We start from the raw sequence: 144,179 nt of genomic DNA on the forward strand, positions 1-144,179 counted from the left end.
GTATAAAATTTGTTTTAATTCTTTCAATTAAACGTGGATTGTAACAAAATTTCTTGGTAATATTTTGCCTTATAAGCAATAATCTATCTGTGTTATAAAGGTTTTTTTCTTTTCAGCTTGATTTGATATGATTTTGCCTTTTCATTTTCTTGTTTTGTTATAGTTTAATTGTTTTTTGTTTTGTTTTAAGTTTATATATTTTTAATTATTATGGTTTTATATTTTAGAGTTTTATAGTATTTAATAATGTTGTTTTTCTTTTAATTATTATTCTTTTAAATGTTTAGAAGATAATGCACTTACATTGAGGTATTTTAATTACTTGTTTTCATTACTTTTTTTTCTTAAGAAATTTTTCCTTAATTTATTATTATTTTTTTTGTTAATTTTAAGCAAAAAAAAGAAAACAAATGAAAACAAAAATGGGTGTTTTTCCATAAGGTGTTTCTAAATCGAAAATTGTGAAATTTTTCGCTGTAAGTGTGTTTTTTTTTAATGATTTAGCCAGAATTATGATAAAATATATGATTTTAAATTTAGAGTTGCCAAAAAACGTTTATTTAGGAAATTTTGTTTTGAAAATTATAAATTTTGCAGGGATTTTTATTTTAATTTGCCGAAATGTTTAAAGAATTTTGTTGGGGATTTTTTTCTTTTAAAATATTATTTAAAATATGTATGTATTATTAATTGTAGTGCCTTTTTTTCAATAAAACAAAACTTGAGCTAATATTTAAATTTATAATTTAAGCTAAATAATATTTTATTATGCTATATTTAAAAAAAAAATGTATAAAAAAAAATGTTGTAAATAATAGGAATTATCTTTCTTTTTTTATATTATTTTTTTTTTTGTTTTGCTTGTTTTTAACAACGGAAACTACTTTACTAGAATTAAAAATTATGTAAAAAAAAAACAATAGTTGAGGGAAGTGTAAATGATTGTACAAAAAAAAAGGCTATTGTAAATATTAAAGATTTGATTGTTTAATGCTCTGGGGTGGATATGGTTAAGTTACTATAGACTATGTATGGTATTTATGTATTTGGAAAGCAGAGAAACTAAATAACAAAACCTTTAAACCTTAAACTTTTGTTTAAATAATACTTTTTTTGGTTTAGGTTTTCATTTGTTTTGAAAAAAAAAAAAAAACTTTCCTTTTTCTGTTTCATTTGTTATAAAAAATTCCCTATAGTCGGTTTTGAGTTTAAATTAGTGGTTCTATTGCAAAAATACTTCACTTTGTATAAATTATTTAAGAGTTTTTAACAAATTTAATAAAAAAAAAAATTATTTAAACAAAAAAAAAAAACTAAGTTTGTGTTTAAAAAAAACATTACAATACATTTAACAAATCAATTAACATTTCAGCACCGTTTTAAGGCAAACACTTGGTTGAGTTCTAAGTAAAAAATAGACACATATTTTTCAAAATACTTAAAGATTTAAATAAATCTCTAGCAGTAGTTAGTATTATTTAGTATTTGTTTCCAAATCAAAAGACAAATAATAGCAATGGTATAAATAATTACAATTTGATCATATTTCCATTTAAAATATTTTAGTTCTCTCAGTGTATTTTAAATGTAATTATTACAATTTACCGTTAATTTATACTTTTGCTATTACTCTTCCTGTTTTAAGTCTCTCCCTTTCTTTTTTGATTTCATTTAGAGAGAGAGAGTTTGTATGTAAACAAATACCAGAAAATGTGGCCAGATGGTTTGTTTTTCTTTTTTGTTTTTTACGTTTATAACTTTAGATTTTTTTTAGGTTTTTTTTAGGGCTTATAACTATTTTTTATGTATATATGTTTTTTTGTGGTTTTTTGCTTTATGTTTATGGTTTTTTTTAGTTATAATTTATGGTATTTTAGTTATGAACATATAAAAAATTGTCATTCTTTCATATTTTAAGTAAATTTTTTTTTTATATTGTTTGAATTTGTCTTAAGATTTTGTAATTTAATTTTATTTATGCCGAAATATGTATGTTTGTTTTTAAGCAAGCTTGGTTTTGTTTATAAAAAGGGGATTTTTATTTTTGTTATGGTTAAAGCAGCTTTTTTTTTTGTTTGTTTAAATTTTAATTTCACTAAAAGCCAGACCAGTCAGAGTTATTATTATTTCTTGTGTTTAATGAATTTTTTTAGTTTTTTTTTACCAAAAATTGTGTTTTTTTTTAATATATTTTTTTTAATTTCAAAGTTGCCACCTATTTTAGTTTTAAAAAAATGTTGTTAATAATTTTAGCTTGTTATATCTTAAATCAAAATCAATTTGTTGGTTTTTTTTATAGAAAAAAATTTAAAAAAATTTTGTATTTTTTTCTTTTTCGGTAAACTAAATAATTTAAACTGAAATTATAGCCATAAACAATTCAGAGTTATTCTGAGTTTAAATGAAAAAAAAAAATATTACTTAAAAACGAGTTATGACGAGTGTAAATTAGTATTAATTTTTAACTTGCTGTTTTCGTAAATTGAAAGGGAAAAAAAGAGTAGGTTTTTTTTAATAATAAATTTTTAAAAATAAAAAATATAGTTTAATAAATGCTTTTACACCCACACTTCTTACTGATTTGTACTCGCACCCTGCTGCTGCTGCTGCTGCTGTTGTTGTTGCTGCTGCTGCTGTTGTGATGATTGTTGTTGCTGTTGCTGTGGTGGTGTAGGTTGCTGCTGCGGTTGCTGTTGTTGTGACCCACTACCTGAGGAAGTTTGAGCAACTTGTTGCTGTTGTTGTTGTTCTTTGGCAGCTTTTTGTTTTTTGGTAACGGGTGGAGGATTTGTAGACAACATCATGGCTCTAATGCGTCTTTGAGCCGACTAAAAATTACAAAGAAAAAGCAATAAATATTAAATTAAAATCAAATCTGGAAAAATTTTAAAAATATTCCCTTAAATAATAAATAAATTTTCTTAATATGAACAAAAATTATCAAAATTTGTTAAAAATCATTTTGTATTATTAAAAATTATGATGATTTTTTTATTAAATCCCATAAAAATTCAGTTTAGGTTTTTTATTGGTTTATTTTTTTAATAAAAAACCTTTTATTTTTAATAAATCCCTAAACAATTTTATTTAATATTTTATTGCCTTTAATTTTTTGCTATTTTTCAAAAAACAAACTCATTTTTTATGAAAAACTCTTAAATATTACAAATTGTTACAAATTTAACACTCTTATTTTGTTGAGTGTATTTTTAGTCTGCTTTCATGTTAAAATGCAACCCTGCTTTCATTTGTTTATGTTTTGCTGCAACTACCGTTATTTATTTGTCGGTATGTGTGTGAGTGTGTCACAATGTAAACAAACATGTTGTTATGAAGTGTGGCTAACTGTTTGTTTCTTCTAAAATCGCGCCAATAAGAGTAACAGCTTTAGCTTTGAGGTTTGTAGGTAATTAATAGCATTTAAAACATTTTCTTTTAGTTTTTTAACTAAATAACATATATTTAATGCATGAATGAATAAATAATTAAATTCTCTTTATATTAGCATACTTTTTAAGTAGATTTGTTGATAATTTATCAAGTATTATTAAAATTGTTTCTAAAATTTATCTTCTTAGGGGTAAATCCTAAACAAAATTGTAGCATCATGTCCATTGCTGGCTACTAATGGACATTTATTATAGTTTTATCAAACAAATGTCAGTTTAAAAGTTAAAATAATTAAAATTTATTAAAAACTTCCAACTTTTTGTTAAAAATTTTATAATTTTTAATGAAATTTGTTTGAAATTCATGATAAAATAATGAAAATTCTTATAATATTAAAAATTTATATTGCTTTTTGAAGAAATTTCATAATTTTAAAGAAAATTTTGGTAAAATTCTTAATCGAAACGATTTTATATTTGAAATTAATGAAAAAATTAATCAAATCCTAATCAATATTAAATTTTCAAATTTTTTAAAAATAAATACAAATAATCTTTATAAAATCTGTAACAAAATCTATATTTTTGTTCAAAAATATTTTTAATTTAAAGAAAATCTTTTTTTAATTCTTGATTTTTTTTTTAATTCCTTAAATTTGTTTTACTAATTAACACAAACAATCTTAAGTTCAACTTACTTGTACACTGTAAAATGGTCCAATTATGTGTACGGGTGTTTCTTCATCACCGCCCGATGCTGGCGCCAGCGCATGTTCGGGCAATTTGATGACACTGCCGGTGACACGTTGCAATTCACGTACATTCTGGCCACCCTTGCCAATAATACGTCCAACCTAACAACAACACCAAAGAAAAAATACAATTTTCATTATAATTTCGAAGAACTCTATAATTTCTCTACAAAAACCACCCACCTGTGAGCTGGCCACTAAAATTTCCACAGTTAATCTAACATCATCGGTGCCGCACATAAAGCCCTCCTCACGCATCTTCTCAAAAATCATATACTGAGCCTTCCACTGACCCTCCGGTGTACCCACAATGGTCACCTTACGTTCCGTCTGCTGTTCCGCCGGCTTATCGTTGTCCAGTGGTGCGATCTTTAGCGAAGCATTCGAGAAACGCATTATGCTGCGTATGTGCGAGCCCTTAGTACCAATGATAGCACCCACCGCATTATTGGGTATATAGAGGTATGTGGTCTCCTGCATATCGTTGGGGAAGACGGGCGGCACAACGGGGGCGGGTGTCTTCGATATGGGAAAACCGGGGCAGGGGGCATAAGACATGCTAGGATTAAAGATCATGCCATTGCCCGGTGTGGACATCATGGCCATGGGTGGCAGACCGGGGAACATGACACTTTGGGGGGCCATGGCCTGTAAATCATTCTCATAGCTTTGACGCAGTTTCGAGCTGATTTGATTTTCTGCACGCGACATATTGTCAATGGCGCCCTTAACGGTGATAATACGTTCCAAATTAAAACTGTTAATGTCATTGATGGAGCTGACCGTGATTTTGGTGTCGGTCTCCTGCATGATGCGCTTAATAGTGTTGCCATTCTTGCCGATAATACGGCCGATTAAATTGTTGTGGGCCAAAATTTTTAAACAAATTTCACTAAAATAAAAAAAAATTGTTAAAAAAACAAAGTTAAATTAAAAGTAAATTATTTATATTTACCCCTTATTTGTGGCATTGGCTTCCTGTTGCATTACTTCTAGTATACGTTTGCAAGCATTTGTACAATTCTCGGGATTGCCATAAATTGTTATGGCCTTTTCCAGTGAGCCGACATTTTCTTTTCGATGGACATCGACACGAGCACGACTTTGCTGTGTGATCGTGCGTATGGTGCTGCCCTGGCGTCCTATGATGGCACCCACCATTTCGCTTTGTACCAAAATGCGTAGCGGAAAGTCCGCCTGACGTCCGGGGCCTGGCATACCGGGATATGGATTACGTTGGTTGCGTTGAGTGCGACGTTGATTTTTATCTAATTGCTCGGCGTGTAATTTGTTGCCTTCGAATTCAACACCGTTTAAACCACCAGCAGCTCTAAAAAGAAAATTAAATGAATTAAGAAATAAAATTAGTAAAATTTATAAAAAGAAAATAATTTTAAAATAAATATAATTTAAGTTTTAATAGATTAAATTGTATTGCTTTCATTTATATTTTTTAAATTCAATAAAAATCGTTTTATTTTTAATAAAATAAGAAAAAAATATTTTTTCAACAAAAATCGTTTTATAATTTGTTTATTTATTGATTTTTTTTATTAAATCCTATTTTCTAGGTTTGTTTAAGTATTTCTCATTCATATTGCTTTGAATTAAATCCAATTCTATGAAAAAATCCCTTTATTTTCTCATTTCTTAATAAAATTTTGTTCAGTGTATTTTTCTTGCTGTTGTTTTTGTGCAAATACAACCCTGCTTTGATTTGTTTATGTTTTGCAGCAAGTACCGTTATTTATGTGGGGCGATGTATGTGTGGGAGTGTGTGGGTGTGTAAAATCAAATGTAAACAAATATGTCGTTATAAAGTGTTGCCAATAGGATAAAGTAAAGCCATTAGCTGGAAAATCCGCGTTTAGAAGTTTGCATGTAAAATATTACATTTATTTAGAATTTCATGTATTTTTGTTAATAAATTGTGAATTTTTAATACAATTTAGAGGAATTATTAAAATTTCAGGTATTATTTAATAATTTTACTGAAATTGTCAGATTTTTTTAAACAAATGTCTGGTTAAATCAAAAGAGTTTGCGCATTATCGGATTATATATAATAGTAGGTCTTTATTTAGTACTAAATAAGTTTCACATCTAAATTTTTATATAGTTTGTGATAAGCTTTAATCGAAAATCTTTTTAAAGACCCCATTAAGTTTCCATTGTAGTTCTTTATAAAGCCTTTCTTTAAATAAAACCTTAATATTTATAGAAATAAGTAAAAATTTAAACAATTTCTAATACAAATGCCAATGTAATCAATTATATTTGAAATTTTTTACAACTTAAATCTAAAATTTATAGAATTTTTATTAGTGTGCCAAAAAATGTTTCCAAAATATTTGCCAAAAATGTTCTTAAGTTTTTTTTTTTTAAAAATTTCGAATTTGTTTTAAGAAAATTTTGTGTTTTTTTGTGTTGTAGTAAAATGTATGTGTGAAGAAGAGTATATACCTTTGAGCTTGTTCATTATTCTCGAATGTTATATGAACAGTCTGAGTTTGTGGGTCCTTACTAGAGACAGCCTCACATTGTTTGACGATGCCATATGGCTTCAAAAGAGGTTCGATGTCTTCGAAACGAGTTTGCAGCGGTATGCCGCTAATTAAAATCTTTGAAGTCGAAACACTGTGAACGGAAGAAAGAAGAAAGAAAAAAGCAAACAAAAAAAAAATATAGAGAAAAACTTAAAAAATCTTCCTTATTGGTTTTAAATTTAAATTCTTTAAAAAGCTGGCTAGAGTTATGTAATTGAATTATTACCAAGTTAAAGACAGGCAAAAAAAAAGCGAAATTGAAAAACTACTCTTACTAAAGGGGGGAGAGAGGAGGCTGTTTCTAAGGAACAACAATTTCAAAGAAATCTGTGTGTTTTAAAAAAAAGCGTTTTTAACTACTTACTAATAAATTTTAAATAAATTTTACAACTTGTTGTTAAATTTTAAATGAATGTTTTTTACCTTGTCACCAGCATTTTGAATTTGTAACAAAACTTGTCTGCTTTAAACATTCACTAAATATTTAACTTTAACGCTTAATTTTTTTCACACTTTACAAGAATTTTTTACATTACACAATTGGTTAAACACATACGCCGAATATTAAGATTTGGAAATGAATTTTGAACAACACAAAAATATTGTTATTTTAAAAACAAATCGAAAATAAAAACACAGAACTTGACGACGGAAATTTTTTGTTTGCTATGAAAATTTTGACAATTTTTAGTTTGAAAATAATTTCAAATGTTTCTAAATTTAAAAAAAAACAAGCATGGTGGTTAAAAAAGCTAAATTTTCAACAAAAAAATTAAATGAAATTTAATTTTTTCTTATAGATTTTCCTAAAAATTTTGAATTTTTCAAAAATTTTTAATACAAATTTTAAAAGAAATGTAAATGAAGATAAGCAATATAATTTTTTTTAAATTCCAATAATTTTGAAAAAAAAAATTTTATTTGAGTTTAAAGATTTGTTAAAAATTTTAAATATGGGAAAATATAACCAAATAATCAATTAATCAATCTTAATTTCTTTATTTATGACATTTTGAAGATTTTTGTACAAAAAAATCTCAAAACTGACAATTTTCTCTCTAAATGTAGAACCAGCCCTGGATATGTAGTGTGGCAACACCTCAATATTTTGTTTTGTATAATAAAACGCCGTTAAGAGAAAAAACAGCCTGGCTATGAAGTGTGTTTACGTTTTATTGTTTTGTTTTATTATAAAACAACGGCGTTAAGAGAAAAACATACCGGCTTTGAAGTTTGCATGAGATTTATTTGCAATTTGAATGAATAAATACCAGATTTTTAATAAAATGTTCATGATTTATAGAGATTTAACTAAATTTCTTAGGATTTACTTTGTTTTTTAAAACAATATTTATTTTTTCTAAAGTAAATAAAAATTATTCAATTTGGAAATTTTTTTTACAAGATTTTAATGTTTATAGAGAACCGTTTCGACTAATTTTAAAAAGTTTTCGTATAAATTTTCAATAAAAACCAGTTTCATCTACATAAAATATCCTACTGATTACCAGAAGCATTAAACAAAACTACATACATACACAAAATTCTGAAATTAAACAAACTTTTTCAGAACCGGTTAAAACCGTTTTGCAATGAAATCTAAAAAACCTTAGTTTTTTGCATAAAAATCGCAGTAATTAAACAAAAACTAAAAGAAATCACAAAATCTAAAATATTTAGTAAATTTTTGTCGAACCGTTTAAAACCGGTTTTGAAACGGTTATTCATTTAATCAAGAAATATCATATTTTTATTAAAAAAAGTCATTAAACAATAAAAATTTAAAAAAATAGTAAAGTTTTTGAATTAAGTTATTTGCTGACGAAACGGTTTTGGAACCGGTTTTCACAATAAACCGCTGAAAACAGTTTTTAAGAAAGCAAAATCACGAAATGTATGAAAAATAAATAATTTTGATATACCGATTAAAACCGTTTACGAAACGGTTGTCAACGGTTTTAGAACCGCTTTTTTCAATTTATCAAGAAAAATTATATTTTAATAAAAAAAAGTCCATTTGACATGAAAATTTAATAAAAATTACAAAAAATTTTTAAATAAACTCAGTTTTTTAAAAAACGGTTTTACAACGGTTTTACATAACCATAAAAAAGTTTGTTTTTTATTCAAAAAATCATATAATAAGTGAAATTACATAAATTTACGATAAACAGCAACTTTTGGCAAAAAAAATAAAACCGGTTACGAAACGGTTTTTAACCGTTTATTACAATTATTTGTTAAAATACCCTTTGATATGATTTTAATCATAAACAAAGTAAAATTAAATGAATTTTTACACAAATGTTAATTTTTCAAGAAACGGTTATGATCCGGTTTTAATCAGTTTGGATACGGTTTTTTCAATTAATCAAGAAAATTTATATTTTATTAAAGAAACATCATATTTAACAAAAGAATTTGCTAAAAAATCCAAAATTTTGTAAGAAATCCAATTTTTGACAAACCGGTTCTGAAACGGTTTATTTACAATTTACCGTTAAAAAGTAGTTTTTATAATAAAACTGATTTATTATATGAAATTAAAAAAAATTACAATAAATATACATTTTTGTCGAACCGGTTATTATCCGTTTGAAACCGGTTATTAATCGGGTTTTTTTCAATTGACCAAGAAAAATTTCAATTTAATAAAGAAATATCGAATTTAATATGAAATTAAAATAAATGGATTAAAATTTTTGGAATAAATTAATATTTAAAGAAACGTTTACGTTACGGTTTAGAACCGTTTGTTGTAATTAGTCTTTGCAAAAGGATTATTTAAGATAAAAATCTGATTTAACATGAAATTTAAATAAATGGAGTAAAATTTTTGGAATAATTAATATTTAATGAAACGTTAACGTTACGGTTTTGAACCGTTTGTTGTAATTAGTCATTGAAACATGTTTTTTAAGATAAAATTGAAATATAAAACCATATTTGCTAGGAAAAATTTAAATTAAAAACATTTTTGGGAAACCGTTTAAAACCGTTTTGGAAACGGTTTTCTCAATTGCCTTAAAAAAATAAATTTTAATAATGAAAAATCGAATTGAACCTGAAATTTAAATAAATAAAGTAAAATTTTGGGAATAAATTAATATTTAAAGAATCGGTTACGTTACGATTTTGAACCGTTTGTTGTAATTAGTCATTAAAACTTATTTATTAAGAAAAAATTCAAATTCAAAACCACATTTGCAAGAAAAAATAAAAATTATCAAATTTTTGGAGAACCGTTTAAAACCGTTTTGGAAACGGTTTTCTCAATTAGCAAAGAAAATTTTATTTTTTCTGTAATAAAATTGCATAAAATAGGGAAATTAAATAAAAACATTTCAAAATTTCAAAAATATGTAAGTTTTGGCTAAACGGTTCGTAACCGTCTTCGAACCGTTTAAAAACGTTTTTTATTTTATATTAAAAATTACTGCTAATACTTTTTTTTTGAAAACAGATCATATGAAATCATTGCGAACCGGTTTTGATGCGGTTGTAACCGGTTTTTTTAATTAGCACAGAAAATTAAATTTGTTTTTGTATAAAATTCGCTTAATAGGGGAAATTTAATAATAAAATAAAAAAATTTTGAAAATATTTCAAGTTTTGGTCAAACGGTTCGTAACGGTTTTCGAACCGTTTGAAAACGTTTACTATTTTATATTAAAAATTACTGCTAATTCTTTTAAAGATTAAAAAAAACATAAATATAAATTAATTACGAAACGGTTTTGATGCGGTTGTTAGCGGTTTTTATTTTATATTTTAAAAATTTCAAATATTGAATATTTTATTTTATTCAAAATCTTTTTAACCGTTTTTTTGAAATTCCTTTTCCAAAAATTTCCAGGTATTTAATACAATATTTGTTCACATCATCAAGTTTTGAGAAGTTTTTTTCTACGTTAATTTCTTAATAAACAACACAAATATTTTTGTTGTTGTTGTCATTAACATAAGAATTTATTTTTCTTTTAAAGCGCGCAAACACAAAAACTGCAACATATTTTCAAAAAAATTAAAAAAAAAACTGCTTATGAAATTAAAACTATACTAAAGTTGTAGCACAAAAAAAATGCAAATCTTAGCAAAAAACAAAAACAACTTTAAAACCCTCTTAGAAGAGAGTGAGGAGGGGGGTCTAAGGATTACACACAGTTGAAGTAGAGGAATGAAGACCAGAAAACAAACCCAAAAAAATAAAAAAAAATACCATAATTCCTGGAAAAACAGCGCCAGCTTAGCAAAAATATGCGCAAGTTCAATATACTTTAGAAAACTTCAATATAGTATAAACATTTTTGTATTTCTTCAACAGCCATAAAGGTTCTCTTGCTAAAAGCCGATACATAAAGTGGCAAGTTGAAATGAAGAAGAGGAGAATAAAAAAAAAACTTGTGTTTTGAAATACAACCGCATCCGCAGGAATTTACAGTAAACATTATTATGTAGAAGCTGAAGAAGTCATTTGTGAGGTTGTTGTAAGTAAGAGAGAGAGAGAGAGGGAGGGAGAGAAAGAGAGATAAAATGTTTATAATATGAGGCTGCCAGAATATGATGCTGCTGTTTATAAACAAGCATATTTTCTTTAACTGCCGCCTACTCCCCCCTTTTTGTTAAGCGCGCGTAAAAATTCCATATCAAACATCCTCAACTAACTGCAAAAGATACTTTAACACAATCTGGTAGCGCCAATTAGGGGGGCAACACTATTTGTTTATTAAAAAAAAAGTGCTGCCTAGTTTACCGGCTTAGCAATGTGGCCAATTAAGAGTTTTTTTAAACCAAAAAATATTTAAAAAGTAGTTTTTTTTTGCAAAATCTGCTGCCGGGGCCTTAGTTTGTTGTTCTCTGTTCTAAAAAAACACACATCTGAAGTAAATTATTTCAACTTGATTTTGTTTTTGTTTATATGTTGTGTAGTGTAGTGTTTTTGTGCAGCATCCGCAAATCCGGGAGATATTTCTGTTTGTTGTACTTGTTTTTTTCCTTTCTTCCTCTTCTTCTTCTTTGTAATTGTAAGAAAAATATGCACCAACTTCATAATCATGCTAAGACAAGCAACCAACCTCATTATCAACAATTGGATGTGTATGTTGTGTGGTGGACCAACAACATTCCCAGACCAAAACAATAACAAAAGCTAAAAAAAAAATATCAAGCACTAAAAAGTCATTATACATACAAACACTGTGGTGGTGCAGCAGCACCACATACCAAATAAATAAATATGTAAGTATTATTGTTGCACAGTTGCTGAATGGTGGAGTAAATTAAAGTCTTTCTAAGTCTACTACGTTTTCTTAAGCAGCAAAAACAATAACAACAATAACAACAAAAGCTGGCATTGATTGTTACAGTATGGTATTTTTGGCTGGTTTGACTTGTTTACATTTTAATCTAGTGCTTTTTGTCTTGTACTCCCTCTCCCCCTCTTCCACACAAAACAAACTCTCCTACTCTTTAGTAGAGGATTTTTTTCTTCTTTAGTGTTATGAGAGTGTGTTTGGTTGTGTATAAATGACAATGTTGTTTCTTTTATTTTTTTTTTTAAGGTGGGAGCTGTTTAAGAAATGTGTGTTTATTTGTTGAAGCTAGAAGCCGGCTTTTTTGTTGTTGTTGTTTATTTTCAAGTTGGACTTTCTGCATGTTTTTATAGTATTTGGTATGCAGACAGTGTGTAGCAACAATAATAAAAATAAGAACAACAACAGCAATACCTTTTTGTATTACAAAAAGGAAAAAACAACAACAAAAAAGAAGGTCTTTTAAAAGCACATTAATATTATGAATAACTGAGAGGATAAGAAGAGCAACGAAAAAAAGTGATGTCAAGTCTTAAACTAAAACCAGAAATAGCGACATTCTTTAAACAATTTGGTAAATAAAAAGAAGCAAAAAATGTTGAATTAAAATCCTAGACTTTAAAACTTAATTTTTTTCAAGGTAAAATCCAAAAGTTTTAGTAGATTCTTTCCTACATATTTGTAACATGTCAACGATTTGTTAGAATCTTAAACAAAATCCAGGAATAGCGACATTCTTTAAACAATTTGGTAAATAAAAATTAAAAAAATTTTTTAATTCACATTCTAGACTTTAAAACAACATTTATTTTATTCTTTAGAATGCAAAAACTTAATTTTTTTCCAGGTGGAATCCAAAAGTTTTAGGAGATTCCTGCCCACATATTTGGAACAGGTCTAAGATTTGCCGGAATCTATTAAGTCTTAAACAATAAGAAGGAATATCGGCATTCTTTAAACAATTTGTAAATAAAAATTAAATGAAAGTGTTGAATTCACATTCTAGACTTCAAAAGAACATAAAGCATGCCAAATTGAGGTCTTCTGGAATGTAAAACCCAAAAGTTTTAGGAGATTCTTTCCTACATATTTGGAACATGTCTAAGATTTGTTAGAATCTATTAAGTCTTAAACAATAACATGAAATATCGGCATTTTTTAAACAATTTGTAAATAAAAATGAAAAAAAAAAATCTTGAATTCAAATCCTAACCTTCAAAAGAACAGAAAGAATACAAAAACTTCCTTTTTTTCAAGGTAGAACCCAAAAGATTTAGGAGATTCTTTCCTTTAAATAAAAAAGCAAAAAATCTTAAATTCACATTGTAGACTTCAAAAGAACATAAATCATGCCAAATTGAGGTCTTCTGGAATGTAAAACCCAAAAGTTTTAGGAGATTCTTTCCTACATATTTGGAATATGTCCAAGATTTGCCGGAATCTATTAAGTCTTAAACAATAACAAGAAATATCGGCATTTTTTAAACAATTTGTAAATAAAAATTAAAAAAAAAATCTTGAATTCAAATCCTAACCTTCAAAAGAACAGAAAGAATGTAAAAACTTCCTCTTTTTCAAGGTAGAAACCAAAAGTTTTAGGAGATTCTTTCCTACATATTTGGAACATGTCAAAGATTTTTTAGAATCTTAAACAAAAACCAGAAATAGAGACATTCTTTAAACAATTTGTAAATAAAATTTAAAAAAAAAAAATTTGAATTCACATTCTAGACTTCAAAAGAACATAAATCATGCCAAATTGAGATCTTCTGGAAAGTAACTACATTCTAGAACCCAAAAGTTTTAGGAAATTCTTTCGTACATATTTGGAATATGTCCAAGATTTGCCGGAATCTATTAAATTCCTTTTTAAGAGGGAAACTAAAGGAGTATCAAGCTGTTTTAAAAGGATTTCTCTCATCAAAAATCTAAAAGGGTTCAAGATCTTTAGGAAAGACCTAAGAGCCAAATTGAGCTCTTCTGGAAAGTAACTACATTCTAGAACCCAAAAGTTTTAGGAAATTCTTTCGTACATATTTGGAATATGTCTAAGATTTGCCGAAATCTATTAAATTCCTTTTGAAAGGGAAACTAAAGGAGTATCAAACTGTTTTAAAAGGCTTGAAAGGGTTCAAGATCTTAATGGAAGACCTAAGTTATAGAAGTTTCTTTCATATTTAGAACAAATCTAAGATAAAACATGTTTAAGGTTTAGGATCCCAAGATTCAATGGATGATCGTGAATGATCTTCATCCAAATCCATAGGAAAAATTTTCATATTTAGAACAAATCTAAGGATTCTATTCATTTCATGAAAGAATCCCAATCATGATAAAGCTGTTTTGAAATGTATTCTTTCACTAAACATCATCTGAAAGGTTTCAAATTCCTCGATTCAGTGGATCTTGCATAAAACATCTGGAAGTTTAAAGATCAAATGATTCAGTAGAAGATCAAGGATGATGTTCATCAAAAACCACAGGAAATTCTTTCATATTTGGAACAAATCTAGTTTCAATCCCATTCATGGAAGAACCTAAAGATGAATCTGTTTTTAAATTTTTTATTTCCTAAAACATCTTGAAGGTTAAAGATCCAATGATTCAGTATATCAAGGATGATCTTTATCTAAAGTCATAAGAGATTCTTTAAAATTTGGAACGAATCCAAAGTTTCAATCTCATTCATGGAAGAACCTCAATAGGATTCAATGGATGATCGTGAATGATCTTCATCCAAATCCATAGGAAAAATTTTCATATTTAGAACAAATCAAAGGTTTCATTTCATGGAAGAAGCCCAATTTAGAAATGTGTTCTTTCACTAAACATCATCTGGAAGGTTTCAGATTCCCTGATTCAGTGGATCTTTCCTAAAACATCTGGAAGGTTAAAGATCAAATGCTTCAGTAGAAGTTCAAGAATGATCTAAAGCCATAAGAGATTCTTTCATATTTGGAACAAATCCAAAGTTTCAATGCCATTCATGGAAGAACCTCAATTATGATAAAGCTGTTTTTAATTGTAGATCTTTCCTAAAACATCTGGAAGTTTAAAGATCACATGATTCAGTAGAAGTTCAAGGATGATGTTCATCAAAAACCACAGGAAATTCTTACATATTTGGAACAAATCTAGTTTCAATCCCATTCATGGAGGAACCTAAAGATGAATCTGTTTTGAAATTTCTTATTGTTTAAAACATCTTTAAGGTTTAAGTACCCATGATTCGATGAATGATCGTGGATGGTCTAAGGTTTTAGTGGATGATCCAAAGTTACAATCCCATTCATGGAAGAACATGAAGATGAATCTGTTTTGTTATTTCTTAATCTTTAATGTTTAAGTTTCCATGATTCAGAGAACGATCGTGGAAGGTCCAACATTTCAGTGCAGGATCTTTATCCAATGCCATAGGAGATTATTTTATATTTAAAACAAATCTAAGGTTTCAATCCCATTCATGGAAGAACATGAAGTAAGATGAATCTATTTTGAAAATCTTATGATTCAGTGAATGATCATGGATGGTCCAACGTTTCAGTGGAGGATCTTTATCCAATGCCATAGGAGATTCTTTTATATTTAAAACAAATCTAAGATTTCAATTCCTTTCATGGAAGAAACTGAATTATGAGGAAGTTGTTTTGAACTCAGATCGTTCATAAAATATCTGTAAGACTTAAGATCCTATGATTCTGTGGATGATCGATCGAAAATGATCAATGATCCAAAATCATAGGAGATTCTTTCATATTTAAAACAAATCAATTCATGGAAGAAGCTGAAGTTAGATGATTCAATGGATGATTTTCACCCAAAACAATAGAAGACTCTTCTATATTTACAACAAATCTAAGGTTTCCTCTCATGGAATTGAAGCCATTTTGAAAGGATTTCTTTCATAAAGGTCTTAGTTTCCATGATTGAGTTAATGAGCGTACATGATCCAAAGAATGTGTGAAAGATCTAATGATTCAATGGATAATCTTCATAGGAGATTCTTCTATATTTAGAACAAATCTAAGGTTTAAATTTCTGCCATGGAATTGAAGCCATTTTGAAAGGATTTCTTCATGAAGGTCTAAGATCCCATGATCCAAAGATTCTGTGACTGATCTAATGATTCAATGGATGATCTTCTTTCTTATTTAAAACAAAAGGTTTCAATTCATTTTGTGCAATCAGCTGAAGTTAGATGATTCAGTAAATGATCGAGTGGATGATCTTCATCCAAAACCATAGGAGATTCTTCTATATTTAGAACAAATCTAAGGTTTCCTCTCATGGAATTGAAGCCATTTTGAAAGGATTTCTTTCATAAACGTCTAAGTTTCCATGATTCAGTTAATGAGCGAACATGATCCAAAGAATCTGTGAAAGATCTTCAGAGGAGATTCTTCTGTATTTTGAATTCCTCTCATGGAATTGAAGCCATTTTGAAAGGATTTCTTTCATAAAGGTCTAAGTTTCCATGATCCAAAGATTCTGTGACTGATCAATGGATGATCTTCATAGGAGATTCTTTCTATTCCTTTCATGCAAGAACAAGGAGTATAACGAGTTTCCTAAAAGAACCTAAAGTATGAGGAAGCCGTTTCTAAAAGGCTTTCTTTCATAAAACCTCTAAAAATCGCTAAATTCTCTTTTCACATAAGAAGCTTAAAGCAATAAAAGCTTCTTTTTTTTAAATTTATTGGATTTAAATGTTTAAACACCACAACGGTAAGATTCTTTTGAAGCTTCTTGTTTAATTTTCTGTATAAAAAAAAAAATCTTATATTTTTCTCCTTCCCATTATAACAACTCTCCAGCAATCTAAACTTCATACTTAATTAAAACCAGCCAGAAAACGATATAAAAAAAGCAAAACAGCAAAAAACAAAGTGCCAAAAAAATATCTTTTTCCAAGAATTCCGGGGCACTAAAGCTTTTGTTTGTGTGTGTTTGGATGCTGGCTAAACATTTTGATTTGTGACTTACAGTCTTGAAAGACTTTTAAGCCTTAATGGAATGTTGGTTAAGTAGGTATTTTAAGCAAAACCCTTTTTTTTTTAAAAAAAAAGTAACGGTTAGAAAACATTGTTTTAAAGGCATGACTTTTAAAAGATTTTAAAAGAGAAATTCTAAGAAATTTGTCTGCCATTCATTCATTCATTCAAACATATTAGAGTTTTGTATGCTCTAAAATAAATTAGGAAATTGCTTTGGCTGAAATGGTGGTGGAAGAACAGCAGCATGCTGCTGGATGATGAGTTTGTGCACAAAGTAGGCGTTACCTCAATATACTTAATTGCATTTTATCAGTTGTTTTGCTAACAATGCAATTTCCAGCGACAGCCAAATGCATTCCATCTCATAAACTGCATCCTTTTGTTTTTCTTGGCAACAACATCTGCGCAGGTCCAAAAAATATTGTAAATTATTGTTGCAATGGCCTTTATTCTATAAGGTGGCTGGTTGGCTTAATGATTTAGAAGTTTGTATAAAGAATTAAAGGAAATAGCCAGGAATTTTGTTGAGGAAATTGAAAAAAATCAGGAAATTTGTAAAGTTTCTTGGAATTTCATTAAAAAAGAAAACTCTTAGGTTAAGGAAACAATTACGAAAAGTAATACAGATTGCTTTCTTTAACATTAGAAACCTTTAATACATTTCCTGGAATCGATAAAATTCAGAATTGAAGAAATTTTAATTCCTTTCCTGGAATCGATTAAATTCAGGATTGAAGAAATTTTCCAAAGAGGTACCATCAACGTTTAGGAGATCTCCTTCAAATCAAAAATGAATTCCATGAATTTGCCAGAAGCTTTTCATAAGAGTTTCCTCTCACCAAAGAACTCTTAACCAAAACTCCACATGAACACAAACATTTCCAAATTGATCATCCTCTCCTCTAACTTTGGAAGAACTCCAAAGGAGATTCTTTGATATTTGAACTTCTAGTGAACACAAACATTTCCAAATTTAACATATTTGGGTTATAAACTCTACGAATCCTTTGAAGGAAGAACTCCAAACATAGAGGAGATTCTTTGATATTTGAACTTCTAGTGAACACAAACATTTCCAAATTTAACATATTTGGGATAGAAACACTACGAATCCTTTCAAGGAAGAACACCAAACATAGAGGAGATTCTTTGATATTTGAACTTTTCGTGAACACAAACATTTCCAATTTTATCATAATTGGGATAGAAACACTACAAATCCTTTCAAGAACTCCAAAGTTAGAGGAGATTCTTCCAAATTGGGATAGTAACACTAGGAATCCTCTCAAGGAAGAACTCGCCAGTTAGAGGAGATTCTTTGATATTGGAACTTCTAGTAAACAAACGAATCCTTTCAAGGAAATACTCCAAACATAGAGGAGACTAACAAATCTAAAGTTTGAAAGAAAGCAATTCAATTCCTTTCATGGTAAAGCTAAAATGATGATGATCTTAGGATCCTTCCAGGCTATCCTGTGATTCAGTAGATGATCTTGAAATAATGTTATAGGAGTTTCTATCATATTTGAACAAAATCTATGGTTTGAAAGAAGCTATTACATTCATTTAATGGAAGTAACGAATGGATGAGGATACTAACATCAATGGATGATCCAGTAATTCAATAAATGATCCGAAATGAAAGTTACAGGCGCCTTTCGAACAAATCTAAGCTGAGGCTACCCTATGTAAGGCTATCCTATGATTCAGTGGATGATCCTGATGCCACCTTATAGGAATTTTTTTCATATTTGAACCAAATCTATGGTTTGAAACAAGCTATTCCATTCATGTAATGGAAGAAACGAATGACTGAGGATACCAGCATCGATGGATGATCCCGTAATTCAATGAATGATCCTAAATGAAAGTTATAACAGCCTTTTCGAACAAATCTAAGCTGAAGATATGCCACAATTTACTCAATTCCTTAAATAAAACATCTGCTGTAAAGCTCTCCTCTGATCCTGATGACACTTTCTAGGAGTTTCTTTTATATTTTAAGCAAATCTAAGATTTGAAAGAAGCTATTCAATTTCTTTCATGGAAGAAACTAAAGGATGATGATCCTAGGATATATGGAAGAACCAACCATTGGATGAGGCTGCTAGCAGGATGGAAGGAAGATCCAATTATTCAGTGGATGATGCTGCTATCAGGTCATCAAAGGTTTGAAAGAAGCTGTTCAATTTGTTTCTTGGAAGAAACTAAAAGAAGAAAGAAAGAGAAATAAAAGAAGAGGATCGTTGAAAGATCCAACTATTCAGTGGATGATGCTGCTAGCAGGCTTTCATTCTCTCTATTCTCAAAATTTCTTAAAAACCTTGCAAGGATTTGGTATTTAAAATCAAAGGAGTCGAAATCTATCTCTCCAGTTTGTTGTAAGCAATGAAAAGCAGCCAATTCTGACTTAATGACCAAGATTTTCCAAAAAAAATTCCAAGTTGCAAATTCAGATCAAGAGAATGGGAGAATGTTCTCAGATATCTTGTAAAATATTAATTCTGAGGAAACAGACATTAAATTGAATGAAAAGCAGCCTCTTCTGACTCTCTCCTGTATTAGAAGATCCAAATATTCATTCATCATTCTCTCTATTCTCAAAATTTCTTAAAAACCAAGCCAGGATTTGGTATTTAAAATCAAAGGAGTCGAAATCTATCTCTCCATTTTGTTGTAAGCAATGAAAAGCTGCCTCTTCTGACTTCATTTCCTGAATTATACAAGATTTTCCAAAAAAAAAAAATCCAAGAAACGAATTAAGATCAAAGGATTGGGAAGAATGATCTCAGCTATCCTACAAAAGACTATTTTTTGTGGAAGTAGACAATAAACTGTCTCTAGTATTGTTGTCTCTCATATTTAGCCTTCATTTATTCTATTCTGACAAGATTTCCCTGAAGCTTTCCAAGGAGCAGCTCTTTTAAATCATAGGAGTTGAATGCTACTCTTCCAGTTTCGAAAGAAACGAATTAAGATCAAAGGAATGGGAAGAACGTTCTCAGATATCTTGTAAAAGATTATTTTGGAGGAATATTTTCTGTTTTTATGCAAGAAAAATCCTAGAAATTTTCCACGGAGAAACGATTTTTCTACTACAATTGAAAATAACGGCCTAATCCGGCTTCATTTCCTGTTTATATCTAGTAAATCTTGCATATTTCCCCGAAGCTTTCCAAGGAGGAGCGATTTAGGATAAAGAGGAGTTGAAAGCTACACTTCCAGTTTGTTTCGGGTTTAAAACCAGTATCTTCTGACTATAATTCCTGTACTTATGCAAGGAAATTTCCAGAAATTTTCCAAGGAGAAACGATTTTTCTACTAGAATTGAAAAAGAGGCCTATTCCGGCTTCATTTCCTGTTTATATGCAAGATATTCTAGATATAAACAGGATTTCCTCGAAGATTTCCAAGGAGGAACGATTTACGATCAAAGGAGATGAAAGATATTCTTCCAGTTTCTTATAAAATACTTTTTCGTTAAAATCAGTATCTTGACTATAATTCCTGTGCTTATGCAAGAAAATACCTAGAAATTCTCCAAGGAGAATCGATTTAAGACAAATGGAAATAAACGAATATTTGTTTCTATTAGAATTGAAAATAGCGGCCTACTCCGGTTTCATTTCCTGTTTATATGCTAGATTTTCAAGAAAATTCCAAGGAGAAACGATTTAAGATCAAAGTACATAGTTGGAAGCACTTAAATGCAACATCTGTCACAACAAATTTATTGTTTTCCTTTGCTAGAAAGAGTAGTGAACGAGACTTTCCTTTTCTAAGATGATTTACAATGGCTGAGTCTTGCGAAAGATTGTAATGAAGACCATATTGGAAATGTGACATTTTAAAAAGGAAGAAATTTATTGCTTTCCTTTGCTAGAAAGAGTAGAGAACGTGACTTTCCTTTCCTATGATGATTTACAAAGTCTAGAGTCTTTCGAAAGATTGTAATGAAGATCATATTGGAAATGTGACATTTTGAAATGAAGAAATTTATTGCTTTCCTTTGCTAGAAAGAGTAGCGAACGCGACTTTCCTTTTCTTAGCATGATTTAAAAAGGCTAGAGACTTTCGAAAGATTGTAATGAAGATCATATTGGAAATGTGACATTTTGAAATGAAGAAATTTATTGCTTTCCTTTGCTAGAAAGAGTAGAGAACGTGACTTTCCCTTCCTAGGATGATTTACAAAGGCTTGAGACTCTCGAAAGATTGTAATGAAGACCATATTGGAAATGTGTAATTTTGGAATGAAGAAATTTATTGTTTTCCTTTGCTAGAAAGAGTAGAGAACGTGACTCTCCTTTCCTAGGATGATTTACAAAGGCTGAGACTTTCGAAAGATTGTAATGAACATTATATTGGAAATGTGACATTTTGGAATGAAGAAATTTATTGCTTTCCTTTGCTAGACAGAGTAACGAACGCGACTTTCCTTTCCTAGCATGATTTACAAAGGCTGGAGACTTTCGAAAGATTGTAATGAAGACCATATTGAAAATGTGACATTTTGAAATGAAGAAATTTATTGCTTTCCTTTGCTAGAAAGAGTAGCGAACGCGACTATCCTTTCCTGGGATGATTTACAAAGGCTTAAGACTCTCGAAATATTGGTTTGAAGACCATATTGGAAATGTGACATTTTGAAATGAAGAAATTTATTGCTTTCCTTTGCTAGTAGCGAACGCGACTTTCCTTTCCTAGGAAGATTTACAAAGGATTGAGACTTTCGAAAGATTGTAATGAAGACCATATTGGAAATGTGACATTTTGAAATGAAGAAATTTATTGCTTTCCTTTGCTAGAAAGAGCAGCGAACCAGAATTTCCTTTCCTAGGATGATTTACAAAGTCTAGAGACTTTGAAAAGACTTTAATGAAGACCATATTGGAAATGTGGGCCTGATATTATGTTGAAATCGTAACAAATACGTTTTCTAGGGAAAAATGGTACCTAATACAGGCACGGATCCAGGTTAAACATTATGGGGGAGTGGATGTCCCGGTTTAATAAAAAAAAAAAATATTTTTTTTTCCTTTTTTATATTAAAATTTTATGGTTTTGGGGGGGGGGTGAATTTCACCCACGACTTAATAAAATTATTCTTGTTTCGAAATCAATTCAATTCTGCTAGAGTTGCATGAAATTTCCTCAAAAGAGAACAAATGATCGAAGATTACATGCTATTGCTTCGAAATCAATTCAATTATGTTAGATTTCCATGAAATTTCCTCAAAAAATTAAATAGATCTCTGAAAACCAGGGACTTTAGACTTATTTAATGACTAGCATTCTTAGGTCTAAATTTCTTTGATAATTTTTGGAGATATTCAAAAGAAAACTGAAGAAAATGATTTAATTTTTAGTAGAGAAGGATATTATAGCAATTAGTTTAATTACAATTAATTTGCTAACATAATTTAAATCTTCATATTTGGATATTCCGCCATTTTGTAAAATAAGTTTCCATTTCTTAAGTTATCTGTGAAAGTATTCTTGAAAAAATAAGATATTATTAGCCTTAGTAACCTCAATTCTAGTTTTTTTTCCTATTTTCAACAATACCCCAAAAAAATCTAGAGTAAATACCAAAAGTGTCTCAAAAAAACTTTGATTTAAATTTTATTTTATCAAATAAAAGATTTTTACTTTAGTAAATTTGTTAATTTAAAGATTTATAAAGCTTTAAAGGCTTTATAAATCTCAAAACCTTATTAATCAATAAAAAAATAATAAAAATTTCAGTTTTTTCCTTTAATTTACCAGCATTTGTTTAATTTTTGCCTTAAACCGTTATTATTAGCTTCTAAACAATGTGGCATCACTTAATCTGCTACCTCACACCCCGCCATATTAACAAAGAGATGCTGAGAGTATTTAATTGTTGTTGTTATTGCTACATTTTGCATTTATTTGCCAGCAACAAAAACAAAACAAATGGCGCTTTCTTTATATGGAGAAAAAAAAGGATTAATAACAAAGATTTCTTTTATTGTTGTTATTTTAAGGTGATTTTAATAATGGCGGTTACTTTCTTATAAATTAAATTGTTGTTGTTTTTGTTGTTTAAAGCAACAGGCTTAAAATATAGTTTTTGTTGTTTATAAAGTGCATGCATGCCTCCCCTATATTGCACTTTGTACTTTATCGTTAATGTTTGTTGTTGTTATTGCTGTTGCTGCTGTTTTTTTTTTTGTTATTTACAAAGATTTGTTTTGTTGCTGCTTTGCCCTTTTCAATTGAATTGTTTGCTAGCTGTTTTGTTGTTTTCTTTTGGTTTTGTTTTGATTATTTTTATTTTCTAACCTCATCATGATGTTTGGTTTTCTTTTTTTCTTCTGTATTTTTGTTTCATTTCACAGTGTGTGCATTTATTGCTTACTTTTGACTGTTTATATTTTTTGCTTTATTTTTTTTAGTTTTCGTTGGGTGTTGTTGACTTTTTGTGAATGACTTTTCTGCGTTTGTTTTTTTTTTGTATGTGTGTGATTGTTGTTGTTGTTTTTGTAGTTTTTGTTATTTATTTATGCAGATTTTCATACTTCTCGTCTTCTTGTTGCTCCTCTTGTTGGCGTCATCGACCCTTTATAGTTTTGTAACCCAGACACTAAACTATTTGTACTCCTTCCGTTTTTTTTGTTGTTGTTTTTCTCTTACTCTTTGATATTTTTAATGAAACAACAAAAACAAAACCATTAACCTGCTGTTTATGTGTTTGTTTTTGCAAGTTTTATGTTTTATTACATTTTATTTACATGCGGATGTGTATGAAAATACACCAGAATTGAATTTAATGTAATGCGTAATTGATTTTCCTTGAAAAATCATAAACCTTATACCTACATATAAAAATGTTATTGAGGTTTTTAGATTTGTTTAGATAGTGATTTACTACAGGGTATTAAATATGAATCAAATACAGTTAGCAATAAAATTTAAGGACAGTTTTTTAACAATAAATTTTTTGTCTTGAAATTGTGAAGTAGTTCATGATGTGACATGAATAAAATTATTATTTTACATATTTTCTAAAATTTTCTTGATAATTTCATTAAAACAAAAACTATCTTGTGATTAAAGTAAACAAAATAGTCTTTTATTTAAAATATTTTATTGACATTTTGAAAATTTTTGGATATTCTGAAATTTAGTTTGGGAATTTGTAATTTTTTTTTTTTGAAAACTTAAATATTTTTGTTTTTTTTATTTAACTCTTATATTTAAACGTTTTTAAACCCAAAAATAGCTTTTGTAGATTTTGGGTATTTTCAAAAAATGTTTGGGAATTCATATTTTTTTTAGTTTTTCCACAAAATCAATAATAATTTTATAATTGCTCAAATTAAATAGCTTTTTAGCTTGAAATTACTGTTTGGAGGTTTTGGGTATTTTGAAATTTTGTTTGGGAATTCTTGATTTTTGAGATTTTTTTTAGGAAAATTTATATATTTTTGCTTTTTATATTAACTTTAATATTTAAAGGTTTTTAAACCCAAAAAAAGCTTTTGTAGATTTTGGATATTTTCCAAAAAATTTTGGGAATTCATATTTTTTTTAGTTTTTCCACAAAATCAATAATAATTTTATGTTTGCTTATTAAAAACTTAAATTAAATAGCTTTTTGGATTGAAATTAGTGTTTGCAGGTTTTGGGTATTTTGAAATTTTGTTTGGGAATTCTTGATTTTTAGATTTTTTTTAGGAAAATTTATATATTTTGGATTTTCATATTAAACTTTTATATTTAAACGTTTTAAAGCCCAAAAATAGCTTTTGGACATTTTGGGTATTTTCAAAAAAAGTTTGGGAATTCATATTTTTTTTTAGTTTTTCCACAAAATTAATAATAATTTTAAGTTTGCTTATTAAAAACTTAAATTAAATAGCTTTTAGGTAGAAATTCGTCTTTGGATATTTTGGGTATTTTGAAATTTTGTTTGGGAATTCTTGATTTTTAAATTTTTCTTTAGGAAAATTTATAGATTTTTGGTTTTAATATTAAACTTTTATATTTAAACGTTTTTAAACCCAAAAATAGCTTTTGGGCATTTTGGGTATTTTCAAAAAATTTTTGGGAATTCATATTTTTTTTAGTTTTTCCACAAAATCAATAATAATTTTATGATTGCTCAAATTAAATAGCTTTTAAGCTAGAAATTAGGGTTTGGAAGTTTTGGGTATTTTAAAATTTTGTTTGGGAATTCTTGATTTTTAAGATTTTTTAGGAAAAAAGACAATATTTTTTGTTTTACTTATTAAAAACTTAGATTTAAAAGTTGTTAAACCCTATTTAAGCATTTGGATGTTTTGGGTATTTTGAAATTTATTTTGGGAATTCATGATTTTTTTTTAATTTTTTCAGAAAAAGTTTTATTTTTTGTTTTCTTATTGAAATCTAATATTTTTAAACATAAATTGGATTTTCGAAATTTTGGGTATTTAAAAAAAAAATGGGATTTCTAGATTTTTAAGTTTTTTTTCATTAAAAAAGTATTTTTTTTTATTTTTTTCCATGAAAACAGAAATATTTTTCATTTCCTTATTGAAATTTTACATTTAAGCATTTTTATAACCAAAATTAGCTTTTGGAATTTTTGGGTATTTTCAAATTTATTTTGGGAATTCATTATATTATAGTTTTTAAGTCTTTTTTAAGCAAAAAATTAGCTTCTGCAACATTTTTGTGAATTCTAATTAACTTTTTCCTATTAAAATCATAAATTTAAGCATTTTTAAGCAAAAATTATTTATTGGAAATTTTGGGTATTTTGAAATTTATTTTGGGAATTCTTGATTTTTATGATTTCTTTCAAAAATAAAGTTTTATTTCAACATTTTCCTATTATAATCATAAATTTAAGCATTATAAGCAAAAATTATTTATTGGAAATTTTGGGTATTTTGAAATTTATTTTGGGAATTCTGGATTTTTATGATTTCTTTCAAAAATAAAGTTTTATTTTAACAATTTCCTATTAAAATCATAAATTTAAGCATTTTGGTGTAAAATTATTTATAGGAAATTTTGGGTATTTTAAAATTTATTTTGGGAATTTTTGATTTTTATGATTTCTTTCAAAAATAAAGTTTAAAATCATAAATTTAAGCATTTTGGTGTAAAATTATTAATTGGAAATTTTGGATATTTTGAAATTTATTTTGGGAATTCTGGATTTTTATGATTTCTTTCAAAAAATAAAGTTTTATTTCAACATTTTCCTATTAAAATCATAAATTTAAGCATTTTAATGTAAAAATATTAATTGGAAATTTTGGGTATTTTGAAATTTATTTTGGGAATTCTTTTTTTTTCAACTTTTTCTATGAAAAAAATAAATATTTTTTCTTTTCTTATTGAAATCCCTCATTTAAGCAGTTTTAAGCTTAAAATTAGCTTTTGGAAATTTTGGGTATTTCAAAATTTATTTTGGGAATTCTTATTTTTTAAAGAATTTATTATTATTTTATAGTTTTGTGCTTCAAATTTTACATTTAAGCTGATTTTAGGTAAAAAATATTTATTGGAAATTTTGGGTATTTAAAAAAAATATTTGGGAATTTTTGATTTTTAAGTCTTATAACAAATAATTTATTACGTTAATTTGTTATTTATTTTAAAAATAAATTTTTCTTTTTCCTAAAAAATATGTTTCTCACAGCCTGTACAATTCCACCACATCTTTATTTTCTTTCCTCTTTTACAGATAATGTTTCTTTTTTTAAAAAAAAAAAAAAAACTGTGTAGTAAAATCTTATCGCAAAAAGTAAAACATAAAAAAATCTAAAAAAAAACCCCCAAACGTTTTTATGAATGAAAAAATTTCAACAAAAAAAAAACACAATTTTTTTTTCTGTATAAAATGCATTTTTTATATGGTTTACACTTTGTTGTTTTTGTTTTTCAAACAGCTTAATATTTTACGTTATCTTTTTAAAGTAAATATATATAAAAAAAACAGAAATATGTTGAATTATGTTCAGTTTAAATATAGCAACTCTTTTTAACACACTGTATTTAGTACAACAATACTATTAAATATAAAGCCATCTCTTTTCCACATTAAAAGTAAAATATTTACGCATTTAAATATGAAAACCAGAAAAAAATACTATTTTAATAGAAAAATATTACCATTAAACACAACTATGCAGCATTGTTTACAACTAGAGGAAAAGAGGAAAACAAAGCAAAGGATAGAGAGAGTGAGCGAAAGAGAGGTATCTCATTATTTACATTTACTAAATGTAACAGTTATTTATAATTACTGTATGTGTAAGTATGGGTGTAATGTTGGGTAGGTTTATTAGTTGTTGTTGTTGTTGTTTTGTAAATCAAAATAATAACTGTATTATATTGATGTTAAGCTATCAGTTTTTAATGTTTACCAAAGTAAACACAATAAAATTACAAATTATCAATAGGGAAACACGTGGTTAATGAAAAAAACTCTAGAATGAATAGGAATTTAAACAAAATTTCATAAAATCTTGTAATAAAAATGTATATTTTGTTCCATAAACCCAAAAAATTAAAATTTTTCTTAAACAAATTTCAAAAAATTCCTGTTAAATCAGCAAATTCTGAACAACACACTTTTTGCAAAATCGCCGATTTCTTAGCACTAAAAAACATGGTTTTAAATTACAGCAAAATTTTGTATGTATGCTTTATTTGTTTCTAAATAAAATGCCATGTTTATGATCTACAAATGCCAGCAGTTAAATAAATGGAATCTATAAATGAGGGGTGGGGTGGTCTAGAAGGAAATTGAAAATATGCCACACATTTTGTTGTCTATTATTAATGTCTGTTAGACAGTCAGCTCTAGACTTAAGAAAACTAAGACAGTTTTTGAACAGAAAACATAAAATAAAACACGTTTACAAATGTCTTATAAGCCTTTAAGTGTTTTTTTTTGTAAACACTATGAAAAAGCTACATTTACACCACTAACCAAGAAAACAAGCTCTCTGAAAAATCACAAATTTTATAAATTTCAGCAAAAATAATAAAATTTAAAAAAAAAATTTTGAAATTTCAGTTATTTTCATTATTTTTTGTTTTTCTTTTTGAAACCTTTCGTTTTCCCCAGCCGTTTATTGTGTTCAAAGTGTGTTTCAAAAAATTATTTATGGAAATAAACAACAGCCAACGACTTGAAAACAATTTTTCTCGCATAATCAGCGGAAAAATACTGGTACATAAAACTAGGTTTTTTTTACAAATGCAGTTGTTGTAGGCTTTAAAAACTGGGTTAAATATGAACAAAAATAAACACTCGCAAGACAGAAAAATATGTATTTAAGGAAATATTTGTGATATTGATACCAAATAAAAAAAAAATTTTGTAAATAAACTAAACTTGTTTAATTTTTTACAATTTTAACAAATTTTTCAATTAAAAAAAATTTTCTCAGCGATTTTTAAGCTTCATTTAGCGTTTCTCAGCAAATTTAGCTTTTGGAAATTTTGGGTATTTTGAAATTCATTTTGGGAATGCTTAATTTTTAGATTTTCCTAAGTAAACATATTTTATTTTATAGTTTTTTCTATAAAAATCTTATAATTAAGTCATTTTAAGCAAAAATATTGATTTTGGGATTTTGGGTATTTAAATTTTTTTTAGGAATTCAAAATTTTTAAGTTTACTTATTTTTTTTTATGTAAATCTTACTTTTAAAACATTTTAAACCAAAAATCAGCTTTTGGAAATTTTGGGGATTTTGAAATTCATTTTGGGAATTCATGATTTTTAAGTTATTCCAAGAAAAAAAGTATTATCTAAACAATTCTTAATGAAAAATGTATTGTTGTAACTTTCTTTCTATAAAATTCTAACATTTTGTCATTTTTAATATAAAAAATTGCTTTTTGGGAATTTTGGCTATTTTGAAATTTTGTTTAGGAATTCTTGATTTTTAAATTTTCATAATGAAAACAGAATTATTTTACTTTCTACCAAATTAAATCATAAATTTAAAAATTTTCAATGTAAAAATTTCACTTTGGGAATTCTGGGGATTTTAAAAATTTCTGGGGAATTAAATTTTTTTTACATAAAATATAAAAAGAAAGTTTTAGGGAATTCAAATTTGTTGTTAGATTTCATTAAAATTGAATATTCTAGTACTTTTTTCAAAATTTTGGCTAAAAAATTATTTCTGGTAATTTTGGGTATTTTGGAATTTTGTTTGGGAATTCTTGATTTTTAAATTTTCATGATGAAAACAGAATTATTTTACTTTCTACTTAATTAAATCATACATTTAAGCATTTTCAATGTAAAAATTTCACTTTGGGAATTCTGGGGATTTTAAAAAAGTTATTGGGAATTAAATTTTTTTTACACAAAATTGATATAAATTCAATTTTTGTATTAAATTTTCAATAATTTTAAAGGTGGCCATATTTTTGGGTCAAAAATTTGATAGTGGGGATTTCAATAAAGTTTTTGGGAATTCAAATTTTGATACTTTTTTTATTTTTATTGAGTTTTTTATAGTCTTTCCATTAATAATTTGTTTTTGGAAATTTTGTGTATTTAAAATATGTTCATGGGGGGATTCTGGGGATTTTAAAAAAGTTCTTGGGAATTATTTTTTTTTCACAAAAAATTGATATAAATTCAATTTTTGTACAAAATTTTCAATAATTTTTAAGGTGGCCATATTTTTGGTTCAAAATTTTATACAGGGGATTTTAAAAAAGTTTTTGGGAATTCAAATTTTGATATTTTTTTTTAATTTTTTATTTTTATTGAGTTTTTTATAGTCTTTCCATTAATAATTATTTTTGGAAATTTTGTGTATTTAAAATATGTTCACGGGGAGATTCTGGGGATTTTAAAAAAGTTCTTGGGAATTATTTTTTTTTTCACAAAAAATTGATATAAATTCAATTTTTGTACAAAATTTTCAATAATTTTAAAGGTGGCCATATTTTTGGGTCAAAATTTTATACAGGGGATTTCAAAAAAGTTTTTGGGAATTAAATTTTTTTGTTAAATTTTGATATTTTTTGTTAATTTCTAATTTTCATGAGTTTTTTATAGTTTTTCTATTAATAATTATTTTTTGGAAATTTTGAATATTTAAAAAAAGTTTTTGGGAATTTAGATTTTTTAATAAATTTCATTAAAATTTTAATTTTTTGTTATGTTACAGTTATTTTTACAGCTTTTATGTTATTTAATAACAAAAATATTTCTGGGGAATTTTGGGTATTTTTAAAATTTTCTTGGGAATTCAATTTTTTTCAATGAAATTCATAAAAATGTAATTTTTTGTTGGAAATTTTCAATAATTTTTAAGTTAGCTTTGTTTTAATCAAAAATTTAAAGGGAATTTTGAAAAAAATATTGGGGATTTCGAATATTTTAAAATTGTTTTGCTTTTTCTTTATTATTTACTTAATATTTTTTGTAAATTATGAAATTACTACCATGTTATACATATTTGATTAAATATTTCTGTATTCCAAGAATTTTTTATTGATAAAAATAACACACAACAACAACAAGAAGGCAACAACAATGATTTTGACAAATTCAGCTTTTAAAATTCAATTAAGGAAATACATATTTCTTCTATCAAACACAAAATGTGAGTAATTGTTAAAAAAAAAATTATTAAACAGAGACAAGAAATTTTCGCAAACAAATGAAATAAATTATCTATTTGTTAAACAAAAATGAGGCTAAACTAAACAACAAATATTAAATGATAAATACCTATAAAACAAAAAGAGAACTGCTATAATATTTAAGAGAGAATATGCCAATGTTTTTTCTAAATAAACTTAGAAATTATTTTAAACAAAACTCACCGTTGTTGATAACGTGCCATTTTGTAGATTTTCTTATTTAATTAATAGTATAATTTTTTACAACAACAAAATGTTTATAAACAATGTTTAGTTGTAGGTTTTTTTCAGCAAGTAGCAAGCAGTGTTTAAAAAAATCTTATAAAAATGTTTGTTTAACAAACTTTTTTTTTATAAAAATATTTGATTTTTTTTAAATAAATTATAATAGAATTTAACAATATTTACACTTTTTTTTTAATAGATATATTGGAAAAGTTAACAAAAATTTGGCACTTTTCTCTTAATTTTCTTTTTGATTAAACACTCTTTGCATCAAATACAAATTGTTTTGTTTACTCTTTTATTATTTGGATCGTTTTTGTTTTGCTCTTTTAAAGTTTCTGGTTTTCTCTTTTATACAGTAAATGTTGGCTGTTTATTTAAAGAGAAATTTTAATACAATTTTTGTCGTTTTTAAACAAGATTTTTGGTTATATCAAGGGGATTCCAAGGCACAATACAATTTTTTTAAGAAATTTCTTTATTTTCTACAATTTTTGAAACTTAAAGAATGTTTATTTTTTATATCTTTTAGACAAAACTATTAGAACTAAAAAGTCATTTTGAAATTTCCATCATATAAAAAACTTAACGAAACTTTATTTTCTGAACAGAAAAGTTTTAAAACAAACTTCTCAAATATTCGTGTTTAGGATCTAACATATTATTTAAATTGAGACAAATTTTTAATTTTTGTTAATTTAAAAAACTTAACGAAACTTTTTCTTCTAAACAGAAAATATTTGAAAAAAACTTTTGCAATATTCGTGTTTAGTATGTAACATATTATTGAAATAGAGGGAAACATTTAATTTTCGTTAATTTAAAAAAACTTAACGAAACTTTATTTTCTAGACAGAAAAGATTTGAAGAAAACTTTTCAAATATTCGTGTTTAGTAGCTAACATATTATTTAAATGGAGACAAATTTTTAATTTTCGTTAATTTAAAAAACTTAACGAAACTATATTTTCTGAACAGTAAAGTTTTGAAAAAAACTTCTCAAATATTCGTGTTTAGTAGCTAACATATTATTTAAATTGAGACAAATTTTTAATTTTTGTTAATTTAAAAAACTTAACGAAACTTTTTTTTCTAAACCAAAAATATTTGAAAAATATTTTTATTATTTTCATTAATAAAACATCAGCTTTTGTTGAAATCAGCAAAAAATTTTCAATTTTGTTAATTTAAAAAACTTAACGAAACTTTATTTTCGAAACCAAAAATATTTGAAAAATATTTTTATTATTTTCATTAATAAAACATTAGCTTTTATTGAAATCAGGAACAAATTTTCAATTTTGTTAATTTAAAAAACTTAACGAAACTTTTTTTGTCGAAACCAAAAATATTTGAAAAATATTTTTATTATTTTCATTAATAAAACATCAGTTTTTATTGAAATCAAGAACAAATTTTCAATTTTGTTAATTTAAAAAACTTAACGAAACTTTTTTTCGAAACCAAAAATGTTTGAAAAATATTTTTATTATTTTCATTAATAAAACATCAGCTTTTATTGAAATCAGGAACAAATTTTAATTTTTGTTAATTTTTAAAACTTAACGAAACTTTATTTTCGAAACCAACAATATTTGAATAAAAATTTTACTATTTTCATTAATCAAACATCAGCTTTTATTGAAATCAAGAAACAAATTTAATTTTTGTTAATTTAAAAAACTTAATGAAACTTTTTTTCGAAACCAAAAATATTTGAATAAAAATTTTACTATTTTCATTAAGCAAAGATCAGTTTTTATTGAAATCAGCAACAAATTTTCATTTTTGTTAATTTAAAAAACTTAACGAAACTTTTTTTTTGAAACCAAAAATATTTGAATAATATTTTTATTATTTTCATTAATAAAACATCAGCTTTTATTGAAATCAGGAACAAATTTTCAATTTTGTTAATTTAAAAAACTTAACGAAATTTTATTTTCGAAACCAAAAATATTTGAAAAAAACTTTTCATATATTGATCTTTAACGAGCAACATATAATACAAATCAAGAAAAAATCTTCATTTTTGTTAATTTAAAAAACTTAACGAAACTTTTTTTTGCGAAACAAAAAATTTTTGTAATCTTTTTTTATTATTTTCATTAATAAAACATTAGCTTTTATTGAAATCAGGAATAAAAATAAAATTTTTGTTAAATACAAAACCTAACGAAACTTTTTTTTGTCGAAAATAAAATATTTAAAATTTTTGTTTATCATTTTCTTTAATCAAATATTAGCTTTTATTGAAATCGAGAAAAAATTTTAATTTTTGTTAATTTAAAAAACTTAACGAAACAGTTTTGTCTAAAACTTAAGCATTTATGGGATCATTTTCTTATAATTGTTTAGCTTACTTAAGCCGCTATTGAAATCTTTTAATATTTCTTATAAATATCGCTTTATAAAACTTAACGAAAATTTATTTTTTAAAGGAACTTCTATCAATTAACAGTTTTTCCATTTATTAAAGTAAAAATATTTTAGTTTTCCTTAACAATAATTATTTGATTAAAATTCCTGTTTGCTTTAAGTTTTTTTAAATAAAATTGCTTTTTCAATTGAGTTAAAGAGTTAAATAAGTTTTTTTTAATAACAATCTTTCAGTTGATCCTGTTATAATTTGCATTTTGTGCTAACTTCTTCTGTTTTGCAAGTAACAATTAAAAATTATAGAATTTCTTTTATTAAAATTAAATGTTTTCTTTCTCTTATTTTATTTAATCAAAATTTCTGTAATAGTTTCTTTAGTTTGTGTGTTTTTTTTTAATTTCCTTTCCTTTTTAACTTCCGTTTATAACAGGAAAGCTAATTTATAAATTACTATTTCATTAAAAAATTATCATCACGTTTATTTTATGTATTTTTCTTTGCTATAAAAGTAGGCCTGTGTGTTTGGTCACACTTAATTGAAGTTACAATAAATAATATTTATTTAGAAGAGCAGAAATGGCAAAACTAGTAAAAAGCGCTAAATTGATTAACACAATAGTAAAATAATAATAATAAAAAAAACAACACCAAGAAGCACTTAATAATATTAAAATGTGAAAAAATACAAAAAAAAAAAAAAAAACTAGGTCAACTATACAAACTTAGACAGGGGTAAACAACTTAGGGAAACATTTTAAACACACACTGTAAAAAACAACAATAACAACAACGACCATTATGGCAGTAAAAAAAAACAAAGTAAAGAGAAAATAAATACAATAATAATGACAATTGTACAAGAAGAAAAAGAAATTGCTACAGTGTGAGAAAGAAAGAGAGAGAGTGAGAGTAAATGGGTGCAGAAAGAAAGTAAATAACTAAAAACATTACAAAGGGGAAGGGGAGCCTGATTTAGTTAGAAAAGAGCAAAGAAAATTACAAATTAGGGAAGATGATTGAATATTTTCAATAAATTTCGTAATTTAGGGAAAAATAAACACAATTTTCATTAGCAAACACAGCTAGCTCTAAAATAAACATAAATTTAAATAAAAATAAAACAAAATCACAAATAAAAACCTAAAGGATGCAATTTTAACTAATAATTCTATGAAAATTTGTTATATTTGTGCTAAATATTAAACAAATTAAACTCTTCTAAACAAACTCAATGAATTTTAATTAAATTTAAGGATTTTAAACAAATTAAAACCAAGTTTTTTATGAAAGTGCACAAAATTAAATATAAAACTAATTAAACACTGTGTAACTATAATAATTCCCTAAAATTTAATTCAATTTTTATTATTTTAAACAAATTAAAACAAATTTTTTTATTATTAAAGACAACATTACGCCTCATCATGTAAAACTGGCATTTTGTAACATATTTTTATAGAGAATTGTGTAAACTTATGAAATATGTAATATTTTTTATTATTTCTTTCATATTTTATCCAAATTCCTTTAATTTTTTAATAAAACATCACAATTTTTTATATCAAAGCAAAATTCTTCTTCTTCTTGTTCTTCAAAGCAAAATTAAACAAATTTGTTGTTATTAGAATGCTGCCATATTTCTTCCCTACAATAACAACAATGGAATGAGAGCCACCGTATGGTTTAACATGAATTTAGCGGTTATTTAACAGCAAAACTGAGGGTTCTAGGAAATTAATAGTTTTTCTTGGAATTTTTAACGGAATATGAAACAAAAAGTGTTTGAAATGGAAACTTTATACATACTTTTATAAATTTTAATAAAATTCAAGTGATTTTCTTTTTTATTTAACAAAAATTTTAATATTTTATGAGTTTTTCTTGGAAAAACCGAGATTTTCAAAGAAATAATGAAGGAAAATTAAACAAAGCTGACGTTTCGTAGAAAAACCTAGATTTTTAAAGAAATTATTAAGGAATATGAAACAAAAAGTTTTTGAAATGGAAACTTTTACAAATCTTAATGCAGTTCAAGTGATTTTCTTTTATATTTAACAAATATTTTATCATTTTAAAAGTTTTTCTTAGAAAAAAACCGACATTTTTAAAGAAATTATTAAGAAAATTAAACAAATAGTGCTTGAAATGGAAGTTTAATAGATCTTTTTATAAAATTTAATAAAATTCAAGTGATTTTCATTTATATTTAAATAAAATTTTATAATTTTAGCACAATTTTTGTATAATTAAGCCAATTAAACTCTAAAATACTATAGAATGAGAGCCGCCATGTTGTTAATTATGAATTTATCAGTTATTTCAATGCAAAATTCCTAATTTTTAAGAAAAAATACGAGGTTTTTTAAGAGATTTTAAGGAAAATTAAGCCACAAGTGTTTGAAACTAAAAATTAATAGCTAACGATAAATTTGTGTCATGACAAACGTCAAAATGTTTGTCAATATAAAAAATGATCAGGTATAGTCCCCATTTATTAATATTATTGCTTCATTATGACAAAATTGTTACTGCTTTTGCTTAAACAACTTTGATTTGACAACAAATGTCATTAATTGTTGTGATAAATATGTGTCAAGTATAGACAGGGGATTTTGTTAGGTGGAGACGGCAATAAAAGAAATAGAAAGGCGGTAAAATTCTTTATATTTTAGAAAAATCTAAAGATTTAAAGAAAATCAGCTAAAATTCGCTTTATTTTAGAAAAAAATAAGGAAAATCATTGCAAATTCTTTGAAATTATTTCCAAACTCCAAAATTAATAACAATTTTTCAAGCTGGGTCTTGATAAATCAGTGAAAACTGTATAATAGAGTTAAATTTTTATTCAAAAGGAACAAGAAATTTAAATTTTTGGAAAATTCTTGCCTATTTAGCAATAAACTTTCATTATTGCAGATAAATTTCAAAATTATAAATTTATTCTTATCATTCAAAGGTTTCTGACAACTGAGTTAGGTCAATGACAGCAGAGTTTCTGATCTATTTGTATTTATCTATGGTTAAGTCTTTCTAACATGACATTTTTAAAGAAAAATCAAAAATTTTATTAATTTTGTTTTAAAAAAATCCCATGTTTTTAATAAAAATACAAATTTTGAGCAAATTTTAATGATTTTTTTTATAAAATTTTTAGATTTTATCAAATTTATTTAAAAAAATCTCTAGATTTATGAAAAACTATACTTTTGAGCCAGGTTTTGTTATTTAAATGATTCTTGTTTGATTTTCCTTTGAAATTTTATAAATTTTGTTTAAAAAATCCAAAAATTTTAACAAAAATACACTGTCAGAGCTATAGTCTTTCTTACATGAGTTCTATATAAACAATTTTATATTTTATAAAAAATTTTTTAAATATTTATTCAATTTTCTAAAATTCTAATAAAATTTTATCAATTTTGTATTAAAAAGTGCATTTTTTGTAACTCAAAAACACTTTTTGAAACAGGTCTTGATATTGGTATGATCCTTGTTTGATTTCCTATGAATTTTTATAAATTTTGTTTAAAAAAAAATCAAAAAATTTTAACAAAAATTTCAGAAATATATGGCAGAGACCTGCGCCGACTAAAATTCACGGCGGCGGCTGCTCAAAGCCGACTAAAGAATAACTACTCAAATTCTAAATAACTAAAAATTTAAAAAGTAAAATTCCAAAAATTTTATGAAATTACTATTGAACTTTTTTCAAAACAGCGGCTATTTTTAAGCCGAACAAATTTTCGGCGGCGGCGGCTTTTAAAATTTATCGACGGCTCGGCTCAGCCGGCTTACAGCCATTCGGCGCAAGTCTCTGCTATATGGTCCTTCCTATATGAGTTCTCTTTATAAATTTCAATATTTTTCTATATCTAATACAAATTTCAGTAAATATTTAATTAATTTACTAAAATCGTATTGAAAATAGCACTATTTGTAACTAAAATACACTTTTTGAACCAGATTTTGTTAATTTTCTGATTTTCCTATGAAATTTTGTTTAAAAAAATACACTTTCCCAGCTATATAGTCATTCCTACATGATTTCTGTAAAAAACTTTCTTTATTTTTTTCCATATTTTATGAAAACTGTTTTAAATATTTATTAAATTTACCAAAATTCTATTAAAATTTTTAAATTGTTTCAATATTGTATTAGAAACCCCATTGTTCTCCTGTTTTTGAACCAAAATTTATCAAATTTAATCCAAAGTTTATAACAAAATTGCAATTTTTGATTTATACCGACAATTTCATCTTTCCTTTATGATTTCTCTATAAAACTTTCTTTATTTTTTTCATATTTTATGAAAACTGTTTTAAATATTTATTAAATTAAGCAAAATTCTATTAAAATGTTTAAATTGTTTCAATATTCCATTTTTTGTAAAAACTGTATTAAATATTTAATAAATTAATCAAAATTCTATTAAAATGTTTTAATTATTTAAATTTTGTATTAAAAAACTCCTTGTTTATAACAAAAATAATGTTTTTGAATCAATATTGATCTATTTTGTTCCAAAGTTTAAAACAAAATTGCAATTTCTGATTTATACCGACAATTTCATCTTTCCTTTATGATTTCTCTATAAAACTTTCTTTATTTTTCTATATTTTATACAAATTTGATTAATATTTGTTCAATTTACTAAATTTTGAAAAAAATTTTATCGATTTTGTTCCCAAGTTTATACAAAAATTGCAATTTCTGATTTATATACCACAAATTCGTCTTTCCTTAATAATTTCTCTATAAAACTTTCTTTATTTTTCTTTAATTTATCAAAATTTTTGTTAAATATTTATTAAATTCTTTAAAATTTCATGAATTTTCTTTAAAATTTCATTAATTTCCTAGTAATTACTTTAGCTTGATGATATTTCCTAAACGTTTTTTTTTGGTATTTTGAAGATGACTTTTCATTTTCTCTAATGTTTTCAAAATAAATTCTAATTTTTGCCTATTTGTTTACTAATTATTCTATAAGCAAAGAAATTTTTGTAACAATAATAACGAAATCTTAAATTATTTATGATGCCCTTTGCCGATTTGTGGCGAAGATTTTGGAATCCCCACGAGATATAACCATTTACTACTATAAGCAAAGTTGTAGTAGAACAATAACAGCAACAACAACAAACAGACGGAAAGAAAAAAATAAATAAAAAAAATCAAATAAAACAAACGAAGCCTAAAGACGCCACCACTCCACTAAATAAACAACAAAAATAAATGGGCCCACCATTTACTTTATTCTCACACATTCTCTCGCTCTCACCAGTAGTAGAAGTAGTGTGAACAAAACCGAATAGAACACACACAAACTCGGCTTGTTGTTGAGCGCCAACAACAACAACACTAATAATAATACAGAAAAAAATGTATGGAAAAATAACGATTGCAACTATGTGTTGTGTTTGTTGTTGGTTTTGTATTATTTTGTTTGTTTGCCAGTGATGTTGTGTACTTGTTGTTGTTGTTGCTATTAGTGGGTTCTACAGTAAAGCAATGTTGGCTGTTTTTGCTGTATTTTAATACTTATTATTATTACTATTGTTGTTATTTTAGAATATGTATGTACGTAAGTACGTTGTTGTTGTTGTTAGTATTTTTTGATGATTACGTTAAATGCGCACGACGACGACGACGTTTTTTAATATTTTAATTTTATTTTCAATGTTGGCGGTTTGCTATGTTTTCGTTTTTAAAAAGAATTCTGTTTTTTCCGTAATTGTGTTTTATTTATTTTGTTTTTTTTTCTTTACTCTATAACGGTAAAAATGGTATTTCAATTTGCTCTCTGTAGTTTGTATTTTATTACAGGTTTTGCAAAAATATTTTACATATTTTTCGATTTATTTTTTGTTTTGCCAACAATATTAACACTTTATTTAATTTATATTCAATTGTATAAAGTAGTTTGCTCAATTTATATTAAATAAATTATCTTATTTTTCTTTTGTATTTCAAATATAATTTCTAGCTCTCTTTCAATTATTCTTTTTTCTTTCACTTTCTTTTTTTACACTTGGTTGTTGTGGGTTTGTATGTAGGTGCATGTGTTATAAAACGCAAAAAAACAACAATTTAATATTTATTTAATTTTTTGTCCGTTTTGTTTTCTTTTTTTTTATTTTTTGAGTGTGAGTGCCTTTTTAGACGGGGTAGAAAAAAACAACCGCAAAACGTGACGTACTAAACTAAACTAAATTGTTCATTTATACTCTTTAGTCGAGATACCCATACATTAACTAGGTACTACGCCACACTACTACGTGAAATGCTGCTGCAGCTGAGTGTAAAGAGCTGCTGCTGCAGAGCAGGAAAAACAATAACACCAACAACAACAACATACACCGGTTTATGTCATTAGACCGGATAGTAGAAATGGCTAATTGAGCAATTTTTTGTGTGCAAATTGCAGCGTTTTTAAGCACTAAATGGAAAATTTTCACAAATTTTGCTAAAAATTGGTAAATATTAATAGGAAATGGTATTATTAAACAGTTTTTTTTTTAAATTTAATTTTTTAAACAAAAATATAACTTGTAGAGCCAAAATTTAAAGGGTTAAACATAATTTCTTAAACAAAAAATAAACTAAAAATAGCTAGAATTAGAAAAATTCTAATACACAAAATTTCCTAAACAAAAAAATCCTAAAAAATTAATTTTGCTTTAAAATAAAAACCAAATATTAAAATTTTGTTTTAATTTGAAAGAGTTCAAACTTTATTTCGTAAACAAAAAATTATTTTGCTTTAAATCAAAAAATTTAATTTTAAAATTTTAAACATAATTTCCTAAACAAAAAATTGATTTTACTTTAAAATAAAGAAAATCATAAAATTGTATTTTAATTTCTATTTTGTAAAGAATTTTAGTTTTTCAAACTGGAAATTTTTTAAGGAAAATTAAAAATTTTAACAAGTTAAAGCTAAAATATTCACAATTTAAACCGAACCGAAAATTTAAATTTATATTAAATTCAAAATAAACAAAATATTTTTTCTAAAAAATTAATTTTGCTTTAAAATAAAAAAAGTTTAAAATTTTATTTTAATTTCTCCTTTTTAAAGAATTTAATTTTTTTGGAATCGAAATTTTTAAAGGCAAATTACAAATTTTAACAATTAAAAGCTGAAAAATTCACAATTTAAACCGAAACGAAAATTTTTAATTTAAATTAAATTCAAAATAAACAAAATATTTTTTCTAAAAAATTAATTTTGCTTTAAAATAAAAAAGTTTAAAATTTTATTTTAATTTCTCCTTTTTAAAGAATTTAATTTTTTTGAAATCGAAATTTTAAAAAGAATATTACAAATTTAAACGATTTAATGCTAAAAAATACACAATTTTATTTGAAACTAAAATTTTTAATTTAAATTCAAATCTTCACTAAACAAAATATTTTTTCTAAAAAATATTTTCCAGGGATTTCAGCATTTTAAGAGATTTTTGATTTTTTAAAACTGAAATTTTTTAAGGAAAATTACAAATTTGAAAAATTTAAAGCTGAAATATTCACAATTTAATTTTAAACGAAAATTTGAAATTAAATTCAATTCTTCCCTACTGTTTAACAAAAAGAAATAAACAAAATATTGTTCCTAAATAATATTTTCCAGGATTTTTGCATTTTAAGAGATTTTTTGATTTTTTAAAACTGAAATTATTTAACGAAAATTACAAATTTGAAAAATTTAAAGCTGAAATAACCAAATATTTTTTTTGAAATAACATTTTCAGGGAATTTCTTCATTTTAGGAGATTTTAGATTTTTTAAAACTGAAATATTTTAAGGAAAATTACAAATTTAAACAATTTAAAGCTAAAAAATACAAAATTTAATTCGAAACGAAAATTTTAAATTAAATTCAATTCTTCCTTAAGGTGTTTAATAATAAGAAATAAACCAAATATTTGTTTTAAATAATATTTTCCAGGAATTTCTTTATTTTAAGAGATTTTTGATTTTTCAAACCTGAAATTTTTAAAGGATTATCAATTAAAAGCTAAAAATCTAAAAAAAATTAATTACAAAATAAAACATTTTGAACCAGAATGCGAAAATTCGACATAAAGCTAGAATTTTCTGTATGGAAATTTTTCATAAAAAACAACAATTTCAAGGTTTGATCAAGATTCGAAGATTTCTAAGTTTTTTATTAATTTTCAAGTTTTCTGTAAAATGTTCAGTTACTGCTGTATAATTTCAAAATTATAAATTTTTTATTGTTTCTCATAATAATGAGGAGAGAAAACAGGAGTTTGGGGACACTCAGATTTGAAATTTTTGAAGAAACCTTAAAAATTTCATAGTTTTTGTATAAAAAATTAAAGATTCTAAAAATTTTAAGTTGAAAGCATTGCAAAATTATTTACTATTGTTCTATAATATGAAAATTAAACAATTTCATAATATTTTCATGAAAGTTCTGACTTTTGAACAAGCATTTTTTAGTTTGGAATTAAAAATGTTAGCATTTTTCAGGGGTTTTTAAAAAATTCTTTGTTTGAAAATCAAAAAAACATAGGAAAATGTTACGTTACATGTAAAATTTCTATATTTTTCTATTAAGGATTAACAATAGATAATTTTTAGTTAGTTTTTAGGAATTCGAAATTAAGTTCGAATTTTCGCAAATTTTTAAAATTTAAAAAAATTTTGAATTTTTTTAGTTTTAAAAATAGATATTTAATAATTTATACAAAAAAAATAAAATTTGTGGATTTTTCTATCAAAATTCCATGTTCGAAATTAAAAAAACTAAGGAAAATATTACAATTTACTTAAAAATTTACTAATTTCTTGTAAGAATGTCACAATAGAACATATTGTGTTAGTTTTTAACAATTCACAACTAACTAAGAATTTTCGAAAATTTTAAAAAAAGTTATCTTTCGATTTTTTTGAACAGAAATTTAGATTTCTCTTACTTTTATTAAATAATTATTACAAAAACTGTAAAAATTTGCAATTACATTGAAAAACTCTTTATTCGAAAATCAAAAAAACTGAGGAAATGTCTGAATTTTATCGTCATACATGTGAAAGATTAACAATAGAAGATTTGGTGTTAGTTTTATGAAATGCGAAATTAATTAATAAATTTAAATTTACATAATTAGTTATAAAACCTAATTTTTGTAAAATACTTTTAATAGTAATTATTATTTTAGTAAAATTTTTGAATTATTTTGAATAATTCTTTGTTTGAAAATTACAAAAACTTGAATTTTTTTTTCTTTGATATTAAGTTGAGACAAAAATATTATTTTTGTTAAAGGAAATTCCAAATTTTGTTAAAAATTGTTAAATTTCTAATTTTTTGGTTATAAAACTTGATAATTATAACATCATTAATACAAATTTTTATTTTTCCCTTGAAAATTCTTTAATCGATTATCAAAATGTCTTTGGAAATAATAGATTTTATTATTTTCCTGTTAAACAGCTATTACAAATGTAATTGTAATGAAAATTTTGTAAATACCTTTGAATTTTCGTATTTTAAAATATTTCCAGCGTTTTTTCTATAAATTTAATGGTTGTTAACACTTTTTCTATACTTAATACTTGTTGTTGCGGTTGTTGTTATTGTTATTTTATTGGTCCTCACTACAATGTTGTTGTTGTTTAACGTTAATTTTTTTGCATGGTTTTCTTAAGAAATGCTCTTGTGAGTTTTAAGAGTATTAAAACTCACACTCTCTGTCTGTTCCCATATACAGTTTTTCTCCGGCTCTGTTGTTTTGTTGCAATATTTAAAACAAAAATAGCAACAACATGATTGTAACAATGGTGCCAGATGGGTTAATTTATGATTTATAAGACATACGTTTTTTTTTATAAAAAAAGTAAAATTTTTTTAATTTTTATTTAATTATTTTGCTTAATTTTTTGGATTTTTATTTTTTTTACTGATTTTTTTATATCTCTCAACTAATCTGGCAGCTTTTAAGCTTTGTAATTTTGCTGAGTATTGCGAAATATAAAAAAGAGTGTTTATTTAAACACCCTCTTTAAATTAAAATAGTACGAGTGTATTTGTTGTTGTTGTTGTTAATTTTGCATGTTTCACATTTTTTATATTCAAAATGATTTCTCATTGGTTAGATAATGTTTTTATTATATTAATTTTAATCAGTTTTTTTTGTTTGTTTGTTTTGTTGTCTACTTCTCTGCTTTAGCAATGAGAGTGTTGTTATTGTTGTTTGCTGTTTAAAATAGGCAAAAAAAAAGTAGCATATTGTTTTAAAAATAGATTGTGTAGTGAAATGTTAGCGTTGTTTTTGTTTATGTGGAAGGGAGGGAGGTAGGTAGAAAGGGTTGTTAAAAAATATCACTGATTTAAATCAAAGAGTTTAGTTTTTTTATGAATGATTATGTTGTGATCTTTGTATTTGAGTTTTTTTTTTCTACTACATATTAGAAATTAACTGAAAGAAAACAACAAATTTCCTAGAGTCATAAAGTTCTTTGAACTTTCGAAAGTCATGTGATGATAAATTATGATTCAGAAACAATAATTTGTGAAAGCTTTTTTTGCTCTAAACATACTGTGGGCCATTAGCTAAAAGTGTCATTAATCTATTAAGACAAAAATTTGAAACAGATGATTAATTTTAAAACAATAATTTTGAAATTGAAATGAAAAGAAAAATAGAGACAGTGATAAATCATGCTGTGATATTTTTTGAGTCCCTAAATGGAAAATAATAGAATTTTTGTACGTTATTTTTATTTTCGAACATAGAAATTTTCAAGATAATAAGAAAATGTTGTTGGTGTTGAAATAACTATTAAAAATAATTAACAAAAATCGATATTATATTAATAAAAAGTGAAATTTCTTAAATTTTAGCCATATTCGAAAATTCGTACTTAATTTCGAACATACAAAAACCTGCACAAAGTGTTTTATTTGTGCCTAACAATACAAATATAATAAAATTTTTAATATAATTTTATAATTTTCCAAGATTTCTGATTTTCGAACATAGAAGTTTTTAAATTATAAAAAAAATGTTATTAATTTCGAATTGCAAATTCAAACAGCATAACAAAAATCATATTTTATAACCCAAAAAGTTGAAATTTGGCAATTTTTAGTGATGTTCGAAAATTCGAACTTAATTTCGAACTTCCAAAAACTAGCACAAATTGTTTTATTTTTGCTTTACAATACAAATATAATAAAATTGTTAATATAATTTTATAATTTCCCAAGATTTTGGAATTTCGAACATAGAATTTTTAATGATTTTAAAAAAATTTTATTTTTTTTGGAATGATTATTCAAAGAGCATAACAAAAATCATATTTTATAGCCCAAAAAGTTGAATATTGGCAATTTTTAGTGATGTTCGAAAATTCGAACTTAAATTCGAACTTCCAAAAACTAGCACAAAGTGTTTTATTTTAGCTTTACAATACAAATATAATAAAATTTTTAATATAATTTTATAATTTTCCAAGATTTTAGATTTTCGAACATAGAATTTTTAATGATTTTAAAAAAATTTTATTTTTTTTGAAATGATTTTTCAAATGGCACAACAAAAATCAAATTTTCTAACCCAAAAAGTTGAAATTTGGCAATTTTTAATGATGTTCGAAAATTCGAACTTAAATTCGAACTTCCAAAAACTAGCACAAAGTGTTTTATTTTAGCTTTACAATACAAATATAATAAAAATTTGAATATAATTTTATAATTTTCCAAGATTTTAGATTTTCGAACATAGAATTTTTAATGATTTTAAAAAAAAATTATTTTTTTTGGAATGATTTTTCTAACAGCATAACAAAAATCTAATTTTATAGCACAAAAAGTTGAAACTTGGCAGTTTTTAGCGATGTTCGAAAATTCGAACTTAATTTCGAACTTACAAAAACTAGCACATAATGTTTTATTTTTGCTTTACAATACAAATATAATAAAATTTTTAATATAATTTTATAATTTCCCAAGATTTTAACTTTTCGAACATAGAATTTTTTATGATTTTAAAAAAATTTAATTTTTTTTGGAATGATTTTTCAAACAGCATAACAAAAATCATATTTTATAACCCAAAAAATTGAAATTTGGCAATTTTTAGTGATGTTCGAAAATTCGAACTTAATTTCGAACTTCCAAAAACTAGCACAAAGTGTCTTATTTTTGCTTTACAATACAAATATAATAAAATTTTTAATATAATTTTATAATTTCCCAAGATTTTGGATTTTCGAACATAGAATTTTTTATGATTTTAAAAAAATTTTATTTTTTTTGGAATGATTTTTCAAACAGCATAACAAAAATCATATTTTATAACCCAAAAAGTTGAAATTTGGCAATTTTTAGTGATGTTCGAAAATTCGAACTTAATTTCGAACTTCCAAAAACTAGCACAAAGTGTTTTATTTATGCTTTACAATACAAATATAATAAAATTTTTAATATAATTTTATAATTTTCCAAGATTTTAGATTTTCGAACATAGAATTTTTAATGATTTTAAAAAAATTTTATTTTTTTTGGAATGATTATTCAAAGAGCATAACAAAAATCATATTTTATAACCCAAAAAGTTGAATCTTGGCAATTTTTAGTGATGTTCGAAAATTCGAACTTAATTTCGAACATACAAAAACCTGCACAAAGTGTTTTATTTTTGCTTTACAATACAAATATAATAAAATTTTTAATATAATTTTATAATTTCCCAAGATTTTAGATTTTCGAACATAGAATTTTTAATGATTTTAAAAAAATTTTATTTTTTTTGGAATGATTATTCAAAGAGCATAACAAAAATCATATTTTGTAAACCAAAAAGTTGAAATTTGACAATTTTTAGTGATGTTCGAAAATTCGAACTTAATTTCGAACTTCCAAAAACTAGCACAAAGTGTTTTATTTTTGCTTTACAATACAAATATAATAAAATTTTTAATATAATTTTATAATTTTCCAAGATTTTAGATTTTCGAACATAGAATTTTTAATGATTTTAAAAAAATTTAATTTTTTTTGGAATGATTTTTCAAACAGCATAACAAAAATCAAATTTTGTAACCCAAAAAGTTGAAATTTGGCAATTTTTAGTGATGTTCGAAAATTCGAACTTAATTTCGAACTTACAAAAACTAGCACAAAGTGTTTTATTTTTGCTTTACAATACAAATATAATAAAATTTGTAAACAAATTTTATAATTTTCTAAAATTTTAGATTTTCGAACATAGAAGTTTTTAAATTATAAAAAAAATTTTATTAATTTCGAATTGCTAATTCAAACAGCATAACAAAAATCATATTTTATAAACCAAAAAGTTGAAATTTGGCAATTTTTAGTGATGTTCGAAAATTCGAACTTTATTTCGAACTTACAAAAACTAGCACAAAGTGTTTTATTTTTACTTTACAAAACAAATATAATAAAATTTTTAATATAATTTTATAATTTCCCAAGATTTTGGATTTTCGAACATAGAATTTTTTATGATTTTAAAAAATTTTTATTTTTTTTGGAATGATTATTCAAACAGCATAACAAAAATCTAATTTTATAGCACAAAAAGTTGAAACTTGGCAGTTTTTAGCGATGTTCGAAAATTCGAACTTAATTTCGAATTTTCAAAATTTATACCAAAATATTTTGTTTTTGCTCTATTATATGAAAATAATAATTATTACTTTGCAAAGTGACATTTTCTCAGGTTTTTTGATTTTCGAACATAGAATTTTTAAAGGAAATTTTAAAATTTTATTATTTTTGTTAATAGAATTGAAAGTAGATTTCAAAAATCAACTTTTTGAGTTAAGTTCGAAAATTCGAAATTAAGTTCGAAAATTCGTAAAGCCTGGCAAAATGATCTCTTATAGCGGTAGTTTATGAAATAGATAAAATTTTTGTTGTTGATTTACATTTTCCAGGGTTTTTCCATATTCGAACATAGAATTCTTAAAGAAAAATTCCAAATTTTATAAATTTTATTGATAAAAATAAGACTAGATTACAAAAATCTACTTTCGAACTTGAAATTTAGTTTAATGCTCTTTTATTTTAGCGTTGTTGCAATAATTTCATTTTGTTCTTATTGATACTAATCTTAATGTTTATTTGGTATTTCCTGTATTTTGTGTGTATGATGGTAATTTTGACATGGTCGATGTTGGTTGTTGGCTGGCATGGTGTGTGGCTGGCTGGCTGGCTGGTGTTGCAGCAGCAGCATTTATTATGTGGCATTATTGTATAGTATTACTATGGTTCCATAAAACATCAGCTTAAGCGCGAAAATACAACATTTTGCATATATTTTTTTTTTCGTTGCTTTGAGCAAATATGTAAGTGCTATTTGTAGCTGTTGTAGTGTGGCACAAATTTTGTTGGTTTTTTTTTCAACATTTTGTTTTGTTTAGTTCTTTATTTTTCCATATAACTGGCTTTTTCGTTTAAACACTTACAGACACACCGACATAATTTAACTTATTCAATGAAATAATAAAAAAAAGGTACGAAAAAAGTACGAAGGCAAAAGTGTGTCATGGTGCGTCATGTGGCAACTGCATACTTATACATACACACACATACACAACAAGTTGTAAAAATATGAATGCAACAGAGGAAAAATAAGCAACAAAATAACAAATATTTTTATGAACAAGAAAAACTATATTTAAGCCGTTAAGAATTTGAAGGTTTTTTCTAAGAATTCTATGTTGGAAAGGTAAATAAATGGATTTTTGTATTCTTTATCATCAAAAATAATATTTTTTTTTGAATTTTCTTTAAGAATTCTATGTTCGAAAATTGAAAAATCCATTAAATTTTGGAAAAACAACAAAAATTTTTATATTTTCATAAACTACATGCATAACAGATTATTCTGCCATAATTTTTGGAATTTCGAAATTATGTTCGAATTTTCGAACATAACACAAAAAGTTGATTTTTGTGCTTTATTTTTGATTTTAAGCCCAAAAATAATAAAATTTTAAATTTTGGCCCACGAATTCCATGTTCGAAAATCAAAAAATCTATGAAAATGTAAAACAACAACAAAAATTTTATTATTTTTGTAATCTACAGCAATAATAAATCATTTTGTGATGGTTTTTAAAATTTCGAAATTAACTTCGAATTTTCGAACATGGCTCAAAAAGTAGATTTTTGTAATCTATTCTCAATTTTGTCTTCAAAAACAATAACATTTTAAATTTTTCTTTAAGATTTCTATGTTCGAAAATCGAAAAATCTATGAAAATGTAAAACAACAACAAAAATTTTATTGTTTTTGTTAACTACAGCAATAATAAATCACTTTGTGATGGTTTTTAAAATTTCGAAATTAACTAAAAAACATGGCTCAAAAAGTAGATTTTTGTAATCCTTTCTTAATTCTAAGCCTTAATATAATAAAACTTTTAATTTTTCCTTATGAATTCTATGTTCGAAAATAAAAAAATCTATGAAAATGTAGAACAACAACAAAAATTTTATTATTTTTGCAATCTACAGCAATAATAAACCATTTTGTGATGGTTTTTAAAATTTCGAAATTAATTTCGAATTTTCGAACATGGCTCAAAAATTCGATTTTTGTAATCTATTCTTAACTTTATCTTCAAAAACAATAAAATTTTAATTTTTTCTTTAAGATTTCTATGTTCGAAAATCGAAAAATCTATGAAAATGTAAAATAACAACAAAAATTTTTATATTTTTGTTGTCTACAGCAATAATAAACCATTTTGTGATGCTTTTTAAAATTTCGAAATTAATTTCGAATTTTCGAACATAGCTCAAAAATTCGATTTTTGTAATCCTTTCTTAATTCTATTAACAAAAATAATAAAATTTTAAATTTTTCTCTAAGAATTCTATGTTCGAATGTCAAAAAGTAAGTGAAAATGTTTTACAACAACAAAACTTTCATTATTTTTGTAATCTACAGCTATAATAAATCACTTTATGATGATTTTTAGAATTTCGAAATTCACAATGAATTTTCGATTTTTAGTTAAAAACTTTCAATTTACTTTATTTTTTCGGCTTGTACTTCAAAATGTTGTTTTTATTTTTGTTTCCTTCAATTTTCCCACACTTTAATCATTCATGCCGTGATTTAAAGCTTTAAATATCAGCACTGCTTAAGAATGAGTGAGTGAGAGAGTGTGTGAGTGGTATTTTTAACTTTAAGCTCTTCAAGTTTACTACCTGCCTTATAACCATTGTTGTTGTAGCTGTTCGACGATTGTCTTGTTTTCGTAATTTGGCATCCTTTTAAAATGAATTGAATGTATGAAAAAACGCGGGCGTTAAAACAGCAGCTTCTATTTAAATGTTTTTTTTTTGTTTACTTCCCTTACTTACCCTTTTACTTTTTCTAATACAAACTTGTTTGCACAAAAATTGTGCCAACAACTAAAAAATAAAAGGTTTTCGTTGAACGACAAATATGGAACAAATTCTTTTTTATGCTGCTTTGTCTCTCCTACATCTTTAAAACAACAACAATAAAATCTAGTGTTACTTCTAAGCTTTAAAATATTGTTCGATTTCTGGCAACATTAAGCCTCATACAAATGTACTATGTTGTTGCTATGTTAACAACATTTGAATGGTTGATGTTTAAATAATTGTTGTTCTTGTAGTAGTCTAAGGTATTTGAAGTGTAAAATCTACCAAAAAAAAAAAGACACCAGATCATTTGGTTTTAAAAAATCCCCAGAATTTACACTAAATGTTCGAAAAACTTATGAAAATATAAAACAACAATAGAATTTTTTATATTTTCATAAACTTTACACATAACGTATCATTTTGAAATTGTTTTCAGAAATTCGAACTTAATTTCGAATTTTCGAACTTAAGCCAAAAAGTAGATTTTTGTAATACTTTCTTAATTCTATTAACAAAAATTAAAAAAATTTTAATTTTTCTTTAGAAATTCTATGTTCGAAAATCGAAAAACTTGAGAAAATGTCACATTATTATACAATGATTATTATTTTCATAAAATACACCAAAAACAAAACATTTTGGCATAACTTTTAAAAATTCGAAATTAAGTTCGAATTTTCGAACTTAGGCAAAACTTCACAAAATTAAATTTTTTTCGTTATAAAATTAGTTTTATGTTATGTTGTTTTATAATTAAGAGAAAAATAGTGATTTTTTTAAATTTTCTATAAGAATTCTATGTTCGAAAATGGAAAAAATTATATTTGTATTATATAGCCTCTAGAGATCATTTTGAGCTAGTTTTTGTAACTTCGAAATTAAGTTCGAATTTTCGAACATTAATAAAAATTCACAAATTTCTTAATTCTCACTAATAAATTAGTTTTTTGTTAAGTAATTTTAAAAATTAAAGCAAAAATAGTTAGTTTTTAAATTTTTCTATAAGAATTCTATGTTCGAAAATGGAAAAACATAAGAAATAATTAATTTATATTCAAAATTTTATTATATTTGTATTATATAGCCTCTAGGGATCATTTTGAGCTAGTTTTTGGAAATTCGAAATTAAGTTCGAATTTTCGAACATTAATAAAAATTCACAAATTTCTTAATTCTCACTAATAAATTAGTTTTTTGTTAAGTAATTTTAAAAATTAAAGCAAAAATAGTTAGTTTTTAAATTTTTCTATAAGAATTCTATGTTCGAAAATCGAAAAACATAAGAAATAATTAATTTATATTTAAAATTTTATTATATTTGTATTATATAGCTTCTAGGGATAATTTTGAGCTAGTTTTTGGAAATTCGAAATTAAGTTCGAATTTTCGAACATTAATAAAAAATCACAAATTTCTTATTTCTCATTAATAAATTAGTTTTTTGTTAAGTACTTTTAAACATTAAAGCAAATATAGTAATTTTTTTTAATTTTCTTTAAGAATTCTATGTTCGAAAATCGAAAAACCTATGAAAATGTGGAAAAAATACAAAAAATTTTATATTTTCATAAACTAGATTAACAATAGATCACTTTGGCATTGTTTTTAAAAATTCGAAATTAAGTTCGAAATTTCGAACATAACCTAAAAAGTAGATTTTTGAAATCTACTCTTGATTCTATCCACTAAACTTATGCAATTTTTAATTTTTCTTCAAGAATTCTATGTTCGAAAATCAAAAAAAACATGAAAATGTAAAACAACAACAAACAATTTCATAGTTTCTTAACTTGCAGCCATAACAGATCATTTTGGCATACTTTTCAAAAATTCAAACTTAATTTCGAATTTTCGAACGCTTAAAATTTAAAAAAAACCCTGTATTTATTTTTTTCTAATCCCGACTTTACACTTTTAAACAATCCCTTAATCTGGCAATACCAACATAAATATGTGCACAAAATTATATAGGTAAAGTGGGCATAATACATACTTACACACACCTTCATACTCATATACTACATTCAAACAAATAAATAAATATTTTTTAATGTTTATTTTTTTCAGCTTCTTCTTGTTGTGTTTCTGTGTGCTGAATTTCTAAATTCATTCTCGAAAAGCAATACAATGAAATACACGAGTACAAAAATAAAACAAATTTTCATTCAAATTTTTTTTTCAGTTGTGGTTTTAGTTTGAAACTTGTTTTTTGTTGTTGTTGCTGCTGTTGTCGACAAAAAATTTGCTCAAATACAATTTTGTTTTATTTAGTGGAACTACTAAAACAACAACAAACGAACAAATAAAAAACAGCGTTAGATATTTTGCCGAATCTGGTTTCAGTTTTGAAATTGTAGTTGGTTATTTTCTGGTTGGTGGAAGTGGGTAGTGCAAAAATTAAACAACAATATATGAGCTAAAACGTAATAAAATCAACGAATAACCGATTATTAAAGACGAGTAACCATTTAAAAATTATGTTGTTCTTAGAAGAAATACAAAATTTAATGATACATTATAATGAATTTAGCTAAAAAATTATTTCTTTTTAAAAACAAATGAAAATTTTAGTGGTTACTTGAACTTAAAGCGAGTAACCATTTAATTCTCAAGAGATTTTTTATGAAAAAATTTGTAGCAAATTGAGAAAATATTCTTTAGAAGAGAAAAAACTAAAATTTGGGAATGAAATTTGGGGGAATTTTAAATGGTTACTTAAATCTAAAACGAGTAACCATTAAAAAGTTTGCAACTTTTTTATGAAAATTTATATTTTTTGTTCTAAAATGGTTTTTGATTTGCTAAAGATATTTTTTTAGTCTTTTTAAGAACCGGTTACGTTACTTGGATTTGTAACGAGTAATCATTTCAAAATTATGTTGTTCTTAGAAGAAATACAAAATTTAATGATACATTATAATGAATTTAGCTTAAAAATTATTTCTTTTTAAAAACAAATTAAAATTTTAGTGGTTACTTGAACTTAAAGCGAGTAACCATTTAATTCGCAAGAGATTTTTTATGAAAAAATGTGTACCAAATTGAGAAAATAGTCTTTAGAAGAGGTAAAATTAAAATTTGAAATAAAAGTGGGTGGAATTTTGAATGGTTACTTAAATCTAAAACGAGTAACCATTAAAAAGTTTGCAACTTTTTTATGAAAATTTATATTTTTTGTTCTAAAATTGTTTTTAATTTGCTAAATAAAATGTTTATGTTTTATTAAGAACCGGTTACTTGGATTTGTAACGAGTAACCATTTTAAATATATGGCTTGTTAAGAAGAAATTAATTTTTTTTTGCTTAAAACAAATGATTGTTCTAAAAAATTAAGTTTTATTTATTCAGTAATGAAAATGGTAGTGGTTACTTAAATTTTAAACGAGTAACCGTTTACTCTTAAGATATTTTATTGCTAAAAATTCCTAAAACATTTAGCAAATAGTTTTTTGTTAAGGAAATATTTAAATTTTAAACTAAAATTTATGTTTTTTAAAGTGGTTACTTAAATTAGAAACGAGTAACCATTAAAAAGTTTGCAATATTCTATTAAAATTGGAATATTTTACATCTCAAAATATTTATTATTTGTTTTATATATATTTTATGCGGTTTTACCAAATATTTAAAATCGGTTACTTGAGTAACCATTGAAAAGTTTGGAATATTCTATTAAAATTTATATATTTTACATCTCAAAATGTTTCTTATTTGTTTTATATATATTTTATGTGGTTTTATCAAATATTTAAAAACGGTTACTTAAGTAACCGTTTATTTAAAAAACTGTTTACCACAAAAATAACCTTTAAAAAGTGTTTATAACATGTTTATATAATTCTATTTAAAGTTTTAGCAATTTTTTTAAACTGATTTGTTTAATTCAGAGCGGTTACTTGGTTATTCGATTAATCGGGTAATCGATTATTCGTTACAATGTTATATTTTTAATTGTATATTAAAATTGGTTATAATATGTTTAGTTATTTTTGTATATCTGTGTTATTTAAATGTGGTTACTTGAGTAACCGTTTATTTGTTTTATGGTTTATTCAGTATTTTAGTTAGCAATAAGTCTTAAAATTGTGTTTTTTTGTTAAAAATATATTTTATTTTTATTTTAGCTGTATTTGGTACCGGTTACCCGTTTATTCAATTACTTTATTAACCGATTACTTAATTTGTTTTTATCAAATAGTTTTAAAATTGTTTTTTATAATGTTTTTTTGTTGCAAAATGTCTTTTATTTTGTTTTAAGTTATGTTTTTAGATGGTTACTTGTTTTACATTTAAAGTGAATAACCGATTACTTTTCGTTTTTTTGGGGGGAAATTGTCTTAAAATTGTTATTTTATGTTATAAGGATATTGTTTAAGGTTTATAAGCTTTTTGGTAGTGGTTACCCGGGTAACCATTTTAGTAAATAACCGATTACTTTTTGTTAATTTCAGCTAAACGTGTTAAAATTGTGTTTTAATGCTGTTGGAATACTTTGTTTGTCATGTTTTGTTTTATTAGTGGTTACTCGGTTACTCGGTTACTCATTTATTTTTTATTTTATGCAATTTTGTTTTTACCAAATTTTTTTATGTATTTCATTGCTACAATATAATTTATTGACATTTAGTTGCGGTTAAAGGTTTTTGATATTGATTTTCTCATTTCGATTTGATTATTTATTAATAATTTATGTTAATTATTTTTTTAGTGTTATTTGTTTACCATTGATGATGTTTCACAGTATGTAGTTTTTATTTTTTTTTTATTTTTTGCAACAAAACAAATAAAAATAACGACAAATTGTTAATAAAAATTCCGGTTTTCAAATAGTGATTTCAAGAGCATTTTTGACGTTTATTTTGTTCGTATGTTGTTTGTGTTTTGTCTGCTTCTGCACAGATATGTGACTTGTTTTCAAAAGAATTGTACAAAAATTATATAAAAAAATAAATTAAAAAGTGATTTTACGTTTCAATATGATTTCGGCAAAAGATAAAGAAACGAAAATTGCATGAATTAGCAATAAAATGTGTTATAATTTCAAAAATATGTGGTTTTGTATAACAGTTTAATGGTTTATAACAGTTTCATCAGATTTCCTGACATTTTAACAATCTTCTAGGAAATTTCTGATTTCCTAAGAAAAAGTTTTTAAAGCTTTCAAATTTATTTATTTGTATTCAATCGATCATGCTTTGAAAACCTCCCTTTTTAAATGAAAAGGATCATTTAATCCTTTATTAGGTTGTTTACTCTCTAATTCTCTTTCTACATCTCTTTCTCTACCTCTCTCTCTTTACAAATATTTCAAGGTTATTGTACTGATTTTTATTGAACTTATATTGATCTTCCACCATAAAAAACGATCGTTAAATCTTCTACAAAATTGATGTTCGTTTAAGAAACAAAAAAATAAACCAAACATTTCCAATGCCATGTTGTAGTATCAAATTTTTCTTAAAATTCCTGGAAATTTCTAATGATTTGAACAACATTTCTGTTGCAGTTGTTCAGCTCAATTCAATGATGAGTAACTAATGCCACCGTTTTGTGTTCCATAACCTTTTTTTTTAATTTGATCATGCAACTTGCTACACTGTACAAGGATTTCAAGGGTATAAATCAACAAAAAGCTTTAATAAAAGCTTTTTGTTTTGAGCTTCAGGCTAAACGGAAGGTGTTCAAGGCTACTAAAGGAATGTTTTTGTTTGTTTCGCCAGAATAAACAAATTTTAAGCAGAGATGAGAGTGAGAGAGAGAGAGAAAAGAGAGTTAAAAAGGAGAAGAATAAAGTACTTTTTGAAATCCTCTAACATGTCATAATAAAAACCTTGAAAAATCAAGAAAATAAATGGTTACTTTAATTTTAAAACAAGTAACCATGTAATAATATTGCAAATATTCACAAAAACTTAAATAAATAACAATTTTAGGCTTTATTGCAAAACATTTTTAAACGGTTACTTAAATAACAAACAAGTAACCGTTTAATCTAATCATGATTTATAAGCAAAAGTAATAAATTTATATTAAAATAAATAAATTTAAGCCCATAAATCCATTTTCAATAAAAAAATCATGAACATCTTAAACGGTTACTTAAGTAACCATTTAAGCCAGTCATAATTTATAAGCAAAAGTAATAAATCTATATTAAAATAAATAAATTTAAGCCATAAATCCATTTTTAATGAAAAAAATTTCCGGTTACTTGATTTTCCTAACGAGTAACCATTAATTTTTTCCAAGTTTCACATATTTAAACAAATGTTTTATATTATAAAGAAATTTCATTTAAAATTAAAATAATTTTTGTAAAAAAATTCAATAAAATTTCAATGGTTACTTTTATTTAAAACGAGTAACCATATAATTTATTAGAAATTCATAAGAAAAATTAACACATTAATCTCTAAATTAAATTGTAAAAGCTAATTTTTAAAAATTCCTTTACAAATAATAACAATTTAAAATGGTTACTTAATCCTAAAACGAGTAACCATATTAAAGTTTAGTAATTATTAAAAGAAATCCTCATAATTTAACATATACTAGCTATATTATTTAAATCCCTAAAAAAATAACTAAAAATTTTAAATGGTTACTTAAATTTTAAACGAGTAACCATGTAATCACTTCTAATTTCTTAAAACAAATCTATTTAAATCTTTTAAAATAAAATATGAAGTACAAAATTAAAGAAAAAAATCATTAAAATTAAAGAAAACCATATGGTTACTTAATTAAAACAACAAGTAACCATTTAATTTTTAGATTTTTCAACGAAAAATTGATATTTTTGTAATAGAAAGTAAAACAGCTTTTATTTAAAATTATTTTTTATTTTAAAAAGACAACAATTTTAATGGTTACTTAAAATTTTTAATGAGTAACCGTTTCATTTATAATATTTTTATGTCTAAAAACTGTATTTTTATTAAAGAAAATTCAAAGGTCTTTAATTAAAACCATTTTCCACATGAAAAAGATAAAAATATAATGGTTACTTAAATTTTAAACGAGTAACCGTTTGAAAAAAAAGTAATTTTTAATAAAATTTTGTAAATTTCTTTTTTAATAAATTTTTTAATTAATAAAACACAGTTTAATCGAATAAAATTTAGTTTTTGAACGAATAAAACCCGGGTTTTTAATCGATTAATCGGATTTTCTTAACAAAAATATTTCTTTTTGCTTGTTTTTTTATTACAAATGAATTATATTACAATTTAAAATGTTTTTTGATTCGAATAGACAAAATTGTTAGTGGTTACTTAAATTTTAAACGAGTAACCGTTTGAAGAAAAAGTAATTTTTAATAAAATTTTTTAAATTTCTTTTTTAATAACATTTTTAATTAATAAAACACAGTTTAATCGAATAAAATCCGGTTTTTTAAACGAATAAAACCCGGGTTTTTAATCGATTAATCGGATTTTCTTAAAAAAAAATATTTTTTGCTTGGTTTTTATTAAAAATGAAGTAGATTATAATTTAAATCATTTTTTGTTTTGAATAGTTCAAACTTTTAGTGGTTACTTAAATTTGAAACGAGTAACCGTTTGAAAAAACCTTAATTTTCAATAAAATTTAGTAAATTTCTTTTCTAGTAAATTTTTTAATTAAATAAACACATTTTAATCGAATAAAATTTAGTTTTTTGAACGAATAAAACCCGGGTTTTTAATCGATTAATCGGATTTTCTTAACAAAAATATTTCTTTTTGCTTGTTTTTTTATTACAAATGAATTATATTACAATTTAAAATGTTTTTTGATTCGAATAGACAAAATTGTTAGTGGTTACTTAAATTTTAAACGAGTAACCGTTTGAAGAAAAAGTAATTTTTAATAAAATTTTGTAAATTTCTTTTTTAATAACATTTTTAATTAATAAAACAGGGTTTAAGCGAATAAAAACCGGTTTTTTGAACGAATAAAACCCGGGTTTTTAATCGATTAATCGGATTTTCTTAACAAAAATATTTCTTTTTTCTTGTGTTTTTATTACAAATGAAAGAGATTATAATTTAAATCATTTTTTGTTTTGAATAGTCCAAACTTTAGTGGTTACTTCAATTTTAAACGAGTAACCGTTTGAAAAACCTTTATTCTCAATAAAATTTTGTAAATTTCTTTTTTAATAACAATTTTATTTAATAAAACAGAGTTTAAGCGCATAAAAACCGGTTTTTTAAACGAATAAACCCCGGATTTTTAATCGATTAATCGGATTTTCTTAACAAAAATATTTCTTTTTGCTTGTTTTTTTATTGCAAATGAAATACATTATAATTTAAAAAAAATTTTGATTCGAATAGACAAAACTTTTAGTGGTTACTTAAATTTTAAACGAGTAACCGTTTGAAAAAACCTTAATTCTCAATAAAATTTAGTAAATTTCTTTTTTAATAGCTTTTTTTATTTAATAAAACACAGTTTAAGCGAAGAAAATCCGGTTTCTTGAACGAATAAAACCCGGGTTTTTAATCGATTAATCGGATTTTCTTAACAAAAATATTTCTTTTTGCTTGTTTTTTATTACAAATTAAATAGATTATAATTTAAACAATTTTTTTGATTCAAATAGACAAAACTTTTAATGGTTACTTAAATTTTAAACGAGTAACCGTTTGAAAAAACCTTAATTTTCAATAAAATTTAGTAAATTTCTTTTTTAATAATATTTTAATTTAATAAAACACAGTTTAAGCGAATAAAATCCGGTTTTTTGAACGAATAAAACCCGGGTTTTTAATCGATTAATCGGTTTTTTTCCTCAAAATTTAATATTTTTGTTTGTTTTATTATTATAAAGGTTTCTTTTCAGTATTTAAGGAACATTTAGACAAATTTGTCATTTTTAATCACTTGCTAGAGAAAAAGGATCATTAAGGATCAGTTGTTTTTCATTGATATTACAAATCCAAAATCCTTTGAAGAAAGTACAATAATAAAGGTAGCAAATGATCATCTCTGTTCTCTTTCCATGTGTTTTCCTTTTTTTTCAGTTAAAATGATGGTAGAGGGTTTTTTTCGAAGTTTTTTTTTTGTTTTCGGTGTTTAAATACAAAATGTTTGTCCAGGCGTCTGTCCCAAAATTTTATCATCCTCATCATGCTCTGTATGCACACACACATGTGTGTGTGGTGTGTCTGTGAGGATCGTAAAATGTTTGTTGGTAGGGTTGTATGTATTGTACGTACATATGTACATAATTTTTGGCAGCGGCAGCAGCAGATGTTGTATATTTAACCGAATTCGTAATCCGGATACCAGGGTTATACAAAAACAAAAAAAAAACATTGTACAAGGTACTCTTACAATAACAACAACTCAAATTTATAATAATGTGTGCATGTGTTAAAACACACACACAAGAGAATTTTAAAACCAGGGGATGAATGGCAGCCGTAATGTGCAGAGCTCAAAATTTAGGTTTTGTTTTTTTTTTGCGCCAGAGATTTTTCATTGTCAAAGCGTTAATTTTTCTAAGCTAAATTAGATGATTTTTTACCTGTATTTGTTGAACAACAACAAAAACATTTCCAAAAATTATATGATTGTTGTTGGGAGGGTGTGTGAGTGAGTTTTTGAGGTCCTGTTTACGGTACAGTTTAAATTTTGTTCCTAAATTGTTTAACTAAAGAACGTAATAAAGAGAAATTTGTTGCCAAGGTAATGGTTTTTGGAAAAATTTTAAGAAAATATTAGAGAGACAGGAAGAGAGAATTTGAAAAAAAGGAGTTTCAAATTAAATAGAAACTCCTATTAAATGGATCTCTAGAAATTAAGTAAAAATCTTAAAAATTTAACCAAAACTACTTTTAAATGGCAAAATTAACAATTTACATTATGTTAAGCTAAGAAATGTCTAATGGTTACTTGCATACAAAACGAGTAACCGTTTCATTTTTTAATATTTTAATAAATAAAATATTTTTTTTATAACAAAAAATTAAAATAAAGTAATTCAACAAAATTTTAGGCTCAAAATAATTAAAATGGCCAAAAGTAACCGTTATTATTAACGAGTAACCATTTAATAATTTTTATAAGAAAACCTTAACTTTTTATAAAAGAAAGTAAAATAATGCAAAACTAAAAAAAAATTCAATTTTAAAACACAAAAATTTGAATGGTTACTTAAATTTTTTTAACAAGTAACCGATTAATTTAAAAATTTTTTTTAAAAAATAGATTTTTTCCATAAAAGAAAATAAAAGCCAATAACATAAAAACCATTTACAGTTAAAAATTTTACAAATTAGCTGCAATTACCAAAATTCGAAACGAGTAATCGTTTAATTATTATGATTTTTGAAAGGAAAACTAGATGTTTTGCAATACAGAATGTTATAAGGCTTTATAAATGCAAATTCAATTAAGAATTTGGAATAATTTTAATGGTTACTTAAATTATAAACGAGTAACCGATTAATCGATAAGTAATTTGATTGAAAACTTAACTGTTTTATAATAGAAATTAATATTAGATATAATAAAAACTAATTACATCTCAAAATTATTACACTTAACTGTAGGTACCCACATTGGCAACGAGTAACCATTTAAGTTTTAAGATTTTTTGTGAAAAAAATATATTTTTAATAAAAGAAAATGAAAGAATATCAAATTAAAAACATTTTAAATCTTGTTGATAAACAGATTTCAGTGGTTACTTAAATATTTAAACAAGTAACCATAAAATTTTATAGATATTTTTCAGGAAAAAATACTATTTTATAAGAGAAAATTAATGCATGACCATTTAAAAATATTTTTAAGTTTGAATAAACACTAATTTTCATGGTTACTTAAATTTTTAAACGAGTAACCACTACATTTTTTATACATTTTTCAGGAAAAAATATTTGTTTTTTAAGGAAAATTAATGCAAGAGCCTTTAAAAACATTTTTAATATGAAATACACAAAAATGTTAGTGGTTACTTACATTTTAAACGAGTAACCATTAAATTTTTTACAAAATTTTCAGGAAAAAATAATTTTTTATATAGGGAAATCAATGTAAAGCCATTTAAAATCATTTTTAATTTGAAATAACCAAACAATTTAGTGGTTACTTAAATTTTTAAACGAGTAACCGTTTAACTTTTAAGATTTTTCTAGGAGAAAATTATTTGTTCATAACAGTAAATGGAAGAATGTTTAATTCAATCTATTTTTATTTTAAAATAGACCAACATTATAGTGGTTACTTAAATTTTAAACGAGTAACCGTTTTACTTTTAAAATTTTTGTACAAAAAAAATATAATTTATGATAAAGAAAATGGAATTAGGTCCATTTTCAAAATTTTTTATTTGAAATAGTCAAACATTTTAGTGGTTACTTAATTTTTTCACGAGTAACCGTTCAGTTTTTAAGACTTTTTGAAAAAATCTTAATTTTTATAAAACCAAATAAAATAACTTTGAATTAAACTCATTTTTAATTTGAAATAGTAAAACATTTTAGTGGTTACTTAAATTTTTAAATGAGTAACCGTTAAATTTTTAAGATTTTTTTAGAAAAAATATAATTTATGATAAAAGAAAATGGAAGTATGTCCAATTCCAACATTTATAATTTTAAATAGATTAAAATTTTAGTGGTTACTTAATTTTTTTAACGAGTAACCATTTAATTTTTAAGATTTCTTCCAGAAAAAATACATTTTTTAAAAATTTAAGTAAAAGTTCTTAATTAAACAACATTTTTTATTTTAAATATACCAAAATGTCAGTGGTTACTTAATTTTCTAACGAGTAACCGTTTAATTTTTAAGACTTTTTGAAAAAATCTTAATTTTTATAAAACCAAATAAAATATCTTTGAATTAAACTCATTTTTAATTTGAAATAGTAAAACATTTTAGTGGTTACTTAAATTTTTAAATGAGTAACCGTTTAATTTTTAGGATTTTTGTACAAAAAATATTATTCATGATAAAAGAAAATGGAAGCATGTTCAATTCCAATATTTATAATTTTAAATAGATTCAAATTTTAGTGGTTACTTGATTTTTTTTAACGAGTAACCATTTAATTTTTAAGATTTCTTCCAGAAAAAATAAATTTTTTAAAAATTTAAGTAAAAATCCTTAATTAAACAAAATTTTTTTATTTTAAATATACCAAAATCTCAGTGGTTACTTAATTTTTTTTTCACGAGTAACCGTTTAATTTTTAAGACTTTTTGGAAAAAATTTAATTTTTATTAAACCAAATAAAATATGTTTTAATTAAATTCATTTTTAATTTGAAATAGTAAAACATTTTAGTGGTTACTTAAATTTTTAAATGAGTAACCGTTTAATTTTTAAGATTTTTTTCAGAAAAAATACATTTTTATAATACAAAGGGGAAAATTATTTATTAAAAGCCATTTTTAGTTAGAAATAAACCAAAATTTTAATGGTTACTTTTAATGTTTGAACGAGTAACCGTTTATTTTTTAAGAATATTTTAGAAAAAATTAAAAATTTCAATAGTTATAGTGAATAAATGTTTAATTAAAACCATTTTTAATTTAGTTTATGTAGATATTTGAGTGGTTACTTTAATTTTAAAACGAGTAACCGAATAATCGTTGAATAATTTTTAATAAAAGTTGATAAAATTTACATTGTAATTAATTTTTTATTTTAATAAAACAGTTTTGTTGCATAAAAACCCGATTTTTTTAAGAATAACAACGAGTAACCGAATAATCGTTAAATGTATTTGAATGAAATTTAAATAATTTTCATTTCAATTAATTTCCTATCAAATAAAATTTTTATTTTAAACGAAAAAATGGGTTTTTTCTAATTTGAGACACAAAAAAACCGAGTTTTTAATCGAATAACAACGAGTAACCGAATAATCGTGAAGAATATTTTAAGAAAATTTAATACATTTTCATTTCTAATGATTCCATATTTAATAGGACCTTAATTTAGATGAATAAAATTTAATTTTTTTCTTTAGCTTTTGAATGGCTTGATTTACTTAGAGATCAAACTGAGTTTGATGCAACCTGGCTTTATTATTAGTATGACGTAAGACATCAAACTGGATGGCTCTTTAAGAGATACAACCTGGGTTCTTTTAATAGTTCGATATCCTAATCCATCCATTTGTGCGGAAGTCTGAGGAGGTACAATAAGTTGAAGGTCGATTCCTTGACCCATCAAGCAAAGCGTATGTTTGATGCAACTTCACTTTAGTATGAAGCTGTACCAGAAGGTTTATTTAAAATCTTTACAAGATTTATTTGATTAAGTTTGTTGCAACTTCTTAGAGTTCAAACTGTATTGAAGTTCAATGCAAGTTGGGTCGATTCCTTGACCCATCAAGCAAAGCTTATGTTTGATGCAACTTCACTTTAGTATGAAGCTGTAACAGAAGGTTTATTTAAACTCTTTACAAGATTTATTTGATTAAGTTTGTTGCAACTTCTTAGAGTTCAAACTGTATTGAAGTTCAATGCAACTTGGATTCGTTTATAGTTCGATATCCTAATCCATCAATCTTTGCGGAAGTTTGATGTGGTACAATAAGTTTTAGCTCGATTTCTTGACCCATCAAACTAAGTTAATGTTTGATGCAACTTTACTTCAGTGTGAAACTGTACCAGAAGGTTTGTTCGAACTCTTTAGTAGTCAGATTTCCTTATCCCTCAAACTGAGCTTAAGTTTGAAACATCTTAACTTATATATTAAGCTGTTTAAGCTCTTTCATAATTCAATTTCCTTAGAGATCAAACTAAGCTTATGTTTGATGCAACCTTTCATTAACAAAGAGCAAAACCTGAAGACAAGTTTTAGCTCATTGCTTGTTTGACATCCTTAGCTATTAAACTGTATTTATGTTTGATGCAACATAATAAGTTTGAAGCACAAGAAGATTAGTTTTAGCTTGAGAAAAGATCGGCTTCCATAGTGATCAAACTGGGCTTAAGTTTGATGCAACATTTATGTAGTTTGAATGTAAAGAAGAGCAAAAGATTTAGCTTGGTTTTCTTTGAGATCAAACTGGGCTTAAGTTTGATGCAACATTTATGTAGTTTGAATGTAAAGAAGAGCAAAAGATTTATCTTGTTTTCTTTGAGATCAAACTGGGTCTAAGTTTGATGCAACATTCATTTAGTTTGAATGTAAAGAAGAGCAAAAGATTTAGCTTGGTTTTCTTTGAGATCAAACTGGGTCTAAGTTTGATGCAACATTCACTTAGTTTGAATGTAAAGAAGAGCAAACGATTTAGCTTGTTTAAGATTGTTTGATATCCTTAATGATCAAACTGTTTTGATCTAAATTTTAAAGTGTTCTCGGTTGCATCATCATCATCAAACTTGGTATCTCTGCAAGATCAACTAGATTGATGTATGTTATGCCATTTGATTAATGTTGCATGTAGTGAACTGTTTCTTATTAAAGTTTATGGGTCATTGACAAGCCACCAAGTGCATGAACAAGTACAGTATTCGTGTGTTTCTTTGCTTAAAGTTAAGTGCAGCACGTAGTGTTGTAGTACCGTTGCGTTGCCTTGCCTGCAACGTTTTATTCATTCACATTCGCCTTTATGTTCATTCATACCAAAATTCAATAATAATGTGAATCATCATCATCATCATTATCATCGTCAGCAGCAGCAGCAAACAACATCATCGAGGACGATGACTGACTGACTGGCAACTGCAAAACAAGGTGTAGTCGTTTTTTTTTGTAGGTCTTTTGCTGTGCACTTTTAAGCCTAAAAACTGAATACGACAGATGCTCTTGTGCATTTTTTTTTTGGCCAAAAAAAGGCCATCAATAAAACTCTTTTTTTTATTACCTTAAAAACCAGCAACCCTTCTGTGTTTTTTGGGAAATATAATCAAAAAAAAGAAAGTAATTTTTGGCTGAAACTTACGAAACATTTAACCAAATACAGCAGGATCATTTTGTAAAGGAAATGACATAAAAAAAATTGTTATATATAGGATAACATGGAAAGAAAGCATTTCACAGAGGAAAGCCAGCAAACAAATGTTCATTTAATCAACAATAAATTACATTTATCCTGGCCTTTCTTTTCCGTTTTAGTTACGATTGCATGGAACCCCTTTTTTCCTGATCACTGATCACTCTCTCTCTCTCTAACCCTCTCTTTTTGTCTCTTGCTTATTGTGAGTAGGCCGGTAAGGCCATGTGTTTTAGCGAGTTATAAATTAGAACACTTGTACTATCTTTCGTTTAAGATCATCCCAAATAAAATGGCCAAAAATTTGTAACAAAAAACATGTGAGTTCTTAAGCTGAAACAAAAAATAAAAAAAGAACTAAAATACACCTAAAGAAAAGGTTTTTTCAAATGATCCTCAATGATTCTAACTGATCATATAGAGTTTAACTAAGAGTTTGAGAAGGAAAAGTATTGGAAACCAGTTTCCCTTTCAAAGCTCGTCTAGAATTCATTAATCCCGTATAAACTGACAAATAGGGCCAAACTTTCGGGCGGGCCAACATTTCAAATTTTATATTTATGTATAATTTTTAGTTCATATAACCTTTAAAACACTTTAAACTATAATTTTATACTTCAGAATTAAAAACTTTAATTTTTTAAAAAAAAATTCTGGCGGCCCACCCTTAAATAAGATTTTTTTTTATAAAATTTTCAACTTAGAATTAAGTTTAGAGTCCGAGAAATATAAATTCATAATCCAGCAAGAAAAAATAGTCAAAAAACTAATATTTTCAGGCGGGCCAAAATTTTTAAACAAATTTTTTTTGAAAAATTTCAGCTTAAAAAATTTTAATGAGGTTGAGGATTATAAATTCTTAAACTAGAATTAAAAAGTAGTAATTATGCCAAAAATTTCTGGCGGGCCACTTTAATCTAAGAAATATTTTTAAGAGTTTTTAAATTTAAAACAAAATTTTGAGCTCTAAGATAAGATATTCATAATCCAGCAAGAAAAATTAGCCAAAACACAAATATTTTCAGGCGGGCCAGTATTTCAAAGCAATTTTTTTTTAAACATTTTCATTTTAAACGTTTCTAATAAGGTTGAGGACTATAATTTCTTAAACTAGATCCAAAATTCAGTAATTATGCCAAAAATTTCTGGCGGGCCACTTTCATACAAGAAAGTTATTTAAGGATTTTCCAACTTAGAAGTTAATTTTTAGCCCTAAGACCAAATATTCATAATTCTGCAAGAGAAACTACTTGATAAATAAAATTTTTCAGGCGGGCCAAACATTTAAAATGTAATTTTTTCTAAAAATTTTCCACTTAAAAAATTTCAATGAGGTAAAGCTCTATATTTTCTTAATCTAGACCTAAAATGTATTAATTATAACAAAATTTTCTGGCGGGCCACTTTAATCTAAGAAATATTTTTAAGAGTTTTTAAATTTAGAAAAAAAATTTAGGGCATAGGATTAGATATTCATAATCCTGCAACAGAATCTACATGATTAACAAAAATTTTCAGGCGGGCCAAAATTTTTAAACAAAATTTTTTGAAAAATTTTTAACTTAAAAAATTTCAATAAGGTTAAGGACTATAATTTCTTAATCAGGCTTAAAAAAGTAGTATTTAGCAACAAAGTTTCAGGCGGGCCACTTTTTCCCAAAAAATTTTTTTCACTTTTTCCTTACTTAAAAGTAAAATTTGCTACTTAGGTGTAAGAATTTGTAATCTGGAATAAAAATTAAATCATTAACAGAAATATTTCAGGCGGGCCAGTTTTTCCTTAAAATTTTATTTTACTTTTTTTGCATTTAAAAGTAAATTTTGCTTGTTCAAATTAGGAATTGATAATCTAGATTAGAAAATAAATTAATAACAAAAATTTTTCAGGCGGGCCACTTTTCCATTAAAATATTATTTAACTTTTTTTGCTTTTAAAATTCAAATTTGCTACTTAGGAGTTGAAATTCATAATTTAGATTAGAAAACAAATTAATAACAAAAATATTTCAGGCGGGCCACTATTTCCTTAAAATTTTATTTTACTTTTTTTGCTTTTAAAATTAAAATTTGCTAGTTAGGAGTTAGAATTCCTAAAGTAGAATACAAATTAATTCGTTAACAAAAATATTTCAGGCGGGCCACTTTTCCCTTAAAATTTTATTTTACGTTATTGGCTTTTAAAAGTGAAATTTGCTAGTTAGGAGTTAGAATTCATAATCTAGATTACAAAACAAATTAATAACAAAAATATTTTAGGCGGGCCACTTTTTCCCTAAAATTTTATTTTACTTTTTTTGCTTTTAAAATTAAAATTTGATAGTTAGGAGTTAGAATTCCTAAAGTAGAATACAAATTAATTCGTTAACAAAAATGTTTCAGGCGGGCCACTTTTTCCTTAAAATTTTATTTTACTGTTTTTGCTTTTAGAAGTAAAATTTGCAACATAGGAGTTGAAATTCATAATCTGGAATAAAAATTAAATCATTAACAAAAATATTTCAGGCGGGCCAGTTTTTCCTTAAAATTTTATTTTACTTTTTTTGGCTTTTAAAAGTAAATTTTGCTTGTTTAAATTAGGAATTCATAATCTTGGTTAAAAAACAAATTAATAACAAAAATATTTCAGGCGGGCCACTTTTTCCTTAAAATTTTATTTTACTGTTTTTGCTTTTGGAAGTAAAATTTGCTAGTTTGGAGTTAAAATTCATAATCTGGAATAAAAATTAAATCATTAACAAAAATATTTCAGGCGGGCCACTTTTTCCTTAAAATTTTATTTTACTTTTTTTGCTTTTAAAATTCAAATTTGCTACTTAGGAGTTGAAATTCATAATTTGAATTAGAAAACAAATTAATAACAAAAATATTTCAGGCGGGCCACTTTTCCCTTAAAATTTTATTTTACTTTTTTTGCTTTTAAAAGTCAAATTTGCTATTTATGAGTTAGAATTCATAATCTAGATTGGAAAACAAATTGATAACAAAAATATTTCAGGCGGGCCACTTTTTCCTTACACATTTATTAAATTTTTTGTAATTTTTTCCTGAAATATTTGTTTTTTTAAGCATTTTTTACCATAAATTCATTATGGCCCGCCTGGAATTTTCTATTAATCTTTATATTTTTATTAGTTTTCTATAAAAAATCAATATTTGATTATAACAGCTGGATTTTATCATAATGAAACCTTTGGCCCGCCTCCTTTTTAAGGCGGTTTTTGTTAGATTTTCAGGTAATTGTTAAAATATATTTATTTCTGCTTTAATTAGTTATAAAAGTCAGAAAATTAATTAAAAATCTTAAGATTTATGTGGAAAATCTGAAATTTTAAGGAAGTGTGATTATGGCCCGCCAGCAGTTTAACAGAAATATTGAGAATTTTATTACTTTTTTATAACAAATCAATAGTTGAACAAATAAGCTTTATTTTGAACGAAGACAACCTATGGCCCGCCTGAAATTTGTTGCCATTTTTTGATTTTCTAAGAAATTCTTGTAAAATTTTTATAAAAATGTTCAACTCTTTCTTGAATCCCCCCCTTTAACTCTCTTGTTAATAGCTTATTACATATTTGTTAATTAAATTTGGTTGTTAGTAAATTTACCAACAATTTCATAAGAATGTTTTAAGCCCAAAAAAGAAAAAAAAAAATACTGAAAATAACTGAAAATTATGTTAACAAAACTGTAAAAATTTTTAGGTAAATAAGCAGTCAAAGTAACAAATTTCTGTTTTATATATAATTTTGTTGTTTGTTTTTTAAACAAACATTTGGTTTTACAGCAACGGTCAATGGTTTACTGGTTGGTTGACTGACTGGCTATTTAACTGAGTTTAATACCATGTGTATGTGTTTTTTTTTTAATATTTCTTTCGTTTTTTTTTTTTGGTTAAGAACCGCAGACATAAGCAACAATTTCAATTGTTTCATAACCAGGTTATAGGTATAAGAAAATATGTATATGTGTAGTAAAGTTTGTCTGCCGGCCGGCCGGCCGTCAAACTTAACTACACTCTTACTCCTCTACACACAGAGTTTTAGAGTTTTAAGCCAGGTCAATGAACTAAATATTACTAAGCTCATAATAGTGGCTATAAAATACACTGAGACAAATAAATAAATAAATAATAAAGATGGAGTAAAAGTTAAAGACAGTGAAGAAAAATGTATTTATAGCCACTTTTACACAAAATTTTTTTGTGGTAAAGTGGCCCGCCTGAAATATTTTTGTTAATGATTTAATTTCTATTCTAGTTTATGAATTTTAACTTCTAAGTAGCAAATTTTACTTTTAAAAGCAAAAATAGTAAAATAAAATTTTAAGGAAAAAGTGGCCCGCCTGAAATATTTTTGTTTATGATTTAATTTTTATTCCAGATTATGAATTTTAACTCCTAAGAAGCAAATTTAAATTTTAAAAGTCTAAAAAGTAAAATAAAATTTTAAGGAAAAGGTGGCCCGCCTAAAATATTTTTGTTATTAATTTGTTTTTTAATCTAGATTATGAATTTTAACTCCTAGCTAGCAAATTTTAATTTTAAAAACAAAGAAAGTAAAAAAAAAATTTAAGGAAAAAGTGGCCCGCCAGAAATAATTTTGTTATTAACTGGATTTTTATTCCTGATTATGAATTCTAACTCCTAATTAGCTAATTTAACTTTTAAAATCGAAAAAAGTCAAATAAAAATTTAAGGAAAAAGTGGCCCGCCTGAAATATTTTTGTTAATGATTTCATTTTTATTTCAGATTATGAATTCTAAATCCAAAGTAGCAAATTTGACTTTTAAAAGCAAAAAAGTTAAAAAAAAATTAGAAGGGAAAAGTGGCCCGCCTGAAATATTTTTGTTAATGATTTAATTTTTATTTTAGATTATGAATTCCAACTCCTAAGTAACAAATTCAACTTTTAAAAGCAAAAAAACTAAAATAAAATTTAAAGGAAAAAGTGGCCCGCCTGAAATATTTTTGTTAATGATTTAATTTTTATTCCAGATTATGAATTTTAACTCCTAAGTTGCAAATTTAACTTTTAAAAGCCTAAAAAGTAAAATAAAACTTAAAGGAAAAAGTGGCCCGCCTGAAATATTTTTGTTAATGATTCAATTTTTATTCTAGTTTATGAATTTTAACTTCTAAGTACCAAATTTTACTTTTAAAAGAAAAAAAAGTTTAAAAAAAATTTAAGGAGAAAGTGGGCCGCCTGAAATATTTTTGTTATTAATTTATTTTTTATACTAAATTATGAAAGTTAACTGCTAAGTAGCAAATTTGTCTGTTAAAAGCAAAAAAGTTAAAAATAATTTGAAGGGAAAAGTGGCCCGCCTGAAATATTTTTCTTAATGATTCAATTTTTATTCTAGTTTATGAATTTTAACTTCTAACTAGCAAATTTAACTTTTCAAAGCAAAAAAAGTTAAAAAAATTGAAGGAAAAAGTGGCCCGCCTGAAATATTTTTGTTAATGATTTAATTTTTATTTTAGATTATGAATTCTAACTCATAATTAGCAAATTAGAGTTTTAAAAGCAAAAAAAGTTTAAAAAAATTTGAAGGAAAAAGTGGCCCGCCTGAAATATTTTTGTTAATGATTTAATTTTAATTCTATTTAATGAATTTTTACTCCAAAGTTGCAAATTTTACTTTAAAATCAAAAAAAGTAAAATAAAATTTTAAGGAAAAAGTGGCCCGCCTGAAATATTTTTGTTAATAATTCAATTTTTATTCTAGTTTATGAATTTTAACTTCTAACTAGCAAATTTTACTTTTAAATGCAAAAAAAGTAAAATAAAATTTTAAGGAAAAATTGGCCCGTCTGAAATAATTTTGTTAATGATTTAATTTTTATTCTAGTTTAAGAATTTTAACTCCCAAGTAGAAAATTTAATTTTTAAAAGCAAAAAAAGTAGAATAAAATTTTAAGAAAAAAGTGGCCCGCCTGAAATATTTTTGTTAATGATTTCATTTTTATTTTAGATTATGAATTCTAACTCCAAAGTAGCAAATTTGACTTTTAAAAGTAAAAAAAAGTAAAATAAAATTTTAAGGAAAAAGTGGCCCGCCTGAAATATTTGTGTTATTAATTTGTTTTTTAATCCAGATTAGGAATTTCTAGTTTGAACAAGCAAAATTTACATTTAAAATCAAAAAAAGTAAAATAAAATTTTAAGGAAAAATTTGCCCGCCTGAAATATTTTTGTGAATGATTTAATTTTTATTTTAGATTAGGAATTTTAACTCCTAAGTAGCAAATTATACTTTTAAAAGAAAAAAAGTTTAAAAAAAATTTAAGGAGAAAGTGGCCCGCCTGAAATATTTTTGTTATTAATTTGTTTTTTATACTAAATTATGAAAGTTAACTGCTAAGTAGCAAATTTGTCTGTTAAAAGCAAAAAAGTAGAATAAAATTTTAAGGGAAAAGTGGCCCGCCTGAAATATTTTTGTTAATGATTTAATTTTAATTTTAGATTATGAATTCTAACTCATAATTAGCAAATTGGAGTTTTAAAAGCAAAAAAAGTAAAATAAAATTTTAAGAAAAAAGTGGCCCGCCTCAAATATTTTTGTTAATGATTTAATTTTAATTCTATTTAATGAATTTTTACTCCAAAGTTGCAAGTTTTACTTTAAAAGCAAAAAAAGTTAAATAAAATTTTAAGGAAAAGGTGGCCCGCCTAAAATATTTTTGTTAATGATTCAATTTTTATTCTGGTTAATGAATTTCAACTCCTAAGTAACAAATTTTACTTTTAAATGCAAAAAAGTAAAAAAAAATTTAAGGAAAACGTGGCCCGCCTGAAATAATTTTGTTAATGATTTCATTTTTATTCTAGTTTACGAATTTTAACTTCTAACTAGCAAATTTTACTTTTCAAAGCAAAAAAAGTAGAATAAAATTTGAAGGGAAAAGTGGCCCGCCTGAAATATTTTTGTTAATGATTTCATTTTTATTCTAGTTTAAGAATTTTAACTCCTGAGTAGATAATTTAATTTCTAAAAGCAAAAAAAGTAGAATAAAATTTATAGGGAAAAGTGGCCCGCCTGAAATATTTTTGTTAATGATTTAATTTTTATTCCACATTATGAATTCTTAGTCCCAAGTAGCAAATTCAACTTTTAAAAGCCTAAAAACTATAATAAAATTAAATGGAAAAAGTGGCCCGCCTCAAATATTTTTGTTATTAATTTGTTTTTTAAACTAGATTATGAAAGTTAACTGCTAAGTAGAAAATTTAATTTCTAAAAGCTAAAAAAGTAGAATAAAATTTTAAGGAAGGAGTGGCCCGCCTGAAATATTTTTGTTAATGATTTAATTTTTATTCCACATTATGAATTCTTAGTCCCAAGTAGCAAATTTAACTTTTAAAAGCAAGAAAAGTAAAATAAAATTTTAAGGAAAAACTGGCCCGCCTGAAAAAATTTGTCTATCATTTAGTTTATCCTTCCAGATTATTATTTTCTAATCCTTGCTTTAAAATTTTTTTCCAAAGTTTAAAATTTTTTAAAAAATTTTCTTATTTCAAAGTGGCCCGCCAGAAAATTTCTGCCTAAATTGTACTTTTGTATTCTAGTTTATGAAATTTTATTTAAAAATATTTTAGGGCTCATGGAAGTAGAAATATTTTTATAAAAATTTTTTTCCAAATAATGGCCCGCCTGAAAAAATTTGTCTATTGTTTGCATTTTCCTTCCAGATTATAAATTTCTAATTTTTGATTTAAAAATTTATATCTAAATTGAAAATTTTTTAAAAAAAAATTTTGTCTGAAAGTGGCCCGCCTGAAAAATTTTGTCTAAATATTGCTTTTTTAAGCTAGTTTAGGAAATTTTAGAAATCTAAAATTTATTTCTTAAAAAAAAATTTCCCATATTTTAGGCTTTTTTCTAATATTCTTTGATTGTGATCTAAAATATTAGTTAGACAAAAACATACATTTGTAACCCTCAAATTATACATATTAGCACCTCATCAGTTTGATGAAGGAAACTGCTTTAGACAATAGTTATTTTGTTATGAAAAATTCTCAAAGGTTTTCTCAAAGGTTTCAAACTTGTCATGTGAAGGCAGCCAGTGAATGAGTGAAAAGAATAAAAAAAAAACTAATTTGAGTGTCAATCAAATATGAAAATTATACAGCAAAACATAACTAATTTATGTTACATAATCGATGGGAATCAAATGATACAGATACAAACTAAAATCCTCCCAAACATGACATAAAAATGGTTATTCTTTGATAACATCACAATCCTCCAACAAAAAAAGACAAAAATTGTTATTCTTTGAATTAATTTTTTTTATTTTTGTTAAAAAAAGGCCAAAGGTTTTTCAATTTCCAAACAAGAAAACCCTCTGCTTGTCATGTCATTTTGGAAACCCCTACTAACAAGCTGAGTTAGAACAAAGCATTTCCACAAAAAACCTTGCAAAAAAGATACATTTAGGGTTTTTTCTAAAAAAACCGCCCTTTTTTCTAAAAATGAGGAGTTTAAAAAAACAATAAAATAAAGTTTTTGTTACAAATTCTTCTCAACAAAAAAAAAAAAAACATCTAAAAATTTCACGGAAATCTCACAAAAAGTTTCTAAAAACAAAAAAAATTTGTTGCCACAAATAAAGCACGTGAAAAAATTGATACATTTAAATTTCAATTTCAAAATTCTAAACTAAAATTTTAGGGAAACAAAACAAAAAAAAACTATGGCAAGCAAATTAGTTACTAACGATGTGTTTGAAATTCAAACCTACATATAAGAGAAGCATGCAACATGTGTCATGTTCTTGTTTTTTTTTTTTTGTTCAGCTTCCTATAAGTTTTTACCTAAAAGAAATATTGTAATTAAAAATCTATAGGGGGGAAAACTAGTTATTTAAAGATATTTTTGCGACTCAAACAAACAAAGATTTTTGAGTATGAAGAATTTCTAAATCTAATAATTGTTCAAAAATTAGAAATTGTTAGACAAGATCACACCCTTTTTTCTAACAAAATCATGATTTTTTTGTAAGGAAAATGTAGTTTGGGAATTAGCTGCTGGTTGTGACATTATTATAATGTTTTTGTAAGCCAGGATGATATTTAACAAAGGAAATTTATATAAAACTTTAAAAAAAAAATAAACCGGAAATCTTCTAAATGCAGGCAGTTTAAGGTAATTTTATCAAAAAGTACCAAAAAAGTACTTTTTACAAAAACCTTATATTTGGTATATTTTTTAAGGAAATAACTGAAAATTACATTTAAAACAAAAAATTATGAATTTTTGAAAAGTACCAAAAAAAGTACTTTTTACAAAAACCTTTTTATTCTGGGAAAATAAACCTAAAATGGTACTTTTTTCAAAAGAATTATTTCTAAAAAATAATTTTTCAAATATTACTATTAAATATATTAAGAATTTTCGTTAAAAGTAATTTTAACAAAAAGTACCAAAAAAGTACTTTTTCCAAAAACCTTATATTTGAAATATTTGGTAAGAAAAATGGTTGGAAATAACATTTAAAACCAAAAATTATGAATTTTTGAAAAGTACCCAAAAAAGTACTTTTTAAAAAAGTTATATAATTTTGGGAAAAAAAACCTAAAAAGTTTTTTTTTTAAAAAGAATTATTCACAAAAAAACATTTTTTTCAATTATTCTTTGAAAATATATTAAGATGGAAACATTAAAAGTAATTTTAGCAAAAAGTACCAAAAAAGTACTTTTTACAAAAACTTGTTATTTGTCAAAATATGTAAAAATTACATTTAAAACCAAAAATTATGAATTTTTGAAAAGTACCAAAAAAAAGTACTTTTTTACAAAAAACATTATTTTGGGGAAAAAATCTAAAAAGTACTTTTTTTAAAAGAATTCTTTATAAACAACAATTTTTTCAATTATTTTTTCAAAATGTATGAAAAATTCCCGTTAAGGTAATTTTAGCAAAAAGTACCTTTTACAAAAACCTTATATTTGGAATATTTGGTACGAAAAATGGTTGGAAATAACATTTAAAACCAAAAATTATGAATTTTTGAAAAGTACCAAAAAAGTACTTTTTACAAAAACCATTATTTGGGTAAAAAAAACCTAAAAAGTACTTTTTTTAACAGAATTAAATAAAAAAATTATTTATTTAATTATTGCTTCAAAATGTATAAAGAATTTCCATTAAAAGTAATTTTAGCAAAAAGTACCAAAAAAGTACTTTTTCCAAAAACTTGTTATTTGTCATATTTATTAGAAAAATTATGTAAAAATTACATTTAAAACCAAAAATTAAGAATTTTTGAAAAGTACCAAAAAAAGTACTTTTTACAAAAAAATTTTATTTTTAATTAAATTCATTATCCTTTTCAATTTATCTCTATTTGTAGTGGAATTTTTTTTTTTTGTTGTGTTGAAATTTATTGCTCACAGCAGGCTATTTTTAAGGTAGCTACACAAGTTTTTTTTTTCTTTAGATAAGGGGGTCTCAAAAACACCCTATTTAGGGGTGCATGTTTAATGAGCTTGTTTAAGAAAGACATTGTTTTGTGTATTTCTTGGGCAAATATATGAAATATGTGGTAATTTTGGCACTTGAAATTTAAATTTTCAAACAAATTTGTTGGTGAGTTTTTTTTTTCATTCTCTGCCGAAGAGAAACAAATCAAAGGTTAAACAAAAAAAGAGAATTTTTTGTGACAAAACTAAAGAAATTATTAGAACGTGCGAAAGATGTTTTAGTACAAAACCCAAGAATTAGAGAAAAAGGTTTTTTTTTTTGAGAAAAAAAAAAAAAGTATTTTTCTTGTCCTCTGTATAAATGTTTTAAAGGCGTGATAAATACAAGCAATTGTGGGTTTAATTGGCCTCATTAAGCCATAAAATGCTTAATTTTTTTAAAGAAAAAGACAGCAACTACATAAATAGTACTCAAATACAAACTACATGAAAAAAAGAACTAAAAAAAATAATAAATAAATAAAATAAAAAATGAAACATTTTAAATACCTTGAGGTGCCAGCACCTTCCATTTGCTGTCGATCTAAAGGTGGATCGAAAATTTGTTCACGATCCTCTTTTGACAATTCCAACTCGGCAAATTGATCCAATTCTGAAGCCATTTTTATTATTTACTTTTTCTTTAGAGTTACAAAAAAAAACAAAATTTACAAGATTTTTTTCAAATTGATTTTAATAGAATTTTTTTTTTATTATTTTTGGAGCTGGAATGTTTTGTTTGAGTTAAAAGATTTTTTTTGGAAAATTTTGAATTTTTTTTTTGTTCGAATTGTTATGAAAAGTCCAGATTTTATTTTAGTTTTGTTTAATTACAGTCAATTTGCCAAAAACCTATAACGAAATAAACAAAAGTATAGAATAAATAAATGAAATTAAACAGAAAATTGAAAGTATAAAATTATAAAGAAGTGATAAGTATTGGGTTTAAGGGGGAGGGGGGAATAAGGAGGGGAGGGGTTTGCTGCTTAAATTCTATATATCTTAAGTAAAATTAGAAATTATGCTTGGCCCGCCATCATAAATATGTTTGTAGCTTAATTTATTAAAAATTTAGTTTTTTCAAATTTCAATATTTCAAATATTGGAAATTTTTTTTTTTTTTATAAAGAAAAGTTTGTTTTGTTTAATAAACTGTTTATTTTTTTATAAATCCTTTGGCGAAAAAAAAATTTTGGTGAAAAAAAATTTTTGGTGAAAAAAAAATTTGGTGAAAAAAAATTTGGTGAAAAAAATTTTTGGTGAAAAAAATTTTTTGGTGAAAAACGAATTTTAAGAGAAAAAAAATTTGTTGAAAAATATGTGAAAAATCGAGATTTACAAAAAAAAAATTTTTTCAATTATTCTTTGAAAATATATTAAGAATTTCCGTTAAAAGTAATTTTATCAAAAAGTACCAAAAAAGTACTTTTTACAAAAACCTTATATTTGAAATATTTGGTAAGAAAAATTGGTGAAAATTACATTTAAAACCAAAAATTATGAATTTTTGAAAAGCACCAAAAAAAGTACTTTTTCCAAAAACCATTATTTTGGGGAAAAAAACTAAAAAGTACTTTTTTTAAAAAGAATTCTTTATAAACAACAATTTTTTCAATTTTTTTTAAATTTTTTTCAATACCAAAAAATTACTTTTTACAAAAACTTGTTATTTGTCTAATTTATTAGAAAATATATGTAAAAATTACATTTAAAACCAAAAATTATGAATTTTTGAAAAGTACCAAAAAAAGTACTTTTTCAAAAAACCATTATTTTGGGGAAAAAAACTAAAAAGTACTTTTTTTAAAAGAATTCTTTATAAAAAAAAACATTTTTTCAATTATTCTTTGAAAATATATTGAGAATTTCCGTTAAAAGTAATTTTATCAAAAAGTACCAAAAAAGTACTTTTTACAAAAACCTTATATTTGAAATATTTGGTAAGAAAAATTGGTGAAAATTACATTTAAAACCAAAAATTGTGAATTTTTGAAAAGTACCAAAAAAAGTACTTTTTACAAAAACCATTATTTTGGGGAAAAAAACTGAAAAAGTACTTTTTTTTAAAGAATTCTTTATAAAAAAACATTTTTTCAATTATTCTTTGAAAATATATTAAGAATTTCCGTTCAAAGTAATTTTATCAAAAAGTACCAAAAAAGTACTTTTTACAAAAACTTGTTATTTGTCATATTTATTAGAAAATATATGTAAAAATTACATTTAAAACCAAAAATTATGAATTTTTGAAAATTACCAAAAAAAGTACTTTTTTGCAAAAATCATTTTATTTTGGAAAAAAAACCTAAAAAGTACTTTTTTTTAACAGAATTAAATACAAAAATTATTTTGTTAATTATTTCTTCAAAATGTATAACGAATTTCCATTAAAAGTAATTTTCTCAAAAAGTACCAAAAAAGTACTTTTTACAAAAACCTTATATTTTATATATTTGTTAACAAAAATTGCTGAAAATTACAATTAAAATCAAAAATTATGAATTTTTGATTTATGATGATAATTGGTAAATAAAATTTTAAGAGAAAAAACATTTTTGATAAAAAAATTTGGTTGAAAAATATGTGAAAAATCGAGATAGTCCCGGTTTTTTGTTTTATATCTCAGCCATTTGTGGGCCGATTTGCTCGATTTTTAAATAGCAGACTAAGTTAAAATATTGCGGATATATTAATGTATCAATCATTTAGGAAAGTTATTTGGGAGCTTGGAAAAGTTGATTTCAACAGACAGACAGAAATGGAAAAAAAAATTTGGTGAAACAAAATTTTTGTAAAAAAAAAATTTTGGTGAAACCAAATTTTGAAGAAAATAAAAATTTGTTTAAAAAAAATTTTAGGAGAAAATTTTTTTTTTTGGAAAAAATCGAGGTAGTCTCAGTTTTTTGACTATATCTCAGCCATTTGTGGGCCGATTTTCTTGATTTTTAAAAGCAACCTAAGTTAAAATATAGCGGATATAATAATATAACAATCATTTAGGAAATTTATTTGGGAGCTTCGGAAAGGTGATTTCAACAGACAGGCTAAAATAAAAAAAAGAAAATTTTATAGAAAAAATTTTCGTAAAAAACCAAATTTAAGTTGAAAAAATTTTTGTGAAACAAAAGACCTTACAAAATCATTGGGAGCTACACAAGCAGCAATTTCAAAACTTTTGCAAGCAGCTGGATTCATCCAAAAATCAGGGAAATTGGCTACCATACGAATTGAAGCCGAGAGATCTTGAAAGATGATTTTGCAGGTCCGATATAATGCTTGAATGCTAGAAAAGAAAATAATTTTTGCTGCGAATCATTACTTGCGATGAAAAATGGATCCATTACAATAACCCGAAGCGTAGGAGATCGTATGTGAAGCCCCACCAACCAGCTGAATCGACACCAAAGCCAAATATCCATGGCTCTAAGGTAATGTTCTGTATTTGGTGGGAGCAAAAGAGTCCTATCTATTATGAGCTGCTGAAATCTGACTAGACCATCACAGGGAAACTGTATCGAATGCAACTGATTCGTTTGAAGAGAGCATTGGCCGAAAAGCGGCCAGACATGAAACCATAATATTCCATCATGGCATTACTCGAACACATGTAGCAATATCTGTTAAAAACTAGTTAGAAAGAAGTGGTTGGGAAGTTCTACCTCTCCCGCTTTATAGTCCAGACCTTGCCCCAACCGACTACTATTTGTTTCGATCGAAGCAGAATACTCTCTCTGGTATACTCTTCACTTTGGAACAGAGTATTCGAAATTGGCTTGATTCTTTGTTCTTGGCCTCAAATGATGAGCAGTTCTTTTGGCTCTAAATCCAAATATATTGCCAAAAAGATGGGAAAAGTGCATAGCTAACAATGTCTAATACTTTGAATAAACTAATTTTTAAACTAAGGATTCAAAATGAAAGTTATGCAGCCAATAGTATTTGAAAGAAACAAAAATGTCTTGTTTTTAAACTCTAGCAAAATCTTAATTTATTCTTAATATTTATCCTAAAACTTGGCTCATTTCTTGAAACCTGTGATAACAAACTTGTGATAATTGATACTAAAAGTTCTAAAGCAATCAAGGTCATAGTTTTAATAAGGAAAATCGTAAAGTTTTTAAACTATTCCTTGTTCTTTAACTTTATCCATCAGTTAAACTTGTGATAATTGAATTTTGAACTCTGGTTAAATGCCGCCACAGTTTTTTAATCTTAACTCTATCAATTTATCTCCAAATTGTGATATTTAATACTAAAAGTTTTATTTGAATCAAACTCATTGATTTAAATTGGGTAATCGCTTCATTTCTGAACTATTTGATCTTCTTTCACATTGTCTCTCAATTAAACTAGCGTTACAGGATTTTTTTGAATCTGTCAGAGATTTTAAATAATAAATTCATTCGAATTCTTTCAATCTTGTCATATTTAATACTAAAATTTTTATTTGAATCAAATTCATTGTTACAAAGAGTAAAAGTGTGTAGTTTCTTAACTATTCGATCTATTTTAACTTTATCTATCAGTTAAACTTGCGTTAGATGATTTTTTAAACTCTGGTTAGATTTTGTCAGAGTTTTTCTGTAATAAATTCATTCGAAATCTCTCAATCTTGTGATATTTAATACTAAAAGTTTTATTTGAATCAAATTCATTGTTTCCAAGAGTAAAACTGTGTAGCTAATTAACTAGTCGATCTACTTTAAGTTTCTCTGTCAGTTAAACTTGGGTTACAGGAATTTTTAAACTCTAGTCAGATTCAGTCAGAATTTTTCAATAAAAACTTGTGATATTTAATACTAACAGCTCTAGCTGAAAGATTTAAATTTGGATATCGCTTCATTTCTGAACTATTTGATCTTCTTTCACATTGTCTAGCAGTTAAACTTGTGTTAGATGATTTTTTAAACTCTGGTTATATTTTGTCAGAGTTTTTCAGTAATAAATTCATTCGAACTCTCCTAATATTGTGATATTTAATACCAAAAGTTTTATTTGAATCAAATTTATTGTTTCAATAAGTAAAACTGTGTAGCTTCTCAACTATTCGATCTACTTTAGCTGTCTCTATCATTTAAACTTGCGTTAGATGATTTTTTAAACTTCGGTTAGATTCTGCCAAAGATTATCAATCTTAACATTTATCAAACTCTCTCAAACTTGTGATATTTAATACTAACAGCTCTAGCTGAAAGAAACTCATTGATTTAAATTGGGAAATCGTTTTATTTCTAAACTATTTGATCTTATTTAACATTATATCTATCAGTTAAACATGGGATACAGGATTTTATAAACTCTGGTCATACTAAAAGTTTTATTTGAATCAAATTCATTGTTACAAAGAGTTAAACTGTGTAGTTTCTTAACTATTCGATCTACTTTAAGTTTCTCTGTCAGTTAAACTTGCGTTAGATGATTTTTTGAACTCCGTTTAGAGTCTGCCAGAGATTTTCAATAATAAATTTATTCAAACTCTCTCAATCTTGTAATATTTAATACTAAAAGTTGTATTTGAATCAAATTTATTGTTTCAATGAGTAAAACTGTGTAGTTTCTTAACTATTCGAGCTACTTTAGCTGTATCTATCAGTTAAACTTGCATTGCAGGTATTTTTAAACTCTGGTCAGATTCTCTCAAAGTTTTTCAATAATAAATTCCTTCGAACTCTCTTAAACTTGTAATATTTAATACTAAAATTTTTATTTGAATCAAATTCATTGTTTCCAAGAGTAAAACTGTGTAGTTTCATAACTATTCTATTTACTTTAACTCTCTCTACCAGTTAAACTTGCGTTAGAGGATTTTTTAAACTCTGGTTAGATTCTGTTAGAGTTTTTCAATAATAAATTCATTTAAATTTCCTAAAAGTTTTATTTAAACCAAATTCATTATTTCCAAGAGTTAAACTGTTAGTTTCTTAACTTTTTAATCTTCTTTAACTTTCTCCATCAGTTAAACTTGCGTTAGATGATTTTTTGAACTCCGGTTAGATTCTGTCCAAGTTTTTCAATAACAAATCCATTCGAAATCTCTCAATCATGTGATATTTAATACTAAAAGTCTTATTTTAATCAAATTCATTGTTACAAAGAGTAAATCGGTCACTTAACTATCAGTTAAAATTGCGTTAGATGATTTTTTGAACTCCAGTTAGATTCTATCAGAGATTTTCAATTTTAACTTCTAACAAACTCTCTAAAATTTGTGATATTTAATACTAAAAGTTTTATTTGAATTGAATTCCTATTTTCAAAGTGAAAAATTGTGTAGTTTCTTAACTATTCGATCTTCTTTAACTTTCTCTATCAATTAAACTTACTTATACCTGATTTTTTAATTTGGCAAAAGATTCTTTTAGAGGTTTTCTATCTTAACTTTCATTAAACTCTCTTTAACTTGTGGTAATTCAAACTAAAAGTTGTAGCTAAAACAAACTCTTAGTTTTAAGTAGGTTAATCGTATCATTTTGGTATTATTCGATGTTTCTCTATTAGTTAAACTAATGTTTAATTATTTTTTGAACTCTGGTTAGATTATCCCAGAGTTTTTCAATCTTAACTTTTATTAAACTCTCTTAAACTTGGGATAATTGATACTAGAAGTTCAATTAGAATAAAACCTTTAAATTAAAGAGGAACAACTTGTAGTTTGTTAACTATTCGTTCTAGTTTAACTCCTTATTAGTTAAACCTGTGATAATTGAGTTTTTTTGAACTGCTGTCATATTGTTTTAGAGTTTTTCACTATTAACCTTTATCAAACTCGCTCAAACTAATGATAATTGATACTAAAAGTTCAATTTGAATCAAGGTAAAATCGTTTATTTCCTTAACTATTCCATCTTGCTTAACTAGCTTTAAGTGAAAAGTTTAACTAAGCTAATTTAAACCTAGGATCCTTAGATATAAACCAGTGATAGTTAACTGTTTGAACTGCTATTAGATTATGACAGAAATTTTCAATATTGAAAGAGAGTATTTTCTCTTTATTGAGAACTTCCTTAACTTCCTTATTCTTTATATTTTTTATTTATAGGTTCCACTGTCCTTCGAAATGTCTTAACAACATCATTATTACCTCATTAACCATTTTGCCACTTAAGTGGCAAATGCCTAAGAGTGAACAAATGAGAGACCAATAAAAAAAAAAATGAAATTGAAATGACATGTCATTTCAACCACATAATTTTGACATAATTTTATCAACTTTTTTGTTTCTTTATTTTGTTTTTTTTTCATTACTGCCTGCTTGTTTTATTTTTTTTTGTTCTCCTGTGTTGGCTTGTGACTGAGTAAAAATCAATTTATTGATTTAAATTGTATGACCTAAAACATTAACAAATGTCACATGTTACATGTCAAAGTGAAAAATAAACCAAAAAAGAGAGAATAACACAAGAAAACAATACAGAACTAAAAACAAAATAATGAAAAAAACACTTAAAAAAGGAAGAAAATAAGAGGAATAAAGAATAGACAAAAAATAACAGACAATTTTGTGAGGATAAGGATGTAACAAATAGGGAAAAACAACCAAAAAGAAATTTAATGACACTTTAAAGATGACAATGAATTGGGCTCGTAGAAGTCAAAGGAAAAATAGGAAAAAGTGAAAGAGAGATTTAAAATGGAGTTTTTTGTACAGAAATTAATTAGATAAAAGGAAAACTTTAAGAAAATTTAGCTATATCTTTAATAAATTTGAATTTAAAATAAATTTAAAGGAATTTGTTTGGAAAATTCATTAATTGTCACATAATTGAGAGAGTTTGAAGGAAGTTATTATTGAAAAACTCTGGCAGAATCTAAAACGGAGTTTAAAAAATCATATAATGCAAGTTTAACTGATAGTTAACTGACCGATTTACTCTCTGAAAACATGAATTTGATTCAAATAGAACTTTTAGTATTAAATATCACAAGTTTGAGGTAAATTGATAAAAGTTAAGTTGAAAAACTATGTCAGAATCTGACCAGAGTTTAAAAAATCCTGTATCCCATGTTTAACTGATAGAGAAAGTTGAAAGAAGATCAAACAGTTTAGTAACTACACGATTATACGCTTTGAATGTAAGGGTTTGTTTCAACTAGAACTTTTAGTATTAAATATCTTAAGTTTGAGGGAATTTGAATGAAGTTATGATGGAAAATCTCTGATAGAATCTAACCGGAGTTCAAAAAATCATTTAACGCAAGTTTAACTGATAGTTAAGTGACCGATTTACTCTTTGTAACAATGAATTTGATTAAAATAAGACTTTTAGTATTAAATATCACAAGATTGAGAGATTTCCAATGGATTTTTTATTGAAAAACTCTGGCAGAATCTAACCGGAGTTCATAAAATCATCTAACGAGAGTTTAACTGATGGAGAAAGTTATAGAAGATCGAATAGTTAAGAAACTGCACAGTTTAACTCTTTGTAACAATGAATTTGATTCAAATAAAACTTTTAGTATTAAATATCACAAGATTCAGAGTGTTCAAATGAATTTATTTTGAAAAACTCTGACAAAAACTGACCGGAGTTCAAAAAATCATCTAACCCAAGTTTAACTGATAAATAAAGTTAAATTAGCTCGAATAGTTAAGAAACTACACAGTTTAACTCTTTTAATCAATGAATTTGATTTAAATAAAACTTTTCGTATTAAACATCACAAGATTGAGAGAGTTTGAATGAATTTATTATTGAAAATCTATGGCAGACTCTAAACGGAGTTCAAAAAATCATCTAACGCAAGTTTAACTGACAGAGAAACTTAAAGTAGATCGAATAGTTAAGAAACTACACAGTTTAACTCTTGGAAACAATGAATTTGATTCAAAAAAAACTTTTAGTATGACCAGAGTTTATAAAATCCTGTAACTCAAGTTTAACTGATAGATAATGTTAAATAAGATCAAATAGTTTAGGAAATGACGCGATTTTCCAATTTAAATCAATGAGTTTCTTTCAGCTAGAGCTGTTAGTATTAAATATCACAAGTTTGAGAGAGTTTGATAAAAGTTAAGATTGAAAATCTCTAGAAGAATCTAACCGAAGTTTAAAAAATCATCTAACGCAAGTTTAAATGATTGAGACAGCTAAAGTAGATCGAATAGTTAAGAAACTACACAGTTTAACTCTTGGAAACAATGAATTTGATTCAAATAAAACTTTTAGTATTAAATATCACAACATTGGAAGAGTTCGAATGAATTTATTATTGAAAAACTCTGACAAAATCTAACCAGAGTTCAAAAATCAGTTATCACAAGTTTAACTGATGGAGAAAGTCAAAGAACAACGAATAGTTAAGAAACTATACAGTTTTACTCATTGAAACAATAAATTTGTTTCAACTAGAACTTTTAGTATTAAATATCAGAAGATTGAGAGAGTTCGAATGAATTTATTACTGAAAAACTCTGACAAAATCTAACCAGAGTTTAAAAAATCATCTAACGCAAGTTTAACTAATAGATAAAGTTAAAATAGATCGAATAGTTAAGAAACTACACAGTTTTACTCTTTGAAAATATGAATTCGATTCAAATTAAATTTTTAGTATTAAATATCACAAGATTGAAAGAGTTTCAATGAATTTTTTATGTAAAAACTCTGACAGAATCTGACCAGATTTTAAAAATTCATCTAAAGCAAGTTTTACTGATAGTTAACTGACAGTTTTACTCTTTGAATCAATGAATTTGATTCAAATAAACTTTTGGTATTGAATATCCCCATATTGAGAGAGTTTGAATGAATTTATTACTGAAAAACTCTGACAGAATCTAACCGGAGTTCAAACAATCATCTAACGCAAGTTTAACTGATAAATAAAGTTAAAGTAGCTCGAATAGTTAAGAAACTACACAGTTTAACTCTTTTAATCAATGAATTTGATTCAAATAAAACTTTTAGTATGACCAGAGTTTATAAAATCCTGTAACTCAAGTTTAACTGATAGACAATATTAAATAAGATCAAATAGTTTAGAAATGAAACGATTTTCCAATTTAAATCAATGAGTTTCTTTCAGCTAGAGCTGTTAGTATTAAATATCACAAGTTTGAGAGAGTTTGATAAAAATTAAGATTGAAAATCTCTGGCATAATCTAACCGGAGTTTAAAGAATCATCTAACGCAAGTTTAAATGATAGAGATAGCTAAAGTAGATCGAATAGTTAAGAAACTACACAGTTTAACTCTTGGAAACAATGAATTTGATTCAAATAAAACTTTTAGTATTAAATATCACAATATTAGGAGAGTTCGAATGAATTTATTATTGAAAAACTCTGACAGAATCTAACCGGAGTTTAAAAAATCATCTAACGCAAGTTTAAATGATAGAGACAGCTAAAGTAGATCGAATAGTTAAGAAACTACACAGTTTTACTTATTGAAACAATAAATTTGTTTCAAATACAACTTTTGGTATTAAATATCACAAGATTGAGAGATTTTGAATGAATTTATTACTGAAAAACTCTGACAAAATCTAACCAGAGTTTAACAAATCATTTAACGCAAGTTTAACTGATAAATAATGTTAAAACAGATCGAATAGTTAAGAAGCTACACAGTTTTACTCTTTGAAAATATGAATTCGATTCAAATTAAATGTTTAGTATTAAATATCACAAGTTTAAGAGAGTTTGAATGAATTTTTTATTGAAAAACTCTGACAGAATCTGACCGAAGTTCTAAAAAATCCTGTAACACAAGTTTAACTGCTAGACAATGTGAAAGAAGTTGAAATAGTTCAGAAATGAATTGATTTCCCAATTAAAATCAATGGCTTTGATTCAGCTAGAACTTTTAATATTAAATATCACAAGTTAGAGATAAATTGATAGAAGTTAAGATTAAAAAACTGTGGCGGCATTTAACCAGAGTTTAAAACTCAAATATCACAAGTTTAACTGATGGATAAAGTTAAAGAACAAGGAATAGTTTAAAAGCTTTACGATTTATCTTATTAAAACTATGACCTTGATTGCTTTAGAACTTTCAGTATCAATTATCACAAGTTTGTTATCACAGGTTTCAAGAAATGAGCCAAGTTTTAGGATAAATATTAAGATTAGATTAAGATTTAGCTGGACTTTAAAAACAAGACAATTTGGTTTCTTTCAAATACTATTGCGTGCATAACTTTCATTTTGAATCCTTAGTTTAAAAATTAATTTATTCAAAGTATTGGCCATTGTTAGCTATGATCTTTTCCCATTTTTCTGCCAAAATATGGATTTCGAGCCGAAGGAAATGCTCATCTTTTGAGGCCAAGAACGAATCAAGTCAATAGCGGATACTCTGTTTCAAAGTGAAGCATATCTCACAGAGAGAGCGTTCTGCTTGGATCGAAACAAAGTCGGACGGGGCAAGATCTGGACTATAAAGCGGTTGAGGAAGAACTTCCCAACCACTTCTTTCTAACTAGTTTTTAACAGCTATTGCAACAAGTGTTCGAGTATTGCCATGATGGAATATTACAGTTTCTGTCTGGCAGCATATTCTGGTCATTTTTCGGCCAATGATCGCTTCAAATGAATCAGTTGCCTTCGTTAAAGGCAAAAATATCAATTATCACAAGTTTGATGAAGATAAATCAAGTGATCTTTAAACTAATTTTGATCTATAAACGTTTTAATATTTAAAAATATTCAATTAGTTATTTAAGAACCGCTTTAATGTTTCCAGCACCAATTGTTTAACAAATTTGAAGATTTCAACCATCTTCAGTTAATGATCTTGGCATGGTCTTAAGATCACTTAAATCAAGTGATCTTTAAACCATATTGCTTGTTGATTCTACTTGAAAATCTTTCCACAAGCCTAGGAAAACATCTTCAAATAACTAAAAGGGCAATCCCTAAATACCTAACTCCTCAAACGAAGTTTTAAAATGATTAACAACCTTTTAAAAAGAAGTTTTTTCCTTATTTGAAAGATTTTAAAATTGAATAACTGCTTGATCATCAACTTTTAAAATTGTGCTTGTGATTTGGTTCTAATTTGATAGCAATTTGAATTGATCTGTCAATGATATGTGTCTCTGTAAATTGCTGTAAATCAAAGATCATTTTATACTCTAACATTCGGTATAAATCTCAGGCATCTCTAATGATGTTTTAAAAATCAGTTTTGTTCTCTTTAGAAAGTTTTTCAAGTGGAGTAATTGATTTCAAAGAGATTTTCTTGATCAAAGTCCTTCAAAATCAGAAATTTTCTTCAAATTTAAGTGGATCAACTGATTTCAAAGAGATTTTCTTAATCAAAGTCCTTCAAAATCAAAAAATTTTGTTAAAATTTTAAAGCTATTTGAACAATTGATCTCTGAATGATATTTTCATGATAAATGATCTAGTTTCCTATGGTTTCTTGCTACAAATCTAAGCAAATTTTCATTTTTGTTCTTTTAAGAAAGCTTTTAAAGTCGATCAACTGATTTATAGAGATTTTCTTGATGAAATCCGTTCAAAAATTAAAAATTTGTCTAAATTTAAAATCTATTTGATGAACTGATCGTGGTATGATATTTTCATGATAAATCATCTATTTCTCTATAACTTCTTGCTACAAATCTCAGATAATTTCCACTTTTCAAGTGAAACAACTGATTTTAAGTGATTTTTCTGATCAAAGCCCTTCAAGAACGGAATTCGGATTTTTAAATTAAAAAGCTATTTGAACAATTGATCTTTTAATGATATTTTCATGATAAATTATCTATTTCTCTGTGACTTGCTGCTACAAATCTCAGCTAAATTTAAAACTCAAAAAATGGCTTTATTTGAAATTATTAAAATGCTGAATTTGTTTTCATTTTAACTCTATTTGAACAACTGATCTGTCGTGTTGATTTTCAAGATAACTTTTTTTGATTCTCAGAGACTTGGAACAAATCAAATCTCTGCAAGATAAACGATTCTTTAAAACAAAAAGGTATTAAAATCTCAATTAAATCTGCAAGATCAGTGTAGAGATCACTTAAACAAATCGATTATATGATAATTTTAAGACATTTTGGATATTTTTCTTTATAGATTTGGCAAGATCAGTGATCTTTGTAACAACTAAAGCTAAATGAGTGCTGAAAAAGTGTCTAAAGCTAGAAAATCAGTAGCTCTACTTGGAGCCAACATTTTATGAATGAAAGTATTTTATTTGAGAGAGTTTTGCAGTTAGAAAGATCCAGTGATCATTACCATAAAGATCATAGAAACAGCAGTCCCATCTAAGAGAGAGTTTTGCACTTGCAATATTTAAATGATCAGAAAAATTTAAATAGTCAGTTAAAACATTAACATTAGACAAGAGAGATCATTAAGAACGATCAAATGAAGATAAACTCAAAGATCGCAGGAACAAATTTTAAGCTAACAAATCTACATTTTAAAAATCTGTACATTGATTTTCAGCTAAAATTTAGGAGATTTGGAGATTTAGGATTTTGAAATTATCAAATAATCGAAAATAGTTAAAAACCCAGCGAGATCAGTGAAGAGATCCTTTAAATAATGATCAAATGATCGCAGATCATTAAATTAGCGAGATCAGTGAAGAGATATTTAAAAGAATGTCTGTAAAATGATCTTCTGACAAAAACTGTTCAGCTTTTTGGATTTATAGGAGTGGGAAGATCATAGATCTTTGAAAATCCAAAGGCTGAGTGCTGAACAGCGTAAATAAAGTCTTCTCAGGAAGATTTTCTTATTAGGAATTATTAAATTGTGAAATTATCAAATGATCGCACATAGAAAAATCGGTTCAGCTTTTTGGTTTTATAGTTGTGGGAAGATCATTGATCTTTGCGAAATCAGTAGCTGAGTAATGAACAGTTTCCATAAATTCTTCTTCGAGAGAGTTTCACAAAGGATCGCTGATAGTTAAGAACTCGATTAAAGCAGCGAGATCAGTGAAATAATATCTGTAAAATGATTATCTTAAAAAAACAGTTCAGCTTTATGGATTTATAGGTATGGGAAGATCGAGGATCTTTGCAAAATCAGAAGCTGAGCGATGAACAGTTTCACATTAGGAATGATTAAATTATGAAATTATCAAATGATCGCAGATGGTTAAAAACTCCTTTAAAGCAGCGAGATCAGTGAAGAGATTCTTGGTTTTGTAGGTGTGTGAAAATCATGGAAATTTGCAAGACCAGTAGCTGAGTGTTGAAGAGTTTCCATAAAGTCTTCTTCGAGAGAGTTTCACAAAGGATCGCTGATAGTTAAGAACTTGATTAAAGCAGCGAGATCAGTGATATAATGTCTGTAAAATGATGTTCAGATTTTTGGTTTTATAGTTGTGGGAAGATCACTGATCTTTGCGAAATCAGAAGCTCAGTGTTGAACAGTGTCCATAAATTCTTCTTCGAGAGAGTTTCACAAAGGATCGCAGATAGTTAAGAACTCGATTAAAGCAGCGAGATCAGTGAAATAATATCTGTAAAATGATCATCTTAAAAAAACAGTTCAGCCTTTTGATTTTATAGGTATGGGAAGATCGAGGATCTTTGCAAAATCAGAAGCTGAGTGATGAACAGTTTCCATAAAGTCTTCTTAGAGATAGTTTCACATTAGGAATGATCAAATTATGAAATTATCAAATGATTGCAGATAGTTAAAAACTCCTTTAAAGCAGCGAGATCGGTGAAGAGATTCTTGGTTTTATAGCTGTGTGAAGATCATAGAAATTTGCAAGATCAGTAGCTGAGTGTTGAACAGTTTCCATAAAGTCTTCTTCGAGAGAGTTTCACAAAGGATCGCAGATAGTTAAGAACTCGATTAAAGCAAAGAGATCAGTGAATACAGTCTTTAAAGAATGTTCAGCTTTTTGGTTTTATAGGTAAAGGGAAGATCATAGATCAGTGAAGAGATCCTTTTGAAGCATGTCTGTAAAATGATCTTCTGATTTGATAACAAATATAACAAAGTCGAAATGATGATGTAATTGGAGTTTAAAGCTTTTAGATGTTAGAATTTTCTAGGTTATGTTTTGAGGAATCCTTGGAATCTTATTTTGAACAATTGTAATACAACACTTTAAGGTGTAGGGTATCAGGAAATAAACCTTTTTTTCCAAATACAAACAATAATAAAACCTTGATATTTTTTTCTGGTTAAATTCAAAAAAATAAAAAAAAAAAAACTGAATTAAAACAGAAGAGAACTTCTACTAAAAAAACGGCAAAGACTTCTTCTAATAAAAACTAAATCACACACACACAATCTCTAAACAAATGGGGAACAAGAAAAAAAAAAAACAACAATGAAATGGAAACAAAAGAAATCCGTAAAAAACTATAACAAGAAGAACAACAACAACAAAAAAATAATAAAACTAATTTAGAAAAAATAAAGAAGAAACAGATTTGTTGGCAAGTGAGAAAAAAAATTTAGGTTTTTTTTCGGGTTTGACGAAAAAAAACACACTCACACACAACACACACACTCTCACAGAAAGCAGCAAATAAAAAATTAAACAATAAAAATGGAAGCAAAAGGGAATGAAAACAAAAAAAGAATAGAACCGAACAGAATCACAAAAAGAAAAGTGGACAAAAAAAGTGTATTAGAAAATACAAGCATAAAACATAAATTGTACCTATAATGACAAACCGTAAAGACGAAAGAAAGAAAGAACGAAAAAAAAATACTAATTTTAAGAGCAAATATTTGTATTAAATTAATGGAGGAGAGCCAAAATGGGAAATAGAGGGAGCGACCCTAGAAGAACTACAGATACACAGAGAGTTAGAAAATTATGATTTTTAGGCAACAAAAAAAAACCTTAGAATTAAATTTATTTGTTTTTTGAAACAACAACTAAAACACCATTTATACTAAAAGTCAATAATCTCATAAAAATATGTATTTGAAAAAATTTAATTTCTTTTTTGGCTGTTTAGAAAATCATTAGTAGTGAGCTCTTTTTAGGGAATAAATCCAAGTGATAATGATAGATAGAGATAAGTTTTGTTTTCAATTTTCATAAATTATTTTCAGTTTAAGAAGATAATGTTAAAAATTCTTTAAAAATATCGATTTATTGTCAAAAATATGCATATAAACCTAACATTAGCCATTTTTATAAGGAAAATAGCTAAAAATTACATTTAAACTCAAAAATTATGAATTTTTGAAAAAGTACCAAAAAAGTACTTTTTACAAAAACCTTTGATTTGATATATTTATTAAATAAAATAAATGAAAATTACATTTAAACTCAAAAATTATGAATTTCTGAAAAGTACCAAAAAAGTACTTTTTACAAAAACCATTTTAATTTGGGGGAAAAAAGCCTAAAAATTGCTTTTTTAAAAATAACTATTTAGAAAAAAACATTTTGTTAATTATTACTTTAAAATATATTAAGAATTTCCATTAAATGTACTTTTTTCAAAAAGTACCAAAAAGGTACTTTTTAATTTTGGGGGAAAAACAACATAAAAAGTACATTTTTTTAAAGAATTATTTACAAAAAACGTTTTTTTAATTAGTACTTTCAAAAATATTAAGAATTTCCGTTAAAGGTAATTTTTTCAAAAAGTACCAAAAAAGTACTTTTTAAAGAAACCATAAATTTGATATATTTATTAAGAAAAATAAATGAAAATTACATTTAAACTAAAAAATTATGAATTTTTGAAAAGTACCAAAATAGTACTTTTTACAAAAAACATTTTATTTGGGGGGAAAAAAGCCTAAAAAGTACTTTTTTCAGAAGAATTATTTATAAAAAAACATTTTTCAATTATTACTTTCAAATATATTAAGAATTTCCGTTAAAAGTAATTTTTTCAAAAAGTACCAAAAAAGTACTTTTTTACAAAAACCTATATTTAACATATTTATTAAGAAAATTAGCAAAAAATTACATTTAATAGCAAAAATTATGAATTTTTGAAAAGTACCAAAAAAGTACTTTTTACAACAAAAATTTTATTTTGGGAAAAAATCCTAGTTTTTATAAAAAACTTTATATTTGGCATATTTATTAAGAAAATTAGATAAAAATTACATTAAAAACCAAAATTTATCAATTTTTGAAAAGTAGCAAAAAAAGTACTTTTTACAAATCCAATTTATTTTGGTAAAAAAACCTAAAAAGTACTTTTTTTCAGAAGAATTATTTATAAAAAAACATTTTTCAATTATTACTTTCAAATATATTAAGAATTTCCGTTAAGTGGAGTTTTTTTCAAAAAGTACCAAAAAAGTACTTTTTTCAAAAATGTTATATTTGGCATATTTATTAAGAAAATTAGCTAAAAATTACATTTAAAACCAAAAATTATATATTTTTGAAAAGTACAAAAAAGTACTTTTTACAAAAACCATTTTAATTTGGGGGAAAAGTGAGCAAAAAGTAAAGAATTTTTTACAAAAAAAAAAACATTTTTTCACTTTAATACTTTAAAATATATTAAGAATTTCCCTTAAAGGTTTTTTTTCAAAAAGTACCTAAAAAGTACTTTTTAAAAAATATTAAATTTTGCAAATTTATTAAGAAAAATACCAGAAAATAACTTTTTAAAGCTAAAATAATAAATTTTAGAAAAGTACCAAAAAAGTACTTTTTACAAAAAAAGCTGTTATTTTTTGGAAAAAAAACCGAAAGAGTAACTTTATTGACAAAATAATTTGTTCAAAACCTATTTTCAAGACATTCGTCTTAAGTACAGCAAAATTTGGTGTTATAGGTACTTTTTTCAAAAAGTACCAAAAAAGTACTTTTTACAAAAAATTTAAATTTTACATATTTATTAAGAAAAATATTAGAAAATAACGTTTTAAAGCAAAAATAATGAATTTTTAGAAAGTACCAAAAAAGTACTCTTTACAAAAAAAACTGTTATTTAAAAAAACCCAAGAATTACATTTTTTGTCAAAATACTTTGTTTAAAAAAATATTTTCAAGACATTCCTCTTAAATATAGCAAAAAATGTCCTTATAGGTAATTTTTTCAAAAAGTACCAAAAAAGTACTTTTTACAAAAACACGAAATTTTTCATATTTCTTAAGAAAAATACCAAAAAATAACATTTTAATGTAAAAATAATGAATTTGTAAAAAGTAGTAAAAAAGTACTTTTTACAAAAACTGTAAATTTTTGGAAAAAAAACCTTAAAAAGTAAATTTTTGATAAAACAAACTTTGGAAACAATATTTTTTCATGACATTCCTTTTAAATATAGCAAAATATGATTTATAGGTACTTTTTTTCAAAAAGTACCAAAAGTACTTTTTACAAAAATCTTATATTTTATATATTTTTTAAGAAAACTAACAAAAAATAACATTTTAAGCAAAAAAATTATGAATTTTAAAAAAGTAGTAAAAAAGTACTTTTTACAAAAATACGAAATTTTGCATATTTATTAAGAAAAATATCAGAAAATAACATTTTAAAGTAAAAAAAAAGAATTTGTAAAAAGTAGTAAAAAAGTACTTTTTTAAAAAAAAAAGAAAAAAAAACCGTAAAGACGAAAATTTACTTTTTAAAATTTTTGATAAAAAAAAATTTGGAAACAATATTTTTTCATGACATTCCTCTTAAATAAGGCAAAATATGACTTAGGTACTTTTTTCAAAAAGTACCAAAAAAGTACTTTTTACAAAAATCTTATATTTTATATATTTTTTAAGAAAACTAACAAAAAATAACATTTTAAGCAAAAAAATTATGAATTTTTGAAAAGTACCAAAAAAGTACTTTTTAGAAAAACACGAAATTTTTAATATTTTTTAAGAAAAGTTGACAAAAATAATATTTTCAAATTCAAAACAAAAGATTTTTAAAAAATCCCATATTTTTTAAAGAAAATGTTGTTAAGTACAGCTTTCAAAAGTCGTTATGATGGGCAAAAAAAAAATTATCTTGAAAAGTATGATTTTTTTATGTTTTTTCACCATTTTTTTTTTACTAAACCAAGAGAGCTTTTTTTAATGTGTGGCAGAGTGTGAGTGGATTTGTTTAACAAATTACTTATACATTAACATTTCTAAACAACAAAATAAATACATATTAGGTACCTACATTTGCTCTAGAATTTTTTTTAGACGATGTTTTTTTTTTTGTTAATTTTGTTTAATAAATTAAAGTTGTTGTTGGGGGTATTTAGTTGAGGTTGTTGTAGAGATGTTAGAGATGAAATTGAGTTGTTTAGCGAACGTTTTTTTAGGCTTCTTTTTTTGTTTTTTTTGTAGTGTTGTTGTTAAACGCTGTATTGTTATAAGATTTGTTAGAAATTTATGAAATTATGTTAAAGTTTTTTAGGAATTTTCCGAATTTTCTGTAATTTTTTTGTTTTGTTGAAAAATTAATGAACTTTTTTTTAAAAAATTAACATGAATTTTTTGTTTTGAAACGGTTTTGCTTTTAATTAAAACTCAAATTTTTTTTGTATTTGTGTTATAGTGTGTTTGTTTTTTTATATTTTTGCTTTTTTAAACAGATGATGTCAGCTTTTTTTTTGGTAAAATTTTTAGGTTTTTATTTTGTATTTGAAAAAAAAAAAATTATGGAAATTTTTTTTAGAAACTTTAAAAAATACACAATAGTTTTATGGAAAAAAAAACTTGAATATTTTAGTAAAAATTTATGTTACTTTTTTTTTAAAAAAAACTTGAAATTTTTTTTAAAACGTTGCACCGTTTTTTTTGTAAAGGATGTTAAGTTAAGGTTAAGCTTTGGCGGTTTTTGTTAAAGCACAAATTTTTTATAATTTATTTTGAATAATTCCCAGTTAGTTGGACACACGCGTTAATTTCAAAAAAGGCGAAACGTAAATTTAACAAAAAAAACAAACAAAAAATTAAAAAAAATTTTATTTAAACTAAAATTTTGTTGGTTGTTTTCTTTTGGAAATAATTTTTTTTTGTTGTTTTGTAGCTAGCGGCGCATACGTTTCCACAGAAGGTGTAAAACAAATTCTTTGGTTGCTCACGGTTAGGAACGTATTTGAACACTGAACACAAGAGAGTTACCAAAAGTTTCAAAGCAGTAGTAGCGTTAAACAAACTAAAAAAAACACACACAAAAAAAGAAATACTGACACAAACTCTTACACACATTTTGAAATACACACACACTCTGGCAAACATTGAAAAACATATAGATATGCTCAGAAAATGTTTTAACATACAAATGATAAATGTCAGAATACACTCAAAATATAGCTACAACAACAACAACATACCCCGAAATTTCACATACCCCCAAAAATTTTATTCAACACTCTTTCAATTCACACACATGCACCACTCATTTCTTTACTTCAAACTTCCATTAAGATTGTTTTTGGCTGAGAAAAATATACTCATTTACAAAAAAAAAAAAAATAAACAGCAACTTATTGAGTCCTTTTTATAATCCTTCTTAAACTGAATTGAATCTTGAGCTTTCTTCTGATCATTTTGAAATAAAACATTAGCTACTCATTTGCAAGATCTATTGTATGAAATTAAGATAATTTCCGACTCACTAAAGATCCTCAAATGAAGCCTTTTAAAGAAAAAAAATAAAAAGGAACATTTTTTTTAAGAATTCCCTTTTAAATATAACTTTTTTGAAAAAGTACCAAAAAAGTACTTTTTTCAAAAACCTTATATTTTGCATATTTAGTAAGAAAATTAGCTGAAAATTACATTTAATATCAAAAATTATGATTTTTTAAAAAGTACCAAAAAAAGTACTTTTTTAAAAAATTTTTATATTTTATATTTGTTATATTTATTAGGAAAAATATGTAAAAATTACATTTAAAATCAAAAATTATGATTTTTTGAAAAGTACCAAAAAAAGTACTTTTTACAAAAACCTTATTTTGGGGAAAAAAGCGTAAAAAGTACTTTTTTTAAAAAAGAATTATTCACTAAAAACATTTTTACAATTATTACTTGAAAATGTATTAAGAATTTCCCTTAAAGTTGCTTTTATGAAAAAGTACCAAAAAAGTACTTTTTACAAAAACCTTTTATTTGTCATATTTAGTAAGAAAATAAGCTGAAAATTACATTTAAAACCAAAAATTATGAATTTTTGAAAAAGTACCAAAAAAAAGTACTTTTTACAAAATTTTTTATATTTTATATTTGTTATATTTATTGGGAAAAATAAGTAAAAATTACATTTAAACCAAAAATTATGAATTTTTGAAAAGTACCAAAAAAGTACTTTTTACAAAAACCTTATTTTGGGGAAAAATGCATAAAAAGTACTTTTTTTTAAAAATAATTATTTACAAAAACCATTTTTTTCAATTATTACTGGAAAATGTATTAAGAATATCCCTTAAAATTACTTTTATGAAAAAGTACCAAAAAAGTACTTTTTACAAAAACCTTTTATTTGTCATATTTAGTAAGAAAATAAGCTGAAAATTACATTTAAAACCAAAAATTATGAATTTTTGAAAAAGTACCAAAAAAAGTACTTTTTACAAAAACCTTATTTTGGGGAAAAATGAGTAAAAAGTACTTTTTTAAAAAAGAATTATTCACTAAAAACATTTTTATAATTATTACTTTATAATGTATAATGAATTTCCGTTAAAAGTACTTTTTTAAAAAACTACCAAAAAAGTACTTTTTACAAAAACCTTATATTTTATATATTTATTAGGAAAATTATGTAAAAATTACATTTAAAACCAAAAATTATGAATTTTTGAAAAGTACCAAAAAAGTACTTTTTACAAAAACCTTATTTTGGGGAAAAAATCTTAAAAAGTACTTTTTTTAAAAATAATTATTTATAAAAAACATTTTTACAATTATTACTTGAAAATGTATTAAGAATTTCCCTTAAATTTACTTTTATGAAAAAGTACCAAAAAAGTACTTTTTACCAAAACCTTATATTTGTCATATTTATTAGGAAAAATAGCAGAAAAATACATTTCAAACCAAAAACTATGAATTTTTGAAAAGTACCAAAAAAGTACTTTTTGTAAAAAAAAACATTATTTTGGGGAAAAAAGCGTAAAAAGTATCATTTTAAAAAATAATTATTTATAAAAAACATTTTTTCAATTATTACTTTAAAATATATTTAGATTTTGCGTTAAAGGTACTTTTTCAAAAAAGTACCAAAAAAGTACTCTTTACAAAAACCTTATATTTGTCATATTTATTACTATGAATAGCAGAAAAATACATTTAAAACCAAAAATTATGAATTTTTGAAAAGTACCAAAAAAGTACTTTTTTTCAAAAACCATTTTATTTTGGGAAAAAGCCTGGAAAGTGTTTTATTTTTGTAAAAGAATTATTTATAAAAAAAAAATTTTACAATTATTACTTTAAAATGTATTAAGAATTTCAATTAAAAGTACTTTTTTAAAAAACTACCAAAAAAGTACTTTTTTTCAAAAACCATTTTATTTTGGGAAAAAGTGTGAATAGTGTTTTTTTTGTAAAAGAATTATTTATAAAAAATTTTTTCAATTATTGCTGGAAAATAGTACCTTTCTGAAAAAGTACCAAAAACGTACTTTTTTCAAAAACCTTAAATTTGCCATATTTAGTAAGAAAATTAGCAAACAATTACATTTCTTAGTATTAATTTCTAGCCAATCGAATGATTCTACCTTAGTGGCCGAATTTTACAGTTGTGGCTACAAAATTTTATAAAAGGGGTAACAAAAGTTTGGTTGCTTTAACCGAAATTCTTTGTCAACTGACTTTCTGTTAATAGAACCTAAAAATTATATGTGTGCAACCGAATCATTCGATTGACAACAAATTCGGTTGCTATCACGAATCTGTTTTCTCTGTGTAGATCTTTATGTAGTTTCCAACTTGTTTCAACTTGTTTCAGTTGAAATGCTTTGTAAAGTCTTCAATTAGCTTCAATTGAGGTTCTTTGTAAAGTGTCAAATTATCTTCAGTCTTAGTCTTTAATAGTACAGAGAGAAAACAGATTCGAGATAGCAACCGAAATTGTTGCCAATCGAATGATTCGGTTGCACACATAGAATTTTTCGGTTCTAACAACAGAAAGTCAGTTGATAAAGAAGAATTTCAGTTGAGGCAACCAAACTTTAGTTACCCCTTCCAAAATACCGTATCCACAACTGTAAAATTCGGTCACTAATGCAGAATCATTCGATTGGAAACAAATTCAGTTGCTATCACGAATCTGTTTTCTCTGTGTAGGTATTTATATGATCTCAAAGCAGCTTTAATCGTAGTCTGAAATATTGTTTTAATAGAAGGACTTTTCACCGTCTCTGATACGGTTTTGATACTCAAGAGGTAAAAAGTAGATCTCTTATTCGACACTTGTAGTTTCCATATGATTAAGGATTGAATATGTTTAAGATTCTTCCTGGATAACACTTCTAAACACGAGAGGAAGGAGGTTCCCTCATATTGCCCAGAGCCAGGCAATGGCAGAATAAGTAGGACACAGTCTCCTCCTCCATTTCATTTTGACAGCCCATTCTCCTAGCATGTGCTCCAATTATGCAGCTTCCTGTAATAAGTAGTAGAAACAATTAGCCTTATTTGCTCACGATGGAATCCTGTTTGTAGATTCGTAGTGCTGTCGCAATAAGTGGTTATTGAAAATGCGGATATTCCCAAAGACTATTCTGGATGGAGCTGCACAGAACCAATATAAGCAAACCCTTGCAAACCCCTCAACAAGATCAAAGAAATTTGTTTTTGATCGGGAGACCATCCAATTGATTGTTAAGGAAGTTAAAAATTAGAGCAACAAATTCAAAGTTTGGTACCAACAAAAATAATTGTAGGCAATTTCAAGGTTTTGGTTTTGATGAGATGAGATTTTGCCGAAATGCCGAAAAATCTGCTGAAACAACTGGACTAGATGCAAAACTTTTAAATCGATTTCATGTGATTTTATAGGCATTTAATTGATATGTTTTATTTTCTTGTATTCTCCCAATCGGAAGCTCGAAATAAGCAGAAGAAGGAGATTATCCTGACTCATCAAGTGGCTCCGAAAATATTTCTGGCCTTTATTCGATTTTATGGATGTTTGAGTAGAGTCAGATGAGTCTGAGTGTTGGAACTGCCCTTCAGCCAACATGTTAAATCCAATAACTTCTCAAAAAATATTGGAGATGAGAAGGATTTTGAACAGCTTTTATGTTTGTCATTCCCGTACCAACTTGTTCGAGGCATTGAATTATTTAATATCAGGAGTTTGAAGGTATTCGAATTGGGACAATGACCCCATACCCATGAAAATCATTGTGTTGGAACTGGAAAATTTGGTTGTGGGTTGGTGGATAGATGGAACAGTATTTGTGGACATTCGGTTTAGAGTTTTTCACACTGAAAGTGACTGAAAAGTCTTCTTTCTGCTGGAAGATTATTCATTATAAAGACGGTTCTGCTAAATATCAAACTATTGCTGTAGTATGTTGAGCGATCCACTATATAAGTGATCTCTAATGGAGGAGTTCCTGTTGAAGAACTTGAATTATGTAAAAAAACTGTGGGTATGGGGAACAATTTCCTTTATTTTAATAGAACACATTCCAATTTAAGTATCGATGGAACTGTGAAACACAAACCTTATTGCGAAGATGCTCCAGTAAATCAATAGATTTGGATACCCTACAATCATTGAGAATTACCTTCGTCCTCTCCTATATGCGGTCGAGAAACACCAAATAATAGACTTTGAAGCTACTGCTCACACAGGAGAGTTGTCTTCCATTTTCGAAATATGTTTGTGGCGTAAATAGAAAGCAGATTAGATGGAGCAAAAGCTTTGCTCCTTCGGCTAACGAAGTGCATCAGTATCATCAGGTTTAGTATGCTTCCTCTCTGGATTTGATTGCAATTTTTATAAAATTGAATAAAATATAGAACTAAGAACTTCAATTGAAACTAATTGGAAGCTATAGGAAGCTAATTAATTGAAACAAATTGGAAACTCTATAAACCCCTACGATTGAAATTTATTTCAGGCTACGATTGAAGCTACTTTGAGAGCATAGAACCCCGATATGATAGCTATAAATTAAAGTTATTACCAGCATCCAAATAAATGAGATTCTACAAAAGTACAACATACTAGGTTTAACTGAAAGCCTTGGAAATATCTAGAGTCTCCGTATTTCCTATACGAAAATTGACATATCTTTCCTAACACACCATATGAAAAAAAAATATCCTCTTGGACTCCAAATATTCAACATTATGATAGTTTACTTTACTTTCCATAACTTTAGAAAGTGCTGACAAGGTTAACCAATGAATGGCATCAAAGAACACTGATTCAAGATCATTTAAGTTGAGATCCAGTAGAGCTCTGCTATTAGCACGAGCTATTTGGCATTTGGAATAGTAACTGATACTCTTTCGAGTTCGGCCAGTGGTTGATTGCTTTCCGGTAAGTTCGAATAACTGACACTGCTTCGTGATCAATTATGTTGAGATCCACCAGAGCACGAATGAATATATTTACTCATACTCTTTCGAGCTCGGCTAAAGGTTCATTGCTTTCCTGTAATTTCGAATTATTGGCAAATAATTCAGCCAAAAGGTTAGATTTATTAAATGTGTCAGTGTATTATTGGCCAATCTTTAAAAGAGTAGAAATTGAGGAACTATTATTATAATGAATTCCTTAAAGGAATGTCGAGGCATCAGTAAAAACATTAGCTCGAAGGCTTTGCTACTTCGGCTAACGAAGTGCATCAGTATCATCAGGTTTAGTATGCTTCATCTCTGGATTTGATTATAATTTTGTTATTCTTTGGTTTAATCGACATTTTCTTTGATGTGGAAGCTGGTTTCATTATATTCTCTAGCATTTTCGCCTTGACATTGACATTATTGTCCAAGAATCATATTTTCCAATGGAAATTCCAAAAAGAAATCGTTGATCTTGGACCAAATAATCTTTTCGTAGATAAAGTTTAAACATTTCTTAGCTTTACATGAAACATTACAAAGTGTTTTTGTCACGGAAGGACAAAGATAGCATAGGCCAGCCCATAAAAAGTTTGAAGACCAAGAATTGGCGGCATTACTTCATGAAGATTGTTGTAAAACTCAACAAGGGCTTGCAAAATCATTGGGAGCTACTCAAAAGCAGCAATTTCAATAAGTTTGCAAGCAGCAGGAATCATCCAAAATTAGAGAAATTGGGTAGCAAACGAATTGAAGCTGAGAGACTTTGGAAGACGGCTCTGTATGTCCGATATAATGCTTTAACGCTATAAAAGAAAATCATTTTTGCACTAAATCATTACTTGCGATGAAAAATGCAGTCATTACCATAACCCGAAGCATAAGAGATCGCCCGACCAACCAGACTTATCGACTTCAAAGCCAAATATTCATGGCGCATAGGTAATTCTCTGTATTTGGTGGGAGCAAAAGGATCCTATCTATTATTAGCTGCTGAAATCTGACAATACCATCACAGGGAACCTGTACCGAATCGAAGCAGAACGCTCTCTCTGGGATACGCTTCACTTTGGAACAGAGTATCCGAGAGTATGGCTTGATTCGATGTTTTGGCTCGGAATTCATATAAATGTTTAAAAATAAAACCTTCAAATTTCTATGTCATCCACCCAATAATAAAAATATTCCTTTTTTTTTTAGCGAAAAGTTGTATTTTTTCATAACAAATGTTTCAGTTTTAATACCTTTAAATTATTCTCAAATGGGATCCCTATTAATCTCTAAAGAAAATGTACTTACATTCTTATTAGTACCTAATTCTCTATGAGTTTCCCAAACATTTCAACTTTTAGTACTTTTTTTGTAGCAATTCTGCTAAAAAAGTACTTTTTTCCTTTAAAAAATTTAGCTCAATTCAGCATAACTCTCGCCTTTATACCCAGTTTTCTCTTAGACCAAAAACAAAATCTTCTCAAAACTTCTCCAAAAACATGAGAAAAATATATCCAAAAAGAAAAAAATTCCATCAAACATTTCTTTATTTCAAGTCTAAAAAGAAACCTACAAATACATAAACAAAATTCTGTGTAATTGTATTTGAAATACAGCGACAATATTAAAATTACACTGCTAAAAAACACTAGCAGCAGCAGCGCTGCTTGCTTTACTAATAAGAAGTTCAGATTCTCTGCAAATATACTTTTTTTTTTGGAACCTAGTGAGTAAATGTATGTTTCATTTACACTTCTCTGCCTTCGTCTACAATTCGTTTACTACTTTATTACTCAACAAAAAAAAAACAAAAACCGAACCATACATTTTTTGGCAATTTTGTTGTTGTTGCTTCTACGCTACAAATGAACATTGATACGAATGTTTAATTTCGGCAAAAATATAGCAGTAACAACAACAACATCAATACGAATTCACTCATCATCTTTTTTAGGTTTGTTGTTGTTGCTGCTTGTATTCATTCGTATTGTGTTTTTTTTTCGTCTTTACGATTTGGAATTTGTTCCCTTTGTTTTGTTGTTGCTGTTGTCGGTGTATGTATGGAGTTGTTGTTGTTTTTTTGAGGATTACTCATGCTGTTTGTTGTTGAGTTTGTTGGTTTATGTTGTTGATGATTGTCTTTTATGTTTATTTATTTATTATTGTATCTAAGGGTGATTCTAATTAACAATTAATTAATAAATAGATTTTATATATAGTTTTTATTAGAATTTTTGCAGCTATTTTTGTTTTTTTTTTTCTGCAAATATATAGATATCGTTTAACTGTAGTAGGTGTTAGGGATTCAGAGGACAAGAGTTCAATTTATTTTTGAATTTATTCTATAAAATGTTTCATATTAAAAAAATATTTTTTTTTTTAAAATTTACTGATTTTGAGAAAAAGTACTTTTTTGGCAAAAAGTACCTGAATTAAAAAAATGTTAAAATTGGGAAATATGTATTGATTTTATAGGAATACAGAGGAAAAGTGTTATTTGTTTTATTGAAAAATCTTAAATTTATTGCATTTTATATTATAAATTTTTTCATTTTAAAATGGAAATTTTTTTAAAAAAATTTACTTGTTCTTTTCAAAAATTTAACAAAAAAATTAGTACAAAGTGTTAAGAAATACTAAATTTTGCAAAAATTTCCTTTTATCATAAAAAAATTTAATTCAATTATGCTAAAATCTCCTTAAAAATTGTTAAAAATGGAAAAAGTTCCATTAGTAGAGAATCTAATCTCTTTAAAAACCATTATTTTATAAAAACTTCACATTTTTAGGATCTATTTTTAAAAAAGTACTATTTTGGAAAAGGTACTTTTTTTAAAATGGAAAAAAGTAATTTTCCTAAAAGTCAATGAGAAAAAAACTATTATTTTATAAAAAAAATCACATTTTTAGGATCTATTTTCAAAAAAGTACTATTTTGGATAAAGTATTTTTTTGAAAAAAGTACTATTTTTTAGATTGATTATTCAAATTAGCACATTATTATTCTCTTATTAAAAATTGGCTTATAAAAAAGTTTTTTTTTATAAAAGGTAAATAATTTCCAAAAAGTACTTTTTTAAAAAAAGTACTATTTTTCAGAATGATTGTAAAACCTTATCATATGACTTTAAAATAGCAAAAAATTAATCAAATTTCTTAAATTTTTTTTTTTAATAAAAAAGTCCTTTTTTTAATAAAAAAGTACTTTTAAAGAAAAAGTACTTTTTTGAAAAAAGTACTATTTTTTAGAATTGACTATTCAAATTAGCACATTATTATTCTCTTATTAAAAATTGGCGTATAACATTTTTTTTTTATAAAAAGTAAATAATTTCCAAAAAGTACTTTTTTAAAAAAAGTACTATTTTTCAGAATGATTGTAATAAAGTCATATGATGGACTTTAAAATAGAAAAAAATTAAACAAATTTCTTTTTTAATAAAAAAGTACCAATTTGAAAATTGGTACTTTATTGAAAAAAGTAGTAATATTCAGAATATTAACTCAAATTGAGCCTATTACTTGTTTCTTATAAAAAAACTTCATATAAAAAGTTTTTTTTTATAAAAAGGTATTAATTTTCAAAAAGTACTTTTTTTAAAAAAGTACCATTTATCAGAATGCCTTTAGAAATTTAGCATATGACTAAAATATTAAAAAATAGACAAAATTCTCTTATGAAAAATTATTTTTTTAAAAAAAGTATCATTTTTGAAAAGGTACTTTTCATTAAAAAAGTACTATAATCCACAATGACTGCTCAAATTAAGCATATTATTATTCTCTTATAAAAAATTTCATATAAAAAGTATTTTTTTATAAAAAGGTATTAATTTCGAAAAAGTACTTTTTTGAAAAATGTATTTTTTTTTTAATATGACAGAAAAAATTTAGCATATGGCGTGAAAATATTAAAAAATTAAACAAATTTTTTTTTATAACAATAAAAATTGTTTTTTTTTTATAAAAAGTAATTAATTTTCAAAAAGTACTATTTTAAAAAAAGTACTATTTTTCAGAATGACTAAAAATTTAGCATATGACTAAAATATTAAAAAATAAACAAAAATCTTTTATAAAAAAAAATTTTTTAATAAAAAGGTACCATTTTGGTAAAAGTACTTCCTTGAAAAAAAGTACTTTTATTCAGAATGACTGCTCAAATTAAGCATATTATTATCTTATAAAAAATTTCATATAAAAAGTATTTTTTTATAAAAAGGTATTAATTTCAAAAAAGTACTTTTTTTAAAAAAGTACTATTTTTCAGAATGACTAAAAATTTAGCTATAACTAAAATATTAAAAAATAGACAAAAATCTTTCATAAAAAAAATTTTTTAATAAAAAGGTACCATTTTGGTAAAAGTACTTTCTTGAAAAAAGTACTATTATTCAGAATGTTTACTCAAATTGAGCCTATTATTATTTTCTTATAAAAAATTTGCATATAAAAAGGTATTAATTTCGAAAAAGTACTTTTTTGGAAAAAGTACTATTTTTGATAAAAACTGTAAATTGGTAATAGTAATTGTTCAAAATTCTCTTATAAGTTCGCATTAAACACTTATTTTTGAACATTTTGAAAAAGTACGTAATTAAAATAGTATTATATTTTCAATTTGTCTGTTAAAATATAACAGAAACTTCTTTAAACAGCTACTAAATATTTGCATAAAGTATTTTTTAAATAAAAAATTTCTATTGAAAAAAGTACAAATTTGATGAAAAGTACTTTTTAAAAAAACTATCTTAAACGAAAATATTCTTTAAGAACTTTTATTTTAATGGAAAGGAGCATTTTGCAAGTATTTTTATAAAGTACAATTAATAAATTAATTATTAATTTTCTGAAAATAGTAAAAACTACGATTTTGTGAGAAAACTCCTTTTTTTAAATGTATGGAATTTAGCTGAAATTATTTTAGAAAGACTTTATTAACACTATTACAATAAAAAACACTTAAAATATTCATTTAAAAAAAGTAGTAAAAATACTACCTTTTTCAATTTTGCAAAAAAGTACGAAATCAAATTAAAAATAAATTTAAAAAGCTTAAAAACAATCTATTATCTTTATAAACAATAAAATTATGATAAAATTCAAACTTTCAAAAAAGTAGTAGAAATATTCTTTTCAAAAATATTAAATTTGTATGAAAATGTATGAAATTTAGATGAAATTATTTTAGAAATACTTTATTAACAATAAAAAACACTTAAAATATTCATTTAAAAAAAGTAGTAAAAATACTACTTTTTTGAATTTTGCAAAAAAGTACGAAATCAAATTTAAAAAATGATTTAAAAAGCTTAAAAACAATTTATTACCTTTATAAAAAATAAAAATACTAAAAAATTCAAAGTTTTAAAAAAGTAGTGGAAATATTATTTTTTCAACAAGTTATTAAATTTGTATGAAAATTACCATTTTGGAGAAAACTCCTTTTTAAAAATGTATGAAATTTAGCTGAAATTATGTTTGAAAGTCCTTATTAACACTATTAACAATAAAAAACACTAAAAATATACATTTTAAAAAAGTAGTAAAAATACTACTTTTTTAAATTTTACAAAAAAGTACGAAATCAAATTAAAAATAAATTTAAAAAGCTTAAAAACAATTTATTACCTTTATAAACAATAAAAATAGGATAAAATTCAAAGTTTTAAAAATGTAGTAGAAATATTATTTTTAAAAAATATTAAATTTGTATGAAAATGACCAAAACAACGATTTTGTGAGAAAACTCCTTTTTAAAAATGTATGAAATTTAGCGGAAATTATTTTAGTAAGTCTTTATTAACAATAAAAAACACTAAAAATATACATTTTAAAAAAGTAATAAAAATACTACTTTTTTAAAATTTACAAAAAAGTACGAAATCAAATTAAAAAATTATTTAAAAAGCTTAAAAACAATTTATTACCTTTATAAACAATAAAATTATGATAAAATTCAAAGTTTTAAAAAAGTAGTAGAAATATTATTTTTTAAAAAAGTTATTAAATTTGTATAAAAATTACCATTTTGGAGAAAATTCCTATTTAAAAATGTATGAAATTTAGCGGAAATTATTTTAGAAAGACTTTATTAACACTATTAACAATAAAAAACACTTAAAATATACATTTTAAAAAAAGTAGTAAAAATACTACTTTTTTCTATTTTACAAAAAAGTACGAAATCAAATTAAAAATAGATTTAAAAACAATTTATTATCTTTATAAACAACAAAATTATGACAAAATTCAAACTTTTTAAAAAAGTAGTAGAATTTTTTTTAAAAAGTATAAAATTTGTATGAAAATTACCATTTTGGAGAAAACTCCTTTTTAAAAATTTATGAAATTTAGCTGAAATTATTTTTGAAAGTCTTTATGAACACTATTACAATAAAAACACAAAAAATATACATTTAGAAAAAAGTAGTAAAAATACTACTTTTTTAAATTTTACAAAAAAGTACGAAATCAAATTAAAAATAAATTTAAAAAGCTTAAAAACAATTTATTGCCTTTATAAACAATAAAATTATGATAAAATTCAAACTTTCAAAAAAGTAGTAGAAATATTCTTTTCAAAAATATTAAATTTGTATGAAAAATACCAAAACTACGATTTTGTGAGAAAACTCCTATTTGAAAATGTATGAAATTTAGCTGAAATTATTTTAGAAAGACTTTATTAACACTATTACAATAAAAAACACTTAAAATATTCATTTAAAAAAAGTAGTAAAAATACTACTTTTTTCAAATTTTACAAAAAAGTACGAAATCAAATTAAAAATAAATTTAAAAAGCTTAAAAACAATTTATTGCCTTTATAAACAATAAAATTATGATAAAATTCAAACTTTCAAAAAAGTAGTAGAAATATTCTTTTCAAAAATATTAAATTTGTATGAAAAATACCAAAACTACGATTTTGTGAGAAAACTCCTATTTGAAAATGTATGAAATTTAACTGAAATTATTTTAGAAAGACTTTATTAACACTATTACAATAAAAAACACTTAAAATATTCATTTAAAAAAAGTAGTAAAAATACTACTTTTTTTCAATTTTACAAAAAAGTACGAAATCAAATTAAAAAAAGTCTTAAAAACAATTTATTATCTTTATAAACAATAAAATTATGATAAAATTCAAAGTTTTAAAAAAGTAGTAGAAATATTATTTTTTCAAAAAGTTATTAAATTTGTATGAAAATTACCATTTTGGAGAAAACTCCTTTTAAAAAATGTATGAAATTTAGCTGAAATTATTTTTGAAAGTCTTTATGAACACTATTAACAATAAAAACATAAAAAATATACATTTTAAAAAAAGTAGTAAAAATACTACTTTTTTCAATTTTACAAAAAAGTACGAAATAAAATTAAAAATAAATTTAAAAAGCTTAAAAACAATTTATTACCTTTATAAACAATAAAAATAGGATAAAATTCAAAGTTTAAAAAAAGTAGTAGAAATATTATTTTTTAAAAAATATTAAATTTGTATGAACTACGATTTTGGAGAAAACTCCTTTTTTTAAATGTGAGAAATTTAACTGAAATTATTTTAGAAAGTCATTATTAACAATAAAAACACAAAAAATATACATTTAAAAAAAGTAGTAAAAATACTAATTTTTTAAATTTTACAAAAAAGTACGAAATCAAATTAAAAAATGATTTAAAAAGCTTAAAAACAATTTATTTTCTTTATAAACAATAAAATTATGATAAAATTCAAAGTTTTAAAAAAGTAGTAGAAATATTATTTTTTCAAAAAGTTATTAAATTTGTATGAAAATGACCATTTTGGAGAAAACTCCTATTTAAAAAATGTATGAAATTTAGCTGAAATTATTTTTGAAAGTCTTTATTAACACTATTAACAATAAAAAACACTAAAAATATACATTTTAAAAAAAGTAGTAAAAATACTACTTTTTCAATTTTACAAAAAAGTACGAAATCAATTTAAAAAATGATTTAAAAATCTTAAAAACAATTTATTACCTTTATAAACAATAAAATTATGATAAAATACAAAGTTTTAAAAAAGTAGTAGAAATATTCTTTTAAAAAATATTAAATTTGTATGAAAATTACCAAAACAACGATTTTGTTAGAAAACTTCTATTTAAAAATGTATGAAATTTTGCGGAAATTACTTTAGAAAGACTTTATTAATACTATTAACAATAAAAAACACTTAAAATATTCATTTAAAAAAAGTAGTAAAAATACTACTTTTTTCAATTTTACAAAAATTTACGAAATCAAATTAAAAATAAATTTAAAAAGCTTAAAAACAATTTATTACCTTTATAAACAATAAAAATAGGATACAATTCTAAGTTTAAAAAAAGTAGTAGAAATATTATTTGTATGAAAAATACCAAAACAACGATTTTGGAGAAAACTCCTTTTTTATGTTGTATACAGTTTAGCGGAAATTATTTTAGAAAGACTTTATTAACAATAAAAACAAAAAAAATATATATTTAAAAAAAGTAGTAAAAATACTACTTTTTTAATTTTGCTTAAAAACAATTTATTATCTTTATAAACAATAAAATTATGACAAAATTCTAAAAAGGAACATTTTGAAAAAAAAAATATTTCTTAAAAAAGTATTTTTAGTAAAAAGTACTTTTTAAAAAATATTTTTTTTTTTTTAATTTTTTTTTAATTTAATTAATTTTTAAAAAAATTTATTTTAAAATATAAAGTACTTTTTTCAAAATGGTACTTTTTAAAAAAAGTACTATTTTAGAAAATGAACCATTCTAAAAAAGTACTCTTTGGCAAACAAATTAAAAAGTTTTTTTTTTTAAAGAATAAAAAAAAAATTTTGTAAAAGTACTTTTTAGCTAAAAAAATTTTTTTTTGAAAAAAGTACTTTTTTTTACAAAAATTTTATTTGTGTTACATTTTCAGAATTTCTTATAATTATTCATATTTGAATTGTTGTTTTCTTTTTAAAGTACTTTTTATTACGAAAAAGTCCTTTTTTGTTTATTTTTTACGTTAAATTGCGAAAGTACTTTTTTCTTTTTTTTAAAAAAGTACTTTTTAATGCAATTTCTGTGCCATCTTTTCTTTATTTAAAACTGATCCTTGAGTAAAACTAAATTTTTACTCCATTTACAACACCACTCAGTTTTAAATATAAATGAGCGAGAGAGAAAAGCTCTCAACTAACACCGTTACTTTAAGCTTACGCTATGTGTGAGCGTATATTTGTGTATGTGAGTTAACAAATACTTTAACAAAACAGGCTGACGCTGGCGTTGCCAAAAATTCTGCTTGTGTTTTGAAAACACAAAGGACAGCAGCGAACATGACGCAGTTAACGCCAACAAGTGCAGAAGGAAATCCAACAAAGGAATTGAATTAGAGGGAATTGAGAAGAAAAAAAAAATAAAATACAACATGAAAAAAAAGAGAAAACATGGAAAGAAATTCACAAGAAATAAACGAAACCCAAAATTTAAACACATGTAGAGGTTGTAAGGGAATCAGTTAGAGAGTGAGTGAGAAGGTCCTTAAAGAGCACAAAAAATAAAACAAATGTGTAGGAATATGTTTAAATATAAAAAAAAGATGATAGAAGATTTTTATTTTGAAAAATCTACCAAAAAAAAAAAGAAGGAAGTACATTTAGGAAGGACGTGCTCAAAACAATAGATAGCAAACATTTAGACATACAAATATGTTTGATTTCAAACCTACATATGTATAAAGTATTTTAAACAATATATTGTAGCGGGTATATGGCAAAAATAAGACTGAGAGGCTTCAGGGGCTTTTGCCTTAGAAAACGGGGAGCTAAAGGGACAAACATACAAAATGTTAGGGAAGAAGTTTTCTGTATGTATTTTTATTTGCTTGTGCTTAAATAAACATAAAATAATAAGGAAAAAAATACAAAAAATACAAAAATATCCTTGCTCTTGGCCTTGATTGTACTTCCACACTGCTACCCAGGGATTGTGAGGATTCAACAAAAAAAAAAAAACAAAAAACGGATACAATCAAACACGTACATACATTTGAATTTGTACTTCTTTTTTTGGTTTTTAATATCATTTCAATAATTTGTAAGGAAACTAATAATTTCATATAGAGAAATATTCATACATGTTTCAATTAATTGTTAATTAGTTTTTTCTTTTCAATTTTTTTTTTTGGAAACAGCCAAAGCTTTCTTATTTAAATTAGTTGGTGGCTACTTATGATTATTAGATAAAGGAGCAAAGGATGGTTTTTAGGCAAAAATACAAGATAATTTTATTTAAATGTAAATGTAGACACTTTAAATTGAAAGCTCTTGAAATTCATAATGAAATTTATTAAATTTTTGGCATTTGAATTAACAACTGGATGACCCAAGAGCATCTTTTTGCAGAAAATTTTAAACTTTTTTCTTTAAATTTCTAGAATTTTTACAGAATTTTGTTGGATTTAATATAAAATTTTTATATTACCAAAAAAATTTTGAAATTTTCTTCAAGATTTTTAAATAATCAATTGTTTACATGATGTAAATAATGCTTTTTTAAGGTAAATAATATCAAATCTTTATAATTTAAAGAAATTAACTAAAATTTCTTTAGCATTCCTATGAAAATCAATTGTTTACATCATGTAATCATTCAATTTTAAAGGTATTTTCACAAAATCAAAAATTTAAAAAAAATTTCTTAAGGTTTCTAGGAAATTTTTATTGTTGACATGATGTAAAAAAAGTATTTTTTATGTAAATAATATAAAATCTTTATAAAACGAAAAAAATTTCCTAAAATTTCTTTAAGATTCCTTAGAAAATCAATTGTTTACATCATGTAAACAATGTATTTTTGAGGTAAATTTTATATTATTTAATTTTATAAAGAAAATTCATATAATTTCTTTAGAATTCCTTAGAAAATCAATTGTTTACATGATGTAAACCATGTTTTTTAGAGGTAAATAACTGAAAATCTTTTTAATTTAAGCAAATTTCATAGAATTTCTTTAAGATTCTTAAGAAAATCAATTGTTTACATGATGTAAACAATGTATTTTTGAGGTAAATTTTACATTATTTAATTTTATAAAGAAAATTCATAGAATTTCTTAAGGGATCCTTAGAAAATCAATTGTTTACATCATGTAAAATAATAATTTTCAAGGTAAACAATATAAAATCTGTTTAAAATTACGAAAATAAAGCTATTTTCTTTCAGTATTCATTTAAATTCAATTGTTTACATGATGTAAACAATGTTTTTTAGAGGTAAATAACTTAAAATCTTTGTAATATAAGCAAATATCATAGAATTTTTTTAGGATTCCTAAGAAAATCAATTGTTTACATCATGTAAACAATGTATTTTTGAGGTATATTTTATATTACTTAATTTTACATTGAAAATTCATAGAATTTTTTTAGGTCTCCTTAAAAAATCAATTGTTTACATGATGTAAAATAAAAATATTCAAGGTAAACAATATAAAATCTGTTTAAAATTACGAAAATAAAGCTATTTTATTTCAGTATTCATTTAAATTGAATTGTTTACATGATGTAAACAATGTATTTTTGAGGTAAATAACTTAAAATCTTTGTAATATAAGCAAATTTCATACAATTTCTTAAGGATCCCTAAGAAAATCAATTGTTTACATGATGTAAACAATGTATTTTTGAGGTATATTTTATATTACTTAATTTTACGTTGAAAATTCATAGAATTTCTTTAGGTCTCCTAAGAAAGAAATTGTTTACATGATGTAAAATAAAAATTTTCAAGGTAAACAATATAAAATCTGTTTAAAATTAAGAAAATAAAGCTATTTTCTTTTAGTATTCATTTAATATGAATTGTTTACATGATGTAAACAATGTTTTTTAGAGGTAAATAACTTAAAATCTTTGTAATTTAAGCAAATTTCCTAAAATTTCTTTAGGATTCCTAAGAAAATCAATTGTTTACATCATGTAAACAATGTATTTTTGAGGTAAATTTTATGTTATTTAATTTTATAAAGAAAATTCATAGAATTTCTTTAGGACTCCTAAGAAAATCAATTGTTTACATGATGTAAAATAAAAATTTTCAAGGTAAACAATATAAAATCTGTATAAAATTAAGAAAATAAAGCTATTTTCTTTTAGTATTCATTTAATATGAATTGTTTACATGATGTAAACAATATTTTTTAGAGGTAAATAACTTAAAATCTTTGTAATTTAAGAAAATTTCCTAAAATTTCTTTAGGATTTCTAAGAAAATCAATTGTTTACATTATGTAAACAATGTTATTTTGAGGTAAACAATATAAAATCTTTGTAATATAAGCAAATTTCATAGAATTTTCATAGGATTTTTAAGAAAATCAATTGTTTACATGATGTAAACAATAGATTTTTGAGGTAAATTTTATGTTATTTAATTTTATAAAGAAAATTCATAGAATTTCTTAAGGGATCCTTAGAAAATCAATTGTTTACATGATGTAAACAACACATTTTCAAGGTAAATAATACAAAATCTTGACAAAATCCATGAATAAGAAAAGTTATTTAAATTTTTTCTAAAATTTACAATTCTTGACATGATGTAAACAATATATTTTTGAGGTAAATAATATAAAATCTTTGTAATATTAGCAAATTTCATAGAATTTTCTTAGGATTCTTTAGAAAATCCATTGTTTACATGATGTGAACAATGTATTTATTAGGTAAATAATTTAATAACTTAAAATCTTTGAAATTTCATAGAATTTCTTTAGGATTCCTTCAAATTCTAATTGTTGACATGATGTAAACAATGAATTTTCAAGGTAAACAATATAAAATCTTTATATTTTAAGCAAATTTCATAAAATTTCTTGTATTTTTGAGGTAAACAATATAAAATCTTTATGTTAAAAATAAATTTCATAAAATTTCTTTAAGATTCTTTGAACATTTCAAAAAAAATATTTAAATTTTTTTTAAAAAAATTCATTTAATTTATTATAATCTATAATTTATAAAGCATTTCATTATGTTCTTACTTTAACCTCTATTATATTGCCATAATTAAGGAATTTTATTAAAAAACCTAATGTCATCACAAGGTCAAATTAAGTAAACAAAGCTGTGAAAAGAAATATGGCATGTCCCAACTTGTTTTATTTACTAGGGGTAGTAAAGGTGATTAAAACATTAATTAAATATCAATAATATTGTAGGAAAAATAAGAAAAGAAATTTAAAAAAGAAAATTTATGGCTTTTAGGCTTTTAAGACAAGACAATACAAGGTGTTTAAAAATTTTTAAAAAAAATCTGTAAAACAGATGTTTCGTTTTAATATATTAAGACTTAATTTTGCAAATTTTACTACAGTTAGTTAACCAAATTAAAGATTATAGAGGACTGCTGGTAATTTGTGTAAAAGATAGCTGCTACCTCATTAACATTGTAATGAAATGTATAACCGTATCTGAAAATAGCCAGCAATTAGGTGTATTTTACAGTTTACTTTACTTTACAGAACAGAGCTGCTTAAATTGGAGTTTATTTTGGGGTTTCTTTAAAATTTTTAACAAATTAGCGCACAAAAATTCTTAATTTTAACACATTTAAGGTTACAATAGCAGCAGCCAAAACCTCCAATTTACGGTATTAAAGCATGAGTAAGTCATACAAAAATTTGTATCAAATAAGTATTATAAATGTTAACAAAAGTTAAGCAAGAAATTACACCTCTTTCTCATTCTTTTCATTACTTAATGTATACAATTTTATAATAACGTATCTGTATGTCTGTCTGTCTTTCTTGATGATGTTGATGGTGGTGGTGGTATTTGGCACATTTAACTCAACACAATGCAATTGAAGTTCAGTTCAGTTCTGAGCAGTGCAGTGCATTGCAATACCTTGCATTTCATTGCAACACCAATCATTTAACCAACATGCAACAAATAACCAAACAAAAGAAAACAGCAATTTCTATAGAAACATTTTTATTTTTTTGTTATAAAGGGAAACAAACAAATTTAAATGTAAACTTGACACGCGTAACAAACTGCATTCAAAGCCAAAGAGCAACAAAGAAAGAGTGCATGCCAGAGAGTGAAAGAGAGAGAAAGCTAATAAAAAATGCATTGCATATAAAAGGGGGTTCAAATATTTCCTTCCTCAGCAACCAATCATGACCTATTTTTAAGAAAGAAAAAAAAGCAAAACTTGTAATACTTCTTTATTAAACTAACAATAAAACAGAATTAGCAACGTGCAGCTTATTATATGGTTGCAAATAACAAGGGCAGCAAAAAGAACTTGTTGCCCTTTATATCTAAAGATGCTAAAACTATATGAGTCATAATTAAATTCTAGTTTCAATATAAATTTTAAGGAAATATTTCATTTCAAATTTACAATTAGTTTAATAATTTTGCTTAAAACCTAGAAAAATAGTTGGGAAAAGAAGAATTTCAATAATTTATTTAAGATTCTTTAAAAAATCAATTGTTTACATGATGTAAACTAACAATTTTAAAAGGTAAACAATAAAAAAAAATTGCCTAACAAAGAGGTTAATTCAATTTATATTATTTACCTCTAAAATACATTGTTTACATTATGTAAACAATTGATTTTCTTAGGAATCCTAAAGAAATTATTTTAATTTTGCTTATATTTCAAAGATTTTTTATTATTTACCTCTAAAATACATTGTTTACATCATGTCAAGAATTGTAAATTTTAAAATAAATTAAAAAAACTTTTCTTATCCAACGATTTTGTCAAGAAATTGCATTATTTACCATGAAATTTTATTATTTACATCATGTAAACAATTGATTTTCTAAGGAACCTTTAAGAAATTCTATGAAATTTGCTTATATTACAAAGACTTTATATTATTTACCCCTAAAATACATTGTTTACATCATGTCAACAATTGTAACTTTTGGAAAAAATTTAAATAACTTTTCTTATGCATGGATTATGTCAAGATTTTGTATTATTTACCTTGAAAATTAATTATTTACATCATGTCAACAATTGCTTTTTAAAGAATCCTAAAGAAATTGTATGAAATTTGCTTTAATTATAAAGATTTTAAGTTGTTTACCTCAAAAATACATTGTTTACATCATGTAAACAATTGATTATTTAAGGAATCCTATAGAAATAGTATGAAATTTGTGTTTAGCATACGATTTTATATTGTTTACCTGACAATAAAATTGTTTACATCATGTAAACAATTGATCTTCTAAGAAATCCTAAGAAAATTCTATGAAATTTGTTTATATTCCAATGATTTTATATTATTTACCTTTAAATTACATTATTTGCATCATGTCAACAATTGTAAATTTTAGAAAAAATTTAAATAACTTTTCTTATTCATGCATTTTGTCAAGATTTTGTATTATTTACCCTGAAAATGTATTATTTACATCACGTAAACAATTGATTATTTAAGGAATTCTAATAAAATTCTATGAAATTTGCTTATATTACAAAGATTTTTTATTATTTACCTTTAAAATACATTGTTTACATCATGTCAAGAATTGTAAATTTTAAAATAAATTAAAAAAACTTTTCTTATCCAACGATTTTGTCAAGAAATTGCATTATTTACCATGAAATTTTATTATTTACATCATGTAAACAATTGATTTTCTAAGGAACCTTTAAGAAATTCTATGATATTTGCTTAAATTACAAAGATTTTAAGTTATTTACCTCAAAATAACATTGTTTACATCATGTAAACAATTGATTTTCTAAAGAATCCTATGAAAATTCTATGAAATTTGCCTATATTACAAAAAATTTATATTATTTACCTCTAAAATACATTGTTTACTTCATGTCAACAATTGCTACTTTTACAAAATGTTAAAATAACATAACTTATTCATGGATTTTATCAAGATATTGTATTATTTACCTTGAAAATGTATTGTTTACATCATGCAAACAATTGATTTTTAAGGAAGCCTAAAGAAATTCTATGAAATTTGCTTATATTACAAAGATTATACATTATTTACCTCTAAATAACATTGTTTACATCATGTAAACAATTGATTTTCTAAGAAATCTTTAAGAAATTCTTTGAAAATTTGCTTATATTTCAAAGATTTTATATTATTTACCTCTAAAATACATTGTTTACATCATGTCAACAATTGTAACTTTTGGAAAAAATTTAAATAACTTTTCTTATTCATGGATTTAGTTAAGATTTTTTATTATTTACCTTGAAAATGTATTGTTTACATCATGTAAACAATTGATTTTTTAAGGAATTTTAAAGGAATTCTATGAAATTTTTTTATATTACAAGGTTTTATATTATTTACCTCTAAATTACATTATTTACATCATGTCAACAATTGTAAATTTTAGAAAAAAATTAAATAACTTTTCTTATTCATGGATTTTGTCAAGATTTTGTAATATTTACCTTGAAAATGTATTGTTTACATTATGTAAATAAATGATTTTTTAAGGAATCCTAAAGAAATTCTATGAAATTAGCTTATATTACAAAAATTTTAAATTATTTACCCCAAAAATACATTGTTTACATCATGTAAACAATTGATTTTTTAAGGAATTCTAATAAAATTCTATGAAATTTGCTTATATTTCAAAGATTTTATATTATTTACCTCAAAAATACATTGTTTACATCATGTCAACAATTGTAAATTTTAGAAAAAATTTAAATAAATTTTCTTATTCATGGATTTTGTCAAGATTTTGTATTATTTACCTTGAAAATTCATAATTTACATCGTGTAAACAATTGATTTTTCTAGGAATCCTATAGAAATTATATGAAATTTGCTTAAATTACAAAGATTTTTGATTATTTACCTCAAAATAACATTGTTTACATGATGTCAACAATTGATTTTCTAAGAAATCTTTAAGAAATTCTATGAAAATTTGCTTATATTTCAAAGATTTTATATTATTTACCTCAAAATAACATTGTTCACATCATGTCAACAATTGATTTTCTTAGGAATCTAAAGAAATTTTAGGATTTTTTTTATGGTTTTATAAAGATTTTATATTATTTACCTCAAAATTACTTTATTTACATCATGTCAACAATCAAAATTTCATGAAAACCTTAAGAAATTTCATTAAAATCTTTGATTTTGTGAAAATCCTTTTAAAATTCAATGTTTACATGATGTAAACAATTGATTTTGTAATGTATTTCAAGTCATTCAAGCAATATTTTCTTTTATAAACAAATTTCATTAAATTTGCTAAGGCTTCCTTAGAACAGCAATTGTTGACAAGATGTAAACAAGGATATTTTAAATGAATTTTAGGATAAAGTCGATTTACCAATGAAATATTCTATATTGTTCTTTAATTTATGAACAAGGGATACAATTTAGTGTCTCTAGTCTAGTCTCTAGTCTAGTCTCTAGTGTAGTCTCTAGTCTAGTCTCTAGTCTAGTCTAGTTTCTAGTCTAGTCTCTAGTCTAGTCCCTAGTCTAGTCTCTAATCTAGTCTTTAGTCTAGTCTCTATTTGAATATCTAGTCTAGTCTCTATTTGAATCTCTAGTCTAGTCTCTAGTCTAGTCTCTAGTCTAGTCTCTAGTCTAGTCTAGTCTCTAGTCTTGTCTCTAGTCTAGTCTCTAGTCTAGTCTCTAGTCTAGTCTCTAGTCTAGTCTCTAGTCTAGTCTCTAGTCTAGTCTCTAGTCTAGTCTAGTCACTAGTTTAGTCTCTAGTCAAGTCTCTAGTCTAGTCTCTAGTCTAGTCTCTAGTCTAGTCTCTAGTCTAGTCTATAGTCTAGTCTCTAGTCTAGTCTCTAGTCTAGTCTCTAGTCTAGTCTCTAGTCTAGTCTCTAGTCTAGTCTCTAGTCTAGTCTCTAGTCTAATCTCTATTTGAATCTCTAGTCTAGTCTCTAGTCTAGTCTCTAGTCTAGTCTCTAGTCTAGTCTCTAGTCTAGTCTCTAGTCTAGTCTCTAGTCTAGTCTCTAGTCTAGTCTCTAGTCTAGTCTCTAGTCTAGTCTCTAGTCTAGTCTCTAGTCTAGTCTCTAGTCTAGTCTCTAGTCTAGTCTCTAGTCTAGTCTCTAGTCTAGTCTCTAGTCTAGTCTCTAGTCTAGTCTCTAGTCTAGTCTCTAGTCTAGTCTCTAGTCTAGTCTCTAGTCTAGTCTCTAGTCTAGTCTCTAGTCTAGTCTCTAGTCTAGTCTCTAGTCTAGTCTCTAGTCTAGTCTCTAGTCTCTAGTCTAGTCTCTAGTCTCTAGTCTAGTCTCTAGTCTAGTCTCTAGTCTAGTCTCTAGTCTAGTCTCTAGTCTAGTCTCTAGTCTAGTCTCTAGTCTCTAGTCTAGTCTCTAGTCTAGTCTCTAGTCTAGTCTCTAGTCTAGTCTCTAGTCTAGTCTCTAGTCTAGTCTCTAGTCTAGTCTCTAGTCAAATCTCTAATCAAGTTTCTATTCTAGTCTCTAGTCTAGTCTCTAGTCTAGTCTCTAGTCTAGTCTCTAGTCTAGTCTCTAGTCTAGTCTCTAGTCTAGTCTCTAGTCTAGTCTCTAGTCTAGTCTCTAGTCTAGTCTCTAGTCTAGTCTCTAGTCTAGTCTCTAGTCTAGTCTCTAGTCTAGTCTCTAGTCTAGTCTCTAGTCTAGTCTCTAGTCTAGTCTCTAGTCTAGTCTCTAGTCTAGTCTCTAGTCTAGTCTCTAGTCTAGTCTCTAGTCTAGTCTCTAGTCTAGTCTCTAGTCTAGTCTCTAGTCTAGTCTCTAGTCTAGTCTCTAGTCTAGTCTCTAGTCTAGTCTCTAGTCTAGTCTCTAGTCTAGTCTCTAGTCTAGTCTCTAGCCTATCTCTAGTCTAGTCTCTAGTCTAGTCTCTAGTCTAGTCTCTAGTCTAGTCTCTAGTCTAGTCTCTAGTCAAATCTCTAATCAAGTTTCTATTCTAGTCTCTAGTCTAGTCTCTAGTCAAATCTCTAATCAAGTTTCTATTCTAGTCTCTAGTCTAGTCTCTAGTCTAGTCTCTAGTCTAGTCTCTAGTCTAGTCTCTAGTCTAGTCTCTAGTCTAGTCTCTAGTCTAGTCTCTAGTCTAGTCTCTAGTCTAGTCTCTAGTCTAGTCTCTAGTCTAGTCTCTAGTCTAGTCTCTAGTCTAGTCTCTAGTCTAGTCTCTAGTCTAGTCTCTAGTCTAGTCTCTAGTCTAGTCTCTAGTCTAGTCTCTAGTCTAGTCTCTAGTCTAGTCTCTAGTCTAGTCTAGTCTCTAGTCTAGTCTCTAGTCTAGTCTCTAGTCTAGTCTCTAGTCTAGTCTCTAGTCTGTCTTTAAGTTGATGATGATATTTCATAATTATCTCTAAAGACAGCTTTTTTATGCAACTTCTTCTGATGAATCACTCAAAAATAAACATTGCAAAATACTATTTACAAAACTTGCTGAGAAGACCTTTTTTTCTTAAACAATTTCCTAAAATTTTGAAAAAAATTTCAAACATTTCAATGCAGTTTTCTTAAGACTAAAAATACAATCACAAAGCAAAAACTCTCCAAACAAAGAGAGAGAGACACAGAGAAGAACTCAAATAAAACTGATCAACAAAAAACCCAAAATTTAAGAAAATATGTCATTAACGTCAAAAAGTGTCTGTCAAGAGACATGCAAGCACCAACAACAACAAAAAAAACTGACCAAATTTTTTTGATAATTCTTGCAAACATTTGCTAAAGATGTTTGTGGTGCTGAGTTATTAAGTGGCAGGATATGTAGGCTTAAAAAACAGACTCCTCATCACCTTCATATTGTTATTTGACAAAACAAAAAACAAAACAGAAAAACCAACATGCAACCCTTTTTTTATCCAAAACACTTGTAAATATTCACTCACTCTGCAAATAAGGTTTTTAATGGTCATAATTGCAATGGCGTTATGCAGGACAAAAAACCAACAAAAAACTAAATGCCTCACTGAACTTGCAACATTTGGACTTCATTTTTATTGCAACAAAATAACCACAACTCACATACACACACACTTGTGTATTTGTTGTTGTTGCTATTTTGTTGCAAGCATAAAATTTTGTAAACCAAAATCCACCAATCGCCTTGCAATGCAAAAAATGCGCCTACGCATGCAAAATCTGCATTGTTTTGTTTTCCACTTCAGCTACACAGAAACAAACAAAAGGAAAACTGCACCACATACTCTTTGCAACAAAAACAACAACCTGCTTGCAACCTTTTTTCAATAGCCTCTTGCAGTTTGCATGCATCGCATGCGCTAGAAAGAGAGTGTTTGTTCGTTTGTTTGTTTGTTTCTTTTTGCATTTAACCCTTTCTATGCAGTTTTTCAAAAACCCTCTTTGATTTTTCATAGTTTTTTTTATTCAATTTATCATTTGCAACATCCCCTGCTGCACTATGACCTTTGATGCATGCGCATCATTGCATACAATAGATGAAGACACATCATCATCAACATTAACATCATCTATCAACCCTTAAATGATGCATTAATTTGTTGTAGCAACATTTTAATGAAGTTAATTGAAAAAAAAAACAACAAAACAACCACAAACAATTCAAATTTGAAATGCAGAAAAAGGGGAAAAACTGCAGTTTTTCAGAAAAAACTAAATTTTTTTTTAAAAAAATTTTTTTTTATTTCTTTTTAATTTCTAGTCCCTAGTGTGGAATCTAGTTTAATTTCTAGTGCAGTCTTTAGTCAAGTCTCTAGTCTAAACTCTTGTCTCGCCTCTAGTGTAGTCAATATTGTAGTCTCTAGTTAAGTATCTACTCCAGTCTCTAATCTTTTAAACTTTAGTCTAGACCTTAGTCTAGCCTCTAAACTAGTCTCTAGACTAGTCTTCAGTCTATTCTCTAGTCTAGTTTCTATTCTAGTCTATAATCTATTCTCTAGTCTAATCTCTAGTCTATTCTCCAGTCTAATCTCTGGTCTAGTCTCTAGTAGACTCTCTATTCAGTATATTATATAGTCTAGTTTCTATTCTAGTCTCTAGTCTAATCTCCAGTCTAGTTTCTATTCTAGTCTCTAGTCTAATCTCTAGTCTAGTCTCTAGTCTAGTCTCTAAACTAGTCTCCAGCTATTCTCCAGTCTAGTTTCTATTTTAGTCTCTAGTCTCTTGTCTATTCTCTAGTCTAGTCTCTAGTCTAATCTCCATTCAGCATATTCTCTAGTCTAGTTTCTATTCTAGTCTCCAGCATATTCTCTAGTCTAATCTCAAGTCTGGATTCTATTCTAGTCTCTAGTCTAATATCAAGTCTAGTTTCTAGTACAGTCTCTAGTCTAGTCTCTAGTCTAATCTCTAGTCTAATCTCTAGTCTAGTCTCTAGTTTAGTCTCTAGTCTAGCCTCTAGTCTAGTCTCTTGTCTAATCTCTAGTCTAATCTCTAGTCTAGTTTCAAGTCTAGTCTCTAGTCTGGTCTCCGGTCTAGTCTCTAATCTTGTCTGTAGTCTAGTCCCTAGTCTAGTCTCTAAACTAAACTCCAGTGTATTCTCTAGTCTAGATTCTATTCAAGTTTCTAGTCTAGTCTCTAGTCGATTCTCTAGACTAGTCTCTAGTCAAATCTCTAATCAAGTTTCTATTCTAGTCTCTAGTCTAATCTCTTGTCTAGTCTCTAGTCGAATCTCTAGGCTAGTCCCTAGTCTAGTCTTTAAACTAATCTCCAGCTATTCTCCAGTCTAGTTTCTATTCTATTCTCTAGTCTAGTTTCTAGTCAAGTCTCTAGTCTAGTCTCTAGTCTAATCTCTAGTCTAGTCTCTAAACTAATCTCCAGCTATTCTCTAGTCTAGTCTCTAGTCTAGTCTCTATTCTAGTCTCTAGTCTAGTCTCTAGTCTAGTCTCTAGTCTAATCTCTAGTCTAGTCTCTAAACTAATCTCCAGCTATTCTCCAGTCTAGTTTCTATTCTATTCTCTAGTCTAGTCTCTAGTCTAATCTCCAGCTATTCTCCAGTCCAGTTTCTATTCTATTTTCTAGTCTAGTTTCTATTCTAGTCTCTAGTCTAGTCTCTAGTCTAGTCTCTAGTCTAGTCTCTAGTCTAGTCTCTAATCTAGTCTCTAGTCTAGTTTCTAGTCAAGTCTCTAATCAAGTTTCCATTCTAGTCTCTAGTGTAATCTCTATTCTAGTCTCTAGTCTAATCTCTAGTCTGGTCTCTAGTCTAGTCTCTAGTCTAGTCTCTAAACTAGTCTCCAGCTATTCTCCAGTCTAGTTTCTATTTTAGTCTCTAGTCTCTTGTCTATTCTCTAGTCTTGTCTCTAGTCTAATCTCCATTCAGCATATTCTCTAGTCTAGTTTCTATTCTAGTCTCCAACATATTCTCTAGTCTAATCTCATGTCTGGATTCTATTCTAGTCTCTAGTCTAATCTCTAGTCTAGTCTCTAGTTTAGTCTCTAGTCTAGCCTCTAGTCTAGTCTCTTGTCTAATCTCTAGTCTAATCTCTAGTCTAGTTTCAAGTCTAGTCTCTAGTCTGGTCTCCGGTCTAGTCTCTAATCTTGGCTGTAGTCTAGTCCCTAGTCTAGTCTCTTAACTAAACTCCAGTGTATTCTCTAGTCTAGTTTCTATTCAAGTTTATAGTCTAGTCTCTAGTCGAGTCTCTAGACTAGTCTCTAGTCAAATTTCTAATCAAGTTTCTATTCTAGTCTCTAGTCTAATCTCTTGTCTAGTCTCTAGTTTAGTCGCTAGTCTAGTCTCTAGTCTAGTCTCTAGTCTAGTCTCTAGTCTAGTCTCTAGTTTAGTCTCTAGTCTAGTCTCTAGTCTATTCTCTAGTCTATTCTCTAGTCGAATCTCTAGGCTAGTCCCTAGTCTAGTCTTTAAACTAGTCTCCAGCTATTCTCCAGTCTAGTTTCTATTCTAGTCTCTAGTCTAGTCTCTAGTCTAGTCTCTAGTCTAGCCTCTAGTCTAGTCTCTTGTCTAGTTTCTAGTCAAGTCTCTAGTCTAATCTCTAGTCAAGTCTCTAGTCTAATCTCTAATCAAGTTTCTATTCTAGTCTCTAATCTAGTCTCTAGTCTAGTCTCTAGTCTAGTCCCTAGTCTAGTCTCTAGTCTAGTCCCTAGTCCATAGTCTGGTCTTTAGACTAGTCTTTAGTGTAATCTCTATTCAGTATATTCTCTAGTCTAGTCCCTAGTCTAGTCTCTAGTGTAGTCTCTAGTCCAGTCTCTAGTCTAATATCTAATCTTATATCTAGTCCATTCTCAAGTCTAGCATCAAAACGCAAGTTGATAAAGTTGAATAACCATTGAAATAAATAAATTTTGATGCCCCATTTTAAATTTTGCTGCCACAACTGAAAAATCCTATCATTTGCGGTTGTCACATCAAAACTGTTTTGCAGAAATTTTCCTAAAATGGTCGCGAAGTTACAAATGGAAGCTTTAAAGTTCTCACGCAATCTTGTTTGACCATGGCCCATGACCAAACTGGTATCTTTTTTCATGAATTCTGCTAAATTTTTAGCTATTGTGTTTTGGGATACAATAAATACTTGTTGGGTACGCACAAAATATCCAGTTTAAATTTCAATTCAATAACAATTCAAAAGCACAACCAACCAAATCTAAGTAAGAAAGTGAAAAGAAACTGGTATATCTAACATCCTTTTGCCATTGTATATCCTTTGCATGATAGAGATTATGGGTTTTTTTTCTTTTAAGAATAAATAAAATTAGAATAAAATTCTATTGTTCCAATTCAATGAATATAATAGTGGTATGCGTTATCATGCGTTTTCACACACTTTGAGAGTTTGTTAGGCCAGGCCTATTTCCAGTTTGGTACCCTTTTTCCTCTCTCATATTCTTTTGCTTCAGCTTTTAGTTGAAACGTTACCGTAGATAATGAAATGTTTGAGCATCCTTTTATGTTCTTAAACTGGCAAACAAAGGAGTTAGAAAGAAATAAAAGCAGGCAAGCGGCTTTGGAATTGAATTGTTTGAGACTATAGTTGATATTATAGAGAAATTTTCAAAAGTTAAAGGTTTGTTTAAGAAACCAGAAAAATTTAGCTTTTAAAGGGAATAAAAGCTTTAAAAAGGTTTTTACTTTAAGCAGTAAAACTTCTTTTTCAGTAATTTATTAAATTATAAGGCTTTAAATTGGTTTAAAAGCTTTTAAACTTTTAGAAAACATTAAAAAGTCATAAAGCTTTTGGAAGCTATTTATAATTTTAAAAGAACTTTTGCTAGAGATCGTTAAATCGTTTTAAAACAAAGTCAATATAATAAAGGCATAGTCAAGCTTTAGAAATAGGAAAAGCTTTTGGAAAGCTTTTACATTTAAAAAATACGTTTTTAAAAACTTTTACCACATAAAAATCAATTGAAATGCTTTTTAAATTCGTAAAAATCGGCAAAAGCTTTGAGAAACCAAAATAAAAGCTTTTAGAGATCTCTGACAGAAATTGGTCTCTGCTAAAGCTCTACAAAAGCTATAAATTGTTTAAAACAAACTCAAAATAATAAAGATTTAGTTAAGCTTTAAAATTACCAAAAGCTTTCGGAAAGCTTTCGAATTTAAAAAAGCTTTAGAACTGAAACTAGTTTTTAAAATTTGTTGCAACATAAAAATTGATTGAAATGCTTTTTAAATTCGTAAAAATCGTCAAAAGCTTTGAGAAACCAAAATAAAAGCTTTTAGAGATCTCTGACAGCAATCGGTCTCTAATGAAGTTTTGCAAAAGTTGTAAATCTTTAAAACAAACTCAAAATAATAAAGACTTAGTCAAGCTTTAAAATTTGCCAAAAGCTTTCGGAAAGCTTTTGAATTAAAAAAAGCTTTATGGAAGCTTTTTTACAGAAAAAAGTTTTTAAACACTTTTACAACATAAAAAATCTATTAAAAAGCTTTAAAATCATAGAAATCTTCAAAAGCTTGAGAAATCAAACTAAAAGCTTTTGGAAATCTCAGACAGCAATCGGTCTCTAGTGAAGCTTGGTAACTTTTAATTGAAATTTCATGTTTATCTCTCTTACACATCAATTCATCTGGTTGCATTAGTGTTAATAATTAAATAAATTTATGCCCTTCTTATTAAATCTAAAGAAAAATATAAACACAATATTTCCATTAGTTTTACTTAAACACGAAATTTATTTATGAGCTTTCATTTTGTTGTAATTGCTAAGTATGAGTGTGTTCATTTTAAACAAAAAATGTCTCATAAATATTAAAATAGGAAGAGAAGATTTCGTAACTTGGAAGCAAGCAAACAAAAATGTGTTCAATGTATGTTCAATATAAAGACTCCCCCCTTGTTCAAAGAAATTTTCTTTGAATTTTTTTTTTTTTTTGAAGTGGTGGTGGGTTGTCGAAAAAATAAACTTCATATGTTTGATATTGCACATAATGATTTTTCCATTAATCTATCCTCCCCCCCCACCAACATAATGCTTTTATTAGATGTTCTATTCTTGTGTAGGAAAAAACAGAATTCCTAGAAAAAACCATATTTAAAGAAAATTTCCATATGAAAAGGTCATAAATTAAATTTTATAGGAATTTGTAAATTCTGTTTTGAATTCTAGTTCCCCTTTTAAAAAAATCTAGTTCCGTTTAGCTTAAATAATGATCATCATCATAATCATCAGCCTCATGTCTATGTCAATTTATTTCAAAAACCACCAAATGCAAAAGACGCTACAGGAAAACTTCTTTTAGATTTTAATCTCTATTTTTCAAAACACTTTCCTGCAACTTTTCTCTCTTCTTTGATTTTAAATTTTCATTATTTCTTTTTTTAGTGTTTGCAGCTAATTTCGTCGTTCATAGGGACACTGTGAGTGTGTGTTTTTGGTGGCAACGCAAAAATCTATTTTTATTTTTGGAAAAAGTTTGATATACTTACACTTCACATCATGATTTTCTTAATTGTTGATTTGCTACACTTTCAATGAACTTTGTTGAATTTCTTAGAGTGAGCGTTCATATGTCTGTCTGCTTAGCATTTTCATACCCCCCCCCCATACCCTAACAGTAGACTGATGAACTTTGTGGCTGCTTTTTTTTTTGTAGATTTTTCAGTTAAACACAGTGTATATCTCTAGATCATTTGCCAAAGAGGAAGTTGTATCTAAATTTAGTGTTTAGGGCCAGACAGCCTCGCAGACATAAAGAATTTGTGTTGTTGTGTTGCAGATGAGACACAAAAAATATCTAGAAACTAAATTTAAATTTTCTAAACAAAATTTCATTCATGTTTTGAAGGGAAATTTTGAAATTGAAATTTGCCGAGATGTTGCTAGACTAGAGACTAGACTAGAGACTAGACTAGAGACTAGACTAGAGACTAGACTGGAGACTAGACTGGAGACCTGAATAGAGACTAGAACAGAAACTAGACTAGAGACTAGACTAGAGACTAGACTAGACTAGAGACTAGACTAGAGACTAGACTAGAGACTAGACTAGATACTAGACTAGAGACTAGACTAGATACTAGACTAGAGACTAGACTAGAGACTAGACTAGAGACTAGACTAGAGACTAGACTAGAGACTAGACTAGAGACTAGACTAGAGACTAGACTAGACTAGAGACTAGACTAGAGACTAGACTAGAGACTAGACTAGAGACTAGACTAGAGACTAGACTGGAGAACTGAATAGACACTAGAACAGAAACTAAACTAGAGACTAGACTAGAGACTAGACTAGAGACTAGAATAGAAACTAGACTAGAGACTAGACTAGAGACTAGACTAGAGACTAGACTAGAGACTAGACTAGAGACTAGACTAGATACTAGACTAGAGACTAGACTAGAGACTAGAGTAGACTAGATACTAGACTGGACTAGATACTAGACTAGAGACTAGACTAGAAACTAGACTAGATACTACACTAGAGACTAGACTAGAAACTAGACTAGAGACTAGACTAGATACTAGACTAGACTAGATACTAGACTAGATACTAGACTAGAGACTAGACTAGATAATAGACTAGAGACTAGACTAGAGACTAGACTAGATACTAGAGACTAGACTAGATACTAGACTAGATACTAGAGTGGACTAGATACTAGACTAGAGACTAGACTAGAGACTAGACTAGAGACTAGACTAGAGATTAGACTAGAGACTAGACTAGATACTAGACTAGAGACTAGACTAGATACTAGACTAGACTAGATACTAGACTAGACTAGATACTAGACTAGAGACTAGACTAGATAATAGACTAGAGACTAGACTAGATACTAGAGTGGACTAGATACTTGACTAGAGACTAGACTAGAGACTAGACTAGATACTAGACTAGACTAGATACTAGACTAGAGACTAGACTAGATACTAGACTAGACTAGATACTAGACTAGACTAGATACTAGACTAGACTAGATACTAGACTGGACTATATACTAGACTAGAGATTAGACTAGATACTACTAGACTAGAACCTAGACTAGACTAGAGACTAGACTAGAAACTAGACTAGACTAGATACTAGACTAGACACTAGACTGTACTAGATACTAGACTAGAAACTAGACTAGAGACTAGACTAGAGACTAGACTAGAGACTAGACTAGATACTAGATTAGAGACTAGACTAGAGACTACACTAGAGACTAGACTAGACTAGACACTATACTAGAGACTAGACTAGAGACTAGACTAGAGACTAGACTAGAGACTAGACTAGAGACTAGACTAGAGACTAGACTAGAGACTAGACTAGAGACTAGACTAGAGACTAGACAAGAGACTATACTAGATACTAGATTAGAGACTAGACTAGAGACTACACTAGAGACTACACTAGAGACTAGACTAGACTAGAGACTAGACTAGAGACTAGACTAGAGACTAGACTAGAGACTAGACTAGAGACTAGACTAGAGACTAGACTAGAGACTAGACTAGAGACTAGACTAGAGACTAGACTAGAGACTAGACTAGAGACTAGACTAGAGACTAGACTAGAGACTAGACTAGAGACTAGACTAGAGACTAGACTAGAGACTAGACTAGAGACTAGACTAGAGACTAGACTAGAGACTATACTAGAGACTAGAGTAGACTAGATACTAGACTGGACTAGATACTAGACTAGAGACTAGACTAGATAATAGACTAGACTAGAGACTAGACTAGATACTAGAGACTAGACTAGATACTAGAGACTAGACTAGATACTAGACTAGATACTAGACTAGATACTAGAGTGGACTAGATACTAGACTAGAGACTAGACTAGAGACTAGACTAGAGACTAGACTAGATACTAGAAACTAGACTAGATACTAGACTAGACTAGATACTAGACTGGACTAGATACTAGACTAGAAACTAGACTAGATACTAGACTAGAGAATAGACTTGACTAGAAAGATTAGACTCTAGACTAGAAAGATTAGACTCTAGACTAGTCTATTTATATACTTAAATATAGATTATTCAAATATTCATTTATAGATAATTTAAATTTTTTAAAGAACATATAGTGAAAACTTATATTTTTCTTAGAAAATTTATCGATAACTTAAATCTTTTATGGAAAATGTATCAATAACTTAAATTTTATATAGAAAATATTGCGGCAACTGAATATTTTAATGAAAATCGTTCAATTATTTAAATTTTCTTTAGAAAATAACTATAAATTATAGATAAATTTGATCGATGCTGAAGTGAAGCGTATCTCAGAGAGAGCGTTCTGCATTTTTTTGTAGAAAATATATCGATAATGGAGAAAATGTATCTATATCTACAATTTTCTTTACAGAATTAATGAATAACTAAAATTGTTTAGCGTAAATTATCGATTCAAAAATTTTATATACAAAATTTATCGATAATTATTTATTTTTTATAAAAATTTATTGAAATTATCGATAATTTAATTATTTTATAGAAAATTAATCGATAATTAAATTTTTGTAGAGAAAATCTATCGATAACTGTTTTTTGTAGAATAAATTTATTGATAATTTAATTTTTTTTATAGAAAACTAATCAATAATTAAATTTTTTGGAGTAAATTTATCGATAACTATTTTTTTGTAGATCAAATTTATCGATAATTTAAATGTTTTGGAGAAAATGTAACTATAATTGAAGTTTTTATAGGAAATTTATGGATAATTAATTTTTTTTGAGAAAATTTAATGATAATTAATTCTGTTGTAGAACAATTTATCGATAACTAACATTTTTGTAGAGAAAATTTATCGATAACTGTTTTTATAGAACAAATTTATCTATAGTTTAATTTTTTTATAGAAAATTAATCGATAATTTAATTTTTTTTTGGAGAAAATTTATCGATAACTATTTTTTTGTAAAGAAATATATTGATAATTAAATTTGTTTAGAGAAAATTTATCGATAACTCAATTTTTTTATAGGACATTTATCGATAACTAAATCTTATTAGAGAAAATTTATCGATAACTAAATTTGTTTAAAGAAATTATATCGATAATTAAATTTTGTTGGGAAAATTTATAGATAATTGAAGTTTTTCTGGAAATTTATTGATAATTAAATTTCATTAGAAACAATTTATCGATAATTAATTTTTTTTTGGAGAAAATTTATCGATAACTTATTTTTTGTAAAAAAAAATTATTGATAATTACTTTTTTTACAGAAAATTTATCGATAATTAAATTTGTTTAGAGAAAATTTATCGATAACTCAATTTTTTTATAGGAAATTTATCGATAACTAAATTTTATTAGAGAAAATTTATCGATAACCAAATTTGTTTAAAGAAATTATATCGATAACAAACATTTTCTTTAAAAATTTATCGATAACAAAATTTTTTTTATACAAAATTTATGGTTACCTAAAAATCTTTATACAAAACTTTTCGATAACAACATTTTTTTAAAGCATATTTGTGGCTAGTTAAAATTTTCGTTAGAAAAATATTCCATAAATGTTAAATTTTAAATATATTTCCCTAAATTTCATTAGATTTTTGTGATTTAAGCCTATAAAATGTATAAAATGAATATATTTTGAAATATGTATGTTTTTTAACTTACCCTTCGTTGATGATAATTGTATTAAAATTTGGCAATAGATTTGTGCTGAATTCCTGATGCTGCTCTTGGGACAAAAAGCAATTGGTGGGCATCACTTGGTAAAGGACTTTATATATATTATTTTATAAATTTTTCACAACACTTTCTTTATTTTTTTAAATAAATTGAAACTTTCTTTTTAAGAAATTTTCTTTTTTTAAGCAAATTTATTGATTTTTTTTTGCTTTTTAGCTTGTTGGTAAAAATGGTTTAATACAAAAAAACAAATTTCCTTTATTTTATTAGTGTAATGAATATTTTTGTTTTTTTGATTAAAGTAGTTGTTAGTATTAGTATGTAGTAATAATGAAAAGGACACAGACTTGCGGATATAAACACACAATGAAACGAAACAAGGAAAAACTTGATATACAGATGTGTAGATACTTATACACTCACAGCAACAACAAAAAGTATCTATATGTATAAATGAATGCAAAGATACTAGATAAATAGATGGATGATGGTTTGGTTGGTTGGTTGCTTTGGAGTAAATGTATAAATATAGTAGTTGTATTTTCAATGAAAGAAAATTTACTATTTTAAACGTACAGATAGATACACAAATGACGTATTTTTTTTAGTAAAAAGGAGATTGTAAGATTTTTTTTCCACTTTGGTTTCAAGAGTTTCAACTTTTTCAACGTGTTTGTTAGAAATTTATATAAATTTTCTTTTAATTTTTATTTAAAATTTAAGATTTTCTTTTAATTTTCTGATTTTTTATTTAATTTTTAATGGGAAATTCTTTTATTTGGTTTTAAAGGGTGGGGCTTAAACACTTTGTTTTAGTAACTTTTATAAAAATTTCAAAATTTTATAAAATTTTTTTTGGGAAATATTTTTTATTTTCACTTAAATTCCTTTTTCTTTTATTTCCTTTATTTTTATTTTTTTTTCTAAGAAAATTTTCAAAATTTTCCAATTTTTTTTTCAAACTCCTTTTTCAATTTTTTTCAACTTTTTTTTCTTTTAAATTAATATTTAAATTAATTTATTTTCATTAACAATTCTTATATTTTTTTTATAAATATTCTTTTGTTTTAATTTATTTATTATAAATTTTTTTTTTGTTTCAATACGAAAAACTCAAAATGGCTGCTTTGAAATATAGAAGACTATACGACTACACGGCACACGCTCGTTTTACTATAAAAACTGTTGTTGTGCGTGTACACAAACTATACTATACAACCATAATCTTTTTTTTTTTTTTTATTTGTGTATATGTGTGACTATAACGCTACAACAAAAACAACAACAAATACTCACACATACACACACATTTACTCTCCTACATATACATTGTTAAATTGAGAGAGATATTTAAGTGCTTAAACAGTAGTAGCAACTAGAGGGGGAAAATAAAAGCGCCAAAATATTATAAATTAATAATTTTCAAATTTAATTCTTTCTGTAGATACAAAATCGAAGATAACAACAAAATTTTTATAGAAAATTAAAAATAGCAACAAATTTTTAACAGAAAATAAAAGATAGCACCTAAGTTGCTATAGAAAATAAAAGATAGCATCTAAATTTCTCAAGAAAATCAAAAATAGCAACAATATTTTTAAAGAAAGTCAAAAATAGCAAAACAGTTTTATAGAAAATCAAAGATAGCTACAAAATGTCAATAGATTATAAAAGATAGCATCAAAGTTGCTATAAAAAATAAAAGATAACAACAAAATTTTTCAAGAAAATTAAAAATAGCAACAGCATTTTTATAGAAAATTAAAAATAGCAACAAAATTTCTATAAATCTTAAAAATAGCAATCAATATTCTGTAGAAAATAAGAAATAGCAATAACAATTTCTGCAGAAAATAATAAATAGCACCAAAATTTCTGTAGAAAATATGAAATAGCACCAACATTTTTATAGAAAATTAAAAATAGCAACAAAAAATTAAAGATAGCAACCAATATTCTGTAGAAAATAAGAAATAGCACATAAAATTCCACAGAAAATTAAAAATAGCAACAAAAAATTAAAGATAGCAATCAATATTCTGTAGAAAATTAAATATATCACAAAAATGTCTATATAAAATTAAAAATAGAAACAAAAAATTAAAGATAATAACCAATATTCTGTAGAAAATAAGAAATAGCACCAACATCTCTATAGAAAATAAGAAATAGCACCAACATTTCTGTAGAATATAAGAAATATAAATAAAAATGTCTATAGAAATTAAGAAATAGCACAAAAATTTCTATAGAAAATTAAAAATAGCAACAAAAAATTAAAGACAGCAATCAATATTCTGTAGAAAATGAAAAATAGCACCAAAATTTCTACAAAAAATTAAAAATAACATTAATATTTCTATATATAATCAAAGATAGCAACAAATTTTCAATAAAAATTAAAGAATAGCACCAAAATTTCTACAGAAAATTAAAAATAGCAACAAAATTTCTACAGAAAATTAAAAATAGCAAAAAAAATTTCTATAGAAAATCAAAGATAACGACGAAGTTTCAATAAAAATCAAAGAATAGATTTAAATTGCTGTAGATAATCATAGATAGCAACAACATTTCTACAGAAAATTAAAAATAGCAACAAAATTTTTATAAAAAAACCAAAATAGCAGCACAATTTCTAAATAAAATTAAAAATAGCAACAAAAAATTAAAGATAATAACCAATATTCTTTAGAAAATAAGAAATAGCACCAACATTTTTGTAGAAAATAAGAAATAGCACAAAAATTTCTATAGAAAATTAAAAATAGCAACGAAAAATTAAAGACAGCAATCCATAATCTGTAGAAAATGAGAAATAGCACCAAAATTTCTATATAAAATTAAAAATAACAACAAAAAATTAAAGATAGCAACCAATATTCTGTAGAAAATAAGAAATAGCACCAAAATTTCTACAGAAAATAAGAAATAGCATCTACAATAAATTAAAAATAACAGGAATATTTCTATATATAATCAAAGACAGCCACAAAGTTTCAATAAAAATCAAAGAATAGCACCAAAATTTATATAGAAAATCATAGATAGCAGCAAAATGTCTATAGAAAATCAAAAATAAAAGAAAATTTCTATAGAAAATCTAAAATAGCGACAAAGTTTCTATAGAAGCAACATAACTTGTTTAGAAAATCAAAATAGCTACCAAGTTTCTATAGAAACTCAAAAATAGCCAATAAAATTATATAGAAAACGAGTCTTCATTGAAATTTAAAGATAGCAACCTAACTTCTATAGAAAATCAAAAATAGCAATAAATTTTCTATAAAAAATCCAAAATAGCAACTAAATTTTTAAAGAATGTTAAAAATAGCAACAAAATTTCTATTAAAAAAAAATATAGCAACCAAGTTTTCATTGAAAATTAGAGATAGCAACCTAACTTCTATAGAACATCAAAATAGCAAACAATTTTCTATAGATAGCAATAAAATTTCTATAGAAAATCAATAAAAACAACAAAATTTGTTTAAAGAATGAAAAATAGCAATAAATTTCTTAAGAAAATCAAAAATAGCAACTAAGTTTTTAAAGAAAATCAAAAATAGCAACAAAATTTCTATACAAAACCAAAAATAGCAACCAAGTTTTCATTGAAATTTAAAGATAGCCACCTAAAATCAAAAATAGCAACAAAATTTCTATAGAAGACCTAAAATAGCAACAAAATTTATATAAAAAACTAAATATTGCAACCAAGTTTTCATTGAAATTTAGAGATCGAAACCTAGCTTCTATAGAAAATCAAAATAGGAACCAATTTTCTACAAAAAACAAAATATAGTAAAAAAATTCCTTTAGAAAATCAATGAAAACAACAAAATTTCTTTAAACAATCAAAAATAGCAACAAAATTTCTACAGAAAATCAAAAATAGCAACTATGTTCTTTAAAAAAATTAAAAATAGCAACAAAATTTATATAAAAAACCAAATATAGCAACAAAGTTTTCATTGAAATTTAGAGATAGCAACCTAACTTCTATAGAAAATCAAAATAGCAAAAAATTGTCTACATAAAACAAAAGATAGCAATAAAATTTCTATAAAAAATCAAAAATAGCAACTAAATTTTTAAAGAAAATTAAAAATAGCAACAAAATTTAAATAGAAACCTAAATATAGCAACCAAGTTTTCATTGAAAATTAGAGATAGCAATCTAGCTTCTATAGAAAATCAAAATAGCAACCAATTTTCTACAAAAAACAAAAGATAGTAAAAACATCCCTTTAGAAAATCAATGAAAACAACAAAATTTCTTTAAACAATCAAAAATAGCAACAATATTTCTACAGAAAATCAAAAATAGCAACTATGTTCTTAAAAAAAATTAAAAATAGCAACAAAATTTATATAAAAAACCAAATATAGCAACGAAGTTTTCATTGAAATTTATAGATAGCAACCTAGCTTCTATAGAAAATCAAAATAGCAAAAAAATTTCTACAGAAAACCAAAGATAGCAATAAAATTTCTATAAAAAATCAAAAATAGCAACTAAATGTTTAAAGAAAATTAAAAATAGCAACAAAATTTAAATAGAAACCTAAATATAGCAACCAAGTTTTCATTGAAAATTAGAGATAGCAACCTAGTTTCTATAGAAAATCAAAATAGCAACAAATTTTCTACAGAAAACAAAAGATAGCAATATAATTTGTATAGAAATTCAATGAAAACAATACAATTTCTGTAAAAAATCAAAAATAGCAACTAAATTTCTATAGAAAATCAGAAATAGCAATAATTATTTTTATAAAAAATTTAAGATATCAAGAAATGTTCATTAGAATTTATGGCAATTAGATAAATTTCTATTTCTAATTAAATGTTACCACAAAATTGTCTTAAATTTTAATAAATTTGTTTAATATTTTAATATTAATGATTTTAGCGCTTTTTTACTATTCATTATCACCGCTACATTAGCTAATCTATTGGCTTTATCACATAGACACACACCCATACTAGGCAAAGCTAAATTTTCTCATTTATTAACCCATACAATGACAACAAAATTATCTATGGTTTTGTTTCCTTACTCACTCACACAAACAAAAGGCCCCCTAAAGAAACCCGCACACACACTGCTTTGTTAACTCTCCCACTTGCACTCATTGTTAAACACAAACAATTGAACTCACTCTTGCCTAACGGTGACGCATTTAATTAAAAAACAAAATACACAAACAACAACAACAACAGCATGAACATGAACAACAGTAATTCTCACAGTGTTATATTTATGTGAGTGTGTGCGAGAGTAAATGTTTGTTGTTGGTTTTCTGTACTAAGAGGAAAATTTATTTTCTATTTTAGCTTGAAATGGAAAGAAATTCTTGTAGGTTTTTTCAAAGTATGAGAATAAATTTTCCACATGAAATGTGTAGGGAAAACAGACAAAAACACAAGAAAATTAATAATAAAAAAAACAAGAAACGATGTAAATGAAAAATATTGGATAAACAAAATTTGAAAGAGAGAAAATGTAAAAAATTACCCAAAAAGAGCTGTTGAAATGTGTGAATGAAAATGTGGAAAAGTAATAGGGAGAGAGAGAAAGAGCGTTTTTTACATGGGAAATTGTTTCTAGATTATCAACAATTTTCTTTTAGTTATTATAGATTTTGTGTGTTTTCTTTCCTAGCCTTCATACCGGCACTTTTTTGTAGTTAAACCTGAACAAAAAAGACAAATCAAATGTAACTGTACCATCATCAAGGGAATACGATGTGAGCTGAGAAAAAAAAAGAGTCAAAAAGTTTTTCATTTTTTTTTTGTTATTATTGGAAGTTTAAAAGAAAATTCTTGAGTTATAGGTTTTTGTGGGAAGAAAGTGCTTTTGAAGTTGTTGCAAAATTTATTATTTATTTAAAAAGTTTTTGTTGGTTGGTGTTTTTTTTTATGAGTTCAAACTGTAAGGCTGATTTGTTGCTGAAATCATTGTAAAATCCTAAGGGATTTTAAAAGACAAATATAAAAGATTTTTAAGAATTTGAAAGAAATTTCAAAGAAAATATATTGATCAAAGTTTTTGAACAAGAAAACTTTTAAGAAAAAACTCTCAAATGCTCAATTTGAAGCTTAAGATCAATTGTGGAAATATATTCATATCTGGAATGAATTACAAAACGTTTTATATGAAATGAATTACAAATAACTGAGGATTCTTTTGCTTTTCTATACTGAAGGATAGGAATTATTTTAGAAAATTTATTAACTACAACTTGTTAAGGATTTTTCTATATAAAATCTAAGAGAGCAAAAATATTTCTTTAGAAAATCAAACAAATCAACCATCATTCTATAGAAAATCAAAGATATCAAGAAAAATTTTATATAAAACCAAAGATATCAACCAAATTTCTATAGAAATCCAAGATAACAAATAAATTTTTATGGAAAATTCAAATAGCAACAAAATGTCTATAGGAAATCATGAATAGCAACCAGATTTCTAAAGAAAATTCAAAATAGCAACAAAATTTCTACAAAAAATCCAAAATAGCAACAATTTGTTTTAGAAAATTCAGAATAGCAACAAGATTTCTGTATAAAAACAAAGATAACAAAAACATTTCTATAGAAAACCAAAGATAGCAACAAAATTTCTATAGAAAACCAAAAATAGCAGAAAATTTCTGTATAAAATCAAGATAAGAAATACATTTTTATGGAAAATTCAAATAGCAACAAAATGTCTAAAGGAAATCATAAATAGCAACCAGATTTCTAAAGAAAATTCAAAATAGCAACAAAATTTTTACAGAAACTATAAAATAGCAACATAACATCTATAGAAAATCCAAATAGCAAAAAAGTTATTTTAGAAAATTCAGAATAGCAACAAGATTTCTGTATAAAATCAAAGATAACAAAAACATTTCTATAGAAAATCATAGATAGCAACAAAATTTCTATAGAAAATCAAAAATAGCATCAACATTTAAGCAAATAATCACTTATAGCAATAGAAATTCCTAATAAAATCATAAATAGCAACAAAAAATTTATAGAAATTCAAAAATAGCAAGCAACTTCTATACAAAAATCTTTAAAAAAATCAATGATAGCAACAATTTTCCTGCAGAAAATCAAAGATAACAATACAATTTCTATATAAAATCAAAGATAGGAATACAATTTATTTGCAAAATCATAAATAGAAGCAAAATGTCTATAGAAAATCAAAGATAGTGACAAACTTCCTACAGAATATCAAAGAAAGCAACAAAAACTCTATAGAAAATAAGCGAATTCACTTAATTGTGAAAAAATTCAAAAAAAAAATTCATAGATTTTTATGATCGATATTTCATTTTGTTGCTATTACATGTGGCTTTGCGATAATGTAATAAATCGGAACAATTTCTGCCGTTTTCTATTTTTCATGATTTTTTTAAAACAAAAAAATTTGCTATTTTCATGTAAACAATTTTTTTTTGCTACAATTTCTTATCACAACTCCGAAACTACTGAGCCGATTGAAACGCAATATATATGTGAAAATTTGTACATAGCCTGAGGAAAATGTTTTCAAAATTCAATCATTCGAAAGCAGAACATTAACTACTAAATTTTATGTATAACAAACAAAAAACTAAAAATTTGTGAAAATGAGCGAATTCACTTAATTGTGAATAAATTCGAAAAGAATCTATCGATATTGATGTCCGATATATCATTTTGTTCCTTTTACATATGGCTTTGCAATAAAGTAATAAATCTGAACAATTTCTTACGTTTTCGATTTTTCATGATTTTTTTAGAACAAAAAATTTATTTTATGCTTCAATTTGTTATTATAACTCCGAAACTACTGACACGATTGAAACATAATATATAAGAGAAAATTTGTAAATAGCATGGGGAAAATGTTTTTGAAATTCAATTAATCGAAAAAAGAACATTAACTACTCAATTTTATGTATATCAATCAAAAAACAAAAATTTTGTGAAAATGAGCGAATTCACTTAATTGTGCATAAATTTGAAAAGAATTTATCGATTTCTATGATCGATATCTCATTTTGTTGCTATTTCTTATTATAACTTATTATAAATAAATCTGAATAACTTCTGCTGTTTTCGATTTTTTAATGATTTTTTAAAATAAAAAAAAATTTTATTTTCACGTAAAAATTATATTTTTTGCTTCAATTTGTTATTATAACTCCGAAACTACTGACACGATTGAAACGTAATATATAAGAGAAAATTTTTAAATAGCATGGGGAAAATGTTTTTGAAATTCAATTAATCGAAAAAAGAACATTAACTACTCAATTTTATGTATAACAAATAAAAAACTAAAATTTTGTGAAAATAAGCGAATTCACTTAATTGTGAAAAAATTCAAAAAAAATTCATAGATTTTTATGATCGATATTTCATTTTGTTGCTATTATATGTGGCTTTGCGATAATGTAATAAATCTGAACAATTTCTGGCGTTTTCGATTTTTCATGATTTTTTTAAAACTAAAAATTTGCTATTTTCACATAAAAAATCTCTTTTTTGTTTCAATTTGTTATTATAACTCCGAAACTTCTGAGCCGATTGAAACGCTATGTATGTATGAAAATTTATAAATAGCATGGGGAATATGTTTTCAAAATTCAATCATTCGAAAAAAGAACATTAACTACTCAATTTTATATATATCAAACAAAAAACTAAAATTTTGTGAAAATAAGCGAATTCACTTAATTGTGAATAAATTCGAAAAGAATCCATAGATTTTTATGATCGATATTTCATTTTGTTGCTATTATATGTGGCTTTGTGATAAAGTAATAAATCTGAACAATTTCTGCTGTTTTCGATTTTTTTATGATTTTTTAAAACAAACATTTTTTTTATTTTCACGTAAAAATTATATTTTTTGCTTCAATTTGTTATTATAACTCCGAAACTAGTGGGCCGATTGAAACGCAATATATAAACGGCTTAAAGGTTATGTTAATTTCTATTTTTTAAAGTTTATTTTAATAACATCGGATTGTCATTTTTTGAGTTATCATTAATTATAACAAAATTTATAATTTTACTTAAAAATTTTTTTTAAAAAAAATTCTATCCATGGAATTGAAACACTCTAAAAAAACATAAATAGCAACAAAATTTTTTTAGAAAATCTGAAATAGCTGTACAATTTTATTAAATTTTTAAATGAAATAAAATTTCTGTTTAAATTTCCCATAAAAACCCATAATAATTCTACAATAATAAAAAATTATATTAGAAAATCAAAGATAGCAACCAAATTTCTATAGAAAACCATATATAGCAAAAAAATGTCCTCAGAAAATCAAAAATAGCAACAAAATTTCTTTAGAAAATCAAAAATAGCAACAAAATTTCTATAGAAAATCAAAAATAGCAAAACATTTTTTAGAACAATAAAAATAGCAGTACAATTTTATTTAATTTTTAAATGAAATAAAATTTCTATTTAAATTTTCCCAGAAAAAACCATAATAATTCCTCAATATTAAAAAATTGTATTAGAAAATCAAAGATAGCATCCAAATTTCTATAGAAATTCTGAAATAGCAAAAAAATTCTATAAAAAATCAAAATAGCAAAAGAATTTCCTTAGAAAATCAGAAATAGCAACAAAATTTCTATAGAAAATTTAAAATAGCAACCAAATTTTTAAAGAAAATCTTAAAATCTTAAAACAAAAATATTTTACTAATATTTTTGTTGTTCTAAAGATTTCATTAAATTTTTAAATGAAATAAAATTTCTGTTTAAATTTTCCCAAAATAAAAAACCACGTGCTTTCATTTACAAATTTAAACCACCCTAGTTTATATATTTTGTACAAAATATATAAAAAAAACAACTCAAACTATTTATTATTTTTCCCAAAAAAAAACTTAACAAAATTTCTGGTTTCATCTTCATTTCAATACAAAATTCTATACTTACTTCCTTTTCTTCAACCAAAAACATCCTTGACATTCACAAGACTCTAGCATTAGCCATAAAATACAATAAATTCTCTATAATTTTCGAAAATTTAAACAGTTTGTTTGCATGTGTTTGGAGTATCTGTGTGTGTAAATGCTAGAAACGAGTCTACGAACCCAACAACAAAGTAACCAACCAACCAACCCTCTTTCAATTACAAACATTTTTCTATGCGTGTGTTCACGCACATTTCCTTCCCCGATTAAACTATTTTTTCCTTAATATTGCTATTGTTGTTATTACTGTTGTTGTTGTTGTTACTGTATTTGTTGTTGTTGCCTTTTAACTACGATTACAATTGCACGAGTACGACTGACTGTGTTCATCATCAATTGCAGTCGTTTTATTGAGAGGGTACGAGTGAGAGAGAGACAGAGAAAGCAAGCAAGCAAAAGGAAAGAGGAGTTTGTTGGGTGTTTATGCGTTTTGTTGTTGTGTGTTTTTGTGTATGACTGTAAGAGAGAGTGCGTGTTTGTGAAAACATGTCCCAAATGTGAATTAAAACTGCGTTGTTTATGGTTTATTTTTAAGGGATTTTTAAAGAGTTGCCAAGTTCAGCTATTTAGACAAAAACATTTCCGGTGGCAGGTTTTTAGTGCATTTTTCAACAAGTTCTTTAAAATAACTATAAAATCTTAAGAATTTCTCTTTAATAACACAAAATTTCCTTAAATACTTGAATAAAATAGACAATTTTCCAGGGAAAATTTTTAGTTATTGTTAATTTCATTTAATTATGGAAAATTTTCTATAGTTATTGTTAATTTTCTTTGGAAATTATGGAATTATTTATAATTTTTTGCAGATTTATAGACATTTATTTGGAAAAAAATAAATTTTATAGAAAATTGTTAGTTTTCTATAGAAATTACTGAATTATTTATAATATTATAAAATTGAGATTTACATAGCCCTTATTCCGTTTATATATTGCTTTTCAATCGGCTCAATAGTTTCGGAGTTATAATAACAAATTGAGGAACATTTTTTTTAAGTGAAAATATAATTTTTTTTTTGTTTTCAAAAAATCATGAAAAATCGAAAACGGCAGAAATTGTTCAGATTTATTACTTTATCGCAAAGCCACATGTAATAGGAACAAAATGAGATATCGGTCAAGAAAAAATGATGGATTATTTTCTATTTTATTTACAATTAAATGAATTCGCTCAGTTTCACAAAAATTTTTGTTTTTCTTTGATATACATAAAATTGAGTAGTTAGGTTCTTCTTTCGATTGATTGAATTTTGAAAACATTTTCCCCATTCTATGTATAATTTTTTTTATAAATATTGCATTTAAATCGACGCAATAGTTTCGGAGTTTTGATAACAAATTGCAGCAAAAAATATATATTTTTTACATGAAAATAGCTAAATTTTTTGTTTTAAAAAATCATTAAAAAATCGAAAACGGCAGAAATTGTTCAGATTTATTACTTTATAGCAAAGCCACATGTAATTTGAATAAAATAAGATATCGATTATAAATATCGATGGATTATTTTCGAATTTATGTACAATTAAGTGAATTCGCTCATTTTTACAAAATTTTTGATTTTTGTTTGTTATACATCAAATTGAGTAGTTAATGTTTTGCTTTCGATTGATTGAATTCTGAAACATTTTCCCCGTGTTATGTACAAATTTTCATATACATATTGCATTTAAATCGACAAAGTAGTTTCGGAGTTGTGATAACAAATTGCAGCAAAAAATATATTTTTTATATGAAAATAGCTAATTTTTTGTATAATAAAACTCATGAAAAATCGAAAACGGCAGAAATCGTTCAGGTTTATTGCCATATCGCAAAGCCACATATAATGGGAATAAAATAAGATATTGGTCATTAAAATCGATTGATTCTTTTCGAATTTATTCACAATTAAGTGAATTCTCTCAATTTCACAAAATGTTTGATTTTTGTTTGATATCCATAAAATTGAATAATTTGTGGTCTTCTTTCGATTGATTGAATTTTGAAAACATTTTTCCCATACTATGTACAAATTTTCATACATATATTGCGTTTCAATCGGCTCAGTAGTTTCGGAGTTATAATAAGAAATTTTGGAAAAAAATATATTTTTTACATGAAAATAGCAAAATTTTTTATTTTGAAAAATCATTAAAAAATCGAAAACGGCAGAAAGTGTCCAGATTTATTACTTTGTCTCCAAGCCTTATGTAATAGCAACAAAATGAGATATCGGTCTTAAAAAATGATGGATTATTTTCTATTTTATTCACAATTAAGTGAATTCGCTCATTTTTACAAAATTTTTGATTTTTGTTTGTTATACATCAAATTGAGTAGTTAATGTTCTGCTTTCGATTGATTGAATTCTGAAACATTTTCCCCGTGCTATGTACAAATTTTCATATACATATTGCATTTAAATCGACAAAGTAGTTTCGGAGTTGTGATAACAAATTTCAGCAAAAAATATATATTTTATGTGAAAATACAAAATTTTTTGTTTAAAAAAAATCATGAAAAATCGAAAACTGCAGAAATTGATCAGATTTATTACTTTATCCCAAAGCCTTATGTAATAGGAACAATTTAAGATATCAATTTTAAAAATCGATGAATTCTTTTCGAATTTATTTACAATTAAGTGAATTCGCCGTTTTTTTTTTGAAATTTTTGATTCCCATGGCAGCCCTATTTTCCTAACATTTCCTTAATATTTTATTATTTTTTTTGCTTAGCTTTACTGCCATACTGTTTTCAACATGTATAATGATATATTAGCGTTTTTTTTTCTTCTCATTGTTGCTCTATTATAGAATTTCTAGCTTTGGGATATTTTTCCCCCAACATATTTGCTGTTGCTGGGACAAAATAAAAAAGAAAACCAACCCTTCAAATAAGCGCCGCGTATTTTTAAATTAATGTAATGTTGTTTTTGTTTTCGTTACGCATTGACATTGAAAAAAGTGCGTTTAAATGCGTAGTTCAAAAAATGTTTTTAATGACTTTATAACTTTAAAAGAAATTAAATAAAAATAAGAAAATAAGAAGAAAAAATTCCACCCTAGCATAAGCATTAAAAACCAGGTAATGTTTAATTTAATTTATCATTATTTTTATTAAAGTTCATTTTCATATTTTTACTTTTAATCAATTTTATTGATATTAATAAATTCCCTGCCAAACTGTATTCTTTTCTTTTCTCTTCTTTCTTATTTTCTTTCCCACATTTCAATTTGCCACCTTAAGTTAATTTAATTCAATTATATGTAATAAAGTAATGGATGGCACCACCAGCAAGCAAACCTTTCAACAACCTTAAATTAATGAAAATTATAGGAATTTGAAAATATCACCAGCACCAACACCATCCCATACCCTCTGCTTGATCTACCAAAAAAATGTTGATACCAAACGATAATTGCGATCATCTTTTGGGATGTCAATAAAGCCACGGGTGACGCTCTCTCTCTCTTTGGGTAATTACAGGTGGAGCAACATATTTGTACAAATATTGGCTTTTTATTATGCCCAGCCAAATCTCTTGCTCTCATGTAAGAAGGTAGTTAACGATTTAAGCCAAAAGGCTAAATACGCACACTGTACTTTTAAACTTAAAATTATGGGATGGCCAAAAAAAAGTCTTTACACTTTTTTGGTCTGAAGGGGATAGGAATACATTTTGGATTTATATTAAAGTATAAAGAAAATATATTTTAGTGTTATAGTATATTCAATTTAAGGACTTCAA

General features: G+C 25.4%; 1 protein-coding gene across 4 annotated transcripts; it reads right to left on the reverse strand.

Annotated features, from left to right (window-relative positions):
- Nucleotides 1-727: 727 nt before the first annotated feature.
- On the reverse strand, nt 728-75,745 carry Imp (IGF-II mRNA-binding protein). Of its 4 annotated transcripts, none has more exons than XM_065508021.1 (6): nt 75,577-75,745; nt 6,605-6,778; nt 5,097-5,471; nt 4,325-5,033; nt 4,088-4,243; nt 728-2,828 (listed from the first exon to the last, which is right to left on the reverse strand). In XM_065508021.1, the coding sequence occupies exons 1-6, from the start codon at nt 75,687-75,689 to the stop codon at nt 2,574-2,576; spliced, it is 1,782 nt and encodes a 593-aa protein (XP_065364093.1). In that variant the 5' UTR covers nt 75,690-75,745; the 3' UTR covers nt 728-2,573. The 4 variants fall into 4 exon arrangements, with proteins under 4 accessions (XP_065364093.1, XP_065364097.1, XP_065364094.1 ...); XM_065508025.1 differs by lacking the exons at nt 6,605-6,778; nt 75,577-75,745 and adding exons at nt 30,821-31,231; nt 38,797-39,507; XM_065508022.1 differs by lacking the exon at nt 6,605-6,778 and having other exon boundaries at nt 75,577-75,744.
- Nucleotides 75,746-144,179: the final 68,434 nt, after the last annotated feature.

This window comes from Calliphora vicina, chromosome 4 (genome assembly GCF_958450345.1).
Source record: "Calliphora vicina chromosome 4, idCalVici1.1, whole genome shotgun sequence".
NCBI lineage: Eukaryota > Metazoa > Arthropoda > Insecta > Diptera > Calliphoridae > Calliphora > Calliphora vicina.

Bases quoted from the DNA above. Each gene is read 5' to 3' on its own strand.
- Imp (XM_065508021.1), bottom strand. From the start codon at position 75,689: ATGGCTTCAGAATTGGATCAATTTGCCGAGTTGGAATTGTCAAAAGAG. The intron at 6,779-75,576 runs GTATTTAAAATG...TTCCGTTCACAG, and splicing joins GAAGGTGCTGGCACCTCAAG to TGTTTCGACTTCAAAGATTT. The intron at 4,244-4,324 runs GTGGGTGGTTTT...TGTTGTTGTTAG, and splicing joins TTTTAGTGGCCAGCTCACAG to GTTGGACGTATTATTGGCAA.